This window comes from Chelonoidis abingdonii, chromosome 2 (genome assembly GCF_003597395.2).
Source record: "Chelonoidis abingdonii isolate Lonesome George chromosome 2, CheloAbing_2.0, whole genome shotgun sequence".
Classification (NCBI taxonomy): domain Eukaryota; kingdom Metazoa; phylum Chordata; order Testudines; family Testudinidae; genus Chelonoidis; species Chelonoidis abingdonii.
Genome location: NC_133770.1, coordinates 241333638 through 241467755, shown reverse-complemented (window position 1 = coordinate 241467755; position 134118 = coordinate 241333638). Strand labels below are relative to the sequence as shown.

General features: G+C 41.4%; 2 protein-coding genes across 2 annotated transcripts in view; both read left to right on the top strand.

The window, feature by feature from the left end:
• Window positions 1–38589: 38589 nt before the first annotated feature.
• Window positions 38590–124940, top strand: LOC116833146 (solute carrier organic anion transporter family member 5A1-like). Its single transcript, XM_032794442.2, has 5 exons — window positions 38590–40030; window positions 97736–97868; window positions 104609–104832; window positions 117967–118131; window positions 124738–124940. Exons 1-5 carry the CDS (start codon window positions 38986–38988, stop codon window positions 124938–124940), a joined length of 1770 nt encoding a protein of 589 aa, XP_032650333.1. The 5' UTR covers window positions 38590–38985.
• Window positions 124941–132830: 7890 nt separating this feature from the next.
• The window catches only part of LOC116833163 (solute carrier organic anion transporter family member 5A1-like), a 22221-nt gene continuing 20933 nt past the window's right edge, over window positions 132831–134118 (top strand). The window contains exon 1 of the mRNA XM_075062030.1: window positions 132831–132860. Coding sequence (XP_074918131.1) covers window positions 132831–132860 — 30 coding nt within the window. The remainder of the gene's footprint in view (window positions 132861–134118) is intronic.

Sequence of the window (134118 nt, the reverse complement as noted above, 5' to 3'; positions counted from 1 at the left end):
AAACTTCCCTCCCTCAAGATTTGAAAGTATCCTGTCCCCTGATTGGTCCTCTGATCAGGTGACAGCCAGGCTTACTGAACTTGTTAACCCTTTACAGTCAAAAGAGATATAAAGTACTTCTGTTCTATTAACTCCTACTATTTATGACAAGTACATTTACAGACAAGCCAATATAAACCAGGTTTAAGTTGATTAAAAAAGTCAACATGCGAAGTTGCTCTGATCTAACTAAACTGGTATAAAATAACACCTTAGTTAAATCAATGCAGCTGTGGGTGTAGACCAGGCTTTAGAAACACCATTTTCTGATCTGCTCAGGAGGTTGCCCAACTGCATGCAGCCTCTTGTGCAGAGCACATTGTAAAGACACAATCTAGCCCTTAATAGTCTTAGTGTATCTAGTAGGCGAAACAATTGCTGCCATCTCAATTTATTTATTTCATGTACTATTGGGGTAGGGGGGGAAGACTTCCTGCTTTTCAGTTTGTCAGTCTGGGGTTTCGCAGACAGGTGTTCTGCTTTAATATACAGTAGCATACTTTATTTTAAATGATCAGTAAAAGTGTTACCTGTTTCAGAGAGTGACTAGTAATGAGCTGGAGGGAGATTGAGGATTTTCTGACCTCAAATGAAGTCATGTTCCGTTTTCAGAGTGGATTAGAAAGAAAAATGGATACAAAGCAGGAAAAAAGAATAGAAGCAGATAGCAGCAGAGAAGCAAAACTGAGGAAGAAAATCCAAAATGTTATAATGGTAAAATCCCAAACCAAAGAAATAAGATTAGGTGACTTTAACCTGTGAAAGTAGCTCTGACTGGATTTAAAAAAAAGCACAGGGGTTATTGAAGAGCTGGGAGGCTTTGAGATGGGGATCTTCTAGTTGAATGTAAAAACAAAGAGCAAGCAGATAAACTGCAACAACTAAAATGCTAGGGAAAGTTTAAAATAAGTTGCTGGCCATCAAAGTATTTGACTGAAACAAAGGGGGTAATATAAGGAGTCAGGGCCGTCCTTAGCCATAGGCAGAACAGGCAGCCGCCTAGGGCACCACTAGGTCTGGGGGCACTGCTCTGCTGGGAGCCTAGACAGATGGGAAGCAGTGGAGCATATAAGAGCAGGGCTGCTGGGTCCAAGAGAGAGATGAATGCAGCACAGTCTGAGGGAGGGGATTGGCTGCTGGGGTCTCTGGGAAGGGGTGAGGGAAGGAACTCACCTGTAGGGATACCAGATGGCCCGATTTTATAGGTACAGTCCCGATTTTGGGGTCTTTTTCTTATATAGGCTCCTATTCTCCCCCACCCCCGTCCCAGTTTTTCACACTTACTGTCTGGTCACCCTAAGTGGTGGTAATTGGTACCTATATAAGACAAAGCCCCAAATATCGGGACTGGCCCTATAAAATCAGGACATCTGGATCTGTCACCTAGCTGGGAGCGCGTCTCTCCCCTGGCTGGCAGTGATCCATCTCATCCAGGGAGGAGCTGCACAGGGCAGGATGAGCTGCTGTGGCTCCATGGGTGCCCGTCCCTGAGATCAGATGCTGTGCTAACTTCACCATGGTCTGTTGGGCTGGCGTGGTGCCCATTGGCATGTGATCGGAGACCTGAGGGTTTGCTGCTGCTGTTGCCACTCTGCACCCCAAGAGGTGGATTTTGGGTCCTGCAGTTTTCCACCTATCTCCTCCTCTACTGCAGCTGTTGGACCAGCAGGCTGGGGGGGGAGCCAAGCATGAAAGCAGTACTGTGTTGCCATTTAGATTGTCATTTAACAAATTTGTTTGCCAAAAATGCTTGCTAACAATCCTGAATTCAATTTCAATATATTTTTTAAAAAAAATCAATATCTTAGCCAAAAACAGAAAATTAAGTTGTTGACAATTATTTGTGACAAGTTTGGTATGGGGAAGGGAGTGGGCCAGTTTTCATCAGAGAAACAAAAAATGTTGACTGACTTTCCTATAGCCCTGTTACTGCTAAATAGAGCCCTCCAACAACTGTAATATGCTCATCTCCTTACTAATGTGTATAGAGCAGGGGTCGGCAACCTACGGCACACGTGCCAAAGGTGGCACGCGAGCTGATTTTTGATGGCATGCAGCGGCGGGCTGAGCCGCTCAGCCCGCCGCTGCTCTGGGGTTCCGGCTGCTGCCCCATTGCCACCAGGGGGGTCCCAGCCACTGGCCCCACTCAGCACCCACTGCTGGCCTGGGGACCCCCAAGGAACCCCAGGCTGGCAGCAGGCTGAGCAGGCGAGCAGGCTGAGACCCTGGCTGAGCCACTCAACCCGCTGTCGGCCTGGGGTTCCATTCACTCAGCTGTAGGTGGGCTGAGCAGGACTAAATTCAACGAAATAGGAAAACAAGAGCAACTAATGACAAAGTGCAAGAACCTAGAGCAGTGGTCCCCAACCTTTTTCGTCTGGCGGTCACCAGACAAAGGACCATGGCAGTGGACGAGCATCCGCAAATGCCGCCGAAATTTCGGCGGCATTTCAGCGGCGACGCCTCTGGATGACGCTGCTTATCGCGGGTGCAAGCTGCGTGTCATCCAGAGGCATCGCTGCCGAAATGCTGCCGAATTTCGCTGGCATTTCAGCAGATGCTCGTCCAAGCCAGCCAGTACGCAGGTGCACTGAGAGGCCCCTGTGGGCGCCATGGCACCCTTGCGGCACCACGTTGGGGACCCCTGACCTAGAGAGCCTCCTGAAGCACGGCGATCGTTTTGATTTAAATGGACTTGAACTGTATGAAGAATTGAGTATACTGTCATCCGTGTTGCCACATGCAAAATCGATGATGGACATTGTACAGTTTACTCATACCTGCAAACTTGTTGACATATATCCTAATGCGTACATTGCCACCTGTATTCTACTGACAATTCCTGTAACAGTAGCATCAGGAGAATGGAGTTTCTGAAAACTAAAACTCATTAAAAACTATCTCCGCTCTACAAGGAGTCAGGAACACTTGACTGGTCTTGCTATTCTTGCAATTGAACAAGACATCACTTTGTCTTTGTCGTACGATGACATTATTCCTGATTTTGCAGCCAAAAAAGCCAGAAAGATTGCTTTTAATTAAAAACAAATCCTTGTTTCAATACCTCTTCATGTAAATTTCCAATAAAATGTTGACAAATTAAAAAAAATTGTATTATTTGCACCATTCTGTCAAATCAGATTTTTTTATATAGTGCTACTTCTTTAGTGCCAGTCCATCAGCATTACAATGTGCTTAATGACATTAAACTGGTTTTAATAACATGCGTGTGGCAAGTTTTCCAATAATGTAAGCTTATGTTTGTGTTGCTAAGAGCAAGACAGGCACAGGGGCACCAGATTAATAATCCCGCCTAGGGTACCATAAATCCTAAGGATGGCCCTGTAAGGAGTGCTATTGGAATTAACCAGTGATGAGAGAAAGTGACTCATTAGTAAATGAGGAGGTGAAAACAAGCCAACAGCTGCCCAACTTTTATTTAAGGAGAGACTCTACCTGAGAAAGGAACACCAAGGGTTCAGAAATTCAAACCAAGCCATATGTCCACTCTTCTCTAAGGTGTTAAGTGCAAATGGTATGGGCACAATTATTTGTAAAGGGAAAATGAGATGCTGTAAATGTGGGGCAGAGAATTCCTATGAAAATTCTATAGAAGGGATAGAGACCAAATGTAATAATTGCTGTGTTAATTGTAGTCCAGCATATAGATATATTGCAGCAAGACAAGCTAAAGAGACAAATTAATAACCTCTTATGTGGAAGCTTTAAGGAGACTTCCTCAAAGCATTAGGAGAAGGAAGAGACAATCAGCATAAGAAAAGGAGAACTGCAGACAGCCACATTCTATAAAGAATATGATAAAACGCTGCAGAAGGAATAGGCAATAGTACACTAGCAGTGAAAAATGAAGCTGATTGCATTTACCATGGAAGTGATAAATTATGCAGCACAAACTGGGGGAAAAAATTGATTCCCAACTGACCAGTAGCAGTCAGGCATTGCAATAGCCCAATGGAAGCTTGCCACTTGCTTCTCAACAGTCAGGGCAGCTCTCTTCTTGATATTCCTGAAGACGTGAGCATCATGCACCTTTCCCGGCCATCTGATGTTGGTGAAACACCCCTTATCATTCATCAGTGCTTGCAGTGCCATTGAGAAGTACCTCTTATGGTTTATGTATTGGTTGGTAAGGTGGTCCATTGCCAAGATAGGGATATGCGTTCCATCTATCGCCCCACTACAGTTAGGGAAACCCATTGCAGCAAAGCCATCCACTATGACCTGCACATTTCCCAGAGTCACTACCCTCGATAGCAGAATGTCAGTGATTGCACTGGCTTCAGGGTGGGGAAAGCAACTCAAACTTCCTGGAAAGTGGCCTGATGCATGCAAAAGTTTTGCAGCCACTGGACTGCAACACTATGCAGTCCCACCAATCTATGCTTGTTTGCCAGGCCCTGAATCAGCATTCCACTGTATCAGCCTGCCCCACTGCTGCCATAATGTCCCAGTTGCCACAGCCCATGCTTTTAGGAACATCTGTGTCCATGTCCTCATCACAATTGTCTTCGTGCTGCCATCTCTTAGCCAGGTTCCACACATACTGCAGTATAATGTGCAAGGTGTTTATAATGCTTGCAGCTGCAGCAGTAGCAGTGAGCTGAATGGGCTCCATGCTTGCTGTGCTATGGTGTCTGCACAGGTAACGCAGACAAAAAGGCACAAAATGACTGTCTGCAGTTCCTTTCAGGGAGGGAGGGGAGAGGAGAGTGATGACATGTACCCAAAACCACCCATGATTTTTGCCCCATCAGGCATTGGGAGCTTAACCCAGAATTCCAATGGGCAGCAGAGACTGCAGGAACTGTGGGATAGCTTCCCACAGTGCACTGCTCTGTGAGTCAATGCTAGCCACAGTAGTGAGGATGCACTTGGCTGACTTAATGCGCTTAGTGGGGACATACACAATTGATTGTATAAAAATCAGTTTCTAAAAATTGACTTCTATAAAATCAACCTAATGTCATAGTGAAGACAGACCCTTACATGCTACAGATAGCTTCTAGTGAAATGCCACTTGCACTGTGACTGAAACTACTGGACCTAACATTCTGGGCCAAAGTTAATGGGAACTGCAGTGATGAAAGTACCACAAAGTACTGGGAATTTGATAGGCAAACTATAGCACACAATGTTAGAATTCCACATGCCATTCAAGTTAAAGTATGGATGCAGGAGTTGGACAAAGAAAAGCTGAACAGAGTCAAAACTTTGTCATGGGAAAATCACTTATGGAAGGAAGTGCAATGTCCAAAAGTGGATTTTGATATATTTTATAAACTTAAGGGTAAAAAAAAAAGACCATAGATGTTAAAAATGAAGTGTTCCAGTATACAGATGAAAAGTGGAGGTGGTTTTGTCAGATACTTATAGATGGATCCATGGATCCAAACAAAACCAACCAAAAACAACAAAAGCCAAACACAACAACAAAAGACTCTAAACAAAAAACAGGAAGAGTTAGGATGATATATTACCAAAACTGGGAATTAGTACATATAAAAACATCTAGCTGTCATAACTGCCAAACTAGTAGCAATAATGCTAATATTAAACTGGATTTGAGTTGTACACCCAGCAGCAACAGCCTTTTTAAAAAAATCAATCTGAGGCCTCTTAGTGATTTTAAAAAAAGGGTGTCTCAGTATGTTAAAGTGATTTAATCAATGAAATGATATTTCTAATAGCATAGGTAGTACAGATGGAGATACATGCAACAGCGTGGATCCCAGTGCCTATTGTGATAATGGAACAAAATGGTGGACAAAGCTTCTAAAAACGCTGTAAGAAATGGAAGGATGACATAGAAATACCCTTGAGTAAACAGGAATTCAAAAGCCTAGTACAGACAAACTTAAAAGAGGAATAGCTAAAAATTTAGATTAATAGAAAAAAGGAAGAAGGTTTTTTGAATTGTGCCCTAGAGTTGAGGATTACAACATACTTCAGGGCCTGGATAGGGCCAATGAAGTGCTTTTGTTTAGAGTACCAACTGGCCATTGGGACTTAAACAAATCTTTTTTTCAAATAAATGGACTACATGCACTCTGTAAGGTGGAAGAAATAATTGATCATCTCTTATGGGTGTGTAGGGCTTTGATAAAGAAAGGAAAAAGCTTTGAGGAATTCAAGTGTCTAAAGGTAACACAAATCACATGATTTTTATAAAAACATTTGGAAATGGGAGTATTAAAAAGGTGCTGTTACATTACCTGGAAGACAGGGCAGAGTGAGAATATAAACTACTAAGTATCAAGGAATTACAGCAGTTGGTGGCGGCTACAGATTATTCAGTCAAATCTGCTTTGCATTTTTTAGGGGAAATGGGAGAAACTGAAGGAGAAGGAAACTGAGTGTAGACAGTTGAGTGCTAGCTAGAAAGGGTTGGGACTGCTGACTTGGGCGTGGTAGAAGAAGCAAGGCTAAGTATGAACTTTTGTGGTATGGTTATGACTTTATTTTGGGGATTCTTTGAGGATTGTTTGAACCATTTTTTAAAGGACTCTGAGGACTGTTTGATTCTTATCTATTATTAATTCAGCTCCAGGGTACTGCTAAACACAAGAGATTGCACAGCATGTTCAAGGGGCCTACAAGAGGAAGCTAACAGGCAGCAGGGAACATGAAAAGCAGTGGAGCAAGTAAAATCCATTTCTTACCAGTACAGAAAGGGAGAAGCTAAGGGGAGCATGTGACACTCCATGTGACTCCTTACCGCCCTACCCTTAGCCCAGGGCCCCCATGCTCTCTCTGTCCCCTCCTCACATCCATCCCATGTTACCAGGGGATGGGAGTGTTCTGTCCTCCTGCTGCGCTGCAGACTTTGGGGTAGGGCTCTCCCGGGGACCACAGTGAGGAAAGGAGCAGAACCCCCAGCCCTCTCCTCTGGCAGGGCTGCTGTTGTGTCTTTCCAGTACACCATATTGGCTATAATAGCTTGCTGGTACAGCGTACTGGAGCATAGCAGCCTACTCGCACTGATGATGCGAAGTGACTGCTGGCCATGAGGGTTCCTCAGTAGTAAGTAGCCACCCTGTTACAGTAATAAAGGTGATGTTTCAATGCTAGATTTTAAAAAGATGGATTATATAGCATTGCCATAATTTGGTTTCAATAAAGTTAGGTGCCATGTTGGATTACTTTCTTTGCTCAAAGGAAAGGAAGTATTTTACTTTGATACCTGTTCAACCATCTTCATTCATCCAACTATAACTGCTGAGAATGCAGCTCTTGCTGTGCTATTCCCTGAATAGTGGTGGAAATGGGAGGTGAAGCAAAGGTTAGTAGATAATAGGCAGTCTAGAATAAAACAACACATGACCATGGTTGTCACTCCTAGTTTAGCAAGCACTTGACTGATGAATTCTTGCACTTAAATTACCTTCCTCTAGAAAGTGTAGTTCATCCATATACTATATGAAGCTTTTGGGTTCAGTCATGCCTGTTATATTTAACCAGGGATAAAAGGATTTTTAGTTTCAATCTGCCATCCGCAAAAATACTCAAAAGTATTCTACCCCTCGGGAAAAAATGTATTAGCACGCTCTCCTGCACTCTACAGATAATGCCTAGGATGCCCTTAATTCCTCCTCTCTGCATGCAAACTCTTTTTCACTGTTTTATAAATGGTTTTAAAACTCAGAACAATCTGAATCAAATGGTGAATATCAGCTGTAGTGATTAAGGCTCTTTTGGGATAAATAAAGTTCAATTGCCAGACACAGAGTTCAGTTTTTTGTCTTCATTTTTGGAACAATTAGGTCAGGATAGGAATTAAAGTGGGGATTGCTAATTTCAATGGAGAATAAGAAATGATTTTGAAGTTCCAACTGACATTTCTGTAAACATGTATAATTTAAATGCATTATCAGAGCAAACAATGATGAATATAGAACAATAAATAATTTGGCTTGTTTTCCTGATGTTATGGGGAAATGCTAGTAAGCTGTGCTATTGTTAATGCTAATTTAAAAGTAGATTATCCCACAGCTTTTTGTAATAACTCTATTATTTATTATTGCAGCAGAGATTCATGCATTGAACGTGGGCATTTCTTTGACTGATTGTCAATATCAAAGGTACAGAACTGTTCTTTACCACCCTAATACAGCAGTTTATCTGAGAACAAAGTGGAAGGACAACAGTAAATAAGGGAAAAATATCCCTTACAGGCTTTCCATAGAAAATGAAAGGTTCAAGCTGGCTGCATCATGAATTTCCTATTTCTTTATATTTGTATGTACAATTTATCAGTTCACGTGCTCATCTGGTTGATGTTACACTGATTCTTACCAGCTGATTATATGAAAATGAGATAGGATCTGATGCTAAAATAGGGAAAAAATAAACTAAAAATTACTTAGACAAATTAGATGTCTTCAGGTCAGCAGGGCCATACTGGGTCAGACCAAAGGTCCATCTCGCCCAGTATCCTGTCTACCGACAGTGGCCAATGCCAGGTGCCCCAGAGGGAGTGAACCTAACAGGCAATGATCAAGTGAGCTCTCTCCTGCCATCCATCTCCACCCTCTGACAAACAGACACTAAGGACACCATTCCTTACCCATCATGGCTAATAGCCATTAGTGGATTTAAACCCCATGAATTTATCCAGTTCTCTTTTAAACGCTGTTATAGTCCTAGCCTTCACAACCTCCTCAGGTAAGGAGTTCCACACGTTGACCTGCGTGTGCGTGAAGACTCCTTTTATTTGTTTTAAATCTCTGCTATAACATCAATTTGTGAACCCTAGTTCTGTTTATGGGAATAAGTACAAACTTTCTCATTATCTAATGTTCTCCACATCACTCAAACTATATACACTCATCATATCCACCCTTAGTTCCTCTTTTCAAGCTGAAATCCTACCTTCTTTAATTACTCTCATAGGGACCCTCTCCATACCTATCATTTTAGTCCTTACTCTGAAATTTCAGGCAGTAATCCTCCGTGAGATGAGGCGCCACATCTGTACATGGTATATCAACGATGTGGCATACCACGATTTTTGTAAGGGAATAAAATTCGTCTTATTCGTATCCTCTTTTTTTAAATGAGCCTAACAGCTTGTCTTTTGTTTTTGTTTGACCGCCCTGCCCACTGGTGACATCTTCAGAGAACTCTCCACGATGATCAAGATTTTTCTGATCGTTGAGTTAAATTTAGCCCCCGTCATATGGCTCATGTGTGGGTATTTTCCATGGCATACTTTAGCCTTTACCACACTACATTTCTACTTGCACTTTGTTGCCAATCATAGTTTGGAATCCTTTGAATCTCTTCAGTCGCTTTTGTCTTAACTACTCTGGAAGTTTAGTGACATCGCAAACGTGCCACTCACTGTTAAACCTCTCAAGACAATTTATGAATAAGGTGGATAGGATTTGGTCTAGGACGACCTTGGCCGACCACACAGTAATACCCCTCCCAGCTGAGAATCTTACCATTATTTCCTACCCTTTCGTATCCCTGTCTTAACCAGTTCTCAGTCCATGAATCCGGACCTTCCCCTTTTTCATCCATGCAGCTAATTACATAAGAACCTTGGTGAGGGACCTCAAAGCTTCTGGAAATCATAGGTACACTAATGCCACTTGAATCCCTTGTCACATCTTTTTAGCCTTCAAAGAACTTTAAAGAATTAGTAACGACATAGATCCCTTTAGAGAAACCATTTGACTTTGTCCAACAATTTTAAGTTCTATGTGTCTGACATATTATATTCTTACTTATGTTCAACTAATTGGCCCGTTACTGGACGTTAGCACCATCGGAATTGCCAGGATCACCTCTAGAGCTCTTTAAAATATTGGTGTACATAGCTATTTCCAGTCGATGTGTACATGAAACGACTTAACTACAAACCTAGTACATACGTTCCGCAATTTCACAATGCAGCTTCAGACGCTTGGGTGATATGCCATCTGGTCCTGGTGACTGTATTTGAGATTATTCAATCAATTCTACAAACTCCTCTAGTGACACGTCTAATCTTGACAGTTCCTCAAATTTGTCACCTACAAAAGCTGGCTCAGGTTTGGGAATCTCCCTAACATTCTCAGCTGTGAACACTGAAGCAAAGAATTCGTTTAGTTTCTCTGCAATGACTTTATCATCTTTAAGCGCTCCTTTTGTATCTCGATCATCAAGGGGTCCCACTGGTTGTTTAAGTACATCAGAAGCAGGAAGGCTGCTAAACATTTTGTTACCTTTTGAGTTTTTGGTTAGCCATTCTTCAAACTCCTCTTTGGCTTTTCTTATTACATTTTTTTACTTTATTTGTCAGTGTTTATGCTCCTTTCTATTTACCTCACTAGGATTTGACTTTCCTTTTTTTTAAAGGAAGTCTTTTTATTTCTCATTGCTTCTTTTATGTGGTAGTTAAGCCACGGTGGCTTTTAGTTCTTTTACTGTGTTTCTTAATTTGAGGTATACATTTAAGTTGGGCATCTATTATGGTGTCTTTAAAAAGCACCCATGCAGCTTGCAGGGATTTCACTTCAGTCACAGCACCCTTTAATTTCTGTTTAACAACCCCCTCATTTTTGCATAGTTCCCCTTTTTGAAATTAAATGCCACAGTGCTGGGCTGTTAAGATGTTCTTCCCACCACAGGGATATTAAATGTTATATTATGGTCACTGTTTCCAAGTGGTCCTGTTACCTCTTGGACCAGCTCCTGTGCTTCACTCAGGGCTAAATTTAGAGTTGCTTCTCCCCTTGTGGGTTCCTGTACCAGCTGCTCCAAGAAGCAGCCATTTAAAGTACTGAGAAATTTTGTCTCTGCATTTCATCCTGAGGTGACATGTTCCCAGTTAATATGGGGATAATTGAAATGTCTCATTATTATTGGGTTCTTAATTTTGATAGCCTCTCTAATTTCCCTTAGCATTTCATCATCACTATCACTGTCCTGTTCAGGTGGTCAATAATAGATCCCTAATGGTATATTCTTATTAGAGCATCAAAGTACTATCCATAGAGATTCTATGGAACATGTAGATTCACTTAAGATTTTACTTCATTTGATTCTATATTTTCTTTCACATACAGTGCCACTCCCCTCTCCCCCCACACGTGATCTGTTCTGTCCTTCTGATATATTTTGTACCCCGGAATGATTGTGTCCTATTGATTGTCCTCAGTCCACCAGGTTTCTGTGATGCCTGTTATATCAATATCCTCCTTTATCACAAAGCACTCTAGTTCACTCATCTTATTATTTAGACTGCTAGCATTTGTGTACAAGCACTTTAAAAACTTGCCACTGTTTAATTGTCTGCCCTTTTCTGATGTGTCAGACTCCTTTTTATGTGAACGTTTCTCATCTGATCTGGCCCTTACATTATCCTCTTCCATCCTCTGTTCCTAACTATAACCTAGAGAATCTCTTTCAATAGACTCTCCTGTAAGAGAAGTCTGTCCAATCCACATGCTCCTCTGCAGCAGTCAGCTTTCCCGAAGTAAATAGGATGAAATTCAATAAGGACAAAGGCAAAGTACTCCACTTAGGCAAGAACAATTGATTGCACACATACAGAATGGGAAATGACTGCCTAGGAAGGAGTACTGCAGAAAGGGATCTGGAGGTCATAGTGGATCATAAACTAAATGAGTCAACAGTATAATACTGTTGCAAAAAAAGCAAATGTCATTCTGGTATGTATTAACAGGAGTCTTGTAAGCAAGACCTAAGACTTAATTCTTCTGCTCTACTCTGAGCTGATTAGGCCTCAGCTGGAGTATTGTGTCTGGGCACCACATTTCAAGAAAGATGTGGACAAATTGGAGGAAGCTCAGAAGAGAGCAAGAAAAATTTTCAAGTACATAAAAGGTTGTTACAAGGAGGAAGATGAAAAATTGTTCTCGTTAACCTCTGAGGATAGGACAAAAGCAAGGGGCTTAAATTGCAGCAAGGGAGATTTAGGTTGGACATCAGGAAAAAGCTTCCTGTCACAGCGGTTAAGCACTGGAATACATTGCCCAGGGAGATTGTGGAATCTCCATCACTGGAGGCTTTTAAGAATAGGTTAGTCAAAAACCTGTCAGGAATGGGCTAGTTATTACTAGCCTTGTGTGCAAGGGACTGGACTAGATGACCTACTGAAGTCCCTTCCAGTCCTACACTTCTGATCCTATGAGCCTAGAATATTTGTAGATATTTTGTAAAGGAATGAAGTCTGTTAAAATTGTCTTGATTGGTATTGCAGAAAAGGGGATTTTTTTATCATGAATTTTGAAAGAGGAGAAGGTTTTGTTTTTTTTTTATTTAAAATATTTTGGTTAAAAACAATTTAGTTTTTGATCTCATACAATATGTGAAGCCAAAACAAAATGCCCAACTTTAAGCCTAACTGGTATATTTCCAGCTGTGTATTGTCTAATACACTCTCTCAGAAACTATGCCTGTACAATGCAGATGGAAGTGTAACCTGGTCATTTGCTTGTTAATGCCCTGTCTCACTGTCACACATAGGTTAAACACTTTCTTATGCCATGGCTACTAGGAATGTAACTTATCTAAATCAGTTTTGCATGCCCTCACAGTGTACTTGTGGTCAAGCAAGAAGAAGCGTCACAATTGCTAAGATTCCCCAGCTACTAAAAGATCACTGTTTACTGAAATTGCTGCTCTTAAAAATAACAAGCTCATAGCATCGGTTCTATTTTTGCTAGCAACATCTATCTGGCACTGACAATACTCACTGTCCATAAGCAATATATAACTAATCTTTAATGGCTAAACTGGAATGGGCTTAACTATTTCTACTGCTGCCTAGCTGTCAGAACTAAATGTTACCATGCAGCATTGCTATGAGGCTAAATTCCAAAATGGTTGCGTACTGTTATAACAGCATGGGTGAGCAGAATTCTAAAGGGTACAGAGAAGAGAACAGGGCAAAAGTAGAATGTAGACGGCAATAACAATTAATTGTTTAGGCTCTTTATGTCTAAATGGGACCACTGTATAGTCAAACTTTCATTTTGTTTATCTAGTTAATATTTTAATTATATTCTAAGGACCAGATCTTCAGCTAGAGTAAACTGGCATAGTGCCAGAGAACTAAGTGGAGCTACATCAGATTACAGAATCTAAGGATCTGGTCCCAGGAGGGAGTGAATGGGTATAGACAATGTTTATGTCTATCAAAATTAGGAGTAGATTGTCATGTGCAGTGCTGTGCGCAGGGGCAGTTTGTGACTGAGTCATAATTCCCTTTTGTTACCTCACTTGCCACAGTTTACTTCCCTTCTGTGCTTGCTCAGTTGTTTTGGCTGGTGCATTTGGGGACACAGCTAGACTCTGCCCATTCGTCAGCCCTTCCAGGCCACCCCTCTACCCATCTGCAAAGAATAGGGACAAGTCAATGGAGTCTTCTCTCCTGCCCTGTGACCCTAGAAATGAGGAGTGCTCAAGAAAGTAGGAGGAGTCTTATGCTCCCTTACTACCTACCCAGGCTTGTAGGACAAGTGACAATTTTGCCCTCAATATTTTGTAAGTCTGATTCAGGTTTTCTGCTCTAAGAAAATAAACTCTTCATTGGTAGGTATCTTCCTCTGGATATCCTCCAGTACATCAACATCACTCTTAAAATCAGATGAGCCAGGCTTTGAACACAATAGTCCAAATTCATCCTTGGTGTAACTCGGGCCTGAATTTAACCCTATATTCTCAAGCACAAGCTCTTTAATGATCTGTGCTGTTGCATCAGAATGTTTTATTGCTGATCACATTGAATTTGACTCTTTAATTTTTGTTTCAGAAAATTGTAAAACTGAGTGTTTTATTGTAAAATTATATGCAGCACAGGTGGCTACACTTATAGTTAAGGTTGCCGACACTTTCCATTATGAGACTGTTTTCAATTGCTTATAACTTTGCCAAACTTCTAACCATTTGAACTGAAATTTTCTGTGCTGGGAGTCTTTCCCAGGCTAATATATATGTAAAACAGTTCAATCATTTATTTGAACAAAGTTAGGGAAAAATGTGGTGTTTGGTTCATGATCACAAACTCTTATCACTTCAATGTGCATCTCCATGTTGCAGACACCGGAGGTGCCCAAGGCAAACAACAGTGATTCGTGCCTGGAGTGATTTAGCGCCAATAAACACACCAGGGGGAGAAGCAAGCAAAGTTTATTTGAGATCTCAAAGCAGGGCTGGGAGACTTAGTATGCCTCAGATCCAGCCCAGCTAAAACAAGCAGTCTGTTCCTCTATATCCGTGAGAACTTTTCTCGCTGACTAGCAAACCCCCGTTTCCCCTCCCTCTTCTGTCCGGCTGCAGCATTCTTTTCTCACACACTTCTTTCTCCCCCCATAGCAGTTACGTAAGCGCAGGTGCATTAAGTAAACTTGGCCGCGGCAGCTCGTTAGTAAGTTTTCCTTCTGCTAAAGGTGCACAGGCCTCATTATTTCTGCTTTAGACCAATTAGAACTGTTGCAACTGATAACGGCTGGAAATCAGCAGAGAATCTGTGGCATCTTATAGACTAACAGACGTTTTGGAGCGTGAGCTTTCGTGGGTGATACCCACTTGTCAGACGAGGTAGTGGAAATTTCCAGGGCAGGGTATATATTATATATGCTAGCAAGCAGCTAAGATAACGAGTTAGTTCAACAGGGAGGATGAGACCCTGTTCTAGCAGCTGAGGTGTGAAAACAAGGAGGAGAAACTGGTTCTGTAATTGGCAAGCCATTCACCAGTCTTTGTTTAGTCCAGAGCTGATGGTGTCAAATTGCAGAGTGAACTGAAGCTCAGCAGTTTCTCTTTGAAGTCTGGTCCTGAAGTTTTTTGCTGCAGGATGGCACCTTAAGGTCTGCATATAGTGTGCCAGGGAGGGTTGAAGTGCTCTCCTACAGTTTTTGTATATTGCCATTCCTGATATCTGTTTTGTGTCCATTATCTTCTTTCCGTAGTGACTGGTCCAGTTGGCGATGTACATAGCAGAGGGGCATTGCTGGCATATATGGCGTATATTACATTGGTGACATGCAGGTGAATGAACCAGTGATGTATGGCTGATCTGGTTTAGATCCCTGTGATGGTGTCGCTGGTGTAGATATGTGGGCAGAGGTTGCATCGAGTTTGTTGCAATGGATGGTTCCTGAGGTAGAGTTACTATGGTACTAGGTGCAGTTGCTGGTGAGAATACGTTTCAGGTTGCAGGTTGTCTGGTGGGGCAAGGATTGCCTGCCACCCAACCTGTGAAAGTGTGGGATCATTGTCCAGATGGGTTTGTAGATCCCTGATGATGGTTGGAGGGGTTTTAGCTGGGGGCTGTACGTGATGGCCAGTGGAGTCCTGTTGGTTCTTTCTTGGTTTGTCTGCAGTAGGAGGCTTCTGGGTACACGTCTGGCTCTGTTGATCTGTTCCTAATTTTCTCGTGCGGTATTGTAGTTTGAGAAGCTTGGTGGAGATTTGTAGGTGTTGGTCTCTGTCTGAGGGGTTAGAGCAGATGCGGTTGTACCTCAGTGCTTGGCTTGTAGACAATGGATCGTGTGATGTGCCCGGGATGAAGCTGGAGGCATGAAGAGCATAGCGGTCAGTAGGTTTCGACTATCGGTGTGTTAATGTGACCATCACTTATTGCACCGTAGTGTCTAGAAAGTGACCTCCGTGTAGATTGGTCCAGGCTGAGGTTGATGTGTGGGTGGAAGTTGTTGAAATCGTGGTGGAATTTTTCTAGAGTCTCCTTCCCATGGGTCCAGATGATGAAGATGTCATCAATGTAGCGTAAGGTAGAGAAGGGCGTGATGGACGAGAGCTGAGGAAGCATTGTTCCAGTTCAGCCATAAAATATTGGTGTATTGTGGGCCTGCGAGTGCCCATAGCAGTGCCACTGATCTGGAGGTATATATTGTCATCAAACTTGAATAGTTGTGTGTGAGTATAAAGGACAAGAGCTCAGCAGCCAGTTGTGCTGTGGCATCATCAGGGATACTGTTCCTGACAGCTGTATTCCATCTGTGTGTGGATGTTTGTGTAGAGAGCCTCTACATCCATGGTGCTAGGATGGTGTTTTCTGGAGGTGACCAATGCATTGTAGTTTTCCTCGGAAATTCAGTGGTGTCACGGAGATAGCTGGGAGTGCTGGTGGCATAGGGTCTGAGTAGAGAGTCCACATATCCAGACAGTCCTTCAGTGAGAGTGCCAATGCCCAAGATGATGGGGCGTCCAGGATTTCCGGGTTTGTGGGTTGATAACGGCTGTTACTCCTGGCCTTTCCCATCAGCCAGCCTTTTAGGTCGATTAGAGTTCAAACATGGAAGGACTCTTGCTCATCTGAGGCCTAAACAGGGAGACTTTATATCCTTATTGCCTTCCACTTTTCCACATTACTTAGGGTTATGCTTAGTGACACCAACATCCATGCTTGCAACAGGGACTTGACATGTGGCAGAGCACTTGCCATACTGTCAGGGAAGTGACTTTTGCTTTCCCAGTAAAACACCCACCTAAATTTGGCCAAATTATAAGCCTCTCAAAATTGCAACTTGCACATTTTCAGTACAGGGTTGTTACAAGTTAGCTGTATTATTCTCTGAAGATTCTTCACGCAGCTCCTGTGTACTGTCTGGGTTGGTCATGATCCATATTTACAGAGTGATGGAGCATGCTCCAGTGCAGGGCTGCAGGAGCTTTCCTTTTTTGCTTCTTCTGCCTGCCAGGGGTTCCTGTGGCTCCAGATACAAGAATTGAGATTAGGAAAAACTCTCCTGTGCTCTCAATGCTCAGGTCCAGGAAGCACAGAGAAGAAGGAAGAAGCAACCTGAATTTAATGCAGAGGGGTGAGGAGCAGAGGAGAGGATGGAGTCAGAAGGATTTAAAACCCGAAGAGCACACTCTTCTTCAGAACCTGGAACTGAACCCAAGTTTCCTGAGACTCAACATCCCTCTGCTGTCAGTAAATGGCCGTGAAACCCACTGGCCAAATGCATGTCAGTCACCTTTTAATGGATGGCTCACAAAGAGGATGACAGCCTACTACTAGAATCAGTTACTTCATTAGTTCAAGTGACCCTGGACTGTGCTATGGATCTAAATGTCTCAAATCTGCTGACGACCCTTGTGGGAGGTCAATATGATTTCACATGATAGAATTTCTCTTTTCATTTTGCTTTTTTAAAAAACTTAGGAAATTGCATAACAGTGGTGTTAAAAGAACACTAAGGTCTCAAAGTCAAACACTCAAAAGTTAGAACAAGCCAGAACTGGGGTTGCCTATCCAACTGTGTAGACTGAGATACAATTAGATACAACAATATGTAATTAAGCTTAATTACAATCAAATTTCTTCATCTATGGCCTATGTGGAAGATTTCAATTAATTTTAACTCTAAGTTTGAAGGGCCTGCTTTGTTCTTTTGCTAAGATCATTCAGAACAAAAAGAGTGGCACACACTAAGTTCCTGAAAGGGCTCTTTTTTAAATTATTTTTTAATTCATAAACTAATGAATTTACTTGACAATTCTCAGGAAATTCATTCTGTACTCAAAGAGTAAGTGTGGAAAATTTAGAGAGATGCTGTATTTTCAATACAAAGCAAAAGAGGATGAATCACTTCTTTAAGTGCAAAATGGCCCTCAACTTTAACTATGGAGTCACAACAGGCACCTCCACAATATTCACATTGACTTTACTAGGAGAGGAATGAAAGTCCACTGCAATGTAGTGAAGCCGTTCAAGACTTTTAGTGTACTATAAATGGAAGATATATTTATATCATTAATAATCAGCAGTAATTATTTTTTGGCTGTTTGTCCACATATTGGTGGTAAATTGTTTGCCAGTCTCCCTGCCTGTGTTAGAGCATGACTTAAATTGATCAATTTAAGGTATCAACTACAAGGCTTGGCAATGGTTAGGAATAATTTTCTGCTCCTAGAATAGCACAGCTCAATAGGCCTTTGGAAGCCAACTTTCTCTGCAACAGAGAATAGCTGCAGACCAGTTCAGTTGTTTCCTCAGCTTTTTGCTTTAAGAAATATTGTGGGTGGGTTATCTGGGGGAAATTCATCTCCTGTTAAAAAAAACAAAAAACCCAAACAATCTTTACATAAAGTTCATGTCCCTTGTTAAGCTCTTGCTTGGGAGTATGCAGCATGTTAGGGGAATACTTCCACTAGGGTTCAAGCTTGAAATCAATGGTGTCTTTGGAAGTATGAAAAGCCAGAGTAGGAATATTTCCAAATTCCCTAGCCTCTTTCTTCCCATTCAAGCTATGTTATGGTTCCATTCATCAGTAGGTACACACAAGGTATAGCACACAAAGGGTGGAACCCTGGCCCCAGTGTAGTCAATCACAAAACTCCAATTTATCTCAATGGGGCTAGGATTTCACCCAGGCAGTGTATCTTTTAAAGAAGAATGGACTAATCTGTTAGAATGTACCTATTGGAGGTGACTCTTCTCTGTGGTTCCCAGATCACTCACTTCCCCTCTTAATACATTTATGTACATTTTGCAGGGAACACCACCTTTGACATAGATCACTACCGATCTCGCATATGGATCCCAAACAAGAGAAGCTGAATGGCTCTTTGGGGCACTCTTAGAGAAGTCAAGAAGGGGGTCAATGAAATGCAATTTTTTTTTAATTCTTGTTGTGACTGTACAACTTTAGGCAGAAAGAATGGATGTTTAACTTTTCTCCCCACTCACTTGTCACTGTTCCAGTTCTGCCATTAGCTATACACTCTACATATAATACACAGCTGTCAGGGCAGTTTTTGTTGGCAATTATCCGTGTCAGTTGGAATGATGCTGCATTTCAGGACGGACTTTTTGCTTTTATCTAGTTGCACATTATATAGAGCGTACATTAGAATAAGAATTAATTGGCCCACGTTTTCTGTGTGGGGTATGTATTGGTGGAAGGGTGTTATATTCTGTTTCTCACTCTTTTAAATAACCATTTAGATTTGTTTGAGGGCTTGGGGGCCGTTTTACCCAGCCATCAGCAGCATGGCTAAGAGTAAGTTGAAAAGGGAATCTTAATTCTTTTCTATTGCCAAAGTTGCCTGAAGCACATTGTGTCATTCTGAACACTTGTACACCAGGATGGGCACATGCATTAGAATTAGTCACCCATTATGCTTTGTAGCATAGATTTTATTTCATTAGTTAACGTTGTCTGAATTTTCAACATAAACTAATGAAATAAAATCCATACTATAGGGGGTATTAATTTTTTACTTTTGGGAGACAAGTTTGTCCAAGTTAGCATTTGTTATCTATGAGTTGTCTTATTTTGTATATACAGCCATAACTAGGAAGGTAAAATAGGGTGAAATAATGACAGGCACAGCAAATTAGAATGTTTTATTCTCTTTGAATTTGCAAATCTCTTTGCAAAGGACTGGTAATAAACCACAGCATGTGGATAGGGCATAGAAATAAGTTAGAAAAAAAACACAATGATCAGTTTCCTCTAGCCTTGCTTCTAGTCTATGTAACGTAATGCTCTCAGCTTTGTGCTGAAATGGAGACACATTTGTCAAGGTGCAGGGTTGTCTTTTAATATTTCTTGCTCTTATTCACTAACGCTTGTTTATCTTTGCACAGAGGGGAAAGAATAACTTCAGTTGTGCTCCTACATCTTAACCTTAACCTTGGGTTTGGCTCCAGAATTGTCGACATCTGAGACGACAAGCAATCTCATCTTATCTCCTTCCTAGTAGATCTTTGCACTTTGTGTAGGTGGAACTAGAAAAGTGTATCAAAAGAGAAAATATTTCCTTAAATTAAGCTCCCCAGTGTGGTTCTTTGACTTCACCCTCAGATTCCACATATTGTGCCTCCTGATGAGTCATGTTCTGCTTCAAAAAAAAAAGTAAACCTGCAACTGTTTAGAATTGGGGTGTAGTTTGGATATGCATCCAAAATTTGTTACCTGAAGATTAACTAATTACCCAGTCATTGGAGTAACTCTCCCATCTCATACAACTTCTCCTTTCAAAAGGTCTCCTGACTCTCCTTCCTTCTCTGTCCAGCACCCAAGGGAGGCATGGTAAGCCTTTGGATGTGGATAGATCCTATTAGATCACGGGATATTTTTTCTTGTTCCAAATGAGTTACTTTGACAAAAAGAAGATCTCTCGGGCAAAGTCTGCATTTCTGGCAGGTTTCCTCAGCTGTTCTTTTACTCTTTTGAGGGGTTCCTAAAAATTAAACCTGGAAGAAGAGTGGATGATAGCTGCTCATTATCACCTCCTTGCTTTTTTATAAGAATTTATACCTGAGCATTCATGGAGGTGTTTCACTAATTCTACTCTGAACACTAACTGACAACTAGACATTGTGAGGGACACCTTGGTTTCAGAATGCATGGCTTTTCTAACCCTCTCCTTTCTTTCTCTCTACTGTCCTCAAATTGGATTTCCCATCAGAGTTGTGGAGGAGCAAGTTAAAATTCCACTAGATCTCCAAAGGAGCCTTCCCATAAGAGATGCTGAAATTGTGCACTCTTCAAGTGTTCTGGCCATAGTTGCTTCCGAGCCAACACTTAGTGCACTCTGAACGCTGCAATATGCGTCTGATTCACAGGTGTGCAGGCACAAAATTGACTATTTTCTGGCCTTACTCCTATGATCTGAGTCAGGAAATAAAATCTCTTGGGTACTATTCCAGTTTCCCTCTTTTAAAGTACATAAACATGTAACAATATAATTCAGTAACTCCTCACTTAACATTGTAATTATGGTCCTGAAAAATGTGACTTTAAGCACAATGATGTTAAGTGAATCCAATTTCTCCATAAGCATTAATGTAAATGGGGGAGTAGGGGGGTGTTAGGTTCCAGGGAATATTTTTTAGCAGACAAGACACTATAAGTTTTAAACAATTTAATACTGTACACAGCAATGATGATTGTGAAGCTTGGTTGAGGTGGTGAACTCAGAAGGTGGAAGAGGGTGGGATATTTCCCAGGGAATGGTTTACTGCTAAATGTTGATCAAGCACTCAGCTGAGCCCTTAAGGGTTAACAACACGTTGTTAGTGCTGCCTCACACTCTACAAGGCAGCACAAATGGAGGGAGGGGAGACAGCATGGCAAACAGACACATCCTCTGTGTGTGAGAGAGATGTGCATTTCTCTAAGTATGCAGACCCCACTCTAAATACATTGTCTTTGTAAGTAGAGCAAGTTGAAGCAGCAGCTGCTGCTAGCAAGTTCCCTCTGTCTTGAGCCCTGTGATGTCCCCCCTGCTCTATGGAGCTGGGGTAAGTGGGGGGGCAGGGGATAGAGGGATACCTAGGATGACTCCCCCCCCGCCCCCCCGGCAAAGCAAGCAGGAGGCCCCTGCAGAGGGCAGGGGGAGCAGTGCCAAGGCAGAGGGCAGGAGCAGCACACAGCAGTGGGAGGAGGGACAGCTCAACTGCTGGCAATTGATAGCCTGCTGGGCGGCTGCTGCACAGGGAACTTAAGGGAGCGGGGAGCTGATAGGGGGGCTGCCGGTCTACCCTGATTCCAAGCCTTCACCAGCTAGCTCCAACGGGCTGCTCTTCATGCAAGCAGTGGACAAAACAGGAAGCTGCCAAACAATGTCATAAGGGAGCATTGCACAGCTTTAAATGAGGATGTTCCCTAATTGATCATCAACATAACAACATTAACTGGGATGACTTTAACTGAGGAGTTACTGTAATAATAAGCATACATCGTAACACTACCTCAGAACCTCATTGGCTTGATGATCAGATGTCCACTACTTGTTCTCAAAACAGCTCCTTCTGCAAGGACCTGTGGAGCTGAGTGCTGGAATCTGAGTTTGTTGCTTCTAGTGTCTTTCAATGTCAATGAATGGGAAGGCACATGTTACTCCTGTCAGCCAGGAGCACTTTCTTAATGGCTTCAAGAAGACAGGCTTCTCTGTGTTTTTTATGTTGATCTAATCCTCCTGGGACTGAGCTGCTGGCAAAAAAAACAAAACACCCCCAATCAAACCAACAACAAAAAACTGTACTATATTTCCTAGTTAGTGTGACAAAGGGCAAGAGCAATTTCACGTGACAGGGCTCAGTATATAATGAAAGTCCATCCTGTAACTTGATATTGCCTGTTTCCCGACACCACATATATTCTTTGTTGTTTTAATCCTGTTTGTCATGTCATATCTAAAATTGCAAGCGCTTTGTGGGATGGACCTTTTATACAGCTGTCTTTCTTTAAGGACCATGTGTGAAGAATTGCAGGCCTCAAACCCACATGTCCCCAGGCACTGCTCAGACCATGCCACCACCCAGCAGATCACCTGAACCTGTGGAGAATGGGGCCAGCGAAACTCTTGTTTGCAAAGGGCCCTGTCCATGAAGCTCCTGATTTAGGGAAGATGTCTAGTGCCACTGGGAAGCTCTACTTAAACCAGAAAGAGGCACAGGAAGTTGTCTGAGCAGTTAGGGGAATCCTTGGCTGTGTGCTACTGTAGACCCTGCCTCTTGGTTCCTGCATCCCAGCCTGTTCCTGGTCTCTGTCCTCCTTATCACAGACCCCCAGCTGTTCCCAGTTCCTGCTTTCCTATATTGCTCCAGGTCCCTGCTCCTACACACTACCGCTGATGCTGCCTCCAGCTCTGACCCCAGCTCCAGGGGCCGAAATATTAGGCTTGCCCAATCACTACAGCATAAGCAATTTTAACACATGTCCTTAGTACAAATGTATCAGAAACAAGATAGTAACAAATACAAAAATAAAACTTGGCACGTCTTATTCAGAGAAGCATTATGCAACAACATAGTCATCAAGTCTTTCTAGCTGACAATGTAATCCTAAATTACAGGATGATCCTCCCTATAGAACAGCTAGCTATACCCTATTTAATGAATCTACAAAAAGTGGTTGCACCCAGTTTTGATCTTTTCTTATCCCATATAAATTCTAACTTCATTTTGATTTGGTGAAACGGTTTGGACAGTATAATGATCACACAATACATACTATTTAAAAACTCAGTGTAACCACGGTGTGCTTGTCCTGGGGTTGGCATCATGATGCACAAAACCTTATTGGAGTTGTCCTTGGTTCACCTTTGTTCAGGGAAGAGCTGATCCAGATTTGGGCATTGGACCTGAGCTTTGACTGGCTTGCTCGGCTCCATATGGGTGCTACATCTGCCTGTTTTGCATGCACACTACATACTTGGATATTCATGTGCAAATAGATTGCATGAATACATACCTGTGTTTAACAAATACTGACAGGGAGTTCTGTGCACAAATCCTGTTTTTGCCAGTGGAATTTGTGTGTGTATAACTCCCTATGCATCATTGTTAAATCTAGTCCTGTGTGTAAAAGCCTTTGATGTTTCAGCAGAAGCCTTATGCCAAGATGCAGAAAATGCCCTTGATAGGATTAAATGGGTTTCTTTATTTTCAACCTTATAAGAATCTGGATTTCAACCTGTGTTCATTAAATCGATAAAACCCTACACACTCAATGACAAGCAAGCACATTTATAAATGGGTTAATCTTTTTTGACGGCTGAGTAATTTTCTGGGAATCTTTTGACAAAGGCCCTAGGGCCAACACGCCTGGTGTTTATGTTCTCCCATAAGTTGTTTCCCTTTCTGTAAATGAGAAATTACATAAGCCTCAGCCCTTGGATAAATATAAAGCATCAGCTCTGACGGAGTCTATTTTGGGATTGCATTGCATTAAGAGTGCACAGGATTTTTCAGACTCACCTACAGTAGCTTACCACTTAGGGGAAAGGATATTCTTCTCTGGCATTGCTTTAATTTATATCGTGGCAAAAAATTTTTTTTTCTAAAAACATCCATATAAACGGGTGTGCCTATGACTGATCCATGTTGGAATGTTACCTTATATTTGCTTTGAATGCTGAGAGTATCTGATTTAGCCCTGTGCTTGTTAAACAGATAAAACGCTGCAGACTCAACAACAGGCAAAGTGCATTTCTAAATTGGTTAATCTCTTTGCCAGCCGAGTTTATTTTCAGGGAATCTCCAACTCTCTCCCTTTTCTCTGGATTTCAATTTACATTGGCCCATGTAAATCCAGTGGTATAAACCAGGTCAGCTCTGAGATTAGAGGTGTGGAAGCTGGGCAAAGAGAATATAATTGGTTCCTACATGCTGATACGATGCTAATAAGACAGTTGCAACAGTAATTTTAATCCCAAATGTCTTATGTGTTCTGCAAAAACATGTCAAGCCAACCTGCCAGGGTTTAAGATAAATCCACTAAAAGGAAGGGGATACTTGGGCTTTGCCTTTTTGTTTAAACGTGTAGGCTTTAAAAAAAAAAATCAGATGAGAAATTCAAATGTACATATTTTAAAAATATAAGTTAAAATAATGTAAACTTGTTTATGCAGCAAACTCTCCAGCTGTGAAAACAAATTAGGTTCCTGCTTGAGTGCAATTTGGGAAAATTTCATTATGCTACAGCAGTGAGGGGCAATTAGCCCAGGAAAGCACTTAGGGCTAGGACAAGCCTGCTCCTACCACTGACTTCAGTGTTGAGGACCACTTTAGGATCTGGCCCTCCGGTTATCTGAGCATTTCAAATTATAATTCAGTACATGAGAGGCTTGAGGCAAGCTAGCTGGATAGCTCCATGGTACAGCTACTCTGTGTGAGTTCAATCATGTTCATTTATAAGAGGAAATTCTTCCTAAATTCTTCTTAATTCTTCCCCAAGCTGCTTTGTTGTGTAAGTGTATGAGTCCCAGATTGGTATTCTCTTGAATCAGAGGGTGTTTCCTGAGAAGGGCACATCAGAGTATAGTGAAAGAAAGCAGAGTGGGTCTCTCACCAGCCTGTACTCAAACTTTGAGTGCGATTGACGTCATTAAAAATAAACTCTAGTCTATTTTCCTTGCCTAGTTCAGCTACTAACCTTCTACAGCAGAGTGACCCAAGTAGTGCTTTTGCATTTCCATTTTATTTTTTGGACTTAATTGTCTTCTGAATGTAATTAGATAGTTTGGGCCAGATCCTCACCTGGTATCCATGGGCACAGCAACAATTTTTATACCAGCAGAGGATCTGGCCATAAGGTTTCAGAGCCACAACTGCAGTATCTGAAATTTATTCTTGGATCTGGCTTGTCCGCTTTAAAAAAGACGACCTAGCAGAAATGATAGGTTCCAGCTAGATACCTGACCTTTGCTATTGGACGATATGGCCAGGCAATGGCTGGGCCAAAAAAGTCGGTGTTTCATCAAGCAGTTATCCAAGCTGAATGATGGCCTTGATGTTTGGAGAGGATTTCTGGATTATATTAACAATTAATGCACTTGGCTGGATGGCAGTCATTCTCATGTTATAGCAGTACTTGGCAGGTTCATGATATGTGGCCTGATATTTGGGGAAAACAGACATAAGTAAGGGGATTTCCTTACTGAAAACAAGTGAATGTGAGCCTTGGGAGGGTGGGTTGGGTGACAGGTCAGCATTTAAAGAACATGAAGCAAGTCTTTTATTGAACCCAGTTTGGAAAGGAACAATGGTCAGTCCAGGGAAGATCTGAAACCTTTGCACGTATTTCAGTTAGATTGGTCTGGGGGGGGTGGGAGGGGAAGGGGGAGATTTAGATGTTTAGATTAGCTTTTAGTACAGTGTTTTATGTGTTGATTCTAAAACACTTTAAAAAGTAAGGCAAGTATATTACTCTCATTTTACAGATGGGGGAAACAGAGGCAGAGAGGTGAAGTGACAGGCCCAAGGTGTCTCACCAGGTCAAGGTCAGAGGCAGGACTAGAACCCAGGTGTTCTGATTCCCAATCTAATGCCACTAGACCATCCTGCCATGTACATAGCCTAACCCCACACTGGTACTGCAGTATATGGAGGGGACAGGAGTCTGGGAACTCATGGAGAGGTTCAGAGCCCCTACACACTGCAGAGCTCTCTTCCACTGGGGCTTCCTAAGTCCCATCATATAAAGGAGATTTCAGATAGAGACAAGATGGAGAGGAATGCAGGTGAGGCTGGTGGGTCTGGAACTGAGAGAATTGCCCAGGCATTTCCCCACATGGAGGAGACTGCAGGAGCCATGAATGGTAATGCAGGCCCAGACTTTAACAATGGCTCTAGAGTTTGGCTGAGGTAGGTGATGATTGGAGCCCCTGTCTGGATCCCAAATGTACAGCCTAATTCCTCCACTTGTATGCTGAGAGCAGGATTTTACCCATAAGGCTTTAAAGTAAAATATAATAAAGAAAATATTGCTAAATCTAAAAGTGCCATCAAGTGACAGCACTGACTTCAGTGGGCTTTGGATCAGGCCTTTGGAGAGGAAAGAGCTGAGTTGCATCTCTAGTCATCATAGTGAAGTCCTGAGCAGTCCTGGAATGAAGTATAGTGAAGATCATAAAGTCCTGGGCAGCCTCAGATCCATAAAGGCCAAAAAATAAACACTTTATTGCTCTTGAGTGTTTTGTTTGCAAAGGCATATCCTATGGCTGACAAAACAATTTAGTCTTCTGTGAATGGCGCATGCTCCACACAGGGCTGGATTATGACTTTCTGAGGCCCTAAACAATGTCAAGTGTAAGAGGCCCCATACCATAATTTTTTTTAATTTTCACAGAAAGGACATTGAATATATAAACACACAAACTTTATTTGCATATATACAAAGACAAAGTTATAAAAATAGAATAATCTAACTAAAATTTGTCTTGCAATATGCCTGTTTGCATTATAAAATAGTTTCAAATTAACATATATTTTCCTCTATGATTTCTTAATTAGTAGATATGAAAAGTTTATATCTACAGCAACACAAAAACAGTTACAGTTACACAGACCGGCTTACTTCATGGAAGCAGTACAACCTGCAGTATGTCTGTTGCACATCACATTTAATTTTAATACTGAAATTGAGACAATTTTCCATCATTTTTTTTTTTTTTTTTTTTGAGAGCAAATTCATGGATGTCCTCAAATGATAAGCTATGGAGTTTGTCACTTTCGATGCACAATGTTTAGGGCAAATAGCATTTATTGCAGCATTTTCTAGGCAGACATTTCTGTTAGAGTTCACTTCTCTGCCCTATGTCTCCCCCCAGGACCACTAATTAATCTTGAGTAAACACCTCGGACACACTAAGTGACGACAAGCTATATGGACGAAAGAGAGAAATAATTTTACCAGAAAAAGGACTGGTAATCTCTAGACAAGCATTGAGAAAGTGAGAACTAGCTTATATTCAAGCAAATATAATGACTATTATAGGCTTTAATAGCCTATAAATTATATGCACATAGTCTGAAATAACTTGCTCATCAAGTACACTGAATATTTTGATATACACTGTATATGTATATCTTCCTTCACTTCTCTCAAAACCTTATATTTATCCTTTCGTCAGCACTGTCTCTAATATTTACTGTGAAGGTTCCCAAAACTGATGGAGGGAAGCCAAAACAAATGTATCCTCTTCAAGTTCCACTCGACCCAAGTCCATAAGATGATCACCTGCAAACTCAATCATGTGAAGCACGGATAGCAGATGAAGCAGAAAGCGGCATGAGCACTATAATACACAATTGTACGTATATACAGCTCAAAAGAAGAAAGAACACACTGATACTTAAGAAAATGAAGAAAAACAGGAGTGAAGGCGCTATGTGACTGAGTGTGCTGGACCGTAAACAAAAGATGTCGGCCTTCCTGCTATTACTAGCCAATGGGGACACTATACATGACGTCACTCCTAGGATGAGTCCCATATGACTATGAGCTTGGCAGGATTGCTTCACGACACTGCTGTCTCTGACCTCACATTTTTCCTGATTTTATTGGTACTGAGATTATTTTTATTTATTTTCTATTTATTTATTAATTTGTTATAATAATGTTATGATGGCACAATCAGAATTTTACCAGTAGCAGCTGGCCAACAAAACGCTGCCTTAGGAGACTGATAGCAGACTTACTCATAGAAATATTATTTTTACAAGTGCAATTATCTTTTTCTCAGCCCTGGCCTCCCGCCTGTCAATAATGAACAATTAGTGAAGGGTAATAAAGTAGGGCAAGGGTATTTGTATAGCCAGATGTGTATATCTTTGCCATATTAGAACAAACATGTCATCTGTATTTACAGAGAATCTTCTTTTTCCCATATCTTCTTTATCAACCGATTTTAATAAAATTGGAAATGGAGTCAGTTTTTTTTATTTTTTAGAGGCACCTCATGTTGTGAGGCCCTAAGCTGTAGTTTAGTTAGTTTATGCCTTAATCCATCCCAGGCTCCACAGCTGTGGAGTCAAAGAGCTACAGCCTACAAACTGGCAGCGGCAGAACATGTGTTTTGTTTGTTTAAATTAAGCTCAGCTCTTTGGGTTTATTTCACAAAGAGATGTGCCTGAGCTGCACATGAACTGCAAAACTCATGATATAGGCCTAGAGGCACAACCATATATTTATCAGGCAAATGTATTTTCAATATATTTAGAATATAAAAGTACGCACCTAATGTAAGTCCCCAGACTTGCAGGTCTAAGTTAGTGTGACTGACTTAATATCAATGTTTTTATTACAGGTAGTCCCAGACTTTACGATGTTCGACCTATGACGAACAGCACTTATGACGTTCCTGAATTGACACCCTGATTCAACTTACAACAATTGGTTTCGACTTTAGAATTATTGTTAATTATGGTAGCACTTAGAGATACCAGTCATGGTCAGGGCCTTACTGCGAAATGGGCTATACAAATATAGAGGTAGTCACAATCCCGTTCCCAAAGAGCTTCCAGTCTAAAAACTCTATCTGAGCTACGTTTGCCACTGAGGTGATGCATGGCAAACACATTGTAGACACAAAGGCCTTGAACACAAACACTCGCATTAATCTGAGACTTTATCTATACAGAACCAGATTAAGGTCCTGATTCAGCAAATCACTTAAGCATGGTCTTATCTTGTAAGCACATATTTAAGTCTCATAGACTTTAATGGTACATGCTTAATTATTTTGGTGAATAGGGATGGGACTGAGTATATGCTTAAAATTAAGCATGTGCTTAGTGCTTTGCTGACTCAGGGCCTTAACCATCAGCTCTGAATAACAAGCAATATCCAGATCTTGTCCCAGTAGCATCCAGCTCTAGCAATTGCAAGTCATAATGTTAACTGGATCCATTATATATTATAACTTTCAGTTGAATTAGGTCTTTCAGTTTCATTTTTGAAAATTCTAAACTTCTGTGCATATTGATTTACACACCTGGATTCTTTCTTAAGCTCATAACATGAACTCTTGCATAATCTATTCTTAAACATTTAAACACTTACTTAAAAAATTAGAAGCTAAAAGTAAAACAATAGCTGCTGGGAGCTTTAATATAACTAATTACAAAGCTGTACTTGTAGACCACTTACTGAAATGGTGACATGGGACACAGGAAACAGTCTACTGAAATGCAAAGTAGGATCTGATCTGGGAGTGGCAGAATAGTACTTGATCTCTTCTTTTTCCGTAAGGTGTGTATACATATATATAATTTGAATTCTCTCTTGGACTATTATGTAGGTAAATTCTAGCCAGTGTAGATTTTCTTTTTGTTGTGGGATAGGATTAGTGATGCAAAAAGCAATTTTTGCCATAGCCAACAGTTCATATTGAAAAAGCCAGACGTATACATTTTTTTTTTTTTTTGCAAATCCAGCAAAACCTCGTTTCCTGAATTATGTACTGTATGGGCATAGCATGAAAGAGCTGAGAGAGCTATTTGCAGTTGCAAGGGGGGAGAGTGATTTCTAAGAACACTGTCCAAAATGTAAGTGCATCTAAAATAGGTCAGACTGTGGGACATTCAGATAATTTGTGTCTAATGCATTAGATTCATTATTGTACTGGCATTTTCTGCTACTAACTTTCTCTTCATAAAATCTGCTGAGTTTCCATGACAAATTGTGGAAATATGTTGATTTCAATGAGAAGATTTTTTGCTGCAATCTTGCAATCCATATTTAGAAGCAATATCGGATGATAATTCCCCATAATAAATCCTTTCCCTTTGTTAAGACAAACATAATCAGGGATTTTTGCATACCCCTTGGTTAGTGCCCATCTCACATTACATTACTTTGAGTATAGCTGGACTCGCACTGAAACAGTTTATTTTCTGTAAATCCATAAAGGACTGCTAGAAATCTGTCTTTATCACCAGACTGGTTGCTTGGTAATCCTTCCATAGCTTTACTTATTTTGCAGTAGAACATAGATGCATCTAGTTATTTGCTTAGTTCTACTTTTAGTGTAAATACATCATATTTTCCATGAAGTTTATCAAACTTGGTTGGTCTGAAGCACATAAAGACTGATAATATTTTCTGAATTAACCATATACTGTATATCCACCCCAAACCTCAGTGCTCCATGCCTAAAACAGGATGAGCATAGGGTCATGGGTCTGAAGTGTACTATATCCTCTTCAAGGTGATGTAGCAGGTGCAGTGCCTGGGAGACAGAATTCCTCCCGGAGACTTCTGTGTGCTGTGCAGCCCTTCTGCCTAACTCCCAGTGCTGCTAGCTGTGCATAGGGGAGAACCAGGAAAAAACAAAGCCGCCTAACCTCTTTTTCTTCACAAATTTAGGATTTCTGGCCATATCAAATTCAAAATAACATTAGATACAGTGTACAAGTGATGTTCCTCTTATGATTAAAATCCCTATGATTTCAAAACCACCTATATTAGAAATGAATCAACAATATGATAAACCTGCAGAATATAGGATCAGCTGGAGAATATCCAGATAAGGTAAAGAGGGGACAAATCTTGAAATCTTTATTCAGTTCTTATTCAGTCTAAACTCCCTTTGACTTTCAGCAAGAATGTTAGGATTTGGCCTGGTATGCATAAATTGCAATTAACCTAAATTGGATTATAATTTAAGTAACCATCCACAGTATAGCTATAAAACAAACAGCAAATGATATCTAGATGGCAACACCTGCCACCTTTCTCTCTGGCCAGAATAGCCAGAGAGATAGCAAAAACATAGTCCTTAAATTATTCTGGGAAGGTTGGTTTTAAAATATTTGGCTTGACCTATTCAAAAAGACTCTCCACATTAGAACTACAGGTTCTCCCCTCGCTCTCGGATAAATTCAGTCTTGCCTCAGCTTTGCTTAAATTACTTTCTGTGCCTTTTACAGTTGTAAAAAAGAATAAATCTTAGAAAATGGCCAAGTACCACAAACACACCTCACACTGAATGGTGACAGCATCAGTTAACTACAGTGTACCAATAGCCATGCTTGACTTAACAGGGAGAAATTCTACCCCAAAAGGAAATGACAAAATCTGGAGTTATAGAGACAAAATTAAAGAATTACCTGACTCATTTCCTAATTCAGTATATATGCTGATCACAGGTATTCTGGATGCAATTGATAAGACCACTAAGTTCCTTACTATGTAGTGCCTGATCTAAAGCCTGTCGCAATGTGAATGTTTCCAGTGACTTCAGTGGGCTTTGGATCAGGCCTAAATACTATATCTTCTACATAAACGGTGCTTCGATATCACAGACGGGCACATTGAGAACGCCTAAATAGAAAGAAGTGCACTCATGAATTCTCTTAACATAAAGTACCAAATTCCGATCTTAAGGCAGAAGCTTGAAAAATGAGGGCAATGGCACACTGAGAGGCACAGTAAAACACATTCAGTTCCAGAGACCTTGTTACAGGGCAGCCCATACATGGGATCTGCTGAATGTACTGGGCAGAACTATTTGCCATTCTTTCTTGCAAGAGCAACCAGCTTGCCGCAATCCTTGTTGAGTTGCACATGCTGTGGGAGGCAGCATTTGCTGGATTAAGGGCCAATCCTATCCCATCACTGAAACATGGTTGGTTTGTAATAAAGCATTAGACTACAAGCCCTGAGTTCAGTCCCCATCACTGCCACCTTTCTGTGTGACCTTGGACAACATGGTAATCTCTCACTGCTTCAGGTTGCTGTCTGAGTAAAGATTTGTTAATGTTTGTGAGGTCCTAAGACAATACAGTGTTATGGGACCATCTAAGCACATAAATTATCTGAAACCACCATCGTGGTGGAAACATGCCTGGATGTTCCTTGCTACGGTCACTGTCCTGTTCAATATGTGTAGAGAGCAATAGATACTATTAGTGAAATCCTGGTCACATTGAAATCAATGGCAAAACTCCTACTGACTTCAAGTCAGAATTCCACCCTGTGTGACTACTGATAGTTATTTTACAGGATCTTGTAGGACACTTTATTTATTTATTAGGCTTCTGTTATTGCCCGCAATGTTCTAGGAACTTTCCAAATATGTAACAAAGTTACATTCCCTGCCTCAAAGAACTCATAATCTAGGGAAGGCAAGCAACATAAATTCATTTTTTTTTAACTTTTACATAAGTATAATTATCTGCACTGACTTTGCTCTTAACCATCATTAGTTGACAGTGTTTCACAGGAAATAGAATTGGGCCTTGAAGAGGGGTTTGAAGGTCCGGGTCTTGGCCTTATAGACTAGCTCAGGGCAGGCATTCCATACGTGCCAAGAGTCTCTTCTAACCAACCATTGTTTCAAAAATCTTTTCCTCCAGACCACTCAATATTATTCTTTTATGTATTTATCATTCTATTGCGGTAATACCCATATGCCCCAGTCAGGAACAGGGCCCCAGTGTACTTGGCACTGCACATAGAGGAAGACACATAGCCATATTTTCTTTGATGGAGTACTGTATTGTTAGTATTGCTAAGGAGATTATTATTGTAATTGGGAGCCCCCTCTCAATAACACAGAGGGCTTTGATATGATTTTTTCCATTCTTTTAGGATCCACAGTTCTTAGTTTTGACTTTGATGTTTTAAACTTATTGAACTACTTCTTTGACCTATCTATCTGAGTCAGCCTTCTCCCTTTCTTCTATTGTGATCAGCATCCTGCCAATAGTCTATTTTTGATCAATAGTAGTCAAGGAACAGAAAATAGAACTACTTTGTCCTAGAAAATTTTAGTAGTTCTAGCGACTAAATAACTTATGTCTGAAGTTGAATGCAACCATATTTTAAATCAAAACACAATTTGAGAACAATGTTAGCTTTTGAAAGCCTGTCCATCCATATTACTGATCTTTGTTGGTCTGTCATTATCACTGAATGCTGCCACATCTTCTCAATAAAGTTTTTACCCTAAAAAGCTTGATATTTCTGGTGCATGAACGGTCTATCTTGCAAATTAAAGGTGCAACTGAACAATATATCCAGAAATAAGTTTACATTGGATAATCCTAACAGCTGTCTTTGTTCATGAGCACAATGTAGAGATTCATAAATCCATTCGGAGAAGATGTAGGCTGCTTGAGTGTTTAAATTCAAATTAGTAACCCATAGTAGTCTGATGTCTTTGTCTTCTATTGAAATGATTGGATTTTAAGGCTCTGAAACAATAAAAGCCCAGTACATCTTTTGGGTGAAACCATGGAAACAGCATGCTCCATTTTGCTCAAAATAGAAAAGGCTAGCTTTGGAACTCTTAGTCATGAATGACCTTGATAATTGCAGCTGATGCAGCACATTATAATTTGTATTGTCGTGTGTGTGTGTGTGTGTGTGAGAGAGAGAAAGTGCTTTGGAAAACTCAGGACTGGTCCCATCCTCACTTTATATGGATGCAGAATAGGAACTACGTATAAACCTAAGGTAAACAGAGGTACCTCTTTGCTGTGGGATGACTGGCACCTTTAGGATGTCACTGTTACCTAGGACCTTGCATAGGCCCACTGCTCTTGTGGGGCAATATTCATCTTTGTTCAGAGGCCCAGCATAAGTCTCCACAACAGCTAAGTTATGAGTGCTTAAGTGGCACACAAGCCTTTTGCACAGAGGTGAATTTCACCCTTAAATATTATTGCAAATTCTTTGAACATGCTAAACATTTCAAAATGCAGCCTGATGCCTTTCTAAGATATGAGGACACAAAAACAGAGGTTTTGTTAGTTGCTACAAGCTGTATGTAAAAAGCACTCTTTTAGCATCTATTAATGGTCTCCTTGTTTTAAGTAAGTAAACGTATCTTAGCTTTTCATTATAAAGCCATATTTTTAGGAGATCATACTTAATCGCCTCTAATATAAGCATTCTCCCTGTGCTAGAACTTAATTACTATCTCTCCCAAAAAGGACAAGTCGTCTGTGTGAAGATTGTCTGTGAAGATTTAGGAAGACAACCCTGCACCAAGTGACTTTTGGGAGGTTTTTGTTTCGTTTTTGCAGGAAGAGTTAGGCACTTTATTTGAAAAGCATGCTTAAATTCTGCAGAAAGCGATTGGAGGTGAGTAAAAGATTTTAGTGCAGACAAAGCCCACAGTAGTGCTAATGTTCTTCTTGACCTCTTTAGATTGTGGAGTCATTTGTTAAAGAACACTTAGTTCAGGGCTTAGATGTACTGTAGGGCGTGGTTTATTTTCATTTTAAATTTTATAGCTATGCCCACTGTTTGTCTTATTTCATGCACTGAAATTTGTGACTGGCAGCTCCTGAAGTGAAGAATTCCATACATCAAAAGTCCCTAATAAAAGGAAGAACCTCCCCACCCCAAACCTCAGTAGTTACAGTATAGCAGTACAAAGGGGGAATTAAGCCATTTTACATCTACCTCTCTCAGGTTTTCTGCAATGCCCATTATTGTATTAGTTCTTTGTTTGTGTTATAGTACTAAATGCATCCAACCAAGCCTGGAGTCCCACGATGATAGGTATACTGCACACACAGGGCATGTCTACCTTTACCAGGGATCGACACTGCAGCAGTCGATGCAGCGGGGGTCAATTTAGCAGGTCTAGTGAAGACCCGCTAAATAGACCACAAATCACTCTCCCATCAACACAATGCAGTGTAGACACTGTAGTCAGTGCTAAATTTATTCACGTCCCTGGAGTTGCGTAACTTAGGTCAACTTACCCCCATAGTGTACACAAGGCAACATAATAAGAGTCAGTCCCCACCTTGACCTTACTATTTCTCAGGTAAATGAGATCTGAATAGCAAGGTCCTACATGGACTTAATGAAACCTTCTGTTCATCTCCCTTCCCTCATTATAGAAACTCTGATTCTAGTTTGTGTGTACATAATATCTTTTCTTTTTGTTCTTTCCTTTTCTCTTTGTCATACTCATACGTTTAAATCATGTTTTTAATATTAAGGAAGCCAGCTCCTTCTGCCCTTAAAGGAATTAGTTTCTCTGTCTTGTCCTCACCTGGGAGCAGCTCTTCCTTTCAGTGTTTGACAAGAGGCACATTTTCTGGAAGTACATATCCAGCGGTGTAATAGCAAGATGGGCAGATTTAGTGGCTGCAGGGGCAGCAGTGACAGACTTGGAAAATTTTGGTTAAATATTTTACTCTTACAGGCCTCATTCTAGGCAGGGTAATTTTTTAAAAAATTAATTGATTTTACAAAACCATATGGAAATTCAGTTAATTCAATTTATCAAGCAAAATAGTTCAGATTTAAGGTCAAAATATTCTTTTTTTCTTATGTCAAAACAAGCTTTGCCTACATTACGAAGAGGATCATAAAGGGCAACTATTAAGCAGAGTAAGAAAGCAAGTAAATTCGAATTTTTGTCTTGTGATTCAATGCCTACTTGCGGCACGCTAAGGGGAAGAGAAAAGCACAGAAACTACATAAGCCCTCAGTCCTGCAATCAACTCTGTGCAGGGTCCCTTTGACTATATGGACTCTGCATGGCACCTGAATGAGCTCACTGTAGGACCCAAGTCCTAATGGGAGCAGTACAGTATTATAATACAAATTAAGAAATGTCTCCATCTGAACCAAACTATAGTCTGTGATTCATCTTAAGTAGCATCTTCCTCTCTGACTAGTGCCACTGAAATCAATGGTCCTGCTCCTGCATGTGTATGAGTGAGGGTCACAGAATCTAGCCCTCCCCTGTCCCTGCTCCGCCCCCGCGGCAGCTCCCGCCCCCACCCCAGCTCACCCCGGTCGCTGCTTCACTTCTCCCGCCTCCCAGGCTTGCAGTGCCAATCAGCTTAGGCACCGAAAGCCTGGGAGGCAAGAGAAGTGAAACAGCGACGGCGTGCTTGGGGAGGAGGCGGTGCAGGAGTGAGCTGGGGCGAGGAGTTTCCCTGCGGGCCGCCCCCCCCCCCTTACTTGCTGCAGGCGGCCCTCTTTGCTTCCCCCTGTCCCAGCTCCCTCCGCCTATATGCTGGTGGTGACCAGGGTGGCCGAAGATCTGGTCGTTGCCGAAGAAAATGGCACCCCCCCCCAATCCTAGTGCCCTAGGCGACTGCCTAGGGCACCTAAATGGTTGCACCAGCCCTGCTACCCACCCAACGCTCTAGAGATGGGACTGTCACCCGGCCTTCTGGGCTGGCTCTGTGCCACCCGGCACTCCGTGGCTAGGGCCACGCCAGGGCTAGGGGTGCTAGCCTGGGGCACTGGCCAGTGTTCATGGTGGGGGAAAAGGGGGCTTAGCTGGAAGGGGCGGGGCTGGGGGTTAGCCTCCCCTAGCTGGAGATGCATGTGCTGCCCACGATGATATGGCAATTTCTATATTCCTAGGAATACTTGAGAGACAAGGGGGGGTGAGGTCATAGCTTTTATTGGACCAATTTCTGTTGGTGAGCGAGAGAAGCTTTCCAGCCACCAAAGCGTCTCCCTCCCCCACAGAAGTTGGCCCTGTACAAGGCGTTGCCTCCTCGCTAATATCCCGGGACCCACAGGGCTGCTGCTAGATGGCCTAACTGGCTCCTTTAGTGATCGGTGCGAATTACCGGGGGAGGGGGCATCTCTCTGGGCACTACCCCAAGCAGCGCCGCCTCCGCCACCCGGAGCCCCTCCCGCTCCGCCCAGGAGGCTGCGCTGAAACGCCTGCGTGCGCTGCTCGGTTCAGTGTCGCTCCCGGCTCCAGGACAGAACCGACCCGGGCGCCGCTGCTGCCTCCCGTGTCCCTGACGTAGCGCCCCGCCTTGAGGGGTGAGTAACAGGCTCTTTCTTCTTTATTATTGGTACTGGGGGCCCTAATGGGATTCAGTGACTCTCCTTCTTCTAGCTTCCCCCTCCTGGTGTGTCTGAACCTGGTTGAGTAGGAGACATTGGACAGGCACGCAAAATAGTATGTGGGAGTCGCTGAACATCCAACACATGCGGATTCTAACTGGGAGCCACTCACCGCAGAGACACGCCAGCGTGTCACGCACATGCACATTATTGCACGGGAGTTGCTGCACATGCTAGCACATGGAGATAGTGTGGGAGTCATTGAACGTGCTCTGTGTGTATGCACGCATGCAGTTTACGCTGTGAGAACAGGCTGGAGGTATGGTCGTTATTGTATGTGGATCATTGCACACGCTAAGTACGTGAAAATTATTGCACGAGTTGTATGGCAGTGGCAGCTGCTGAGTTGAATTGCTACCCTCCACCTCCTCACATTGAAAGGGAGAAAGTGTGTGTGTGGGCATCTGTGTCTGTCTTCACTAGTTGCACAAAGCGGAGCTGGACAGAAAGACAAAAGGGGAGCTGACATATAAAGGACAGCAGTTACTCTCCCAGATGGTGACACACAGAGACATAATTCACTAGCAGTACACTGATTACCATGTGTGGACTACATATGAGTGTTTGCATGTATTCTGTATATGTATTGTATGTTTATATGTATACATGTAATCTGTGCATGCAGTTACAGCTATATTAGCTCTTTGTGCCTGTGTATGTACCAAGTGCATCTGTGTGTATTGTAAGGATCTTGTCTGCTTTTCAGGGTGCTGCATGTGTGCTTCAGATGGGTGTCTAGAGAGAGTCACGTTTCTGAATCTCTTTGTTTCCTGTGTCCTTTTCTTTTCCTTGTTTTGAGAAATACTGCTCACGATTTCCAAGTCTCTGTAAATTAGGAAGCTAGCTGGCGAACTCAGTGTGGAATACAGACAGTCTGCAGTGTCTCTGATATTTGTAATTGAAGATTTATTCCAGTGTGTTTATTTTTAGTACTGAAAATAAAGGAGTTGGTATGTTGACCTTTTGCTGATGCATTTGGCTGTAAATAACAGGATCTCTCTTTGAACGAGGCACATGGATATATATGTATATATGTACATCCATCTTATACAAATATCTGTACTTTTGTTTTCACAAATAACATAAATGGAGTGTGTTCAGATGTCTTGCAATTCTTCTATTTCAGAGGGAGCAATCCAGTAGGGGGTGAAAATGGTTATGATTAGTTCCCTCAAAATAAAATGAATCTGAGTGAGTCATAATTGAGAGGTTAACTATGAGACCAATACAAGAGAGAAGCTTTAAACTGGACAGAGTCAAGGGAGTGGGTGTGGGGTATACGATTGCTGGGAAAGGGTCTCAGACGTCCTGCTCTTACTGTTCAGGAGCGGAGAGGGAGCTTGGCAACAGCGCCCTTCATATCCTTTTCTAGCCTCGGGTTGAGGAGCTGCAGTTGGGAGCTAGTGCTGGGCAAAGCAGGACAAAAGCAGTTCGCTGACCTTCTGCTTGATCTCTCTGCATTACAGATTGGCAGATTTGCCATCACGAGGTTTTAAACAGGATTTGGTGCCGACAGCCTCCCTGCTGCAGCCTGCGGATAGGAAGAGGCAAAGATGCAGATGACCAAGAGGTCTCCCTTGCCCAGGCTGGGCTGTACCTTGCACCCTGGTGCTTTTTCATTGTTAAACATAGCCAATTAATCCATGTGGGAAATGTTCCAGCAGAAGGATAGAGGCACCGTCCAAGCTGTTCATAGCTCGGCTGTTAGGACGGCTCCCTAAGAAGTGCTAAGAAGGATGGAGCCACAAAGGACACCGCTAGACACGTGCTCTTATACATTGATGTGTACCACGGTTAGTTGTGTGTTGGAGTTGGGGAAGTAAATCCACAGAGAATATGTTACACTTCCTTGGGTTTACGTGATGAAATGGCAACGGAGGTTCTAACTGAACAATACAATGTGTCCGATGTTTGTTTGTTTTTTAACTTAACGCAGACCAGAGTTGCTGCCAGCATGGCGTCGCCAGCGATAAAGCAGCAGCACCCATTCTCCCCCAGAGAACAGCAGCCAGAGGATCAAGTGGAGAGCTTCAGGTCCAAAAGTTTGCCAGCTCTGAACAGGTCTGCTTCTCGGATTACCACAACACAAAGCACCCTCCTTGAGGCAAAACGGAGTTTCTTGCACAGTTTCCAAACGAGGTTTGACCTGAGATGTGGCCTTGACATGGACAAATCAGCTCACAGTAATGGTGCTGCTGCTGCTGCTGCTGCTTCTGGGACTGTATTTTCTTTCACAGCCTCCACCTTTTCAGGGGTCGGGAGTTTCACTGAGAGGACAGACTGTAATAACTGTGCTGGCACAAGCAAAGGTGTTTCCCCAGCTTCCACGTTGCTAGCTCTCTCAGGTAGAAAGTGTCTCAGCGTGGTGTTGACAGATTCCCGTTTCTTCTTGGTGTGCATGTGCTTTCTGACCTTCATTCAGTCCTTAATGGTCTCTGGGTATCTGAGCAGTGTTATTACCACCATTGAGAGGAGGTACAGTTTGAAAAGCTCTGAGTCTGGGCTGCTGGTCAGCTGTTTTGATATTGGTAGTCTGGTGGTCGTGGTGTTCATCAGTTACTTTGGGGGGCGTGGACGGAGGCCACTCTGGCTTGCTGTAGGTGGGTTTTTCATTGCTCTTGGGGCTGCACTTTTTTCTTTACCTCATTTCATCTCTCCACCATATCAGATCCAAGAATTGAACTCTTCCCTCTCTAACGAGGGCTTGTGCGTGACTGGCAATAATACCGCCAAAGACCATCTGGAGTCACCAGCCTGTGTCAAGGACTCAGGTGGAAATGATCATTCCCTCTATGTAGCTTTATTCATTTGTGCCCAAATTCTCATTGGCATGGGATCCACACCCATCTATACCTTGGGACCAACCTACTTAGATGACAATGTCAAGAAAGAAAATGCATCACTGTACCTAGGTAAGGCATCATAGTAAAAATAACTAAGCTTTTTAAAGGGACACCATTGGCTTAAAATCTAATCCTTTTCAAAACATGAATTAAAGCTAGTTCCAGGTCTTACACCTGCCCTGAGTTTCCCTGCTACTTTTTGTAGTGTAACAGTGACATTTTTTAAATTTATTTTTTCTCTTCCCTGCTGTATTGACCAACTCTCTTATATATAATCAGTTAGTGTCACCTGTTTTTGAGAAACCATGACACTGACTACACACACAGTCTTAAATGAACAGCGGGTTTTTTTTCTCTAATCTTTGTCAGTTAAAGTAATTTTTGAGATTACAAATAACAATAGTAGGTAACAGTTTTTCAGAAATAAACGTTATTTTACAGTTTACAATGTTCCGTAGGAGATCTTTGATAATAATGAAGCCTTGTATTTCAAAACTTCAGCTAACCTATCTTTACTATAGTCATAGCATTTTGTGTGGAAGAGCTGTCATATTTGAACAACATACTTTATTTTCCTAATATTTATTTATCCTTGCTTAGAAATGTATTTTGGCACTCATCACTAAATCATCTGAAAATTTTACGTAATTTAAAAAACATTAATAAAATAATGGGAAGTAATCAACGTCCTTGGAAAAGTCACAAAATTAAACAGTCCCTTCAATCTCAACTGTTAAATTGATCCTTAAATCAATCAAAAACGTGACCAGAAAGGCATGTCAGGCTGTGTCCTGAAGTTCTCCAACTTTAGATTTTGGCAGACAGCTAGTAGGAGGTATTGGGTCACCCCCAGAGAACAACCGGCACCTGGCCCTTGGTAGTATAATCCTGAGATAGTGAGAGTGACCCAGTTGATAGTAATTCCAATGATGGAAGACAGATGATCTTTCAGATAATTGGGTCACAGACCAGTTAGGCTTTTAGAGATCATGACTAGACTCCAAATGTATGCTTATGGGGGAAGCAGTGCACTGGTTTCCAGGTTTACAGTAGTGTTTTGTGTTATCCTGTATGAAATGAAGCTTGCTTACATTTACTATATTATTTTTAAAGGAAAGCAGAGGCTCTATGAGGGATGGAGAGGACTACTAATGGTTTTGGATGCTCATCATGACTGTTTTTTTGTAGAGTTATTATTATTGATCTTAAGTTAAATTATTTTGCCTTCAAGTTAACCTTAAAAGCAATAGTTCCATGGAAAATGGGTATTCATGATTGAAACATGCCTAATGAAGTGAGAAGGTATGCATGTAATTACTGTATTCAGCAGAAATATTAGATCACATGGGGAAGCCCCCAGGATCACTATTTTTGTTCCTTTTGACCTATTCATCAGCAATTTGATTGTGCCCTGAATCATTTTTAAGTTAGTTCTCTAGGCAGTGGTTTTACAGAGCCCAAGGCATTTTGGGCAGTGCTGGTTTTCAAAAAAGACCTAGTATGGTTTTTATCAGTCACAAATCATGGTAGTGAAATATTGAGTAGGCAACAGAGTACCTTCCCTTTCCCTCCTTCCCTCTGGTTAAGTGGTGTTGATATGGAAATGCAAAGTAGCATGGGATGAGCTTTCTTGGTGCTTGGAAGGAGGTAAGCAAGCAGGTCAGGATTAGTAACTATAGCTTGTGATGGCAGAGAAAGGGATTTGAAACTTTCACGGAAAGGAGAGAGATTTCTGTGGAAGCAAAAAAGCAGGAGGACAGTCTCTGAGTCCTGGGTGAAGAGGGAAGCAAGATCAGGTTTCTGAAATTGTGTGTGTGTGTAGTGAAAGCGTTCTGCTTGCCCAAGTGCTCTGAATGGAGGATATTGAAATAAAACAAATACAATGAAAATCAAAGTATTAAAGGACTGCATTTTAGATTAACAAAGCAAACGTGAGTTGGAGATGTATGAAGAAATGGATATGAGCCTGAAGTTACGGGACTGATTTTGCTCTGACTTACCTGACTGCAACATTATTGGCTTTGGATTGTTTGCTATGGATGCACAGCTCATAAAAAGAGGTGTTTTATTTAGATGTTTACTTTTGAATTTAGGTGCCTAACTTTAGGTACCCACATTTGAACAATTTAGCCTACGAATCCATCAGTATAGGGATTAAGGGGAGAAAAATTTTAGTGAATACAATAAAAACGCCTCTAAAATGGCTAAAATAGCTTTGCTGTGTGTGTGTGTGTGTGTGTATGTATGTATGTATATATATAAAAAAATCACAACTGTATAGTCCAATATCTCAGGACCTTACAGGGCTATAAGCAAGTGTTGTTTTCCATTGGAAATCTGGGTATTGCCTCTCTTCAACAGTGTAAAAAGCTCTGTGGGATTGAGTAATATATTGGACTTTTAAAACTGTCACTTGTTCAGGATTGAATGTTGCACATTTGGGGTTTAGATCAGTGATATTATGTGGGTAAATGTTATATTTCATCTTTTGGGAAAAGAGAAAACATTTATCTATTAATTTAAACCAATAAGGCTATTTGAAACTTGCTCAGAGGTTTGAACTCTTAGAAGTCCTTATGATGAGATGAAGTAGTGGGCAGAGGGCAGGCAAAGTAGCTGATGGTGAAGAATAAATGCATTTATCAGATTGTTCTGTAATTTAGTCACATGGGTATTACCCCCACATCTGTGGTATATAATCAATTTTCAATTCAGTGAGGGATCATGGGTGCTGAGAGACGTTCTGAAGAGGAAAAAACAACGAGCTGATGCTTAGTAAAGCATATCTTAGTGAGGAGAGTGGTTTTTTTAAATATCTTTCATATTTCAAAATATAAAGACATTGACATAGATAATTGAACTTGTACTGCTTCTGAGTATGTTACTCTGAAAAATATTTCTTAATTGAGACTCTTTGTTTACAACCATACAACTTGAAAAAAGTTCTGCAAAACCTTAGAGCTTAAAACCTCTTACAACCCTTTAAGACTTACCCATTTTTACACTAAGTGTAATTCTGTAAAGCTCCTGCAGATCACTAATCCTGATTCTACAAAAACTCACCTTATGTGGCTTTGGAAGCTATTTTATTTATTTTCTAAATTAATCCAGCTCATGGGTTGAGTGGCAATAGCATATCCTCTTAAGCATAGGCATGCAAGCTCAAGGTGGACAGCTGTTTTAACATTCCTGGCTGGAAGTCCTGCTCTCAGAAAACACATTTGATACTTATACATAGTCTCTTGACTGCCTACACTTCAGCCCATCTGTCAGGATGGCACTGTGCCAATTTACAAGGTGGTATGTCATTTTTATTAAGACAAAGGTGCCAAGCAGTGATGTGTGTACTTGGGCAGTTTGCACAGTGCTGTAGATACTCTTTTCTTTCATTTTTTTTAAAAAAAGTTTCTTTCCTGTAACAGCAATGCTGCATTGATTCCACATGCCCCTTTACACCTGTTGACCCTTTTGTGCCAACATACGAATAGTGAGAAAGTGTAAGATGGGAAATTTGGAGGCCTTCATGTCTTTGAAAAAGTCACTGTCATGGCAGGCACCTGAGAAATATAAGAAGAGGCAAAGCAGCAGAATCCAAGACAGAAGTGGGCAATCAGTGGTTTATTTTTATTCAGCTTTGAGTGGTAGCCATGTTAGTCTGTATTAGCAAAAACAATGAGGAGTTCTTGTGGCACCTTAGAGACTAACAAATTTATTTGGGCATAAGCAATAAATTTATTTGTCTCTAAGGTGCCACAAGGACTCCTCATTATTTTTATTCAGTACTCAGTTCTTTTGTAGGTTTTGTTACTATGAGACATGTCTGCTTTCAGTGGCCTGATATATGCAAATTATCCATTAGTGGCCAATTTCTACTTGCATTTATATCAGTGGCAAACTCCCATTGATCTCCGTGGGAACTGGATTGGACCTTAACTTTTCTTTTTTTCTTTCTTTCTCCCTCCCTCCCTCCCTCTTGGCACCGTTCCTGCAAACTGACAAATTCTAAATTCTGACTTACACCTTGAGTAATTCTAACGATCCAGTGAAGGTGTATGTGGATGGCTTAAAGAACCATGATTTGTGCACCTACTTGTGGCTCTTGAATATAATTTATCTCCTGAAACGATGAGATCTTGAGCATTTGTTGGGGAGAGTGTTATTAGGCACTTTAGTTGTAGAATAACTTTTGTAAAAGAGGCAACACGATATACAAAAAGAATTTGCTCATTTACACATTAAAATATATAATATATTTACTTTGTGAGATTCTGTATGTGTGGAAAGCCATTTTCAGTTTTTATTAAAAAAAGCATTCCATTAACACAGTATTTTGATAGAAGTTAGGGTTCTTTACTAAAAGGAATTATCCTTTGTATGAGACGTGTTACATTTTCAGATTCCAGAATGCTTTAGACTGATTATGATGAAATACGAGGAAAAATGCATAAAACAGTTTAATTTTAGTATAGGGTATCCTCAGTTTTCAGAACATAATTACTGTGTATGCAAGGATAAAGCGTTATGGGTAACTATCTGGAAAATTAGATAAAGCCTGTGTAAATGGGGTTGATACAGACAGCTGGGATGGGAGCCAAATAAACTTATCCTTTCCTAAACTGTAGGGAAATAATATCTGACTGATTTAAAAAAAAGTTTGACTGCTGCCTTAGTTTCATAATGAAGTTCTGGATTCACAATGTCAGCTAGGCCATCTTAATACTCTTACATTTTACTTTGAAATCTTTGACCTATCAGTGTTTCACAGTTAACTATTGTATGTGCCTATCATATATTTTTCATGAAATGCATAAAAGTACTCTCCGTATGACCTCTAGTTATGTTTGTTAGCAGGTTCATTTCCATGGGCACAGGAAAAGAGTGCAGATAGCTGCATCTGCACCAGCAGGACCACTGCTCTGCTCCTCTAATGGTTCCACTGGCGGAGGGCAGCTGTAAAATGAATCTGGGGCTTCACAGTGGACAAATCCACTGTTAGAAGCTGCCCAGGATAAGTGCTGAATCAGCACATACTTTGAATGGCCTGATTCTGCCCCACTCACATTTGAGCCTATGCCATGAGAGTTCAGGCAGCTTATGCCACTAGAGGATGGGATCTGGAGCTTGGCATTTGACCTTTTGTGTGCTGCTATTTAATTTATTTATTTATATTATCATAGCTTATATGAACCCTAGTTATGGACCATATGGACTATATGCTGTACAAATACAGAACAGAGACAGTCTCTCTCCTCCCACCCCCAAGGAGCTTACAATCTAATAAAACAGCTGACAACAGATGGATATAGACAGATGGGAGAGTTCAAGGAAACAAGACAGTATTGGTCAGCATGACAAGCAGTGGTCTCTGCATGCCAGCAGCTTAGCTGTTGTTGAGTTTTTTGTAGGCATCATGGCAAAGAAGAGTTTTGAGAAGGGATTTGAAGGTGGTTAATGAGGTAACTTTGTGGGAAGCATCTCCCAAATGTGTAGGGAAGCATGGGAGAAAGCACAGAAGTGCTTGTTTGAACATTTTAACTAGTGGACAATGGAGACTGTCGTGGTGCCTGATCAGAGGTGAGCATCGGCAGCTCAGTAGAGAATGAGAGACGATAGGTACTGTAGTGTGGGGAGAGGCTGAGAAAGGCCTTTAAAGTGAATATGAGAAGCTTGTGTTTGATGCAGTAGAGAAGAGGAACTAGTGGAGGGATTCAAAGAGAGGGTGATGTGGTCAAAGCAACAGTCTAGGAAATTCCTTTTAGCAGCAGTATTCTGGATGGGTATGAGTGGGGTAAGATGATTGCATTTATCATGTTCAGAGAGAAGTTTGGTGAAGTAATGGAGATGTGAGATGATGAGCGTTTAGGTGAGAGCTTTAGCTGTGTGGATTTGAAAGGTGATATCTTAGAGATGTTATGTAGAATAAATCAGCAAGATTTAGATGAAATGTGGATGTGAAGACCTAGAGCAGGGGTCTCAAACATGCGGCCGGCCCGCAGAGCTATTTCCTGTGGCCTGCCAAGCTCCCTTCTCCTCTCCTCTCCCCTATCCAAGCATGCTGTGTTCCTGCTCCTCCACCTACCTTCCAGAGCTTCCCGCCACCAAACAGCTGTTTGGTGTTGCTTAGGACTTTCCAGGAGGAAAAGGCGGGATGTGTGGGGATGCTGCACGCTTAGGGGAGGAGGTGGGGCCGGGGCAGGGATTTGGGGAAGGGGTTGGAATAAAGGCAGGGAGGGGGCCGAGTCGGGACTGGGACTTTGGGGAAGGGGTTGGAATGGGGGCGGGGAAGAGGTGGGAAGAAGTGGGGCAGGGGCGAGTCCTCATGGAAGGGGTGGAGTGGGGTTTTTTGCATGCTTAGCCACTCAGGTTTATGGTAAGTAGCAAGTCCTTTGCTGGTAAACATATAGTGGGCTACTGTGACAACGCAATAAAAGTCAGTAGAAAAATCACTGTAAGATGCTATACAATTTAAGGGTGTAGAAAAAAGGTATATATTATATGAGAGACAGTATGTGACCCTGTTATTAAAAGATTACATGATAACACATAGTCTCAAAGGGGCAGAGAAAAAGTTGTGTGTGCACCCCTCATTTTGGCACGTGTGTAGGTTTTTGTATGGAATGTGGTACAATTTGCAAGCAACACTGGTTTCATCTCAAGATATCGAACCTAATATTGATGCTCTGGTTGATGCAAAATTCTGCCAGCTAAGTGGCCAAAAATGAAAAGATTGTCAAAATTAGCACTGACTTTTCGCATTACAGTTTTAAAAAAGTTAATACATTGATTTTTAATGGCATACAATATTACTCTTCATTTTTTTTTCATTTTTGACTATACTTTTGTATCATTGTATGAAAAGTGTTCAGTGATGTGGCCCTCAGGCCAATGTTCTAGTCCTCATGTAGCCCTCGTGGTGATTTGAGTTTGAGATCCCTGACCCAGAGGGAGTTTGCTGTGGTTCCTGAGAATCTTAGAGACCAGATCAACTTTATCATTGCACAGGGTGGACAGTGCTCAGTCAGTGAGACAGCGGTTTAGTATTGCTTGTTATCGTCACCATTCAGTGTGTGACCCCATGCTTCATTCACTGAACACCATCTTTCTAAACCTTGCTTTGAATACAGAATTAACAACTTCCTATGGATTTTAATAGCACTTATCACTGTAGTATCTGAGCCTCACAAACCTTAGTTATTTTTGCAACATTTCTGTGAGGCAGCGAGGGATTTCACGTGTTGGAAATGAAGGCATAAGGAGATTAAGGCAATAACTTGGAAAAGTACCCACTAAATTTGGGTGTCTCGATTGGGTGCCTAATTTAACAACCCTAGGACCCAAACTTTTAAAGCACCTAGCATGTTTATGTCAAGTTTGATGTTCATTCACACCTTCCATCTTCTAATCAAATGAAGTAGGAGGTGCTACATAACAACAGCCTTACTTACTACACAATCCTAATTTATTCCTTGAATACCATCTTTCTTGTGGACTGAATGTTGCAAGGGTTCTGTTGGGGGAGGGGGAAAAAAAGTATGCGATCATGTAATTAACAATTGTATCATAAAGCATGTGCACAAGAAACCAAATTAAGGTTGCATGGGAAGCTTTAATGCCAACATTTTTTGACTTCTGAGTGCTTGATTTCACCGCCTGAGTAATATTATTTTAACCTGATTTTTTTTTATTGTAAATTCCTAGGTTAAAAAATAAAACTATTCTACTATGTACAACTTTGTCTCCCCTCTCTACATCATCATATAGACCAGGGGTGGCCAACCTGAGCCTGAGAAGGAGCCAGAATTTACCAATGTACTTTGTCAAAGAGCCATAGTAATACGTCAGCATCCTCCCCAGAAGTTTCTGGTTGCTGTGCTGCTGCGCGCCACAGACAGCTGAGCTCCTCTATAGCATGGTCCCTGCCTCCTCCCTGTGCTCTGGGGCCCCTGCCAAGCCTGGGGCAGCACTGGTGGGAAGGTGCTGCGCATACAGCTCCCCCGCCTGGTACGCCCACCTCAGCCCCGCCATTATTTGAATGCGGAGCCCGGGGAGTGTGGGCAGGGCTGTCCTTAGGCATACGCAGCTGCGTAAAGCACCAGAAAATTTGGGGCACTACTGGAAGCAGGGATGGCTTTTTTAGGGTGGGCAGATTCTTTCCCTTCTGAATCATTAAGTTGTCCTCTACATAATCTAACAGTCTTTTGGGTGATCCATAGCTGTATTTGTTAATATCTTGGTAGTTATGAGTAAAATATTCAGTTATTTCTTATACCTCATTAGTTGGCCCCAACTTTTGTCATTCACTCTAGGCAACACACATCCACTTTGTTGATAAGTCATTTAATCTTTACCTGGTGTTCCTGACAGATAGTGCCTCCCTCTGCTTCTTCTTTCCTTTGTGTCTCTCCTGTAGCTCGTTCTTATCCACATCCCATTTATGGAAAGCATCTCACCGAGTTTCATCTAAACCCATTAAGTCATACTCTTAGTTATTACTACTTCTGGCTCCTCTTGTCATTTCTCCTACCCCTCACACCTGTGTAAAGGCACTTAGGTTCACCTCTTCCAAAAATTCCCTGTTTTTTCAGAGCACTATGGAACCCTGACTGTTGACTGGGGCCCTAGGCACTACGGTATTAATAAATAATAATTCTGGAATGCATTCTAATACTTACTGTTCTGATATTAAAAATCTCTTCTCTCTACATTATGGCACATCCGTTAGTGGGGATCCAGCATCTGTCGTCGTCTTTTACTAGCTTAATTTTCATTTGACATTTGAAGTGGGCTCACCAAAGCAAAAGCAGGGATCCCCTGCTAACTTCAGAACTAGGGTTCCCAACTTTCTAACTGCAGAAAACGGAACACCCTTGCCAGGCCCTTGCTCTGAGCCCAACCCCCATTCACTCTATCCCCACTCCCTCTTTTACTTGCTCTCCCCCACCTTCACTCAGTTTTGCTGGGGCATGGGGTTGGGGTTTGTGAGGGGGTGAGGGCTCCGGCTGGGGGTGTGGGCTCTGGGATGGGGATGAAGATGAGGGGTTTGGAATATGGGAGGGGGCTTAGGGCTGGAGCAGAGGGTTGGGTGTGTGTGGGGGGGTTTGAGGGCTCTGGCTGGGGGTGCAGGCTCTGGTCTGGGGCCGGGGCTGAGGGGTTTGGGGTACAGGAAGGGGCTCCGGGCTCGAGCCAAGGGGCTTGGAGTGCGGGAGGGGGTGCAGGGTGCGGGCCCTGAGAAGGAGTTTGGGTGCCGGGAGGGGGCTCAGGGCTGGGGCAAGGAGTTAGGATATGGGAGGGGGTTTGGAATACAGGCTCTGGGCAGTGCTTGCTTCAGGCAGCTCCCAGAAGCGGCTAGCATGACCCTGCAAACAAACAAAATGAAAGGTAAATTAGATTTTTAGGCCACACTGTGGCCTCTTTACATTGCTCTGGTGGCATAAAGGCATAGGAAACCAGGGAGATCACCCCACTGGGGAATCTCCTTGACATGTGGGGTCAGGGGCAGGGAAAACACATTTCCTCCCCCCTCATCCCCCATCATGAACACACATCAAGAGGACACATTTCCTCCCACCAGTACAGGGCTGGAGGAACAGTCTTGTTTCAACCTCCTTTGTAGCTCCTGGCATAGGGGCCTGGTCAGAGCACAGTGCCCTCAGCTGTTCTGCGTTAGTGGAGTAGCCTGCTGGTGACCAGTAGGGTTAAGTTAACTCAGAGGAGCCCACGGGGTGCTCTAAATTGCGCTTAAGGTCAGGGAGGCCCCTGGAAGGGCTCAGAATTTGGAAGGTACAAAGGTGAATCAAACCCGTCTCTGCCCACTCCCCCTTTTTTTTCCCCCCGGCACCTCCTGAGCTACAGTGCTGAGATTTGGGGCCATAAAATCCTCTCTGTTTCCGTAATTTAATTTACTAGCATCACAGGTAAGGAAAATTATTTTTTTTAAATAGGATTTTTAAAATGATTGTCTTTCAGTTCGTTAGTTCCAGTCAATGAAGTACAAGTTTAATAGGGAATTTAAGCTGTTTGTGGTGAAAACAAGTTCAATAGTAGTTTGTAACCCTCCTGTTTCCAAACATAACATAATTTCTACAAGTGTAATGTAATATTAAGGACTGTAGATTCTGTGCACCTGATGAGGAGTTTATATAGACTTGATTTAATGTAGCTGTCTTGCAAAAGGATCAATGAGGGTATCCCTTGGGAAATTTATTCTCTGGGGGAATATAGATAATATGTGATTTTTTTTTTTTGAGTCTTCAATATGTTGGCTTAAAATAGAAACGTCAGAAAGTGAAATTCTGGAAGTCAGAAGTGTCTTTATTTCAGTAATAATGTTAATAGTGATGAAGTAATTGAAGGTAATAAATGACTTCGAGTTTGGCTGAAGGCTGAAGCAAAGCTCTGGTATTTTATAATCACAAAAGTCATTTATTGCACCTAGAATCCAGTGCCATAAACATTATTTCTGTTATACAACAAGGTTAGAAAAGACATGACATCATAACAGCAGCGGTGATGAGCTTTTTTTTCTCAGACTTGTCATCGAGATCTCATTGACGACATAACTTAAGGACTGGGTTGTGCTCAGCCACCACTGGCAGAGGGAGAGGGCACAGGGAACCTTGCTCCCTCTCACAGGTGCCAGACGCAAGAGGAATGTTCATACTGCTGGCTAGCCTGTGTATAGAGAGTACTGAAGAGGCAGAAGGAAGTAGTGAGGCTATGGCTGTGCCTTTTTTCTTCACCACTTACGGGAGTTGGGTGGCCATGGAGATGAGGGGAGTGTATGATGCTCCCTCTTTAAGGTTGGTGAAACTTCTATGCTCTGCAGGAGGTAGTGTGAGGCATGATATTTTCTTGAGGTTGTACTGCAGTGGTAGAACTACTCACTCTACAATGCGTTACTGAGACTTAATGCCACAATTTAGTGCTTGTTGAATAATTATTCAATAGCAGAGCTGAAAAAGGAGTAGCCTACAGCATGTAATCATGTTCTGAAATTGGCTTCTAACTGGCACCTGCACTTACCTGGATCTCTGAGGGCTCCATATTGCTCTGGGATGCATCATCAGCTTCAGTGACTGAATACTTTCATGGAGTGGTAATTATGTTATATAACAGAGGTGTTGCTGTTCTGCATGTGCTCTCTTGACTGCAGGACTGTAGGGGGAGAATTTCTGTATTTCTATTTTGGCATGAATACCCACACGTCATCTTGAATTCCAGACAACAACAACTAGGAATCCATCGTGGCTGTCCTTCTCCCACCCTCCTCAGGTATAGTTTCCTGCCCTTTCTACTGAAAGGTGGGCAACCAGGCAACCATGAGACATGTGATCTGCCCAGTAACAGCAGGGCATATAAGGGTTAGCATGTCAGAGGGAAGCTGTTGCCCATCTGAGTGGCAGAGTGCTGGACGACAGCAGTGTGTTCTACTCAGGTGTGTGAGCCAGAGCACCATGCCTCAGGGTTGTGGGAGGGTTTAACACACTTGCATGCAAGGGTGAGCTGCTAGCTGCCACCCTCTAATCTGGATCTTACTTGCACCCACGACACTGCAGGGAAGGAGGAAGAAGAATCGCCAGCATCAAGCAGCGTTATCACCTACCTGTTGCTTTAGGACCACTCCTCATTCTGCTGAGTCACCTGGTCAGTTCCAGACCCAATCTGCATCGTGAGGTTGAGGTTTCAGACGCAAGCTGCGAGAAATGGTAGAGATATTTTAAGTCCTCCATACCCCTCACCTAGGACCTGTCTTGGGAAGGGAGTAAACCCTTTTTGGTCACAGTCAGTATAGTTACCTTGCTTACCTGTGTTGGGAGTCCTTTATAGCATACCCCATTTATTTACCTTGTTCCTAATAAACATACCTGAGTTTTACTCCAGTGCTCCTTTGTAGGTTTTTATTTTGGGTGTCTGAAACCCTGATGATAGATGGGTAGGGTAGGAAGATGAATCTCTCAACTGGTCTCTGGCCATCCTAAAACCAGTCAACAGTTCTGGCGACCTTGACACAACTCCCATTTTGTTTATTTTTGCCTGTTTTTATTTTTACTGACTGTGACCGCAACCCACTGGTTGCATAGTTGGGTTCCCATGCCTGAGCGCACTAGGAATGGGTAGGATGAGAGGCCGGCGGCTGGTGCGCCGTTGTGTCCCACAAGTGGGCGGCATAGTGCCAGCTGTCACAGGGTACTCATGCCCCACTGACCTAACAAGCTCATTTCTTCCTCAATCAGGAAGCACCAGCTGGGAAGCCGGAGGTTTGGTTGCGAGTTTTGTCCTCCGGTTAAGGTTTTGTGTTTGGCCAATGGCAAGTAGTTATCGGTACCAATTCAAGAGCCCCAGCCCATGGCTGAGGGTTGGCTTGCCACGGCTGACGACTCCCAGCCATCGCCAAGAAACAGCCATCGACTGCAGTAAGGTCGGCAAGGTGGGCAACAGACCAAGGCCGCCAGAGCAGAGCATTTCTGCTAGGCCTGACCCTGCACACTGGCAGTTATTGAGGAGGCAACAAGGCGAGTGGAAGACAGCTCCGCCTTGTAGGCCCAAGGCACCCACCTCATGCTCCTTCCATATCCTGTGCTGCCGAGGAGATTAGAAGACCTGATCTCCGACACACCGAGGCAGGGAGCCCTGTGTGGGATCTTGCTGCTGCTCAGCAATAGTAGTGACAGCTTGACCAGCTAAGAGGCAGATAGTTTGAACTACTCTTACTATCAATATGAGTGTGCACGCCTACGGGAAGGACAGCTGGAGTGCCCTGTATAATAAAGAGTCACTTATCTCGTGTCCATTACTTTAGTAAAGGGAAGAATCCCTGGGCAAAAGATTTGTTCCAGGGCTGGGAGGCACTGAGTGTGCTGTCCCGAAGTTGAGAGAGTTTTATTGGGGAAAAAACCCAAGCCCTCAAGGAAACTTAAGAAAAGAGCCCCGATGTATGGGATGTATTTGGTGTGTGTGGAGCTATACAAGTCAGTTCCACGCAGGCTACTCTAATCAAAGATCTTGCGTCCCAGTTACAGTCCCGGGACCTGGAAATAGAGAAGCTTGGGTTCAAGTTGGAGGGCTTAGTGGCACAAAACAACACGTATGTGTCACAGGTTGGAAGGGTAAAGCTGAAGGTCCAGGACCTCAGTGAGCTGCTGGCTAGGAGAGAGAAGGAATTGCTCTCTGTGAATAACTAGCAGAGTGAATTGCAGGCAGCCCTCTGTGAGCTGCTAAAGGAGCTGTGCTCTAGCCAACACCATCAGGCTGAGCATAGCAGTTGCCTTCAGATCGTGGAAAAGCTGAAGGAAAAGTTAAAAAGGACAAAGGGAATGTTACGGGCAGTATGCCAGGCTCCCTTGCGCAGGTTTCAGACACCAGCTTCAAGAAATGGTAGAGACTGTTTACATCCTCCATACCCCGCACCTGGAACCTATCTTGGAAAGGGAGTAAACCAGAGGTGGGCAAACTATGGCCTGTGGGCCGCATCCGGCCTGCAGGACCATCCTGCCCAGCCCTTGAGCTCCTGGCTGGAAAGGCTAGCCCCCGGCCCCTCCCCCCCCGTTCCTCTTCCCCTGCAGCCTCAGCTCGCTGTGCCGCCAGCACCGGCCTGCCCCGATGCTCTAGACTGTGCAGCAGCATGGCTGGTTCCAGTCCTGGTGCTCTGAGTGGCATGGTAAGGAGCGTGGGGTTTGGATAAGGGGCAAGGGATCCTGGGGGGGACAGTCAGGGGACATGGAGCAGGGGGTGGTTGGATAGGTGTGGGAATCCCGGGGGGCCCGTCAGGGGGCAGGGGTATGAAGGGGTCAGGGCAGTCAGGACAGGGAGCAGGGAGGGTTGGGTGGGGTGGGGTCCCCAGGAGGCAGTTAGGGGCGGGGGTTCCTGGGAGGGAGTGGTCAGGGGACAAGGAGCAGGGAGGGTTTGATGGGTTGGGATTCTGAGGGGGGCAGGAAGTGGGAGGGGGCAAGGGCCAGGCTGTTTGGAGAGGCACAGCCTTCCCTATCCAGGCCTCCGTACAGTTTCTGAACCTCAATGTGGCCCTCAGGCCAAAAAGTTTGCCCACCCCTGGAGTAAACCCTTTTTGGTCACTGTCAGTATAATTATAGTGTCACCTTTACCTATTTACCTTGCTTTCCTGTATTGGGAGTCCTTTATAGCATACCCCATTTACTTACTTTGTTTCTAATAAACATACCTGAGTTGTTTTTTATTTTGGGTGATCTTAAATCCTGATGACAGATGCAGATAGGGAGACAAATCTCTTGACTGGTCTCTGGCCATCCTAAAACCAGTCAACAGGAGGAGAAACAAGTAGCTGGGAATGGGTGATAACATTCCTATGTTTTCTTCCATGTCTGCTCGAGCACAGAAGTAAGGGAAGTATCTTGAAGAAGATGCTCCTGCTCTGGAGGTGAAGCCACAGGTACAGAAGAGTACAAAGCCCTGACATCCCTCTGGTCAGCTCCACACCTGTCCACTCTGCATTGCAAAGGGAGGAGGGCAAGTTGGCTTGATTTAGTTGTCAATCATGGCTCAGAATTAGAAGCTTTTGGGAGCCCATTGCAAGAGGTTTGCAGGGGAATGGCTTGTACCTTTTTCACACTGGTATTTAGAGTCTCCCCAAACAGAAAGTGGATAGCCAGTTTACCTTGAAAAACCTACTTGAAGACTAGATGAGACAACTGCCAGTCAAACAGACCAGACTAGCATTTGTGACAATTAAAAGGAGATCAACCTTTCTATGTGAAATGAGATCAAACTGATTGGCTAGTCTCTGGGATTAACAGCCAGGGAAGCTAATGGAAAAGGGGGATGAGAAAGGCTGTCAAAGGATAATGAGTCCATTTGTTTCTTTCCAACCCAAGGTTAGGATGGTAGAGGATGGTCGCCAGAGACAAATGAAGGAATACACAATATACTTCATTTGTCTTTGGCCAGGCGGCGTGGCTGCCAGTCCTGGTGCTCTGAGCAGCATGGTAAGGAGGCGGGGAGAGTGGAGGTTGGAGCATGGGGGTACAGTTATGAGTCCCTCCAGATTTCCACTGACACAATTAGAATCTGGGCCATTGTAATAAGTAATAAGATTTTAAGTAGCAAATGGAATATTTGATTTATTAATGTAAGGAAAGAGAATTAGGTCATTAACCTCCCCTTTCCCCCCAAACAAAAACCTAACATAGTTCGAATACAAAGCTGCACTTTGGAAAAAGCTCACTGTTATCGTTCTCTATGGTTGAAGAAATGTAGAGAAACAAACTACAAGAATAACTGTAAATACTAAGAAAAGGACTCCATCATGGTACCATGCTTATGGGTCACTAGGTGTGTGAAGTACCCTTTTGATTGTTCATACTGTCCAAGTTGTGTGGAGGTATTGGTGGAGAAAGTGTGTCTGTAAACTGGAAGAGATAGACCTTGTACAGATACTGCATGGGTTGCTGAATATTTGTGTTAGAAGTGTTGACATCAGTGAGGTTTATATTAGAAGATAGACATCTTCCTGTATTTGACAGAAAAAAATAAACAATGGAGTAATACATCAGGAATACTATGAACTTTCCCTTTATCTTTTAATAAAGATATACAGCCATTTAAGCCCAATTGTGTTGTGCTGGTGGAACCTAGGCTCCGGGCCTAAGGGCTGCCCCATGTTCCGGTTGCTAGAGTGACTCCTCTAAGCTAGAGTGGTTCTAGCCTCATCCCTGGGCTATCCAGAAACCACCCACACATTGAGGGAGTTGGTGGCATAGAACTAGCTATTATGTCAGTGAAATCTCTGGATGTTGTGGAAGGGCTATTCTTTGTTGCCTTTGTGCCCTCAGCATGGCTGGTGGGGAAAAAAAGAATGGAATCAGTGTCCAGCATCTGTGCTATATTGTGAGGTTTTTGTATGCAAAAGTATTGAAACATAATATGAAAGACAAAATTCTTCCCTTGGATATGTGCCTTGCTGCATTTTCCTTAGAAACTAAAAATAAAAAATTCCTGTTCAACATTTTTCTGACTTGCCTGTGAGTAACAGACAACTTGATAGATTTAGGGAAACACCACCAGCTGGTTCCTTTCTAATATGGGAGACCTGACTTGAAAAGTAAATGTATGAGTGTGATTATATGGTTCAGTTTTTTGGTACAAACTTTTGGGTATGTACTATAGACTTGTGCTGATTTTTGTTATACATAGTGCCAAAATAGACATTAATTCTCTTATGAGGGATTGTGAAGCAAGTATTAAGAGAGCACAAGTCAGTGCCATCAGTTCAGAGTGTTTTTTTGGTAAACATACTTGGCATTTTCATCTGCCAGTTCTATAATACTTCTTAATATTCATTTTAACTAATTCCTTCTTTCCAGTTAGAGCTGCTAATGTTTCACAATAGTTGTGTTAGCTGCAGTCAAGCCCTCTAAGTACTCATATTTATAACTAATACAATTGCTTTAAAAATGCCACTGGGAGTCTGAGTTGTATAATTCATCATATTTCCTAATATGAAATATTTAGATAGTGTAAAAACAAATGATAAGGTAATTTATTCTGTACAAAATGTTTAAACTCTCTTATGGGTTATCCTAAGGGTTTCAGACAGAACGTATTAGCTGAAAACTATCATCTTCTTAAGAAAATATGAAGTTGGCACTAGTGCTTCATGGCATGGAGGAGTTACATGTCTGTTAGATATAAAGCAAGTTAAAATATATTAAATAATTCTCAATATTTTTTTAATATTGATGTGTTTGTGCTTGCTCACGAAGAGCGATAGATATGAAAACTTGCCACTTCTGAGGACTAAATTGAATGTCAAGTGTAAGCAAGAAAAGGTTACTACTCAGAAGGTTAATAAATCATGGATATCTACAGGAGTGTTGCCATTGACTTCAATGAGCGCAGGAATAGACCCATGCAACTTTTAATTTATTTTTTTAAATTATTGTGAAAATCAGGGTCCAGACACTTCAAGGAGAGAACAGGGAGTCTGAACCTCACAGAATAATCAATTGAATGAACTGTTTGCATACAATGTTATTGTGTATATATATATAAATATATGCCAAGTAAGGTCTTTTATGAAAGTGTGTAATGTTCTACATTGATGGCCCTTAGGTGGTCTATATATATAGATATGAATGGATACATGTATATATGCATAGGTAATTGTAACCAGAGTGCAACCACAGCGTCATCTCACAGTAGGGTGACCATATGTCCTGTTTTGGCTGGTGCAGTCCCTTTTTTAGGGCCTGTCTCAGCCATCCCAACTTTTTTGACAAAACTGTGCATTTGTCCAATTTGTTCTTGCCAACTGATCACCAGTTGCCAAGATCAAACTTGACAAATGCCCAGTTTTGCCAGAAAAGTGGGGACGACCCTTAGTGGGGTGTGGAAGAACATGTGGGGGGTGGAGGGTTGAGTGGCAACACCAGCCCAGGCCTTGAGGGAGGACTAGGAAGAGTTGCTTGTGGGGGCTCGGGCCGGTGGATGGGACTCAGGGAGGGCTCAGGCCATCCCCGGGACGGGAGTTTGTGTGGTGGCAGAGGGGGCCTCGGATGGCCCCGGAGAGGGCTGGCCCGCGTGTAGGTAGGCAGTGGGGAGGGCTCAGGCCCGCCCGTGGGGTATCCCATTAAAGTTAATGGAAATTGAAAAGAAAACCCTTGTCTTGAAAACCTAAAGAAGGAGAGGGTTTCCCCTGCTCAGTGTAACCATGTATTACCATTGTCTAGTCTGTTCTACACTAAAATGTTAGGTCGATCCAGCTACGTTGGTCGGGCGTGTGAAAAAATCACTCTTTAGTGATGTAGTTAAGTCATCCCAACCCCTGGAGTAGACAGTGCTAGGTTGTTGGAAGAATTCTTCCGTTGATCCAGCTGCTGCCTCCTGGGGAGGTGGAGTATCTATGCTGATGGGAGAACTCCTCCCATCGGTGTAGGTAGTGTCTACACTGAGGCACTACAGTCGAAAGAATGAAAAAAAGTCTGCAACCCATGATAAAAGGGAAGGGATTTTAAGTCCAGGCTATCCAGAAATGGAGGGTCAGCATCTAAGCGGGCTGCTGTCAATGAAACACTGGATCCCATCTATGACAGAGGGCATGCTGGTATACTGTTAAAAGGCCATAGATAACTTTTATTATAGAAGGGAATATAGTTAGTATAGAAGTGTAAAACCTGAAGTTGTGTCTTTATGGTTATTTGCTGTGTAACTTCTATGTATTTGCCTTTTCTTCCTATTTAATGTTATGAAAACCAATACCCCAGTAAAAGAAAAAAGGTTCTCTCGATTCCAAAGGACCAAGCCCCAGACCCAGGTCTATATACAAGTCAGATCTTACCCACAAATCATGCTGTTGCCAGTCCTTTAGAATCTAAAGGTTTATTCATAAAAGGAAAAAGATATAGATGAGATCTAGAATTGGTTAAATGGAATCAATTATATACAGTAATGGCAAAGTTCTTGGTTCAGGCTTGTAGCAGTGATGGAATAAGCTACAGGCACAAATCAAGTCTCTAGAGTACATCCACAGGTGGATGGTTCATTCAGTCCTTTGTTCAGAGTTTCAGTTTGTAGCCAAGCAGAGCTCAGAAGCAGGATTGACGACAAGACAGAGGAGATGCAGCAGCCTTTTATATTCTCTGCCTAATGGAAGATCACAGCAGCAAGATGGAGTTTGGACTCACCTGGGCAAGTCACATGACCATGCATGACTCAGTTCTTTACAGGACTTTACGTACTAGTCTGAACATTGCCAGGAAAGCTCAAATGTGGATTGACGTCTCCCGAAGTCCATTGTCAGTTAAGTGTTTCTTGATTGGGCACTTACTGAGAATTGTCCTTTCTCAGAAAGCTGACCAAGTGCTTCACTGAGGTTACTTAGAATCAAAACACATTGAGATACCAGTACATAGCCAATATTCATAACTTCAACTACAAAAATGGCACACACATACAGATAGCATAATCATAACCAACAAATCATAACCTTTTCATAGACACCTTACACAACAACATTTGTACAATATTTGCTGCAAATATATAATGGTGGTTGCAACAATGATCTATACCATCACACTTTATGTCAATAACATCACATGGAGTGATGAACCAGAAGGGAAAAGTTTTAGTGTTTGACAGTTAAGAACTTGGGATGGATTTGGTGAGGCTCAGGACCCAAAGGGCTATTAGGGTCACTTTGGAAGGGGTAAATAGGCAAGTGGAAGCCAGGGTGAGACCTTTGTGTTGGAAGGCTGAGTACTGGTGTCAGAGTTTTGAGTTATAGCAGCATAGCATTAAGGACCCAAAGGTACATGGCAGTGGGTGATAGAATCCCTTACTGGTCTGGGTGATCCCTAAAATGTTACAGCTATGGACAAATCACCTTGCGGTTTCTATACCAAGTATACGTAATAGTTTGAAAGAATAAAAGAACATTGGATTGCTAAAGATTTCATAAACCAACAAACCACTGTTAAAACTTCAGGAAAAATATAAAATTTAAATTTTTTACACTTTGATAAAAGCAGAGAAATGATGTCATGTTTCCTTGTTAACAGATCTGAGTTTGGTGGCAAAAGGCTTCAGTCCTTAGTGTGTGCATTCTTACATGGCTTGAAATTCTGAGATGCACTGTTATGCTCTCTTCTTCTCATTCTCTTTTCCTGGTTGGTTTTAACTAGCACTCATCCGCTAATAGAAAAAGCACGATGCACCCCTTTTCTGAGGCTACTGTCAGTGAAGCTTTTGTTTGCTGTTCTCTTCCCCCAGGAGACTTAGTATGTCGCTCGTGGTATACTCAGGCCTGGTCTACACTACGCATTTAAATCGATTTAAACAGCGTTAAATCGATTTAACGCTGTACCCGTCCACACTACAACGCTCTTTATATCGATATAAAGAGCACTTTATATCGATTTCTGTACTCCTCCCAGACGAGAGGAGTAGCGCTAAAATCGATATAAACATATCGGATTAGGGTTAGTCGTGGACGAAATCGACGTTTTGGCCTCGGGCGGTATCACAGTGACACACTGACCGCTCTGGCAGCAATCTGAATCGGATGAGCGGGAGAAAACAGAAAGCCCTGTGCGAACTTTTGAATTACTTTCCTGTTTGCCAGCGCGGAGCTTGATCAGCACTGGTGGCGTGCAGTCCCAAATCGAAAGAGCTCCAGCTGGACGTCGGACGATTACTGGATCTGATCGCTGTCTGGGGAGACAAATCTGTTCATCAAAGCCCGTTACGAACATGACGATGCCAAGAGCATCGAAAAAATTCCAGGCTACACAGTGCTCCGTGACAGGCGTAACGGAGGAAGCCAGAGCCTTCAAACAGAATATTTTCTTTGCCACCGCTTATATGCGTAGGTGTAGTGGTTCGAGTACTGGTTTCCAGCAATTGTTTATTTGCTCTAGCAGATCGCTAACAGTCGCGAAATTCAACAAGGAGATTGTATTAATTTTTGGATATACATTGAGCTTTACGCGCTTCCCGACTTTGTGCTGTAGGTTCAACTAGCGGAGGTGTCTGGCTGTGGCTCAATGACCGGCTTCTTTAACGCAATGTGGTATAATAGTATAATTCATACTTATAACAGTATATCTACTCCTCCCCTCCACGTGAAATAGATATTGCTGACTCAAGATGCATATTCATTTCTTGACTTTCTTTCAATTGTCACCCTGTATGTCTCTCACTGATATAGGTTGTCATGGTGCTAGATCGCGTATGGCGTGACCAATTCAGCGTCTACGTGGGGACTTGCGAGCAAGTAGTTATAGCTCATATCTCCGCTTCGTTCTGGTTGCGCAAATGGTGCTGCGCGCTCTCTTTAGTTGTAGGAGACTCGGTAACTGGGCAATCCTGTCCTTAGTGAACTCCTCTTGTGGTGTGCGTGCTTCTATCGAGGCTTCTCCTCTCATGTAAATGCGGGTGAATAATGGTTCCAGGTTTGCCTGCCCCCTCTCGAGGATGAAAAAACAGGGTATTTTGAGAAGTTCCTGATCAATCCTCACTGAGTAGGATAGTGTAACAGGACTTGACGGGTAGTTAACATCTTCATATACAACTGGGGGGCTGTCTTTAGCTTCAATTCAGCCCCTCCCTTTCCTAGTGTAAGAACAAGATTTCTGTATGCTGGACTGTCTAGCGCAGCATGCTGGGCTCCTCTAACCCGCACCGCTTTTGTCTGCCTGGACTGATCGATGCCCGGGAGGCTGCTCCTTATCTCATCTAACAAGTCTGTTTCTTAATCCTGCATTCTTTATACTTCATGACACAAAGGGGGGGGACCTGCCATGGCTAGCCAGGAGGTTGGGGCGAGGAGGGGGAAGGCAATGGTGGCGTCTGTGCGGGGCCCCCTGTGCATACTGACACGGAGCGCTGTGTCTGAATACACTCGGTCCTCTAGTAACACTTGCCCCCTATTCCTTAGGCAGGATGATCTATTTTTTAGAACATCACGGAGGGTTGACTTGGGGGTCATTCCAGTTTTGCTTTTGCGCCCCCGGCGATCTCAGGCCAGGGGCACTCATGATCAGCATCGGACGTACAGAGGGGGGAGAGATAACCGTCTCTTCATTGCGTTAACTTTCCAGCAGTGACGGTAAGAAGATGGTACATCCTTCTGCTTCATGCAAAGCAATGAATGTGCGTGTAGCGTGGAGTATCTGCAGCTCCAGTACACATACGGTGTCTGGTTGCGCATCCAGTACAATACGGTGGCTGGAAAAAAAAAAAAGCTGATTCGGCTCCATGGTGCTGTGGCTGGCGTCTGCCGGGCAATCAGGGGAAAAACGGCGCGAAGGATTGTCAGTGTTGTTTTCCCGAGGGGATGCACTGACGATACCAGAACCCCACTCCGCGGGACCATGATTTCAAACCCGAATTCCCAGGGGCGGTGGGAGACTGCGCGGGACTATTGGATCTACGGAATAGTACTCACAATGCAACGCTTCAGAAATCGACTCTAGCGTCGGACCATGGACTCACAATGCCGAATTACTGTGCCTCGTGTGGCTGCGTGAAATCGAATTTATAACATCAGTTTTATGAAACCGATTTTAGCTAATTCGATATTATCGCGTAGTGTAGACGTGGCCTCTGTCTACAGATTAAGAAAGTTGTGGTTGTTTCCCATAGTTGCAAAGAATGCTGTCACTGTAGTGCAGACTTACTTGTTTTTGACATTTTGTAAATGTTTCAGCAATGGCATTCCACAGCAGTATTTTATTAATGAAGTGCTAAATTCTGCACTGGCCTATTCCCTGTGCATCACCCCTAATTTCAGTAGAGTTTCCACATTGGGTATTTGGTTCAGAGACAGCAGCAAGGAAACACGCACAGACTTTCCAGTTTTGTTTAGAAAATCATCAAGGACCAGAGTACTACTCCTTACATGGGTCAGCAGTTATTCATACAGATAGTCCTATTGAAGTCATTGGGGCTACTCATGTGAGTAAAGTTGGGGCAGAAAAATGTGTGTATGTGTTGAACTTTGTAATATTTTACTGTGCACATTGTCTATTGCTATACATATTCATCAACTTTTATATAAGATTACGAAGTTCTAAAATATGCTTACTCTGTTTATATGCTAGAATAGCTAGTGTATATTCTCACCTAATCTATTTTGTATATCTGAGGCATAATTCAAAGTACTGATCTAGGATCATAAGGGTTTAATTTAAGTATTTCTGTAACAAGGAAAAGTTTGGGCAAAAACATCTGGGTTGTCTTATTTTGATGATACTTTAAATTTTATAGCACTAAATTTTTAAAAGCATTTGGGGCTCTTTCAAGCTGAATGTATTTGATATTGTGCCAGTATCTTAAAAGTAGGGTAAATTAATACAACTGGTGGAATTTTGAACTACAGGATCCTCAAAATACTTATAAAAGGATCTATGCACTGTAGTGATGTAGACTATACACAGTCTGGTAATGCCTTACAGCATCCCCCAAACTTCTGCAAGGCACACCAAGGCAGTCTTTTAGACATCTTCCTTTAATGTGTAGTGAGGTTTTCTTCTGAAAGAGCATGGTTCTGTTTATGAAATCCATATTTCTTACAAATTCTGGCTGTTTTTCATAAATTTCCTCTTGATTTCTCTGTAGCTATACACTGTTCAATGAAAGACGTTTTCACTTATCCTCATATATACACTGTATAGTATGCAATACTGCAAACTGAATAAGAGTGTTAGAAAAGTTGTTGTTACAGATAATGATAGTGACTGCTGCAGACAGTGTACATCGGGGCAGTACATGCAACAGTAGCTAAGTCACATCTGTCTTCAATTGTGTTTTCCACAGCTCTGAAAAGCAGCAGCTGTAGCACACATCTAATGTTAGACACACATATTTTTAACAACTGCCTGAAACCCTGACTCCGCTAGCCTTAGGATTTTTAAAATATGTGATATACTTAGCTGAATGGCTCATCTATTTATAGTAATTTTTTTTAGGAGTGGATTTTAGTTTGATATCATATTTGGAATCCTGACCTGCCTTCCTTGTGACACATCTCCCAGAAAAAAGGGGACATTTTTTATAAATTAAGTGTTCATATTCTAAGAGACTTTTCATGTAGTGAAATAAATGAATAAATTACTTCTGTTACTGCCCCACAGGGTGGATAAAAATTGATATTTGATTTTATTTTTAATCAGATTTTTTAAATTTAAATTGGATTTTTAAAATTGAAATTAAACACGTTATTTAAAAAAAATAGATCTGTTTAAACTAAATTTGAAATTATGATATCCTATATTAAGGCATAAATTTATTATAGGTCCAGATGAAATTCAGCCTAGAATACTCAAGGAGTTGACTGAGGAGGTATCTGAGCCATAAATGATTATCTTTGAAAAGTCATGGAAAATGGGAGAGATTCCATAGGACTGGAAGAAGACAAATCAAGTGCCAATCTATAAAAAGGGGAATAAAGACAACCTGCGGAATTATAGACCAGTCATCTTAATTTTGGTAGCTGGAAAGATAATGAAGCAGATTATCAAGCAATCTATTTGCAAACACCTAGAAGATAATAAGGTGATAAGTAACAGTCAGCATGGATTTGTCAAGAACAAATCATGTCAAATCAACCTAGTGTCCTTCTTTGACAGGGTAACAAGCATTGTGGAGAGTGGGGAAGCAGTAGATATGATATAGCTTGACTTTACTAAGGCTTTTGATATTGTCCTGCATGATCTTCTCATAAACAAACTAGGGAAATATAGCCTAAATGGAACTACTATAAGATGGGTTTGTAAATGATTGGAAAATCATTCGCAGAGGGTAGTTATCAGTGGTTCACAGTGAAGATGGAAGGGCATAATGAGTGGGGTTTTGCAGGGATTGGTCCTGGATCCAGTTCTCATCTTCATAAATGATTTAGATAATGTCATAGAAAATACAGTTACAAAGTTTGCAGATGATACCGAGCTGGGAGGTGTCGTAAGTGCTTTGGAGGATAGGATTAAAATTCAAAATGATCTGGAAAAACTGGAGAAATGGTTTTAAGTAAATAGGATGAAATTCAATAAGAACAAATGGTTGTTTCAAGGCGCATGAATAGGGAGGTGGCCAAATGCATGGGTATTGTGGGGGTAGGGGGTTGGTAATCAGGACATAGGACATAGGACATCAGAATTATTCAGGGAAGATGGGTGTGATGTGTTGAACCCCCAGAGTCCAGTCTGGGAGCCATGGGAACCATTGTGCTCCCTAACAATTCAGGTGGGTTGGCCTCTCTCACACTGCTCTGCTGATGATACCAGCCAGCATCTCCAGGTCTTGTTATCACCCGACACAACAGCAAGTGGTGCTATACACCCAACTGAATCACCTGATTGCTTTACCTAAGTCACTTAAGGATCAGCTATGGAACACCATCCAATTTCCCAGCTTTGCTCCCTTTCTGGAATATAAACCCAGAATTATACTGTCTTGCACTGCACAGGGGTCTGTATGGTGCTAGCTCATTAAATTAGTTTGCTTCTCCCTCAGTGTGGGGAATTTATGCAACATGCTTGTGTTAACCAAGTTGAGATTTTCCTAAGCACTTTACTCAAAAACACACTGATTAAGATAAAACATAAAACAAATTTATTAACTACAGCAAGATAGATTTTAAGTGGTCATAAGTGATAGCAAACAGATCAAACCAGATTACCTAGCAAATAAACAAAACCACAAACTAAGCCTAATATACTGGATAGACAGGATTTGAATGAGCAATGTTTTACCCATGACTGATGATTTAAACAGGCTTGCAGATTCTTGAGGCACAGGCTGCCTTTGTTGTGCAGCCTGGGTTGCTCTCCACCATTCCAAGTCATTTTGTCTTCCAGAGGTTCTTCCAGGTGTTGAGTTGTGGGGGAGTGAAGACAAACCGTGATGTCACTCCCCACCTTATATAGTTTCTCCATATGGCAGCCCAGTTTGTGGAAAAATACAGGTACCAAAATGGAGTTCACGTCATGTGATCTGGCCACATGCCTTTGCATGTCTTGCTGAGTCATAGAAGCTATTATTCATAGGCTGGCTGAACTGTTCCCAGGTGAGGACAAACCTTTTCCAGGGTCCATTGTCTTTGCTGATAGGCCATTAGCTTTGTCTAGCTTTTCTTTATCATACCTTAAAGGGTAGTTGTGGGTGTTTCTAACTTCATATCTTTCAGTAACACATACATAGCAGAACTTCATAACTTCACATACAATGATAACACATACAATCCAACAGGCTATTAATGTTCAACAGATCAATACTTTTAGAATGATACCTATAAGGCATACTTTGTACAAAACATTTCATAATTACATGACAGTGGTGAATATGGGGGTGTTAGGGTGTTGCTTTGGGTCACAGAATGTCACAGTGGGGTCCACTTGCCAGACTTGGGAGCTGACATGTTTTTGGCTGATAATAAAGGTGGCAATAGGAGATGTCTGGGAATCTGGCTAGATATGGAGGGAATGCAGCGAAGCTAATTGCTGGCATCTCCTGGTGGCAGATGTCCAGTGCAGGTACTCCATAGGGAAGGGATACATTGATCAGATAAAATGGATTGGTAAAAATTTTAAAGGAGGTGTTAGTTAAAGAAGTGGAAATGGGGGCGGTGGGGGGTTGTGGCTCCTATGACTGGTATGGCAGAGGCTATCCTCTCCCTGCTTCATAGCCTTCCCCCAATCCTCATTTGAGGATGGGGGGATGGTGAGGTCTCAGCATTAGATTTGCTGGGGGGAGGGATAGCTCAGTGGTTTGAGCATTGGCCTACTAAACCCAGGGTTGTGAGTTCAGTCCTTGAGAGGGCTATTTAGGGATCTGGGCAAAAATCTGTTTTGGGATTGGTCCTGCTTTGAGCATCGGATTGGACTAGATGACCTCCTGAGGTCCCTTCCAACCCTGATATTCTGTGAATAACACATATGTTCAGAAGAAATATCTGTCAAGACTCATCTTCTCCACTTTGCCCAGGCTCCTGGTTTTAATGCTAAATTCCTTTCTTTTCCCACTTGTGCTGTAGTTCATGCATCCTCAGAAAGGGTGGTTCTGTAAAGGTAAAGAAGTGCCACCCAATCTCCTAGAATTAATCCAGGCCATGAACATTTATATGTGTATTTTCATCAAGGATTTGAAGTAACTGAAGAGGGAATAGACTTCTGTTCTTCATCATTAAAGTTCAATTGCATAGTGTTTTTCTATAGCTTTCCTAAACACAGCTACCTGAAGTTGCATCAAAAGTTATGACAGGCTGCTCTTGGGACATTGTGTAGGAAAAGTGTTTCGGGAAGCCATTCTGTAGTTACATCATGGTCTCTGGGAAGCCTTTAGCATGGAAGGAATTCTAAGAGGAAATTGAACATACTACTTGATATTTTACTATGTGACAAAAATATTTTGGAAATTTCATAAATGTTTGACTCCTAAAACAAAATATCTCTAGAAGAATATGAATAGCTTCTGTTTCTTATTAGTTTTGACTAGAATAATTGTATCATGAGTGAAAAGTGCAAATCAAGATCTATAATAAACTTTTCTGTTTTCATACAAATAGGGAAATACTTTCTGTCCAAAACCAGGGTGGTTTAATATTTGGAGGATTTTCTTGCCATGCTGTATTAGGAGGAGAACATCACGAGACAGACATTTAAATTGTTTTGTTTAACTAAAACAGCAATATTATATTCTTGATTTTTTTCTTTAACAGGAAACATATAATATTTTAACAAATCAAGCCTATGAATTTTTGAATTTAGTTAAACATTAAAGTTTTTTCAAATCAGGTTTGTTTTTGTTAAAATTGTTTTTAACTAAAATAGGTAAAAGAAATATTAAAAAAAAATTTAAATTGACTGTCAGCCAGGTCAGCATAAGAAATTTAAAATATTGGCTTCTGCAGCTAACTCAGTTGGCTTCACCTTCATTTTCCTGTTTGTGCATAATCTGGAAAAGAAAAACAAGCTTTCCTGCTTTTTCAGGTCCCAAATGAATTTTTCAATTTGGAATGAATTAGTCCAATGGAAGAAAATATTCTTTCTACACTGTCAGAGGAAGCTACTGCTGTTAAAAGTGAGATTATCACTTCAACAGTCTCTGAATCTAAGTGCTTAAGTGACTTCCACCAGTTCACTGGTGTGACTTTCTTTAAAACATCATCAGCAAACATATACTTCTTGAATGGTTCTTATTCCCAAACTGGGTCCCTTTTATGGCGTGCTGGCATTATAGGTTTTCCCTTCTAGTGAGAGAATGGTATAGCAGACCTCAAATCAATGAAGGCTAAACTCAGAAAGACCTCAAGACTTCTGTAATATGCTGTTCAAACAGTTTCACTTTTGTTTCTACCGCCTGTCCCTCCTTTCTCACATTTATCTCGACTTCTGCTTCCCAGATCTATTCCATCCCCAACAATCTTCTATTCATTGAATTTTTTGAAACTTTGCGCTTCTAGAGAGAGGTAAGGGATTGACTCTGTGTACACAAATTTGCAGAGGGACAATAGGGTTGAGGGACAATAGGGTTGGGGTCTGTTGTTTCTCATCTCTTATTTATTTATTTAAAAACATTTTTGCTGTTAACAAGCATGTTATCTTGAGAACTGCAAAACTAAGCATCTCTGATGGTATCTTCTAGACTGAATACTCAGTCTCATTGAGTAGACAGAAAGATGAACCTAAATAATCTATACAGAAGCCCATGGAACCCCATAAGATTGGGTCCCTAATCCATGAACTATTGGAACTCATTTACAAAACTTTTCTTAAACATCACATGAATATGTTGTCTCATACTATAAAATTTATAATCCCTGTTCCATGATGAGCTATCTTTGAGCTATAATGTATCTTAATTAAAACTATCTTTAGATAGGTTTTTCCTTCAAAAAGCATTTTATAAAAATAAATCCGATTTAAATTAAAAAAATCTGATTTTTTTAAATTATTTTAAATAGTTGATTCTTTTCCACCCTGTCCAAAATGCAACTCAAACTCCTTTTCAAAGTGAATTAAAAGAGGCTGTTTCATCTCCACTGGAACAAATTCTGTATCAACATTTGTGAAACTTGCAGACATTCTCAATAAGGAGAGGAGGACACATTGTGGCCTCGTTTACACCTCTATAAAACCTGAAATGACTCCACAAATTTCAGTGGAATTACTTCAGATTTACATCAGCGCAAATGAAATCACTATGTAGCCTATAAACCTCTAAGATAACTTGCCATTTTAATCTGTTCGCCTTATGTCTTCTCCAACCTAGTGGCATAGGCCTGTGTTTGTACAGTATCTAGTATTGTAGCAATTTGGGGCCCTGTTGAATTAGTAATAAATAATAAATCTGGGCACTAATTATATATTTTGAAGGAAAAGCGGCAGTGGAGAAAGGAAAGGTTGCTACACAGTAGCACCCCTTATGCTCATGTATACATCACAAGACCCTCTACAAAGGCTAAGCAGCAGACTTGCTACCATATGATTGTGTGTGTGTCTGTCTGTCTCTCTGGCCACGTCTACACTATGGGATAAAATCGAATTTGCTAAAATCGGTTTTATAAAACTGATATTATAAATTCGATTTCATGCGGCCAACCTAGGCACAGTAATTCGGCGTTGTGCGTCCATGCTCCGAGGCTAACGTCGATTTCTGAAGCGTTGCATTGTGGGTAGCACTTCTGTAGCTATCCCATAGTTCCTGCAATCTCCCCCGCCCCTTGGAATCAGCGGTGTGAATTCGTTTATTGTCGCGGGGTGTTCTGGGTAAATGTCGTCAGTCCTTCCTTCCTCCGGGAAACATCAGCTGACAATCCTTTCGCGCCGTTTTTCCCTGGATTGCCCTGGCAGACACCATAGCACGGCAACCATGGAGCCCGTTCAGTTTTTTTTTTTTTCCGGCACCAATTGTACTGGATGCCGCGGAGAGAGAGGCGATACTCCAGCGCTACACAGTAGCATTTCACTTGCTTTTGCCATGATAGCGAGACGGTTACTGGTTTTCTGTACCGTCTACTGCCGGAGTAAACTGGCAATGAGATGATGGTTATCTCTCCCTCTCTGTACTGTCTGCTGCTATCATGAGTGCCCCTGGCTGAAAATTTTTGAAAGCAAAATTGGGATTGACTCACTGGGACTGAGTCAATCCCTCCCTTATGGTTCTAAAAATAGTCAGTCCTTGCCTAGAATAAGAGGCAAGTGTATCAGAGCACAGCTGCTCCGTGTCAGTATTCACAGGGGGTGCCCCTTCAACAACAGCACCCGTTGCTTCCCTCTCCCCCAATCCTTACCATGGGCTGGTACCGTGGCCAAGTCGTCCCCCCATTTGGGTCATGAGTTATAAATAAGATCAGGAAATAAGAAACAGAGACTTGGAGGCAAGGCCTCCTGGGCTATTGACAGTTCCATAGGCGTACAAATCTTTTTCTTTACACAGGAAAGGGAAGGGGGCCTGACGTGAACGTTCAGCCTGCAGTTTGCTATGATTGAAGACGGTTAGCCTTTAAGCCCGTTCTGGACATCTACTGGGAGTAACTGGGAGTCAATTGCCCATTTTACCCAGGCCCCCCAAGCCAGCCTCACCTCAGGGCAGCCAGGAGCACTCACGGGTGATGGCAGCAACGGTTCAGTTCATATTTGTACCGATGTCTCCACCAGGAGGGGAGAGGCGCGGATACTGCTTTACTGCGCAACTGTGTCTACCAGCAGCTTCAGTACACACAGGGTATGAATTGAAAGTAGTAAGGAAGATTTCTTTCCCTTTTCTTCACGTGGTGGGGGGAAAGAAACTGAGGACAGCTGTTCCCTTAACCACACAGAGACTGTGTTTGAACTACAAATGGGAGACTCAGCAAGAATGGCAAATACTTTTCAGGACTGCTGTGGACTGTGGATAGCTGGAGTACCTCAGTATACCGCACCCCCACATGAGCGGTCCATTTGGTCTCTGGCTTCCCGTTACGCTTGTCAACGCAGCGCTGTGTATCCTGGAGATTTTTGTTCCAAATGCTTTGGCATTTCGTGTTGTCTGTAACGGAGCTCTGACTACCACATGATTTTTCTCCATTACAGCAGATCAGATCCAGTATCTCCCGTACGGTCCATGCTGTGAGCTCTTTGTCTGGTTTGAGACTGACTCCACCCGTGCTGATCAGAGCTCCACGGCTGAGGCAAGCAGGAATGTGTAATTCAAAAGTTCGCGGGGCTTTTCCCTTACCTGCCCGCTGCATCGAGGTTCAGATTGCTGTCCAGGCAGTCAGTGATGCACTGTGGGATACCGCCCGGAGGCCAATAATGGTCGATTTCCGTCCACACTAACCGTAATCCGAATTGTTAATATCGAATTTAGCGCTACTCCTCTTGTCGGGGTGGAGTACAGAAATCGATTTAAAGAGCCCTTGATATCGATGTAAAGGGCGTTGTAGTGTGGACGAGTGCAGCGTTAAATCGATTTAACGGCCATTAAATCAATTTAAACGCGTAGTGTAGACCAGGCCTCTCTCTCTCTCACACACACACACAGAGAAAGAGGGAGAGAAAATCCTACCAGCATGGTGAGGAATTGGGGGGAAAAGCTGCTCAATATGGCAGTGGCTAGAAATAGAAGCAGTCCTGAGGGAGGGAGCGTGGGTGCCAAGTTTCTAGAATTTTTGGTGGTGCCCAGAACAGGTCCAAGCAGCGCCATCCAGTCCATAAGACGGACTGGGGCAACTGTGCTTTGGGGGGCCTGCGCTTCAGGGAGATGCAGGGTCTAGGGCAGCCTGGGAGGTTAGTGGGGGGCCTGACACCAGCAGCAGCGAGTGACCTGGCCCCAGCCTGCCCCGTGCTGCTCTACCCCACCCTGCCAGCTCCCGGCGTCACTCGAAGGAGTGGATGGAAGCCAGAAAGAGGCAGGAAGGGGAGGAATTGGGCATGGAGGGGGCAGAGCAGGGGCAGGAAGAGGTGGGATGGGGTGGGCTGGGGCCAGGTCACTTGCTGCTGCTGGTGGCAGGCCCTCTGGTAGCTCCCCAGGCCTCCCTGGACCCTGTGGTTTCTAGAAGTGTGGGGACCCCCAAAGCACGGGGCCCAGGGCGGTTGCCCCTGTCCATCCTATGGATGGAATGGCTCTGAAAATATAAGCCCAAACATTGGTGGAGCTGGGCCCACGTTCCTGAATATTGGTGGAGTACAGGCAGTACGGGGCCATATAACTCGCTGCCCATGGGAGGGAGGCACCTTTTGAGACCTGTTGAATCTGGCATATAAGCAAGAAATCCCAAGTGAATGGGTTAGAAAGTATCAATCACATCCTGTCTTATGCAAAATGGAGTTTAACAAGGATTGAGGTAGCGCTGGCCTTCTCCTGGGGTGAATTTCACCCTCCGTGAGGAAGCAAAGTGACTTAGATTTACTTCACCAAGATTTTGGAGTGGCAGCTATGAAGAGTCCTTTCTGTGGAAAGGAATGTGCAGCCCATTAGAAATGAATTAGTGAACATCACTTCAAACAAGAAAAATTACAAAGTAAGAAGTGTTTATTACTGTTATTCAATAACTTGCTCAGGAAAATACCCAGTTTTGCTCTCAGATCTGCATGGTAGTTCTCCGTTGCAGTATTTTGATCTTCATGTATGTAAGGGTTTCTCAGTAATTCAGATGTATGGAAAGCAAAATATAAACATTTACTACCATTGTTCAGTTTTGAGAGGAGAATTTTGCCCTTAGTGATTTTTGTTATTCAGCAGATGTTGATTTTAATGCAACTGGTTCAACAGAGCAAAATTTGGTTTTTAAAGTATTTTTCAAGCTCAATTTTTTTTAAAAGCAATGAGCAAAATATTGACAGTACATGGTCTGCTAATGCAAACGGAGCAGCCCTAATGTATTCAAGCATGCACAGATTTGGAGATTATAATCTGATTCAAGACAGTGATGTATCAGTCCAGTGTACTGTCCATAAACCAATCACATCAGTGCATCTGAGCCAATAAGTAACATCTATGATTCAATGGATAATTTATTTATTTTTGGTTTAGAAGAGAATTGCCAATGTGAGCATGAAATGTGTTGAATTCACTGTGTAATACATTTATTTCAGCATTATGTGTGAGTTTTACACACACTATATATACTTAGATTTCTAGCTGTTCTTTTCAGAATATATTATAGCCAAATAATTTCAAATTTATTTGAATTAACATAAGAATGGTCATACTGGATCTGACCAAAGGTCCATCTAGCCCAGTATTCTGTCTTCTAACAGTGGCCAGAGAGAATGAACAGACTGTTATCCACTCCCAGCTTCTGGCAATTGGAGGCTAGGGACACTGAGAGCATGGAGTTGCATCCCTGACCATTTTGGCTAATAGCTGCTGGTGGACCTACCCTCTTTGAACTTATTTAGTTCTGTGTTGAATCCTGGTATAGTTTTGGCCTTCACAACATCCCTGGTAACCATTCCTAGCTTCTTGCAAACAGAGGCTAGGGACACCATCCCTGCCCATCCTGGCTAATAGCCATTGATGGACTTATCCTTCATGAACTTATCTAGTTCGTTTTTGAACCCTTTGCAGGTAGTATGTTGAGGTGTCTCTGACCTGCCTTTATCAGCAGCTTGTTTCACAGATGTATCCTTCACACGTGCTGTTATATCTAAACTGTGTGTATCACAGCACTGTATATTTCCACTTAGAGCTCAGCTCTACCACCCTACCTCCAGCAAGGGTGGTGAAATTGGGACTTTAATCTTTTGACATTCCTTCAGTACCTACTAGAGGCACAAAATCGAGGTTCAGGATAGGTTGGTATCAAATATAAAAGATAATCATTATAATATTATAACAATAGTGATTTGAGTGCCTTATGTAATATATAATCTCAATATTATTTTTAGTTCAAGATAACTTGTTAGTCAAAGGAATTTTTTTTCTTTTGTTGTGAGCAAAATACATCAAACCGGCTATGATAATTTAATCAGTGTCATCTAGAGGCTAATGTGATGAAAATTTGCAAACAAAGCCAATAAACAAGAGCTGTCAAGAAATTTGATTATTACCTGATGATTTTCTGAATTGTAAATGTTAGTGGCACAGTTCACACCTGAGCCTTACATATTCTCATTAGCTTTGTCTATTGCAGTCAGCATGTTTTTATGACCCTCATTGTTTAATGTACATTGCAAACACTTTATAAAATGTCCATTTCATAACTGAATTAAGGCATTCCAGCGTGAGAATTTTGAAATATTCATTATTGCCTAGGTGCACAGTCTTCATTCTTGTTGCACAAAACACTGGGAGGAACTAATTCAACCATGCGCTGTCAGCTATTATTGTTTAATTAAATTTCAACTTCACATCAGCAGAAAGATTTCTGTAATATATGGTATAATAATGCATGTTTCTGTTGAGAAAACTAATATGATGTGGTTTGGATATCCCATCAGAACAAAGATCTTCCTATTAGAGTAAATGATAGGCTTCTTTTGTGAAGGTATTCGTTTTCTTCAGCTGCATAAGTAAGATGGTGACAGACCAAGGGGAAAGATATTAGAGGCAAGGTGTTTGTAAGGATCATTGTCATGGGCACTGAACTCTGCTGCTCGGAATAAAGAAGAGAAGACAACAGTGATTGCAAAGTTCAAAGAATCCTGCTGGAAATGAAATGAAGTGATTTATAAATAGCTGATATTTTCAGATGGGACAGTTGTGAAAAGCAGAGATACAGAGTGAGCTACTCATAGGAAGAACAGATGTGGATCAAGTGGAGGGAGAATTTATACTCAGATTTGATGGTGGTGATCTCTCGTCTACATTTAAAGGCATGGGATTTTTCTGAAAGAAGATCATAGAATCATAGAATCATAGAATCAAAAGGTTGGAAGGGACCTCACGAGGTCATCTAGTCCAACCCCCTGCTAAAGACAGGACCATTTTCCCTAAATAATCCCAGCCAGGGTGCGGTCTAGCCGGACTTTAAATAGCTCTAAAGATGGAGATTCTATCACCTCCCTAGGTGTAACCCATTCCAATACTTCACCACTCTCCTAGTCAGAAAGTTTTTTCTAATATCAGCCTCGACTTCCGCAGCTGCAACTTCAAACCATTGCTCCTTGTTCTGTCCTCCGTCACCACTGAGAACAGCCTAGCTCCCTCCTCCTTGGAGCATCCCTTCAAGTAGTTGAAGGTTGCTATCAAATCCCCCTTAGTCTTCTCTTCTGCAGGCTAAATAAGCCCAGTTCCTTCAGTCTCTCTTCATAAGTCATGTGCTCTAGTCCTCTAATCATTTTTGTTGCCCTCCGCTGGACTCTCTCCAATTGTTCCACGTCCTTTTTGTAGTGTGGCGCCCAAAACTGGACACAATATTCCAGATGCGGCCTCACCAGTGCCGAATAGAGGGAATAATCACATCCCTCGATCTGCTGGCAACACTCCTACTAATACAGCCCAGTATGCTATTAGCCTTTTTGGCTACAAAGAGCACACTGTAGGCTCATGTTCAACTTTCCATCTACCGTAACCCCAAGATCCTTTTCTTCAGCACTGCTACTTAGCCAAACAGTCCCAGCCCTGTAGCAGTGCATGGGGTTTTTCTGTCCTAAGTGCAGGACTTTGCACTTGTCCTTGTTGAACTTCATGAGGTTTCTTGTGGCCACTTCTCCAATTTGTCTAAGTCTCGTCCCTGAATCCTATCCCTGCCTCCAGCGTGTCCACCACTCCCCCCAACTTGGTGTCATCTGCAAATTTTACTTAATGTGCAATCTATCCCATCATCAAGATCATTAATGAAGACATTTGAATAGAACGGGCCCTAAGACAGACCCCTGGGGCAACCACCACTTGTTACTGGTTGCCAACTAGAGAGTGTGCCATTGATACCTACCCGCTGAGCCGTTGATTCACCAATTTTCTATCCACTTCACAGTCCATTCCTCCAACCCATACTTCCTTAGTTGCTGATGAGAATGCTGTGGGAACCGTGTCAAAAGCCTTACTATAACGTCAAGGTATACAACATCAAACAGCTTTGCCCCCATCCACAAGTCCAGTCATCTCATCGGTAGAAAGCGGATCAGGTTGGTCAGGGCATGATTTACCCTTGGTGAATCCATGGCTGACTGCTCATCTGATTCACCTTGTTTTCCTCGTAAGTGTTTCAGGATGGATTCCTTCAGCACCTGCTCCATGACATTTTTCCAGGTTATTGAGGTGAGACTGATTGGTCTGTAGTTCCCTGGATCTTCCTTTTCCCTTTCTTAAAGATAGGTACTATATTTGCTTTCTTCCAGTCCTCTGCGACCTCTCCTGTTCGCCATGGAATTTTCAAAGATAATGGTCCAACGGGCTCTTGCAATCACATCAGCTAACTCCCTCAGCACCCTCAGGATGATCGTTCGTCCCTGGATCCATAGACTTGTGCACGTCTAACGTCTTTAGAGTAGTACCCTAACCTGATCCTCTATCAACAGTGGGCTGCTCTCCTCCTCTCCTCTCTGCGTTCCCCAGTGTAGTAGTCTGGGAGTTGATCCTGCCCGCTTAAAGACTGAAGTGAAGAAGGAATTGAGTACTTCAGCCTTTTCCATATCTTCCACCACTAGGATACCTGGCCTCAGTTGAGTAAGGGACCTACCCATCCCTAGTCCTCTTCTTGTTTGCTTACATACTTGTAAAACCCTTCCTATTATCCTTCACATCCCTTGCTAGTTTCAACTCAAATTGCCCTTGGCCTTTCTGACTTCTATCCCTGCAGGCCCGAGCAATAATCTTATATGCCTCCCAGTCATCTGTCCAAGCTTCCATTTTTTGTAAAGCTTCCTTCTTTTTGCTTCAGCTCACCACTGAGTTCCCTGTTAAGCCATGCTGGGCACTTTCTACGCTTGCTGTTCTTTCTGCACATCGGTATGGTATTTTTCCTGTGCTCTTATAGCATGGTTTCTTTAAAAAACTGCCAGCTCTCCTGGACACCCATCCCCTTCAGTTCAGCTTCCCAGGGAATCCTGCCCATCATTTCTCTAAGGGAGCTAAAATCCGCTTTTCTGAAATCCAGGGTTTGCGTTCTGCTTCTCTCCTTCCTTCCTTTGACCAGGGTTCTGAACTCTACCAATGTCATGATCCACTGACCTGCCCAGGTTGCCGTTCACCCTTACTTCCCCGATCAACTCTTCTCTGTTTGGTGAGCAGGAGGTCCAGAGGCGCAAGGCCCTCGTTGGTTCCCCAGCATTTGTACCAGGAAGTGTCCCAGCGATCTCCCAGAAAACTCTGGATTGCCTGTGCACTGCTGTATTTCTCTCCAGCAGATATCAGGATAATTGAAATCTCCCGTAAGGTGAGAACCAGGCCTGTGATCTACAGACTTCTGCTAGTTGTCTGTAAAAAGCCTCATCCACCCTCTTCTTTCTCTGTCTGGTGGTCTAGTAGCAGACACCCACATAACATCCCCTTGTGACATGCCCCTCTAAGTAATTTAACCCAAAGACTTTCAACCTGGCTCATTTCCAGTTACGTAGTGGAGCTCCTTGAGCATTCATACAGCTCGTTTACATACAGCGCTACTCCTCCCCGCTTCTTCGACCTGACCTATCTTCCTGAACAGCTAGTATTACCACAATCCATGGCAGCCTGCTCCAGTATATGCGAGCTCATTGCCACCTATGTCTCAGTTATGCCAATAACATCGTTTAATTCCTTGGTCTGTGCCAGTACTTATAATTTCTCCTTCTTGTTTCCAGGCTCCTCGCAGGCTGTTGTATCAGGCCACTTTAAAAAATTCAGTCAACTCGCCCTACTTTCATTCTGCTGCTTATTTACCCCTGCTTGCATCCTCCATCCTTCGAAGTTTTTCCTGGGTGTCTCTCGCTTTCCTACAACACCTCAGATATAAGGGCTTCATTAGCGACACTTAACAGGCAGTGATTTGATTCCCCACCTTCCAGTTTCCAATACTTCTCTCCTTTCTCCCTGCTCATTAACAAACCCCGCATTCTCCAACCGTTCCATCCCTTCCTCCAGGTTTCCCTCTTTGAGACTACCTTTGGGCTTTGGTCACCCTCCCGCCAGTTCGAACCTAGTTTTAAAGCCCTCCTCACGAACTAGGCTTAGCAAGTCGACGTCCAAAAATGCTCTTCCCCTTCCTTGACGAGGTGGAGTCCATCTCCGCCTAGCAGTCCTCCTTCCTGGAACAGTAGTCCGTGGTCGAGGAAGCCAAAGCCCCTCCTGATGACACCATCTCCGCAACCAGGCATTCACCTCTAGGATGCATCTGTCTCTGCCTAGGCCTACCCTTGACCGGAAGAATCGAGGAGAATACCACCTGAGCACCGAACTCCTTCACCCGTGCTCCCAGAGCCCTGTAGTCACCTTTGATCTGCTGAAGATCACCTCTCGCAGTATCATTGGTTCCCACATGGATGAGTAGCATGGGGTAGTAGTCAGTGGGGTGGATGATTCTCCGCCCCACTGAGAGAGTGGTCTTGAAGAGAGGACAGGGGTTTGAAGTTCAGTATGAGGAAAGAGTATTGATTTCAAATGTGAAAGAAGAGGGCCGGTCTAACAATAGGTGGTAGATGTGGGGCAGTAATTGCACTGAATGTTGCCTGAAAAAAATGCTAACTTCTAGAAAACAACTTGCGAAAAGATTTAATAAAATAATTCAGTGGTACCAGTTCACAGATGAATTCACAGTTGCACCAGCATAAAAATCAGTGTGGGTCAGAATCTGTCCTGCAGTGTATGAAGTACTTGTTATGTTCAAAGCGCTTTACAAACATTAACTAATTCATCCTCCTGATAACTTTGTCAGGTAGGTGGGTATCATCCTCATTTTGCAGATGGAGACACCAAAAGATAGAGAGCTTATACGATTTGCCAGAAGCCGTCGAAGGAGACATTGTCAGATCTAGATTAAAATTTAGAAGTTGTGATTCCTTGTTCATGTGCAAAACATTACTTCACACCATAACTGTTTCACAAGACACAAAGTTCGCAAGCTAGAAACTTCAGCACTGATAAGTGTATATTTATATACATATTTTCAGTAAAATTGAATTCATATTCTTTATTAACACAAGATAATCTGATAAATTACAATGTAGTTTGTTAAAAAACAGTGTATTGATTTAAATCAGCTATTGAAATTATGATTTAAATCACCAAGTAGAAAGCCTCAATTTAAATATTCAATTTTAATCAACTTTTCCATTTGGACTTCAGTTATTTTCTAAAGTAAGGTGCATTCTCATTGGTTAATATAACCATTAAAACACACTGATTTATAGCTAAATAGAGCCTTTACATATATTTGAGGCATCTTTTTGCTACCTAGGAGGGTACCCTGTACTATATACATTTATTTAAGATATTATACATCATAATATTTTCAGTTCTTATTAATTGCACATTTTTAGTGCAATTAAATGAATGATATTGCTTATTTGCTAGTTGATCTTTTTGCTCAAAAAGATTTTTTCAAAAGAGCCTAGGGAGCCAGCTCCTGATGAATTTCAGTAGGAATTGGGCACCAAACGCCCTTTGGTTTCTTTGAAAACCCACCCTGAATTTTCAGCAAATAATGAATTTGTGGCAAATTGATTAAAAGCTTTGATATGGTTTACAGATTGTGTATGGAAATGTAGTGTCAGGATAAAAACATCCTAATATAAATAACTGAGAGCATTTACTATAGAGTAGCTTGTGTCTCTGACGTTTAATATAACCAAGACAAATCCCAGAAAAAATTCAAAGTACAGTTTAATAAGCAAAATATAGATGTCAAAAAGCTATGTTCTAGGGATTCCTCTATTAATTATTATAATTTTATTTGATAGGCTAATGCTGGCTAAACATGTGTGAACTTATACAGTAATGGGAACTAAGAGACGTCTTCTCCTGTACGCTACTGCTCCTTTGCACTGGTAGAAAATCATCAATTCTAAGGATTCTCTAACTTGGGTGGTTTTAACTAGCCCCTGATAAGCCTTAGAATCAGGGAGACACAAAAGGAATGTAAAGCCACCTCTGATCCTCTCCCATGTAGACTCAAGAGGAGAATACCGTTTTCTTTAAGTGCTTTTGTTAGAATGGACCTGTAAAGAAAAGTTTAACAAAGTGATGATTGTGTTTGGATATCTAGCGCAGTGGTGTCAAAATAATGGCCTAGAACAAGTTCATAGATTTTAGGGCCAGAAGGAACTGTGATGATCACTTAATGTGACCGCCTCTGTAGAGTAGCCATAGAATTTCACCAAACGTTTTCTTCTCCTAGCCCATAGTTGCTGGTTAAGATAGAGGATAATTTTTAGAAAGACATCCAGTTTTGATTTAAAGTGATGGAGAATTCACCATATTCCTTGATAAATTGTTCCAGTAGTTAATTTCCTACCGTGTTAAGAGTATGTACCTCATTTCTAGTCTGAATTTGTCTAGCTTCAGCTTCCAGACATTAGATTTTGTTATGCCTTTATTTGCTAAATGAAAGAGCCATCTGGCATCAGAGACTAAATATTAAATTAAATAATCTCCTAATCTAGATACTTGAGAATCAAAGTCTTCATGCCTAACTCTTTTTGTGAGAAGAGAGGAAGAAACACAATGAACAGCCTTTATTGACAGTATAGTATTTACATAATAAATGAAACAGGTTCTTGGATAGTTTCCAAAAAGCATCTCAGAAGAATAATTAAATTATCTGATTAGTGAAATAATTATCTTTGTGGTTAATTTTTTAAGCCTTCAGTTCTCCCAGATCAGCTGTGTATGCTCTTCTGAAATATCTCAGAGACATCCCTCTAGTAACATAAATCAATTTATCTTTAGAGCAGATATTGCAAATTAGTAACATTTTTGTTCATATTTTATTAACACATGAATGACAATTACTGTACATGGTAGTGAGCTGTAAATAAAACCCTGAATCACAGACACATTTCATAGCCAAAATAAAAGCAGACACATTTAATTAGAATAGTTTACTACCAGCTTTAATAACAGTAGTTTGGTGGTTCTTTTTAAAAGCAAGACTGTTGGTGTATAAACCATGATATTAAATAGAATTGGTTGAAAGTTTTCCAGTGGAACAGTTTTCTTTTGGAAAACTCTAATTCAATTAAATCAAAACATTTCACAGAAACCATATAATATTCTCAATATTTTTGTATGAAATTAACAAAACAGTTCAGTCCAATCAAGTCAAAATGTTTCTTGTAGACTTCATTGTTTATATTTTTATGTTATAATATAATTATGAAAGTTAAAACATTAGAATGTTTATAATATAGTGAACTGATAAGGTTGAAATGAAATATTTTTGGAACTGAGTGATCTGAGATGGAAAACCTGCTCTGCCTAATTCAGAGCCGAACTTGAATTGTTGTCTCCTACATACCCAGCCACCAGGGTAGAGAGAGAGGTGCACATATGCTCCGTGGCGTGTGCAAGTTTTGGTACCATAACAGACATTCCAACAAAATTCCAATTTCATGAAAACGTTCAAAAGGTTCCAGTGTGGAACAAAACCAAATCTGTATGCTTCAAAAGTTGCAGCAAAATGGAATAGTCATCCTCCAGTGAGATCGGTCTGTGACCCTGGTAGGGGTGGAAGTAAATGGTATTGCAAAGTTGTTCAGGTGTGACAGTGTTTTAAATATGGGTCCAGACTTACCATGGACAGGACTTTACGTTTTACTTTACCAATCATTATTTAATGATTACTTTTTCACACTGTCACACCTTTATACCTCTTTAAGTGAAGAAAGGTAGGAAAGTAGTTTGTACAGCAATACACTAAATGTTGGGTAATATAACTACCATGGTCAGCTGCAAGCTACTGTAAGAATGCACATTTGCTTAAAGGCAGATGTACATACAGATATGAGTAATAAACCATAATTATTATATCAGATAAAGAATGGAAATATAACTGCAATCAAAGGGGGGGTCAGATGGAAGAAAGAAGAAGAAGCAATCGAGTTAAGAAAGCTCAAGTGACTATCCTTAATAGTAAAAGGTAACAATAGAACTCATTTAGCTTGATCTAAAAAAAACCCAATGACCAATATCCTGAATAATGGATCTAAGTATAGGGGGTCACAGTTTTGCTTTTGAAAGGAATTAATTTAAAATGTGTTTGAATTTCCTCCTGCTTTTACTAGTTTACTTTTTATTAGTGACTCCTGTCCCTTTGAGGGTAAGCAGAAGGGAACAGTATACAGAATCCTTTGACCATTAGTGACTTTCCCCAGGGAATGCTTATCCTAGCTCAACCCATCCCTTACAGTTTCTCTCCTAGGCACAATGGTCTTGGTTTTTAAATAGTTTAGGTGTGTAATTGAGCATGCAAAATATGCAAATTGTAGATTTGTATGCAGTTACCCAGTTTGTACATGTAGTTTCACTAGGTGCATGGCTATACTCTTAAAAATCAGGTCCTTGTGCCAGTGAGAATTGTTCAAATTTGCCAATCTTCCTTTGAAAACCTATGGCCCTGCACCACAAAAAAGACTACAGAAACCAAATTTTAAAATACTTTCTGCTAGCACTATTTTGTCCCCGCTAAGGGCAGGACATATGATTTTATTGGTTTTTAAAAAAATATGATTAAGACAGGGTTATTAAACAAGGCCCACAGTACACTTTAGAAACATCATCTGGAAGGAGGGTCCTAATTACAGGATTGTTTCCCTCTGCTCCAGTTGGATGTTCTCCTGCTCTGAGGCGTTCATCCTCCTCAACAGCACAGAGGCTGTCAGACGGGGTGGGACCATTCTGCTGTGTCCTGAAAAGTCTCATCTGTGTACCTCTCTGTCTCCCTTAGCTCCTCCAGCTCAAATACCCTGGCCTCCAAAGCTCGTACATGGTCTCTGAGGCCCAGGAGCTCTGTTCACTGAATGCACACATACGCCACCTGCCCATAGGGCAGGTAATCATACATGCTGCATTGGGTGCAATAAACTGGGTAGCCTCACTCTGTTGCTGGACTTCTGCCTGTATTCTCTTTTTACTATTTTTTATTTGTGTTGATTGTTGTCTGCCTTATCAAGAGCAATTAAGGGAACAAGACAATCTAATAATGTTATTAACCTATATAGATTAAATTTAACAGTAAGATCGATGTCTTTTGCATACATAATCACAAGATACTTAAAGATGAACTGTAAAAAAAAAACCAAAGTGGATATTTCCCCATATTTGCCCTTTTATGATGTAGGACTCTCTTAAAGGTTTTAGCCCCACATTTTTTCCTGCTTCCCATTTTATATGAGAAATTCAGGTATTGTATAGCATGGAAGTCTCTCTAGTGGCTACAGAAGTGAATGGATGACATGAGAATCAAGAGACTGAAAGCCGGGTTGTTAAGTCCGGATCTAAAGCCTATTGAAGCAAATGGAAAGACTCCCATTGACTTCACTTGGCTCTGGCTCAGACTATTTGACATGTTATTATTTGTATTACAATAGCTCCTAGTAGCCCAAGGCATGAACCAGAACCCCACTGTGCAAGGGCTTTATGGACACAGAACAAAGATGGTCTCTGCCCCCAAGCTAAGTAGAAGAGAAGATACAATGGATAAATACAGCCAGACGGGGGAGTACAAGGACACGATGAGGCAATACTGGTCTACATGAAAGGTTATTTGTTTTTGTTAACACCTATTTAACTCCAAAGACTCATAGACTAAATTTAGGAGATTCAACATTCGTTAAAATTTGAGAGCTCACAGTGAACAGCTGTGTCCTAAGACATCCTCCCTGTAATGGGACAGCAGTCTTCCACATAGTCTCTCATGGCAACTGGTATCTCTGCAGCACCATGACTCAGGTTACTCTCATCATGCCTCCTTAATACACTCCTGTGACAAAGTGGAAATGTTCTTAATGTTTTGTCTGAATACTCCGTGCATGCATCTGTTTCCCCTGTGTTACTCAAGTGTCTGGATGGTGAGATAAGGGTATGTGATCCTTGCCTAGACCTCTAGAGAGCAGGTGTGACTGCTGACTGGATGCCTGGGCACAGACAATGGCTGACACTGTATACTGGCAACTGATGGCCGGGGCCCATCCTCTGCAAGAATCAGCTGGAGGTGTTGGAGAACAAAGTGAGAGAGGGAGGCCAGATGACCTGTTTGTCCAGGAAAGAGACAAAGAAAGGAGGAGGGCAGCTGCACATGAGTGAGACTGGGCTGCTGGAAATTGGTCAGCCTGGTTTGGGACTCAGTGGGGAGAGCCCAGGGCTCTGGATTCCCCCTCTCCCTGCCTCCCAGATGGACTATGGTGTAACATCCTGCTTTCTGTGCTAACAAGGTCCGTTCTATGAAGTGTTTCAGATGACTAATAAACCCTTCTGTTTTACCTCGCTGGCTGAGAGTCACTGCTGACTGCAAAGTTGGGGTGCGTGATCCCTTTGGGAGGCATATAAGGCTTCCTCAGCTGTCCAATACAGGTGGACTCACTGTGGGGAGCTCAGGGCATGGAACAGGGGGGCTGAATGCTCTGAGATCAGACCTAAGGAGGTGCTGAAGCCCGGGAGGCTTATCCTAGTGAGAGTGTGGCGTGAGGGGAATCACCCTGCAAGAAGGTCTGACTTCATTCTGAGCGGTTCCAGAGTACCGAGCCTGTGCACTCCGTGACAGCTCCATACATGCTGCGCTCCTCCAACACCTCTCCTTAGGGTCTTGGTTTATTAATATAAAAGTTCAGAACAAAATTCCAGAATAATAAAATGATAGATAAGTAAAGTCTACAAAGTTCAATTCAACTCTTTATTTTTAACAGGCCACTCCCAGCCCTTCCTAGCTGGAGTCTTCATTTCTTCTTCCCTAAAGTCTGTTGTTGCAGCTCTTCCCAGGCTTCTGTCCTGCTTGCACTCCGAGCTGGAGTTTCTTTCAGGTCCAAACCCTTCTTCCCATCAAAAACCTTCTGCAGCAACCACCTTATCCCTGTGGCTCTTTTGCAGTCTCTGCCACGGCTTCCTTTCCTTGTTTTCTGTTCCCCTGCTTCTACAGAGACCAGCTCTTTGTGGAAACCGGCTGATCTCTCTTACCAGGCCACATTGCAACCTGTTAACGAGGCACAGGTGCACTGGGCCAGTTTCCTCTTGAATGAATAAGATGAGTGAGATTTAGCTTTCTGTGTTTGATTGATGCAGGATGAGGAGATGAATTTATTTTTTGGACTCTAGTGTCTAGGATTTATTTTAGAGTTGCTGTAACAAGAGATTTAGGCTGGTAGCCCAGTTAAGTGCATCACATTCTGGCTTGGAATTAAAGTAATCATTGCTTTTGTGAAGCTTCCCTGAAGGTTACTCGGGGAGTTCAGAGTTCTTAAATCAAAGTTTCGATATTGGCTTTAGGTTTTGGAGGTGATTATGAACACGGCTGGGGAACTAGCTAGGCTTGGCTTTCTTTGGTTTTTAATTGCTTCTTTAATATATCATTCCCTTCAGTAATCTGAATATAGTTATTTTTGGACAACTGGCTCTTATCTTTAGAGGATTTAGAGTAATAAAGATTTTTATAATGTTAGTTAAAGACATCAGCAGTTTCTGGACTATCCCTGCATATGTATTCAAGGGACTTATGCATGAATGATCAAGGCCTCTGAAGCTCTGCAAGGTTAATGGAGATAGATGAACTGCCTGGTAGCTCGAGGGAGGGATGGGGAAATCTCCACAATGAAAGTGTTCATTTGAAATTCTAGGAATGGGAATTCAGAAGAGTTTCCTTTCCCCTTTGCAGGTGTTTTCCTGTAGAAGACAATCTGCAAAATAATGTAGATGGAGCTCACTCTCTCTAAGAATAAATTCTTTGTCATCTGAATGGGGCCTCTTTTAGTGAATCAGATAAAGTTAAACTATTTTGCAATGTAGTATTTCATACTAGTTTTCATTTTTATTTCTACATATACTTTTTGTTTTATGTAGTTAGTGATGTTTTGTGGGATTTATACACTTGTCTTAGCTTTGTGACATGTTATCACAAGGGACTTTAATCAATTAAAGTAAAAATGCTCAAAATGTGTTGCTTTCAGTAACTGAGTTCTAGATAGGGTGACCAGATAGCAACTGTGAAAAAACAGGACGGGGGGTGGGGAGTAATAGGCATCTATATAAGAAAAAGTTCCAAAAAAACTGGACTGTTCTTATAAAAACGGGACATCTGATCACCCTAGTTCTAGAAAACAGCAAAGCATTGGAAGCAGGGGGCAAAATGCTGCCCTTAGGTTCATCTGTATCAGTCTCATTGGTGTCAGAGTTATTTGCATGTATATATCTGAGGGCAAACTTTGGCCCAGAATGCTTTTCAAAGTCATAATTTCTCGCATGCGGAAATATGCCTTCTAAGTTTAAGAAAGTCTGTGTTGAATGTTCCCTTACTTGTGCATTTAACTAGATATTGACACTGCCAATCCCAGCCCAATATTTTACACTTTTACTTAGGGGTGCAATTGATTTCATGCTTCTTGGCACCATGTGGAAAATGTTGAAGTGCAGTTTTGTTTGTAATTTAGGCCTTGATCCTGCAAACACATGCATGCTTAACTTTACTCACATGAATCCTTCAAGTCAATGTGGTTTACGCACATGCTTAAAGTTAAGCATGTGCATAAGGGTTTGCAGGAACCCCTTTGTATGGACACTCTTAAATCAGTTTAAGAATGACTAAAGCTAATTCATCTTAATTCAGTAACAAATTTAAGTGTCCACCTAACGTCATTAGGTTGATTTAACTACATTGATTTAGGATCCCCACAAAGAAATTGCACCAATATAATAAATAAGTAGATTTAGCAAGATTTTTTTTTTGTTTTTAATTTAGCTCTATGGTACATATGGTTGGATTATAGCCAAATATTTATATGTAGGTATAAAAGGAGAAAAGCCAGATTTTTGGGGAAAAAAATAGTATTAAATGAAAATGGCCATGCTGGGTCAGACCAATGGTTCAGTCTAACCTAGTTCCCTGTCTTCTGACAGTGGTCAATGTCAGGTGCTTCAGAGGGAATGAACAGAACTGGCAATCATCAAGTGATCCATCCCCTGTCATCCATTCCTAGCTTCTGGCAATCAGAGGCTAGGGATATTGAGAGCATGGGGTTACATCACTGTCCATCTTGGCTAATAGCCACTGATGGACCTACCCTCCTTGAACTTATCTAGTTCCATTTTGAACCCCATTATAGTTTTGGCCTTCACAACATACCCTCACAATGAGTTCCACATGTTGACGCATGTTTTATTATGTATTATGTATTGTTTTATTTCTATCTGAAAAGAAAGATAAAACAGACTCCCTGGAGCTGGGGTGATTGCCACAAGTTGGCCATTGCTTTCAACTGTCAGGTTGAATGAATGAAGTGTCTGATTAAAAAGTCCCTGTAAACACTAGGGATATATTATCTTGGGGCAGCCTCTTTGGCTGTTTCAAAGTCCTAGTCGGAATCCGAGGGAGGAGGGATATCCCAAAGATATAGCACTGAATTAACACAAATTTCTTCTCTCCTTTCTTGTCTATTCTGGATATATGGACAGAAACTGGGCCAGTATATCTTGTTTTATAAATCCAGTCTTAGCATATAGAACTATGACTCTTCATACTACTTTTTACAGTAATTCTGTATTTTTGTGGCTCAGTGAGAGACTTAAGTAAAGTGGCATTGTGGTGGCAATATCTTTAGATAACTCCACTTCTAAATAAGTAACCTATTTTTACTTAGTTTGCTTGGACTGATTCTCTCGTCCTCAGTGACATCGTAATCATTTTCACAGGAACCAATTTTGGTGTTATAAATGTAACCCTTCTGCCCCTCTGAGTTGGCAGCAACAAGGGCCAGGTTCAGTATCCAGGGGTTCCGTTTCAATAAGACCATGCATAACCGGCTTGAGCCCTCACCCAGTGACCTGGGACACTTACATACCACACCCTCCTGGGCGCCTCTAGGAGGCAATACTTCCCCTCTCGCAAGCACGGAGTCTGAGTGTAGCGAAATCTTTTTAATAAAGGAAGGAATCAATGCGGCATCCCATTGGAGAAACACCACAAACAGCGTTATAACACAAACCATACACCCCCCAAGTAATTTGGCAATGTCCTTTTCCCTTAGGGTCTTAAGTCCAATCACTCAAAGTCCAACAACCCAAAATCTTTGGTCAATGCCACCCAGAATTCAAGAGTCTATCTGTAGAGGTCCCTCCCCCACCCTGGGTGAAAGGGACACTTACGTGGTCCAGGCCAACTGCCCTGCCTCTCCGTGGGTTCTGCTTCCGCCTCTCCACGACTGCTCCGCCTTACCAGCCGCTCGACTCTGCTCCTCCGGCCGTCCTCACAAACTGCTCCGCTCCACCAGCTGCTCGTAGCTGCTCCAGTTGTCCCTGCAAACTGCTCGGCTCCGCTCGCTCTGTGGGCTGCTCCACACGCCCCACAGCTACTCCGCTCTGCAGCCGCTCCACTCCACCAGCTGTCCTGTGGTCCGCTCCAGCCATCCCCACAAACTGCTCCACTCCGCCAGCTGCTCTGCTCCACAGTATAGCTTCAGGCTCCCCACTAGTTAGCACAGTACTCAGTGCTCCCAGCTCAGTAATTTCAGCTCTTCTGTGATTTCAGCACATAGTAGGAGAGCCCAATGTAGTGCACCATTAGCCCAAAGTGAGTTCAGCTCAGCAACCTGTATCTAGAAGTCTTAAGGGAATAAAAATCAACTCTGACATTCCACAGTGAAGAGAGGAGGCGTGCAACTGGTGCTTCTAGCTCCACAAGGAGCCTGCACCACCAGGCACATATACCTGTCCCCAACCTCTCTCCCCTCACTGGGTTTTGGAACCCATGTCCCTTGTCTAGCAAGTACCACCCAACTGAGGTTGAGTCATTTCTGTCACAAAGCAGTCCGACAGCTCGGCAGTCTGGGATGGGGTAGGCGTGCCTATGCAAATAGTTGAGATTCCACATTCCAGACATTCTTTCCACACTTCCTATAATTTACCACCAGATGTCAGGGTAGAGCTCATCCTGACTCTGCTTACATAAAGTATGACCTAAATCGGAGAATAAGCAGTAGAAGCAGTTTAGAAACAACAGTTCTTTAAACCAGAGTTGGGATGCTGTCTTGGTCCAAATGATGAATTATTAGTAATAAATTAGGAAGAGAAAATACAGGATGCACTGTTTTTCACGTGGCATCAGCCTGTCCCTGGACATATTTGCATATAAGAATTTAACATTCGGCATTCTGTAATAGAATGGTAATGCTGGAACATTCATCATGAGTCCTTTAGTTTGTGCAGTAAGCATGTACAATTCAGTATGCTATGCTTGCCTGAGAACTCATGTCTTAATCCATCTTGTGCTAAATGGTAGAAAATATTTTCTACACAAAGATCAAGGCTGCCTGCTGAAGTAGTTTAGTTGCTCCATTTATTACTTTGAGTGGAATGTCTGGTTTGATATACCTTTTAAGTCAGTGTAATGCTGGTACATTTTGAAAGGAAATGATTTAAAGATTTTAACTGTATGTTGTTATCTGAATTGTAACAATGCTCACAGCATTGTTTCTTCCTGAGGGAATAACTGAATTTGAAAAAATGTTATAAACACATAGAAATGTTTAGTGTGTGCTTATGGAGAGAAGAAAAAAAGTTAACTAAACAGTTGGGGTGGAGCTAGGCTGGAGAGCAGAGGAGAGCATGAGCAGGGCCTCTGCTGCATGCTGCACCCTTTTGGAAGCCACTCCGCCCTTGTCCCATGAGGTCTGGTCTCCATGAATATGAGGGAATGGGATGGGGCAGGATCTGGAAGCAGCTGCTATGCCTGCAGTGCTCCCCTAGTCACTTCTGCTCTGAGCTTAATTGAAATCCATTATTCACCTGCATCAGCCTTTGAGAGGGAGGTGTTGCATAGCCATGTTCATTGTAAGGGTATCTGGGTATAGATTCTCCTGTGGAAAATATCTGCTATCTGGTGTGACCATAGTGAAGAAAAATGATCTTCAGAAGTATTTTTATGAGCTCCAGGGGTCATAATCTCTGGCCTTAGTGATATAGTAGCATACCTATAGTATGTGGGGGAACTCCATCATAGACAAGGGAATCATCCCAAATATGCCTCCAAGTGGATGATGAAGTTTTAACAATGAGCTCCCATGAGCCCCTTAGAGACCCCTCCAGTACATTATTATCCCCGCCATGTCAATGGGATTACCCGTGTATACAGCTTGATGCTGTAAAGGGAATAGCATCTGCATCCCCATGTCTGTCTCCTCCGCTATGAACAATCTTAGTTGAAAAATATCAGACAAAAAATGATTTCACATCAGACAGTGCAGTTTTGTTGAAATTGAAATGTTTCATGGGAACATGCCAATTTTGCTGAAATTTTAGATGGGGGGAAAAAGTCAAAACAAATCATTGCAATATTCTCATTTCATTACAATAATGTAGAAATGTTTAATTTTGATAAGATAAAAATGACTTTTAAGTTTATTATTTTGCTTAATTTAGTTTCAATGTCTACCTTTAAAGTATTATTTGAATATTGTAGTTATATATTTAATATAATACATGAAGACATTTAATATTGTATTTTGACATCAAAACAGAGTTTTTGCCTTATTGAAATTAAACAGCTCAATAGTTCTGTATGGACATTTTTCAGAATTTTTGTTTCACAAGAAATTTTAAAATTTTGGCTTTTCATTTCAATTTGGAATGAAAAAAAACTGAAATGTTGGAATTTCCTTTGGAATAGAAATTTTGTTTTCCAACCAGCTCCAGTTACGAGTATGCTACCATGTTACTGTGTGCTTTATTAATTCCAGTCTTATAGAAAATTGTCTCCAGAAGCAAAGTTTTAATCAGGGAATCATGGACTTCAGTGGTACCGTTTAAAAGTGAATATATTACACATATATCCATAAAGAATAAATGATGATGTGGTGTAGCATTATTTTCTATTAATATCCTTCTCCCACATTTGCAGCTAATTATTCACGTACAGGCCAAATTGTGAATGGTCCATTACAGTTGGCCCATAATATACATAATTGCAGTACTTGTGCACAGAGGCTACTCCATGCTAACAACTCCTGAGGCACAAGCCACCAGAAAAGGGGTAAGGCAATGGCCCCATCCCCCTCAGCAATGGCTCAGACGCCTAAAGAGTGATGCAGGGGACATGCTTTCTCTGTGCATCAGGGAGCTCTGGGAGTCATTATACTTCTCTGAGCATAGTATGACTCCATGCAGCTTCAAACAGAGGGCAATGAATAAAGGCAGCTAATTTTTGGTAGATGAAATTTTTGATTTTAGTGAGCTGTGCAGAAGACATTATAAAAAGTAGATGAGTTATGTGGTCAACACAATGGAGAGGGGCTCCACAAATGGCTTCCTTGTTATGCCTTTTCAAGATAGTCAACTCTTTGGAAAAGAACCTTAATCTCTGTTTGTGTAATACACAGATTCAAAACTAGCTCTTCTACCATAAGAAAGGAGATAATATTATTTTATAACATAGGTATTTTGTTGGTGACTTGAGAAGTTTAAAGATAATCTGCAAATATAAACAACTATAAAGATTAGGGTTTTGAGGCTAAGAGACACATTCAGTACATAATTAATCTAAATTTTAAAAAATCTAAATATTGTAATCTTCTTCTCTGTAATGCTGGATGCTCCCCTTCCAAGTAATATTTCAGTGTGCATGCTGTGACTTTACACAAGCCACAGGACCCTGTGGGAGCAAAGAGGCAGCCTTCAGAGGTTAGGTAAATCCAAATATTCTGCAAAAATGAATAACTTGTAGGTTTTATTTAAAAATGAAAACTGTCCCAAATTGCTCATTTTTGCAGAAAGTGTGGATTTACCTAATCTGTGTAGGCCAAGTCCATGTTACCAAGGAGTTCTATGTAGTGCAGATGGCAGTGAAGGGACATCATCTCAACTTTCTTTGTATACTACTTATACTACTTATATAATAGTGCTACCATGTTCCCAGAACTGTTGGATCTCTCTCTAGCAGAGGTGGGCAGGAAGGCACAGCTCAAATAACAATTTGGAATATCATTAGTATTAAATTATGGTTCAGGTTTTGGGTTAGAGGCAAAATCAGGGTTTGGATTGGGTAGTGCCAAATTCTCATGAGTGAATTTTGGTCCACAAAGGGACCAGAAATCTCATGGGACCAGATATCCTTATAAGATTTTTTTTTACATCTTGAGATGAGGTTTCAGCCTCATCCAAACGGAATCTGAAACACTGCTACCTTTTGGGTTTTTTTTTTAATTTTTTAATTTTCTTTTTTTATTGATGCTAAATCAAAACCGTAAGTGCAGGTTCAGATCCAGGGGCTCAGATTTGAAGCCCCAGAAATTCTAAGGGTTCAGATTGGAGGTACTGGTTTTAGTACATCTCTAATCTCCGCTGATGAGGGTATGGAAAATAATGTCTGTTAAGGAAATATTAACAATCTTGTTACAGAGTTATACATATATTCACCATTCTAAAACCCAAGAGATATCCTTGGAAACCTGCTAAAGTTAATTTCTCTACCTTGTATTTCTTGAACAAATTTTTGTTGCTGGATAGTGGAAAATCTTAGGGTTTCTATAAGATGACCTTGACAATAGCATTAAGAGGCTATCTCCAAAAAACATTGTCTTGTATATCCTGTAGTTGGACATTTTTTAGTACTATACAAATGATGAAGTCTTGGAGGCAACTGGTGATGGTATTGCCAGAATTATAGCCTGGTTGGTGATATTGTTGTTTACTTCCTTTGAGCTTCTCAGGGTTAGCCATCCAATTTGTTATCTTTTTAATACACAGATATTCTATCAGTTATGCAGGACAGGAAATCTGTGAAGACCATACATATTTCATTTTTGCACTTGTTCCCTGATTAAAAAAAATGTTTTGTTTTTTTTTAATTATTTGTTTACTTTTCTATCTAAAGTGAAGACCTCACTGCGGTTGAATCAAGAAACCTCCCCAGTCAAGGCTGTGCATCATTGCAGCCCTTCCTGGTCATGGACAGCTGGATGGGATTGCAGTAAAATGCCATCACAGCTCCTGCTAGCTTGATGTTGAAATAGATGTTGTTTCACAGCAACACATTCTTTAGAGATTCAACCTTTAGAACTGGTCAGAAAATTTCGTATGGGAATTTTCCAATTTGTCCAAATCAAAACATTTTGCTGCGATGGTTCAGTTTCAATGCCTGGTTTTCTGCCAGCTTGCCTGCCTGGCACCTTGACACCCCACTTGCTTATTGCCTTGGAGGCAGGGACTGGAAGGCTTCCAGGATCTTCTATTTTGGGGCAGCCTACCAGGTAGACTGCCTCAGAGGTGGAGTTCCATTCCCTTTCATGCAGAATTTCAAAATTTTAGATTTTTTTTTTTCAAATCAGAAGGTGCAAGAACCTTGTAGTAGACAATTATGAATAACCTGCCTACTCGGCAGGTTTCTTCCTCACCCCCATCAGTTAGTAATTGGCTTATATCTTGAAGCATGAAGGCTTATCTAAAAGGCACAGGCTGTTTGATGCATATTGCCAGTAAAATATATTTAGAGGCGCTTGGAACTTGTACAGTATACCGTAACTCGAAAATACATTTGAAAATTTAGGCAGCATTCCCATCTCTAATGGAATGGAGGGTACATTGTTATTTTTATCTCTACTGTATACTATTTCTGCTTACGATTAAACCTTCTTCAGAGTTACTAAGCATACATAGTACAAGTGCTGAGTAGTGTTGCTGCACTTCAGCGTGCTGTATGTAGCTGTGTTTCAATGATGGAATTGGAGCTGGGCAAACACTGCAAAAATATTTTCCTTAAATACTACACTCTTAAATGTTCAAATGAGTTTACTCTGGCTATTCTTGCCCTTCTTTTGTGTTTGTTTTCTGAAATTTTTTGAGGTGCAAGGTTTATTCCCATAAATGGTTGTCTAATTTCAACAGAAGCATTTCTGGAAATGGAATTTTAAATGTACTCATATGAAAGTGTCTGCATGTTCATGCAGTCAGGGAAGAGAACAATCTTAGCTTGTGAGGTTCTTGTCCCATTATCATGATATTGAGTGCTTTCATACTCAATAGTGCCAAGTGATGTTTCTAACCAGTTGCAACTAAACAACACATCTCAAATGTCTTAAGTGAATACTCTGTACTTTCAGAGAACTGTTTGCAGTCAAACCAGAGGGGCAAAAAGGTTGAAGAAGTACAAATAATGAATACTTTTGATGAAATCGTTGTATTGTTGCAGAAAAAGGGGCTCAATTCATTGCATAAATTATTCAGAGTAAATTATTTGTTAGGCTCTGGTTGATATATACGGAATGGGGCAAATTCTGCTCATTTCTGGAGTTATTTCATTGACTTTAATGGATTACAAATTGTACTCAGAGTTTATGGTCTAATTAATAGAGATTAAACAAGTGAGTGTGACAACTGGAGAGAAGGAGGAGAGAGAAGAAAGGAATTAATAGGTTTATTGCAGATGAAGATTGAAGACGGCTGTTGGTCTCTCTCACTTTCATGAGCCTTAAATTCATTCACTTAAAAAAAGAACATGAATGGGAAAAGTGTACATCATGTACCAAAAGGCTGTTCTTTTTAACTAGAATATTGCAGGTAAGATAAAGCCTGATAGACCAATGAGATAACATGGGCTATGTAGAATTAAGTCTGATGGTAACAGTTACACATTTATTTATTTGTTTATTCAGGTATCAAACAAATGCACAATGTGTCAGCAAGAAATTGCTTAGTATTTAGAACAAGATGCAGTATTTAATAGCTTCAAGAATGCTGTATGTTTCTAAAATGCCAAATCAGTTTGGAGAGATTAAAAGCTTCTGGGCATGTCATGATCTTGACTTAAAGCATTACATGGTCCAAGTTGTAAGTAACAAGAAATTTGGCAAAGCATAATTATTTTTAATCAGGGTTCCATAAATAGTAGGATGTTCTGTTTAAAGAAAAGAAGTTAAGAACCCTAATAAGTCTATTTAATCAATTTGCAGTGTAAAAGCATTCCTGTCTTCTGTATAGACAGTACTTAGCTGGAGGGTTAAATTCTGCTATTGGACCTATAATGAGGATCTCAGATAAACAGGCTTCTTTTTTTCCACAAGAATGTGCGCTTTCATCCGTCACATCTTTCAAATCATAAGATGAAAACATACAAGATAAGTATCAGAGGGGGAGCTGTGTTAGTCTGGATCTGTAAAAGTAGCAAAGAATCCTGTGACACCTTATAGACTAACAGACGTTTTGGAGCATGAGCTTTCGTGGGTGAATACCCACTTCGTCGAATGCATGTGACGAAGTGGGTATTCACCCATGAAAGCACATTCTTCAAAATGTCTGTTAGTCTATAAGGTTCCACAGGATTCTTTGCTGCTTTTACATACAAGTTAGTTGAATTTAAACAGGCGTATTTGGTAACTTTTTGTATTTTTTTGACCTGTGAGATGATATTTGAATTTGGGGCTCGTTGTGAATAAGTGATGTGCTATATGAATAAGCTATTGAGTCAGACATGTTTATTGTAGGAGAAGCTAGTAGCATAATCTGTAGTTAAGGTTACCTAACCCTTTCCATTATAAGACAGGGTTTTTCAGTTGCTTGTTACTTTGCCAGACTTTAACTGTTTGGATTAAAACTTCCTATATCTGGTGTCTGCATTGGGATTCATTTTTTCGGGACAGCTTCAGCATCCAAACTGTACAGGGGATGAGGTTCCAAAGGGCATTTAAATGACTGAGACTGGCCTGACCCTCACACATTCCAAATTTGAACCCTCAACTTAGTCCTCTGATCAATCACTAAACCTCCCTCTGTATTCCTGGCAGTAGAGACCTTTGTCCTAAAGGTTATCAGTTTTTACTAACGATAGTCCCTGACTTTGTGGAAACACACTTCAACATTCTACTTGAAACAAGACCTTTCACTGCCTTCCACTTGACATTTTGCAGTCCAAGAAAGTGAAGTTTCATGCCCAAGATGTTAGAAGAATGAGTAAGTACTAGCTCAAAAGGATAAGACCATCCAGAAAATGAGAACAATTTTTGTTCTCTATGGCAGGCACAGAATTTTCAAAGTCTCTAAAGATGGCATATTTGAATGGGTCAAGTTCTGAAATAAATACACTGGATAAATAGGAAGTTCAGATATAAATCTTATAATTAAGATATGCTCTACAAGATATGTAGCAACAACATGCACATCTCATATAGAAACCTTCAAGACCAAATTTTCATTAAGAAAGTTAAAGTGTGATTTGTTGGATCCTGAAAGTGTCTGTGTCCTACTTATTTTCTCTGTCTTCCCTGCCTGATGGTGTTTTGCTACTGAATGGTAGTGTGGCCTAGGGGGAATAGAGTACAGGACTGGAATTCATAAGAAATGGTTTCTCTTCCTGGCTCTGACACTGACTGGCCTGTTGAATGACTTGACATTCTGTACCTCAGTGTTCTCTTCTGTAAGATGGGGATAATGGTACTGACCACCTCTGTAAAGCACTTTTGTGATCTACTGATGAATAGTGCTGTTGAAGAAAAAAATATTGTTTATTATTAATTCCCAGTAGTTGTCCAGATCCAAGCCAGGGTCACCTCAATCTACCTGGTGGAGGACAAATTACCTAGCAGTCATCTAGATTGGTGGATGAGTATAGTATGAGATTTATATAAGGAATAAAACTGTCCTATACCAAAGGAGTGCTTTTAAATAAATCATAATCCTGTATGAATACATCATTTAAATGTAAGTTGCCTAACTATACCAAGTATACACAATATTATTCTTAAGCACTACATGTTGAAACTAAGTACGAAGTCCCAGATCCACAAAGATATTTATATGCCTAATTTACATTGAAATTAACGGAAATTAGGAGCCTATACTTTTGCAGGTCTGGGCCTAATTTCCATGCATACATTTTGTCAATTATAGACATGTAAGTTGGGTGCAATTTCTTGTTGAACATAATGAAATGGATATTGTCCAGTTGTCTAATGTGATGAAGGACTCCACCTACACATTGCAAAACTTGCTTTTGAATATGGAGTGTCACAAGCTAACACCCTGGGCTCTAGATTCAGAAGGAATGTAGGTATGGTGGCACTGAGCATTACCATGCCTAGCTTTTAGGTGCTTAGAAAATCACTGGGATTCACAAAGCCCGAGTTTGGCGCATAGACTCCCCATACAGTTAATTGGGAGAGAGCGGCACCTCAGAATGGGATTCAAAAAGCCCTCATGCTAGGTGGCTTCTTGCATAAAGTAGCCAATGGGAGATGCTAAAGTGAGAGGTATGGCTAATTCCTGCTCCTGTCTTGGAGATCAGTGCTTAAATCTGGGCTGCTGGGAGGCCTCACATTCCGCATGGGATTCGCAGCTGCAAACCCTCGCTTGACATTAGGTGTCCATGCCATTTTAGCAAGAAGACTGGCAGGAGATGGGGAGGAGGACCTCCCTCAGAACTTTTAGCCCAGTGGTTAAGGTACTCATCTGGATGCTGGAGACCTCTGGTTCAAGTTCCCCTCTGCACCTGATGAGACAAGGGGATTTGAACTGGGATCTGAACCTCTGAGCTATAGGATAGTCTGATGTGGGGAATCCCTCAGTCTCTCCTGTTGAACCTGTTCCTTTGTGGATAACTAAAGAAAGGATATTGGGCAAGAGAAGAGAGAGTGCATGCAAGCATGAGAATGAGTCAATAGTCTGGTGATTGGAGCACTCACCTGAGAGGTGACAGCTCCCAGTTCAAATGCCTTCTCCTCTTGAGGTGGAGGGGGTGGTCTCCCACATCCAATGTGAGTACCCTAACCATGGGACTAAAAGATGTAAGGGAGGTGCACCTTCTCTCCTCCCACCAGCTGCTGCTTTGGGTATGCTTGCCCATAGGTGCCCCATCCAGTGGGCAAGCTCTGAACACACTTTCCACATTGGGCTGGCAGGTGGGATAGATGGAAGGACACCTATCTTCTTCTGGTTCATACATCACACTGGGGCTTAGGCATCCAAACTTCTGCCTACATGCTCAGAGGAAGAACCGTAGGTGCCTAGGCAACTTTTACTGCAAAAATGTAGTCTCTGGGCATTTTTAGGCCCCTACAGGTTTTGGAAGTGGCTGAGTGAGTGTTTTGTGAATTCTAGTGGGGCCTGATTCTGGAATTTAGACATCCTAAGTGGCAGATAAGTGCCTATGTCCTGTAGTGAATCAATCCCCAATCAATTTCCTGTTCTGCAGCATATTTTTTAAATATAAAGAATTATTGAAAAGCATGTTTATTATTAATGTATGATTGAGCATAATTTAATATATTTTTTTCTCTTGTATTTTTGTAGCCATCATGTATGTAATGGGAGCACTTGGTCCTGCCGCAGGATATTTACTAGGAGGAGTTCTTATTGGTTTTTATGTTGATCCTAGAACGACTGTTTATATTGACCAGAGTGACCCTCGATTCATTGGAAACTGGTAAGAATAAACTGTTTTTCAAAACTGCACTATGAGTTATCAGTGGCACAGGTAACTTGGGAGATGCAAGATATCTAAACTGCCTGTTGAAATATTTAGAAAGGAAGCCAGGAGAGAGAAAGTAGCTAAAAATGACTGGATTGCCGTAGGATTCAGCAGTACAGACCTGGCAGACAGGAAATGTTTGCTATTGATAGACACAAACATATACTATTAAATGGATACAATGACACCATCTTCCTACTGTTGCAGGACTCTTTTTGACTGGTGCTCTGCATATAGTACAGGAAAGGTAGGATGAAATACCAGTAGTATGCAGCACAGCAGCAGCAGACCTAGAGGTATGGGGTCACTGCTCTCACACTGAGGCAGGATCATGGGGCGATCCAGAGCAGGGAAAAAGTTGTTGGATCACTTCAAAACATACCAACCCCACATGCTCTTTTAAATTGTGCAGACCTGAGTAAAATATGTATTTTTGTATTAGAAAATCATATTGAATAATTTCTTTGTATATTTAAATTAATTATACATTTAAAGCAGTGCTAAAAACATTCTTCAACCATTATGTACTGTACTATTATACCTCTCAACTCTTGTATCTCATGTGACTGAGGGTATGTCTACACTAGAGCTGGAAGGTGTAAATTCCAACTCAAGGAGACATATGGGTGCGATCTCTAATAGAGCTAGAGCACTAAAAATAGAAGTCTAGTTGCAGCAGCATGAGCGGCTGGCTGACCCGAATATGGAGAGGATTGTACTAGAGGCAGCTAGCCCCTCCTGCTACTTGCACCACTGTGACTACACTCTATCATTAGCAAGCTTGCTCAATCCGAGTTAGTGCAGCTGGAATTTACACCGTCTAGCTCTAGTATAGACATACTCGTAGTTTGTGACTGGCAGGAACTCACAGAGCTAAAGATACAAATCATTAAAATCATTCGCTGACAGTTGGTGGGCACATAGCTGCTGCTGAGGTGTAACAGTTGTCGTGGTTATGGAATATCTCTGGGCACATAATGATTTGGTGAGCATGTGAAATTTGCTTGGAGATGCCAGCTTGAGCAGTCAGGTCCTGAAGTGAGTGAATCAGGCTTTGGCTGGCCTTCCCAAAGCAGCTCATAAGTCTCACTTGAAATTGCCATGAAGACCTCAAATAAGTGGTCTTTGAAGATTTCATAGTTCATTATCTCTCCTGGAAGTGTACACTTTGCATCTGAGCCATTGCTTTCCTTGCTGGTTCAGTTCAGTAGATACTGCAGTATCCTTGAATCATTTTGTTGGTTTATATAAGTTAGAGATGAAATGGCGTGCCTATGTTTCACTGTTGTCAGAATCTTGATGCAGTTTCTCTCTGATGCTCAACTCCAACTTGGATATAAGGTGGAACATTCCTTCTGGCTCAGGTCAAAGCCTCAGCCAATGGATCAACAACACTCAAATGTCCTCAGCATCAGTCTTGGACTTCCTGAGGCCTATTCTCACTACAAACACTATATTACCTTTTCCAGTAGGCCAAACCAAGTTTGAGCTGCGGTACAACCTAATACTTTCCACTAAATGACTGCAGCCATATCTTGGGTGTGTATATATCTAATTCCAATGACCTCTTCCTTCCCGAATTTGTCTTGAAAATATTCCTTCTCTGGAATGTACTAAAGCCCTTAGCAGATCCATTCAGGTTTTTTGTTTTGTTAGTTTAAATCCAGTGAAACAGTTTTCAAGATAATGATCTTTAAATGAATTTTCAGAGTAGTGGACTAGAAATCCATATTCCTGAGTGATATGTCAGTCATTCACTGTGTGACCTTGGGCTAACCAGTCTGTCTTAGTTTAACTATCTACTTACCTCACAGAGGTGTTCTCTGCGTTAATTGTGTGTTAGAAAAGTGCTTTGAGATTGTTGAGTAAAAGGCATAAGTATAAGTGCAAAAATATGTTTAATTCTTAGCAATTTTTTAGGGCATGTTGATGCTTATTTGGCCAGAGACATGTCAGAAATGATAGCCAGCCTCAGATTAGTACTTGTCAAATGATTTGCTGTGCATCCATATGGGTATCTTTGTACTGTATAGTTTTCCAAAGTGCGGCATCATGCATTTACATTAGGCTTACATGTATTATGAAATCTGTTTTTGAGTTGAGTGGAGATTTACTCTGTCTGCCCTATAGGTGTATATTTTTAAAGAGAAGTTTCTGTATTAGTTTTTCTGTGTTATCTGTTTGTTGAGAAGTGTCTTTTCCCCAACTATATGAAAGAAAGGTTTTTTTCTTATTAATGTTTCATTCCATGCCTGTTGCATTGGAATGATGTTAATATCCGTTCTCCTTTTTTTCTATAACAGTTTTTTAATTTCTTATTTCTATTCTGAAACATCCCTAGAACATTTTGGTTTCCAGTATTAGGATCTGTCAGAATTATTTTGGAGAAGAGAGCGATATTTTCATAGGGAAATAATTTTAATAGGCTCTCATTCATCCACTCATTTTACCTGCAGAGATGGGGATATTTTGTTATGTCTTTTGTGTTAACATTTTGATGTTAAAAGGAATGGACGTGTAGGGCAAGTATTATATCTTTCAGCAGGTATGCTCAAATCATCCACTGGTGGGGAGGCCTAATAACTTGAAATATTCAGTTATAAGAGTTCCATCCAAGGCACTTGTTGGAAGCATGAACAAAAGAGCAAAGAGATATTGTAATTATAGAATATGAATTACTGGTAAGAAATGTTCCACTGAACAGGCATAGCATGGGCAGCAGCACTGAAATGTCTCCCATATTACTTCACCAATGTGCCTTAATTCTGACCTGGTACATCTTTGGACAAGAATGTGTTTCTTTCTTCATGCCTAGTCATTATTTGGTTGATCTGATGAGACTGTCAAAACATGTGCCATTTGTGATGATGAAATTGGACTAGGTCACCAAAAAGCCATCAGATAGTTACTACTGTTTAGTGCCGATCTGAACCAAAAATGACATAGAAGTAAAAGGCCAATCCCTTATGATCTGCCTAAATTAGTACATAACTCTTAATATATACTGGTAGATTTTCATTTCCAGTCTATCTCGAGCTTTTCGTGCTATTGCAGATTAGCTGTATTTCACCCCTTAAATACTGAGTCAGGAATATTCCTATTCAGGACCAGAGGCTGGTCTTTGAACTTCCACTTCACAAGCTTCTTGACATTTGATTAAGTTCAAATAAACGGCTGTTCTGAATTGTTTACTGGAATAATACGCTTTCCAGCTTATTCACTATGGAGAAACACTATTGAAAAAACAGATGACAAATTATTATGAGAATCTGTAAAAAAACAACCAACCAACCAAAAAAAACCGTGGCAAATTATTAATAGGAAATTGTATGGTATTTCTGATCTATTCACTTTTTACCAAACTTTCTGTTTCCACTAATGATTCTCTAAAATTTTGCCTCTTAAAATTTAAAAAAATATGCCCACTTGTGTGACCTCTGGTAATTTGTTTCACAATCCAGTCGAGCTAATCAAATAGCTTCTGCAGTATTCATAAAATCTGACCCTGATTCTTTTTTCTGTCTCTGAGCAGTGTGTGTTTGGTTCTTGAGTGCGAACCACTAAAATCAATAGGTGTTTAAAAACGGATTTTAATGGTGTAGAATCATGTCCTTGTTCCCTTGGCACATTCATTAGTCTAGTTGCAGGGAGATCCAGAAATGTAGCCATGCATGCCACTAACATCTATTTTATGGGGGTCCAGAAATTTGCCCCCAGGAGGGGAGTGTCATTTGGGCAGGTTTTATTTGACCGATTTCATCTCAAAATTCTAAGCATATTGCAGTCCTTATTTCAGAGGTTTGATTTTTTTTTTTCAAAGTAGCAATACATTTTAAGATAAGGTTGAAGTTTAAGGAGTTCGGGACCTGGCAGGCTCAACCGTCTCCCTTGAAGTAATGCACTGTCGCTGATTCTCTTTCTTTGCTTGTGTTAGAACTACGAAGTGCCTAAATTCACTTGTCACAGAAACCTATGGGAAATTATATTAATAATCAAAATAATAATATTGCAGAGTAAATGTAACAGTAGGGAGCAAGTATTGGTTGCTGTGGGTTCGTTTTTTTTATTGAAAAAACAACAACCCTTCCTTCCTTCCAAACATATATTATGCAGAAATGCAATTTGATTTAGACATTGAGGTCAGCTGAATCCAGTAAGAGCCCTTCTCAGGACATCTACAGTTCTAACTCTTCATCTGAATTGCAGCTTATTGAATTCTGGGTTGTTTTAATGCATCTTTCTAAACTGCATTGAATAAGTTTGATCTTCTAATGCTGCCTTTCATTGTCTGTTCCACATAAAAAGTTGAAATAAATTTCTCCTGCTCTGTCTGGTTCTTTCCTAGCATCCATTCCTGTTGTTTTGAGACCCTAGTACTTGTTCAGATGCCTTTTGAGGTGTCCCCCATATCTTTATCCTTCAAAACACTAAAAAGTCCTCTATCTCCTATGTTCTAGTTAATATAAATGCCATTTGCCTATTCATTCTCCATTGTTAATGTTGAAACTCCTTCTCTCTTTTGCCTGTTGTCCAGTTCTTTGATATCTATCGTGTAAGGTGGTGTACAAGATTACATACAGTGCTGCAGTTGTGACATCTCCAGCACTTAGTATGTTGCCCATAGATGACTGGTGCCTCCCCCCAATCCCCTTGATCAATGCTTTGTGTTTTGGTGGGTATGTCTACACTAGAGCGGGAACTACGTTTTCCAGCGTAAGTAGGTAGATGCACTAGCATTGCTGAAGCTAGCACACTAAAAATAGCAGTGTAGCCAGGGGTAGCAGCTTGGGTTAGCTGCCTGAATATGTAGCCAGGAATCCGGCACAAGCTGCGCCTGTGCTACCCCAGCTATGCTGTTATTTTTAGTGTGCTAGCACAAGCAAAGTTAGCACTTGTCTGGGAACTCATGCAAGGAGCATGTTCCCAGCTGCATGTAGACATACCCTGAGAGCCTAAAAGGAATTGTTACTATATTTCTATGCACTGTACTAATTTATTCCCTGTGGGATAGTGCCTACTAATTCTTCTAAAATTCCCATTTCTAATTCAAACTTCTCTATGTATCTATCAGCTAAAAGGAGTGATTTTCTGTTTACCTACTATCAAAACTACATAACCAAAACTTCCCATCACTTCATTTTGCCTAGCCATTATGAAAGTTACCTGCACAGTTTTCTAGTGCCTGGCTTGTCCTAGATCTAACCACTCTTGATCCCATTTTGCATGGCACACAAATCATCACACATACGTGTATGTCAGATTAGGCCCCATTTAAAATTATATCCTGTATTTCTCTTTTCATTGCGAAAAGGGGGCTGAATGCTGTTTCCTTTACTCATGTAAATAGTCCTGTTGACTTTTGTGACTATTTTCCCATATATAGTGTATAATATTTGGTTCAGTGTCTTTATGTGATAGGTGCTGGGTCTCTAGGTGCAGATGATGAACAAAGATGTGAAATTCAGCCCTACAACCGGTGATTTGAAGTCCAGAGGCCTGACTCTCCTCTCACACTTTTATGCTGGTGTAACACCATTGATTTCAGTGGATCTGCTCTTCATTTACATCCATGTAAGAGGGGTCAGAATCGGGACCAAAGAGTTCAGTGTTTTCAGTAGGTTGGAGCAGTTCTGTGGGGCAAATTGTGGAGTCCTTTCTTAGGGCTGGACTTCTTTACGGAAACACCAAGGTAGGGGACAAGAAACTTCACAATCCCCACCCCCACTCCCCAAATAATCCTAGGGTCCACAAACCCTTTCCCCTTACTGCAGATCTCTTGAGATGAGGAAAGACCTCAAGAGCTGATCCTGTATTCCCTGCGTTGGTGCCATATGGCTACCAGCTGGCAGTGTGGGATTCACCATCTGACACCTGTCCCTAAAATCCCTTTTTGAGGAAGATTCCCTGCATGGAGGGGGACCCTGGAAAAAGTTAATAAAGCTTATGGGCTCCAGGCAGTGGCAGGGCTTATAGAGTGGCAGGCAGAGGGATGACACTCTCCCCTCTCCCCCAACCATTGACCTTTACTTGTATTTGTGGCACCTTTTCAAGCTAGTAGGTATAATTGAAAGTGGCACTACCGAGGACCCATTGTCCCTCTTGGTTCTACCACTGCTCAAAACCTGGCTCCACTATGGGCTCCAGGGAGGATGATCTGCATTCTTGCAGCCATTGACCTCTGTCCTACACACTTCTGATCCCCAGCCCTGCAAGAAGCCTTCAGTGTGATCCAGGAGAATGAGGCTGTGCTTCTCTATAAATGCTTGATCATATCTTCTGCCTATGGGAAAGTAGAGATCAATCTGTGCATAGGGACCCTAGTCTCAGGTCTCCAAAAGTCCATTTTTTAATCTGGCAAATTCCCATTAATTTCAGTGGGAATTTGCCTGAGTTTGAGCTAAGTAAACCTGAATAAAGACCATCTCCTCAGTATTTGGTACAGTATTGTTGAAACTGAATGATGGTGGTATTCTTAATAGAGGCTCCCTTTGATTTCATTTTGCATTCAGTACCCCAGAAGAAGCTTTGTGTTGACTCTTCTGTTCTGTTAATATTTGTACTGGCTTCCCAAACATTAGCACAGAATATGGTTTTCTGTCTAGTTACAGAAAGTGATAGCCACATAGTTTTCTTTGCTATTTTTGTTCCACATAATGCATTAGCTCTCAACTGTTACTCATATTTCCTCCCTTTAGGTGGAGTGGATTCCTCCTTTGTGCCATTGCAATGCTCCTTGTGATATTCCCAATGTTTACTTTCCCAAAAAAGCTCCCACCTCGACAGAAAAAGAAGAAGAAGAAGAAAATTAGCTCTGATGACATTTCAAGTGATGATGACGTCATGAAAGAGAAAACAAACAGCAAAAGACAAGTGGATAGTTCAATTCCTGCTTCTATGGGATTTGGAAAGAATGTTAAAGGTAAAGTATATGTATTTTTTAAAGGATCACACATACAATAGGGTTTAAGATCATACACAGGGCTATATTCTGGACCTGCATGAATTTAACTGAGGGCAGAATTTGGCCATATTATACTTACTGATATTAAAAAGAGATGGATATTTATATAAGGAGAAAAATTTTAATAGATGGTCTGTTCTTCTAATTATAAAGTACAGTTATAATTGGCATACTGAATGCTGAAAGCACAGTAATGTGAATACCTTTTCCTTAAATTATCACAGTGTGTTTAGTATTTAGCTGTAGAAAGATAACGTGTTTGCTTTCACAAATGTCTTCTGTGCTTAGAAGAAAAATCAAGTTTTTTTCTAAGCTTTTTAACTTGCCTAAACAATATCTGCCTATCTTATTTATTTACTCTACTTACTTATATGACCTCCATTATCATAGTATCTGAGTGTGTCACAGTCTTTAATGTAAATATATACATCTTCACTGAAGCCATATTATTCTCATTGGAATAAAGTGCTCCTCTTACTTGTTATAGTCTGTCAAAAACAGGAGAAAGGAATCCTTGCTCATCATCTTTTCTTATCTTGGGGCAATAAATTGTGGAATATTATGTTATTCCATATAAATTTTCTGCCAGTTGGATGTTAAGTTTCTGTGTGTCTGCTTTCAGAGTGCTGGGTTTCTGTCAGGCTCTGACATCAGGAAATAATAATACTACTCACTAAAGCAAAGAGATCCACCGGTAATTATACTAGACTTGCATTTTAGTCAATAACACTATTATTATAAAGTCTAACCATTGTTGAAATGAAACTGGAAGAAAGACAATAGTTGCACTTCTTAAAAAATGAGTGAATTTAGAATTTAGAAAGAGAGATTGATAGCATAGGCTTAAGTAACGCATAACGTGGAATGGTACAGGACAAGATTTCTGCTACGGTTCTGTGAATCCAGCTGTGTCTTTATATTCTTGCTGTTCTAATTTTGGGTACCTGTGAAGTGGCTGTTAAATGTGCTAAGTTTGTGGCAGTTTTCTGATTAGCACAATGGGAACTATGAAGAGACTAAGAAAGCTCCTGCCACTTGTGCCATTTAGGCAGAATTTGAACTCCAGACCCGAAGGGTATGCCTGCACAGCAATTAAACACCCAGGGCTGGTGCATGTCAGCTGACCTGTGCCGGCTCCAGGTGGAGCCTGAGCCTGAACGTGTACACTGCAGTTTTATAGCCCCGGAGCCCAAGTCTTGCAAGCCCGAGTCAGCTGACCTGGGCCAGCTGCAGTTGTCTAATTGCTGTGTAGACATAGCCCAGGTGTTTAGATAGCACTGGACTCAATGTTAACAGTTGCTCTTAGTGTTGGTGACAATCCCGAATCACATATCACATTATTAATAATTTGTTCTTTTCTCCATACTAATGGTATTCTCTAATTTAATTGTAAGGAGCATCTGCCCACATATGTAATACCTTTCTTTGCAAGGCATTTGCTATCTCTCAGATGCATATAGTTATAGCAGCTGCAAGTTCTGTTAGTCTCTGTGAAAACTGATAAAATAATGGAAAGTCAGAAGGGCTGTAATTGTGTTGTGTGCTGGTTGTCTTGGCAACAAATAACCGGGTCATTACCAGATGTGCATAGCAAACAAGACAGATGTACAAGGTCCCATTCTTCAGGACTTCCCTCATTTTGTGTCTCAATCAGAGGTGAATAGTGATGACACAATGGTGCATTCAGAGGGGCTCAAAAGATAATGGATTCAGAGGTGAATAATTGGATGTAGTTACTTCTCTAGAGACTGCTATCTGCACAGCACTAGTGGCTTTTATTAGGTAAAATCGTTTTCAGAAGTCGATGTAGTCAGTTGGATTTCTTTTTTCAGGCACTAGGGGCATGCCATTGGCAGAAGTAATTCTGAGCTCTCTGGGTAGGTCCAGAGTGTGTCACTAGCTCAGGGGAGGTCTGGGAAACATGAGCATGTTTCCTGTTGAATGTCTTCTTCATCAGCATGACATGCCCGAGTCTCTCAAACCGCACAATATTTTAAGATGAACGGCCTGTTCTATTTGTACAGGCAGATGGCCACAATAAGGAGGAAAAACAAATAATTTTTTTAGAGAGATCCTTCTAGATACCTACTATGAAGAAATAACAACTAGTAGTTTCATATTTCCTTCTGTTTCATATACTCATCCTAACTACATATAAGAATGGTACATACTGTATAGGGACCAATTCACAATTTTTTTTGTCACTGAAAACATTAGTAAGTGTTGGCTATTGCATTAAAAGTTTTCAATTTCACCACAGGAGAGATTCACCATGTGGAACAGTTAAGAACTGCACTTACTTTGGAGGGCAGAAAGATGTTCAACGAGTTGAGATTACTCAAGGAAGAGAGATTTGCCTTAAATCATGATAGCTTTTCAAACAGGATGCAGTTCACTGAAGGACAGCAGGCCTGAATGAGGAATTCATCACCCTTTAAGCGCTAGTGGGGTTAATGTGAGGTTTAAGTGGGGTTTATGCAATGCAGAGACCCTTCCTCAAGCCTTTGAATTAGGGTGAATTTGACCCATAGTAGGGAAAAATAACAAACTTACAGTTATACAAGCCCTTTCTCATTGTATCAGAGAAGCAACACCTAGTAGTTTCTTCTATTATGCCCTTTCCCACAAAATAAGTATCTTTGTTCCAGAAATCTGAGCTATATTATTTTAAATAGGGAGGTAATGATATTTTAAAAATGGCTTAAAACAGAAGTGTGGCCAGTAAGAATAGACTGAGTCACTCATCTCCATATTTAGGGGGACGTGCGGCCACCTAGCAACAGATTTTGCCAACTCATCTGTAATGCTAATTCAATACTTCTGATGAGGATAACAATGTTCTGCACAATCTGCAGACCTGAATTTTAGTGGGTACTATAACAACGACAGTGCATCTTAGGCGTGTGGAAATTTTGATCAGTCTCTCTCTCATTATTTTGGCCCAATTGCAAAAAAGGGCTCAGGTATTTCAGTGCTCAAAGTTGCAATGCCTGAGTTTTAGGCAGGTGCCCACCCAGTGGAATCCATGCACCCAATGTTAGGCCCCTAGGCTATATATATAGTGCATTGGAAGAGATAGGCACCTAGGAATGGGATCCCACAAAAGCCAGCATGCTGAGTGAGGAGTAGCCTGAACTAGCCAACAGCAGATGCAGAGGAGAGGAGTGTATCCTAAACCTTGTAAATCTGATGGCATTACATGCCTAAGTCCAAGCTGCAGGGAGGCAACTGTCTCCACTTGGGATCCATAGTCGGGAACATTCTTTGAGTCAGGTGCCTAACCCGTTCCTTGTAAAAACAGTGGCAGCACCCATCTAAATCCACACAAAATGGCCAGGGGTGGGGAAGCAGGTGGCCTCCCATATAGCCTTTAGCTCGGTGGCTAGAGGACTTACCCAGGATGTGAGGGACCTTTATTCAATTCCTTCCTCTACTTGATGAGGAGAAGGGATTTAAACATAGGTTTCATAGCTCTCAGGTGAGTGCCTTAATATATGGATTATGGGATATTCTGATGGGAGGGGGTCTCTCTATCGCTCCTCTTGAAGCCATTCCACTTTGTATAAAAATATGCATTGGACCAGAGAGACAGTATGACTCTATAGTCCAGTGCTTAGGGTACTCACCTCTGAGAGAGAGGCATTTTTTGAGAATGCCTGCTGGATCGGGTCCTGCAGGCAAGATGGGCGTGGGAAAGCTGATCTTCATGTGGTTTGAGGATCCTGCCGGGGTTAGGTGTGAAGTAGGCTCTCTGTGCCTAAACTGAGGCATTGTGCACGTGCCCAGCAGCATAAATGTAGGTGCTCAGGGGATTAAAAAATGTGAGCACCAGGGGTTTTAGGAGTCTCCATAAGTAGGCAGTAGCTGAGCAGGGCTTTTAAGAGTTTCAGTGGCACCTAAATAATGGAGTTAGGAGCAGAAGTCCTTTTGTGTATCTAAGCCCTTGCAAGCAAGAAAAAAAAAATCTTCAAAGAACAAACCAAATTTAAACTCTTGAGGAGAAGTCCAAGCCAGACTCAGGAAAAAAGGCATGGAGAAAAGAGAAAATTGGGTATAACATATGAAAGAAAATAGAGAGTACAGCACAGTGTAAATATCTTGGGCCAGAGCAGGTGTATAATATATAAACCAAGGTTTGATCCCATAAGTGCCGATAAATTGTGAACACAAACAGATGGACTCACAGTTTTCCTTTTACTATGTAGGTTGCATAGTTTCATAACGTGGCACTGTGCCTGCATGCGTTTCAGCAATTACCTCTGCTAAGCATACTGTTCAGTTAGATTAATTAACCTACAGCTGGCATGGTATAGAAGATAAATACTGTACTGAGTTCAAATATGCTATAAACTCTTCAGGGCATCAGTGAAGTGCATTTATATCATAATCTCTGCTTTTCTTTCTAAATTATATATTTTAAGTAGAAATGGGCCTGGATCCAGACAGTCCTGAACTTTGGAGTTTACACATCTCCTAGTCCTCTGTTTCATACTGTTTCCACTTTTGCACAAGAAAATGGCAGCATGCTGATAGTCCATTACATGTGAGGACACAAGCAAAAGTTTCAGAACTGCTGGGTTAGATCTTGCTAGAGCCAGACCTCAGTCCTGCACCTAGAAAGAGTTCAATTTCATTTTCTATAACAGGCAGATATTACTCAGGAAAAGTCAGAAGCCAAGGGAGAAACACACTACTGGCTCATTGCCTGAGGTCTTCCATTAAAATAGCAAATGTCAGGAATTCAATAGACACTTGGACTGGGAGTCAGGAGATCTGGGTTCTACTCCTGGTTTTGCCACCTTCCTGTTCTTCGGCGCATCACTTCACCTCTTTGTGCTTCTGTTTCTATTACCATCCTTGGTCTGTCTTGCCTTGAAGTGTTTACAATCTAAAAAGACAAGGACTGTGCCCCATAATATGTTTGTGCAGTGCCTAACACAATGGGGCCCTATCTTGAGTGGAGCCTCTGGTTGTTACGGCAATACAAATAAATAATTTACTTCAAACCTCCATAAATGGCATGCATATTATGCTCTATTCAGCTGTCTGGCTGCTCCCCAAGTGCATTAAGACCTGTCCCGAAAATCCGTATGAGAGCTAGTTTAAATGATTGCACTGATGTAGGACAGATAATTAAACACGTGGCAAAGAATCATTGTAGAATTTAATACTTGTGTTTAATATACCCATTCACAGTACTAACATGTGTCTGACATAATAAGGTGCGACCTTAGTCAGTGTTAGGTTATTTCCATTTATATAAATATTAGAGATCAGGCCATCCCAAAGGTGAATGGGGGACAAGAAACTCCAAATGAAATCTGACATTATTTTCAAATTGTTCCATGGGGAATGGTGAAGAGGTTGTCTCTGTAAAATTAGCATGGAATTTGGCTCCCTAATACTAGAAATATGGGCATATCCACAGGGACATCTATAGATCAGCCCTCTGACTGTGATCTTGTATACCTTAAAAAGGGATTTCCTGTGGGCCTGCAAGGAGATAATGCTGTAAAGGGAACACTCTGCTCCCTTGGTCATCTGGCTCAGTTGTGTTAGAGTTGAGTCCCCTCTGCTCTGTACTGCCCAGGAATAGGGATAAAAAAAAATTTCAGTTAAGAAAAACTGTGATTAACCTGGAATGAAATTACTGAAGTAGTTTAAATTTCTTTCCCATTCTGTTTACCAGGATTTAGGAACTTCTCTAGGGTAGTATTTACAATTGCTTGTCCATGACAGTGAGTCAAGCAGTGGTCTTGACACATCAGTTACAGAAACTGAAATGGTGATTATAATATAGATAGATAGATAGATATGCTCAAAACTTAGGAAGAGAAAAAGTCACCGGTGGACTATCAGACTAGTCCAGGAAGGCTAGTTCTAATTTATATTTAGTTACTTATTGGTGTTGTTCAAGAAATAGGCTCTCTCTCACAGTTATGGCAGTGAGTTAATGGGAAAATGTACAGCTGAGCTATTACATATTAGATACTCCTGGGGGAATTCTGTGCTACTGTGTGCATAATTAATGATTAAAAATAATTAATTTTTTACGCAGAAAAAAGCTTCTGCTGAAATGCTGCTGCAGTTCCACTTTTTGCCCACCAGAGGGTGCTATGGTTTAAGAACCGCAGCAGCTTCCAGCAAAAAATAACTTCTTCAGTTCTACTTTTTGCCCACCAGAGGGCGATGTGGTGCTAGAACAAAGCGGCAGCTCTGAAACTATAGAAAACAATGGTGATTTTGATGATGGATTGTCTTCAGAATCCTGTTCGTTGAAGATGGATTCTCCTAAACAAAATAAGTCAATGCAGTTATTTAATTATTATTACCATACTGCTCATTTAGCATTACTCATTGTATTCACTGACAGTAGTACTTTAAAGGTGAAATTGTAAAAGGAAGATCTACCTATTTCAGCTATTTATTTTTTATCACAACTGTATCTAAAATGATAGTAACATAGAGTAACAACTCTATTTTTTGCCCCAAAATGAGAATTCAAGAATAGTCCCGAAGGAAGAGAGGCAGTCCTTGAGAAAGAAGTATGAAATAAAAAAGTTTACCAACCTGAAGATCCTGCGTGTTCAGACATGTTCCTTTTATCATCTTCAGTGCAGCTTCCTTCTGAGAAGGAACATGTCTCATGATGTTGTTTCATTCGGGCAACCAGGCCTTGCATTTCTTTGTAGCACTGTTTGCATTTTGCACGCATGCCTGTTTTACCCACAGGTAGAGGAACTTCATTAAAATATTCCCAAACTGGGTGTCTTTTACGGCCCACTGCCATTATAGGTTTTCCCTTTTAGTGAGAGAATGGTATGATAAGTCTCAAATCAGTGAAGGCTACACTCGGAAAGACCTCAAGACTTCTGGAATATGCTGCTCAAACAGTTTTACTTTTGTTTCTGCTGCCTGTCCCTCCCTTCTCACATTTATCTCCAGACTTCTTCTCCTTGTCCAGATCTATTCTGCCTGCAACAATCTTCTATTCATTAAACTTTTTGAAACTTTTCACTTTTAGAGAGAGGTAAGGGATTGACTCTGTGTACACAAATTTCCAGAGGGATAATAGAGTTGAGGTCNTCCTTGAGAGGGCCATTTGGGGATTGGTCCTGCTTTGAGCAGGGGGTTGGACTAGATGATCTCCTGAGGTCCCTTCCAACCCTAATAATCTATGATTCTATGATTTCTCACCTCTCTATATTATTTATTTATTTAAAAACATTTTTTGCTGTTAACAAGCATGTTATCTCCGGAGACACAAATCCACAATTTGAGAAATGCAAAACTAAGCATCTCGGATAGTATCTTCTAGACTGAGCACTGAGTCCCAGTGGGTAGATAGAAAGATTAACATAAATAATCTATAGAGACGCCCCTGGAACCCTATAAAATTGGGTCCCTAATGCATGAACTATTGGAACTCATTTACAAACTTTTCTTAAACATTACATGAATATATTGTCTCATACTATAGAGATTATAAATTCCATGATGAGATATCTTTGAGCTATAATGTATCTTAATTAAAACTATCTTTAGATAGGTTTTTTCTTCAAAGAGGATTTTATTAAAAAAAAATCTGATTTAAATTAAAAAAATCCGATTTTTTTTTTAAATCATTGATTTTAATCCACCTGGCCCAGGTTCCTGCCCAGCAATTTACTTCCCTCTCCCTCAGCTGCTTCATTACCCCCTGACTCCTCCAAGCCTTTGCACTGCTTCTGAGGGGTGCAGGAAATACGGTTCTGTATTGTAGTTTAAATGAATTGTTACTCAGAGTTCTGTATTAATATGCCTACTAAGGAATATATTAACAAAAAAGATTCAGGAAATGTTTTTTGACAATCTGTATTGTTACAGACATACTTGCTGACGGGTATGTTGAAATAAATGACAAAAAAGAATTGTAATTGGTGTGATTATATTGTGTTATTTTGACAAATAAAATATGCATAATTTTGCAGAATTTTAAAATATTGTGCACAGAATTTTTAATTTTTTGTTGCAGAAATTTTAATTTTTTGTACAGAATTCCCCCAGGAGTAAATGGAGTAGCTTGTATATATTGATGTTATAAGGGTGAATTTTTTACAAGCAATGTAACTGATAGAGATTTATTTTGTTTTCTTCCACATCCTCTTTTTACATGGTTGGAGAATGAAAGGGCATCCTTAGAAAATGGTGGAAGGCCGCAAGTTCTTGTTAAACAACAGTCTTCTTATATTTGTGCCATTGATGTGCATTATGCAAAAATAAGTGCTAATATTTTTGTTGTAATACGAAACAGCAGTAAGATTTCAAAAGGTTTAATGACAACTTTGAGGCAAAAGATTAGGCCTGTGATAAGCTGTTGATTGCCACAAACCGTACAAAAATAAAGATAATACTTGAAATATTGGACACTTGGATATTGTAAAGACTTTAAGGATCCATTATTTTATATCCACAATTCCAGCATAGTGTCTGATCTTAAATAATTATTATGACTGGCAAATTTAGCTATTGTCAATTTTTTTGCTTATTGTACCCATTTTGTATAGTTTTTTATTCATAATGTAATTAAACTTTTATAATGCTTCTGCCAGACAGAGTCATGTTAGGATAGTAGTGAAAACCTAATTTTGGATGTGCATTTTATTTCCATAGTGGCTTTGTTTAATTTGCACTAACTTTGTCCCCTGTGTTAGACAACTGTAGTTCAGTTTCCAGAGAACTCTGGCTCATACTGATATTAAGTTATATAGCTGGAGCCTGAGACTGTTAGGAAGTGACTTGCATTATATAATGTCCAGAAAAAAACTCTCTGTTTTAAGCCAATAATTTGGAATAATCAAATTAGAGTTTGCCTTTGAATAATCTGTCACAGGTTTTATAGCACATCTAATGCATGGTATAGGACAGTTAGAGTTTTACTTAGCCCTGTGCAACCCTAAAGGATATATTCAATAAAGCTGCTAGTTTTTAATTAGTAATGAACTTTAGCATATTAAATTGAGCTCTCAGTAACCTGAGAGATGCAACTAAAAATATATTCAGATTAAAACCCCAGATCAGAAGTCCAGCACAAAAGATCAATTTAGTATCTCTATAATGAGCTATATCAAAATCCTGAATCCAAACACTCCTGAAACTGAGTTTCCCTATGTACATTGGACTATGAACTTTGCAAAGTGTTGTGACATTTGGATTTGGCATTTTATAGAGATACTGTGATTCAGTCCTGGGTCCAGAGTTCAGCTTTGACTGCTTGGTTTCATCTTATTTCTAGAGATAATACTTAGAACAGCCCTTTTATGATGATGATAAACTATCTGTGGTGGCCACTGTTCCGGAAGTTAGATTGAACAGAATATAGTCCATGTTTTGGCCAGCATTCACCCTGTGGTGAACTATTGTTCACAGCCTAATTTTTGCATCTTCCTTCCAAGTCACTCACTTCTGAAAACCAATTTCATCTCTCTCTCTCTCTCTGATGGGATTGTTCGTGAAATTAAAAATGGATCATGGAGAATGCCAAAGATTGCTATACTGAATTCTCAACTCTGAGGGAGATTGGGCTAGGAGACATGGACTAGCCAGTCACAGTCTCCATCTTCTCTGCCCTTTCTGTGGTGCTTTGTAAGGCTGCCTTCTCAAAGAAGAGAAAAGCACAGGGGATTGCCCTGCCAGCAGGCAGCAGTGGGACTCAGTGGGGTTGACCTGTCGATCTAGGGTTTTCTACTGTGCTCATCACCACAGTAGCTGCTCACTACATATGTTTAAAAACCCCAAATAGGCAAACTGAAATCCAGTTTCCAGTGGCAATAAAATCAGCCAAGGCTTTCCCTGCTACCTCTTCTCCACTCTCATGCTCCCGGCAGCAGAAGTCCACTGCTTTGGGAGGCTGCCGGCTGCATATTTTTGGGGGCGGTTATGGCTGCGTGGTTGCTGCTGGGGTGCACTGGTGCCTGTTCTGCTTCTCTTCCTTATTAATCCAGGTTTTGAGGGAAAATCAGGTTCTTGGTCCTCCACCTTATCTCAGGGGTACGCTTTGTACTGCTCCCCTCCACCAGCCCAACAGTAGCGGTTCTCTTCAAAGCTAGGCTGCCCCTGGGAGCTCAGACCCTCTGCTGTGATATGTGAGGCCCTTCAAAAATTATTTAAATAAATCGACCCAGTTAAGGCTACAATTAACATTGACAGCTCCCCATCCCCTTTAAAAATCACCCCACAGACTGAGGAATGAGAGATACACTTGGAGTTAATGTTATTGTAGTGAACTGGATATTTTTCTCTTAAATTTCCTTTTGAATATATGATAAACATATTTTTATGTCTTGAATCTGTAATATAGCCATCATATGATTTTAGAAGTGTTTCCTTTTTGTCCTTTTCATTCTAATTTGGTTTCCAAAAATGTTTATTGATATATTTTTGGCATTGTCATGAAACTGTAACATCATCTCCTTACATTGCATCAATATCTTATCTTCCTGCCCCAATGGCACCTTATTTCTTTCTGTTCTGACATTGCAATATCATAAATGTTCAATAACAGTGATGCAGGCTTAACTTCCTTGTCTGTTCTAGAACATTTATGTTTCAAAATAAATGAAAGCTTCTCAGCACAATTTATGGATTAATTCTTTCCACCAAATTTTATATTGAAAGTTTAATACTTTATAAAGCTTGCAAGAAAACATCTGAAACTGGATCAAAATGATCAGCGCCGGTCCTGATTGTGGATAGTTCTCTGAAGATGTCCACGCAGTGTGCAGCGGCAGTCAAAAAAGCAGCAGGATGTTAGAAATCATTCAAAAAGGGATGGAGAATAAGACGGAGAGTATCTTATTGCCCTCAAGTAAATCCATGGTGTGCTCACATCTTGAATACTGTGTACAGGTGTGGTCTCCTCATCTCAAAAAAGATATACTGGCATTAGAAAAGGTTCAGAGAAGGGCAACTAAAATGATTAGGGGTTTGGAACGGATCCCATATGAGGAGAGATTAAAGAGGCTAGGACTTTTCAGCTGGGAAAAGAGGAGACTAAGAGGGGATATGATAGAGGTATATAAAATCATGAGTGTTGTGGAGAAAGTGAATAAGGAAAAGTTATTTACTTGTTCCCATAATATAAAAACTAGGGGCCACCAAATGAAATTAATAGGCAGCAGGTTTAAAACAAATAAAAGGAAGTTCTTTGCACAGCGCACAGTCAACCTGTGGAACTTCTTGCCTGAGACAGTTGTGAAGACTAGGACTATAACAGAGTTTAAAAGAGAACTAGATAAATTTATGGAGGTTAAGTCCATTAATGGCTATTAGGCAGGATGGGTAAGGAATGGTGTCCTTAGCTTCTGTTTGTCAGAGGATGGAGATGGATGGCAGGAGAGAGCTCACTTGATCATTACCTGCTAGATTCACTCCCTCTGGGACATCTGGCATTGGTCACTGTCGGTAGACAGGATACTGGGCCTGATGGACCTTTGGTCTGACCCAGTATGACCATTCTTATGTTCTTATGACTCTGCCAGTGGGAACGGGAAGAGGGAGCTGGAGGATTCCAGGTGGCTGTGGTTCTCAGTATGACCTGAAGGAAGGAGGTGGCATGCAGGAAACTCTGTACAAGCCTGGGACCCAGCATCAGGCTTTTTCTCTCTCTGGGTATCTGAGCTGGTGGTAGTCCACGGCTAGGCTCTGGGGGCGAGGGGGTGCAGGTGCTTTGGCTGGGGGAGCTCTGCAGCTGGGCTCTGGAGGGGAGGGGATTTGGGTGTCTGGACTGGGTGATACCCCACAGCTGGGTTCTGCGGGGAAGGGGGTGCAGGTGTCTTGGTTGGGGGAGGGCCTGAAGTTGGCTCTGGGGGAGAGGGGCTGTGGGTGTCGGGGCTGTGGTGGATGCAACTGGGTTTTTAGAGGAAGTGGTGCAGGTGGCTGGGCTGGGGGGGCACTTCACAGCAGGATTCGGGGTGTGTGTGTGCAAGTGTCTGGGCTGGGAGGGCCCTGCCGCTGGGCTCTGGGGAGGGAGGGCCCTGCCGCTGGGCTCTGCGGGGGAGTACGTGCAGGTGTCTGGGCGGGGGGGCACCCCACGGCTGGGTTCTGGAGGTGAGGGGATGTGGGTATCTGGGCTGGGGGTAGGCATGGCTGGGCTCTGGAGGGAGGGGACAGAGAAATAGGAAATGGGTCATAGGAGTTTTTTTAACTTTTTAATCCTGGGAAATCTTTTTTTGTTGTCTGTATTGTTACAACTGTAGTCGCAGACAAGTATTTTGAAATAAATTGCCAAAATAATTGAAACTGTTGTGATTACATTATGCTATTTTGATAAATAAAATTTGCAGAATTTTAACATTTTGTGTACAGAATTTTTAATTTTTTGGCACAGAATTCCCCCAGGAGTATATGTGCTTTCAGTCTTAATGGGTTTTTTCTTTTTTTTTTTCCTTCTGGGACTTTTATATGTGGTTTATTGATACAACTAATTAATATTTTTTGTAACTTTCAGTATGTTAGATCCACATGCGTTATTAATAAATACGGCTAAATATCATATCCTGCTGGTTATGTTCCTAAATTATGGCATTATCATCAATGGATCCCAAATACAGTTTTTTAAAAGTTTGTTTATTTAGGCAAAATTACAATAAAATGTTAACATACTACAAGTGGTAGGTTGACTTATGTGGACTATCTTGATCATGTAGAGTGCAAGAAACAATCTTATTGGTACAGAAACATCAGAATTTTGTATCTTCAGAAGTGAAAGATACATCAAAGAAATTCTGAAATTACTTAAAACTATTCCTGCTTTTTTGCTATTTCAGCACTACCATCCAAAGCCTCTATTCCTGCAAGCAGATGTGCTATAATGGACTCCTATGCCTGTGCAGGGCTGGAGTAGGGCCTAGACAGGTACATTCAGATAGCAGAAGAACAAAGGGAAATGTTTTCAATCCAAACTATAGATGCTCTTTTCTTTTCTTTTTCACTTAGCAAATATGGCTGAATGTTAAGAAACCGTTATTTACAGTCCATCTCAAAGAAAGTCAGTTTGTTTTGTTTTCCGTTCATTATTTATAACATTTATTTGTCGTTTTTGTCATTTTGTAGAGCTTCCAAGAGCAGCTGTCAGGATCTTAAGCAACATGACATTCCTTTTTGTGAGTTTGTCATACACAGCTGAGAGTGCCATTGTTACTGCTTTCATTACCTTCATTCCCAAGTTCATCGAGTCGCAGTTTGGCATCCCAGCTTCCAATGCCAGCATCTACACTGGTAAGGCATTGCCTCTATCACAACATTGAAAGGATTATCGTTTTCTGATCACTGAAACAAAAGCAATAGAGGAAAAAAAATAAAACTGGCTTTAAAATGATAATCTTACCAACTAAATAATGTCTAACTTTACTTTTTCGGTTCAGAATTCCAGTAGTTCCGTGGGTGTTTGCTATGTTTGTTTAATAAAATGTGAACCAAATGTTGTTGTTTTTGTTTTGTACAAGTGTGGAACTTGCCATTTTTTTAGGTTATATTAAAGTTTTATTGTGAAGGGGGAAAAAATATGGGGAAACACCATCACACTCATAGACCTTAGGGTCAGAGGTGACCATCATGATCACGTGCAAGTTACAGAGAATCTGCCATTAGTTTGAAAGGTCTTATCAGTTCTTATATTGTTTAATATTAATTTCTTAAAAAACTGATTTTACTTTGTACTCCTCAACCTTTACTATATCCTTCCCTTCCTTTCTGTCCAGTGACCAAATGACTTGTCTATGCCCTACTCATTCATCTTCCACCTTGACTATTGCAATCTCCTCCTCGTTTATTTATTTAGAACAGGCTTGCCACAATCCAGCCCATCCACAATGCTGCTGCCAGAATCATCTCTCTCATCACTTAAATTATGTGCCCGTCCTCTTGGAGAGATTTCACCAGCTTGCCATTGCAACATACATCAAGTTCAAACTTTTGTCCTTGCTTTAAAAGTCCTACCTTATACATCCCGATCTGGTAATGTGTTCCCTAGGGACAGACCCCCATGCACTCACATGAAGCCTGACTGATTTCACTGGGGCTCTGTGTGGGTGCAAGGGGCCTCCTACGCAGAATAATTTACAGAATTGGGCACCATGTGTTGGCCCGGCTCTCTTGACTCTGCTGATGAAAGCCACCTTTGCTACTCCTCTCATTCCCTTTTCTCACAAACATCTTTGTGCTTTCTTCTGAGCTGCCTCCTGCATTCCCACGCATGGAATGACCTCCTCAAACCTGTTCACCGGCCCACCTCCCTCTCCTTGTTCAGATCCCTCCTAAAAACTCACATCTTTCATCTCACCTCTGAGAACCAAGGGAGCGAAACACAATATTTTAAAAAATAATACAAAAACTATCAAAATCATTCTGCCCTGAGTAACAGACCTGTTACATACCTCCTTGTGTAACAAAGCCACTGGTTGGCCTATCTATGGGGATTGAACCCAGAAACTCTGGGGCTAAATGCATGACTTTCTACTGTTTGAGTGAAAAGAGCTGGCCCAGCAACTTGGAGGCAGAAACACACTCATAAAATTCTTTGTTATTCAGCCACCAGAGGGAGACAAAGGTCCATGCTAGTATGATATGGATTACACTTGTCTTTTTCTGTCTGTTTTTGTTGGTAATTCACCCTGCCTGCTTTGTCATACCACTATTAAATTGACTTTTTAGGGTAGGGGCCACATCTTTGAAAGGCATCCACCGCTATTTTTGGTACTCAGAAACATTGAAGAAATAATAACAAAACAAGGAATAGTAAGCCTTGATCTTTCCCTGCATGGCCTATTTTGAACTTCTTTGAATATGTACCATTTTAGAAGGAAAACCATTCCAGCTTTTCACTTTCAGTATCTTTTCATTTCTTTAGTCAGAAACACTAATTCTCTTAAAGTTATTCTCTTTTCCCATTCTTTCCTGGTTCTGAAGCAGTTCAAGCATGTCTGTTGCTGTGCAACATGCATTAAAAATTCCATAGTTCTTGAGATGCACAATGACCCTATGAAACTCACAGTCACAAATTATTATTGAAGCAAGGAGTTTAGCAAGATTAAAAACAGGGATGAACATTTATATGATAGAATATTCAGTTACATTAAATAAAATTAACAAAATGGGAGGGAAGTAAACCCACATGCTTCAGGACATGCCAACCATTAACTGAGAATGGTAGGAAAAATCTTCCTCTATAGGCAAGCTATTCCATAATTGCCAACTTCAAGCGTTTTTTTTTTTCCCATCTGTCTCTGAAGCGCATGTTACTGGCCACCGTCAGAGACAGGATACTGAACTAGATGGACCACTCATCTGATCTGGTGTGGCAATTTCTATATTACTGGAAGGCAATGTGACAACAAATCCCTGGCCATTATTTGAATACTCCAAACTTCAAAATGGAGTCACTTCCCAACCTCACAACCCCGGCTATGCCCCAGCGGGTGAGTGAAGTACCAATGGACTAGGCATGCATGATCACTCTAGAAGAGGAGGGAGAACTGTAGGAGGAGAGAACGCTGTTTTTGCATGGATCCAGGAAAGGAGAGGAAGCAATGTGAGATGGAGAGACAGGGAATAAGAAGATCTGAGTTGGAACCTTGGGTGTCTATCTAGTCCGGGGTTGGTGGGGAAGAAAAAGAACAGTCTTTGTGGGATTCTGATCAGGGCAGTGGGAAGTATCAGCAATGGGAGTTTTCTGTGGGAGCCTGTGGAGTGGGGAGAGACATCCTGTGCGAGGCATGAAATTAATGAATTATATCATACAGATGCTTGCAGTGATGTTGTAGTCGTGTTGGTTCCAGGATATGAGAGACACAAGGTAGGTGAGGTAATACTTTTTATTGGACCATCTGTGGGTAGAAGGGACAAGCTTTTGAGCTTCACAGAGCTGTTCTTCAGGTCTCCTGAAGAGTCACTAGGTTAGTTGAAGAACAGCTCTGTGAAGCTCAAAAGCTTGTCCCTTCTACCAACAGAAGTTGGTCCAATGAAAGATATTACTTACTTTGTCTCTCATATAAAATATAATGGCAGTTATGATTTATGGGACGTTAATTCCTGCTGCTGGTTCTAGTGGTTACACAAACTAGGAGTTTTGCTCTCACGATTTATGGCATCACTGGTAGTTTTGATGGAATTATTGACCCATAACTCACGTTAGAGGCTGTATACACACAAGAACAAGTGCCAATAAAACATTCATGTGAGACAAAACACGCAAAGGTTGGGAAATTCCAAAAAGTTAGGACTAGATTGAGCCTTTGCTGTATCCTGAGTATGGAGCAGTGGATAGCTGCACTGCCCTAGAGAAGATCCTCAGGGAGTAATTGTGACTCTCAAAAAAATTACAGTGCCCACTTACTACTGTGGCAGGTGGGTAATTTCCTACAGTTATTTAGTAACATTAAATTTTTCTAGAGTTCTTTTGAAGGAAAAAGAAGAATTGGAGGTAACCAGTGTACACAGTTACATCAGTGGAACTTGGAAAATTACTTGTACTGTAGTTTACAAGCTCTTCTAGCTTCAGTTGCAGTGTAATTTGTAAATTCTTTGAAGCAAAATATCTGCACTTCAGCTGTGCACTTAACTAGCTGTACACACATGCTCGGTGCATCTATCTTTGTGTGGCCAGCTGGAGACCTAATGAGATTTTGCATGGTGCATTTTCAATTGGCAATTTACACAGAGCCATCTCTTTGTTAAATTTCGTTCAGTTTCTTTTCTCAAACAAAGCAAAGGCATTAGTCAGTGAGGCTTAAATCCATGCCAGATTTCAAGTTTTGAACTTGAGTTTCCTTTGCTGTAGTCTTTTATTTTTTTTTTAAAAAAAAAAGTGGTTAGAATTTTTTAAGTGCAGAAAGTTTAATTTTCCCACCCATCGTGAAGTAAAAAAACCCAAAACATCTAAAGCTCTTAAACTTTCTAAAAACAAACAACAAGAAGTTGACTTCAGGGCAGAGGCTAAACTTGGAAAATTTCAGCTCAAAAGAGAAAATGATTTTATAGATTATAAAAGTGTGTGAAGAAAAAGGGTTATATTTTGCAATCTAAACTCTTTTGCGTTCACTGGTAACTTCTACTGTTCCTAGATATAGTACTATACAGTAATCTGGTTCCACTTCTTTTCTAGAAAAGGTGTAGCGTACAACTCACACAGAATTGAGTTTTGAAATCTCTGCTACTCCCTTTGGAAATGCAACGCTGGGAGCAAATATTGCAGGTTTCTGTAAGCAGACTATTAGCTGTTATGATCATCTTTTCTCCTGTGGGAAAGCTTCAAGTGCTGCAGCATTCTGACAACAGCAAAAAGGACAGAGCCCAAAAATTGCTGACTGAAAACTGATCTTGCCCTGGGGTACTAGATACAGCATCATATTTTGTGCAGATACAAAAAATCCTGTATGCCAAACTATCATTGTAAAATAAAGCAAAGTGCAGTACAATGGCTTACTATCAAATCTCAGTTTTGTTCCATTATATGACTTTGAAAGTGAAAAATGAATACCTCAATTAGTTGTATATACTTTGCTTTGGAAGCTCCTGTGGAAGAGCCATTGTAGTAGTGACCATGTTGTTTTGATCGTTTATTACCTTCCATTTCACATACACTGTATGAAAAAAATATGTAAGTATCAAATTCTGCTTTGCACAGGGGGCAAAAATGCATTCCAAGCTCCATGATATAATGAGTGAATGTATTCTGCTGCAGGCTTCCCTCTGTGCTACCAACTAGCTGCAGGTCAGCGTGTTCCTGTCCCCTTCCCTTAGGGTGACTTTTTCCCCCCGATGGACACATAGAGGAAGAAATCCATGTGCTCCTTGAGTGCACGGGTTTCAATTGTTCCCTAGTTCTTGCCTGAGTGGGATGAATGTGGAGGGGGTGGGAGGAAGGGGGGATAAGCATTCTCCTTATCCCCTCAGCTCCTGTTCTAGGGCCAAGGACAATGGATGGGAGAGCAGCACAGCTTTCTGTAATAACTGAAAACCAAGCCAGAAAGAGGTAGTGAGGTCATTGAATGCAAAGGATGGGTCAGAAGGAGGTATCTGGAAGAATGAAGGTAAATTATAGGGAGTGGGGAAGGAGAATAAAATAGTGTGAGGAGATTTTTGCAGAAAATTGGGAAAAGCAACAAGATGGACAATACACAGGGCCAGATCCTGACTTGCTGTAACTTGATATAGCTGAGGACCGATGCTTACAGAGCGTTCCAAATTGTCCTGCTCTTCAGTCCTTGTGTTTGTGCCCTACCTCAGAACAGGTACTGCCTGGTGGATTCAATTAATTAAGTTATCATTTTGCTATTTGTCCCTTTTGATAAATATTGAGAGAGAAAATGTTCAAAATGGGTAAAAAGGTTGGAATTATGTCCCTCTCGCATTCATATCCAATTGTTTATTCTCCTGGGAGTTAACAGCTCTGAAGTTGTTCCCTCAGAAGAGACATTCTTTTAGAAAGAATTAAAAATATTAATACCCAATCTGTTGGGAGATTGAGAGGTCATTCTAATTCCACATAGAATTATTATTAAGATCTTAGGTTCACAGTTGGTGTAGTAATTATGGTGGCATTGCTTGTAACATTTATTAACAGTTATTTTCACATTTCCAATCTCATACTTGTTACAGAGATTTCCTTCTGCAAATGTTTTTAGGTAAAGCAGGGTAGGACACGAATGTTCTGTAATGATTGGAGCTATATTATAATATGGTTTTCAGTAGATTTTTGGTTTACATCTCCCATCATTTAAAAAAAATAAGAACGCCTATCATGATTTTTTTCAGCCCGCTTTCACTGGATGCAACTGTCTAACAGCATCTAAATTCACATTTGATGCTGAATGAATCTCCCTGAGCAAGCCCATCACTTAAAGATGTACAATAAGAAGCAATGGGCAGTGAGAGCCAGAAGAAGCTAGGAAAAACAGGAACTTTGCACAGTTTAGCAACTCCACAGGGCACTGGGAGATAAGGCTATCTTGTGGCCCCACTACAACGCTACCAATTGATATTCATAGCAGCAAAGTCACAATTCTTATCTATAAGCATGTCAGGCCTTAAAGTTTATTGTGCTCTAAATTTTAAGTGCCAAGTCTTTCAAGTGGTAGAATGCTAAGGGCCAGATTTGGATACCTTCACTCACAGTGAGTCTGCAAATAGTCCTGTTAAAATCAACGGGACCACTCATGAGACATGGTAATGCTCAACATGAGTAAAGATATCAAAATCTGGATATCAGCTGGTTAGTGTCTATGACCATAAAAGTTTACAGAGCTCCTAGAAAAAAGACTAATTAGGCTGTTAGAACAATATAGGCTTATGAAGTTTGGTCCTGCCCTGAAGGTTTGGATTAGTACATATTCTTCACTGGGACTCATCATAGGAGTAAGAAAAGCAGGATTTACCCCAACATTTGAACTAATTCTTCAGAATTTCACTGATTAAACTGGATCAATCTGCATTACTTGTGATGTTTTGGGGCAACCCAGAGCGGCAAGGGATCCTGTCATCGCCTGCCCTGTAACCTTTGGGGTCTTTGTGCTGTGCAGCTATGTTTCAATTCTCCACCACCAGTAGCCAACCCACTCTGAAATAAATACAAATCAATATTTCTGCTTGTATATGCAATTTTTCTTTTTCTGCTGCTGGGAAAATCATAAAGAAGCTTTTATTAATCCTTTGACATCAGTCCAGAGTGCTAAAAATTCTGACTCAGTTTGCTTTTAGTGAATTAGTCAATGAGGTCCATATTGTGGAATTTGTCATAATCTAATTAGGGGGTGAAACCAATGTTTATTTTTTATTCTCTCGCCACAGTTCATTTTTTAACTTTACATTTCACTTTCCTCCAAACAGGTGTGATTATTGTCCCAAGTGCTGGTGTTGGCATTGTGCTAGGTGGCTACATTATTAAAAAGCTCAAACTTGGTGCAAGAGAGTCTGCGAAGCTGGCTATGATTTGCAGCGGTGTGTCTTTGCTGTGCTTTTCAACGCTTTTCATTGTTGGATGTGACAGCATTAATCTAGGGGGCATAAATATCCCATACACAACAGGGTAAGTGTTTTTGCAATTATTGAAGTGCCAGCTATTTGCAAAAGCCTGCTGGAAATCTAGCTATTTTATTTTATTTAAAAATTAGCTATTTTTGAAGTCCATTAATCAAACAAGAACTCGGTGAACACAGTCAGATATATACATGGTTTAACTGTCTGGTCAAAATTCATTTATTTTATAGGTGATTGACAATGAAAGCCTATCAAACACTCATTTGAGTGGCATATGTATTCTTGGTCCTGCCTGAGCCTGAAGGGGCTAGGTGGTTGAACTTATTTTGCCTAATATCAAACCCATTCAAGTATCTTGGGTTTGGATCAGTTTTGAACTCCAACACTAGTGGGTTTGTGTTCCACTCGGAGATACCATGAAGAAAGCAGAGTAGGAGGAGAGAAAACTATCCAATAAAAAATGGGGTAAAAGAGGGGACAGAGAATTGACCACATGAAAAACAGAAAGGCAGAAGGTGATACAGGGAAGAAAGAACAAAATAGAAAAAAAATCAAATAAGAAAATAAATACTGGGTCCTGTCTTCTTGTGCTGTTATGTGTCTGCTTTATACCTCACTGCCAGCAGAATCTAGCCACAGAGCTGGCAAAACCAGCCCCTGAAGAAGCAGCCAAATGCAGGGAGATCCTCCATTGTTGTAAAGCTGGCCTGGTGTCTCCTATGCCACAGCCCTACTTGTTTCTGATGCAGATAGGTAGGGGCCAGGGCGGAGAGTCCGGCTGTAGAGTGAAATGATCTTGGGGAGGTGCCATCGTGTCATGCTGCCTGGCTGAAGAAGCAGGAGGTGGGGACAGAAACCACAGGTACATTATTTAGCAAGGATGGGGTTGCATATGTTATCTGTCTTCAGCTGAAATGCTGTGACACTCGCTGGCAGTAACTTGAAGAAATACAAGTGAACAAAAAACTGCCTTTAATATGATTTGTTCTAAATCTTTCAGACGAAATGTAACTAACCTGCTCCTTCAGTTTTGTGAAGTAAGTATTATGGCTGCGCTGTCACAAACAAGAGAACTGAGGGCTTGTCCACATGAGTAAGTTGCTCTGGTGTATAACTTAAATTGTTTTTTTTAATTGATGAAGTTAAACCAGTGCACACCCCTGTGTGGACACTCTTATTGAAGTTTTAAGAATAGCTTGTAGCAGTTTAGCCTAAACTGATTCCTAATTGACTTCAATTAAACGGAAATAAGCCTTTTCCGCTGGCTTTAACTAAAGAGGTTTAAAGTAACACCTTTAGTTAAACCCACACAACTTTCTCATTTAGACAGGGTGGTTGGCATATTAAAAGCTGAATCCTTCAAAGTATTGATTGCTGTCAACTCTCATTGAAATCAAAATGAAAAATGAAGTCACTGGGACTTCATCAATGTCAATAGAAGTGGAAGATGCTCAGCAAATTGCAGGAGTGGGCCCTGTGTGAATTACTTAAACCTACATGGTAAGTCAGTTGATATACAGATTAATAAAAAAGCAGTGCTGACCCCCACATTCATCTTTACAAACCTGGTCATCAGCGTGATAAACTTCTCCTAGATTTGTTCAGTTGTTATCATTTGATCTAGCTTTAACCATTTCATTAATAAGACACTCTTTTACTCAGATATCAAAGAATGCCAACACTTAAAAAAAACTTATTCACATTTTCTAAAAGAAATTTTTCATTTTGAGGATACCAAAAATAGATGCAGCCTTCTCCAAAGTTAAGCTTGTAATAGATCCCAGTTACTAACTCTGTGTCTCGTTTTTGTAAGCAAATGCAGGATCTGTTTATAATTATTCCTTTTTGTGGTCAAAAGTGACATCAAAGTAATCCCCCCTCCCTTTTTTTTGCTTGAGTATAGTCCACCCATCCAGTAGAAAGGAGAGTGAATAGCTGTGCCTAGTTAGCATAAAAAACCAAACACAGCTCTCAAAATTCAAGAAAGCAGGTATTTCATAATGTAAATGTAGTCTGCCTAAATCAGGCATGTTCTAAATTGGGGACAGTAAGTGGACTGGGAAGTTCAGGTAGATTAAATACGTTTGCAAAGATTTTCTGCAATTTTACATTGGACACAGTTAGTTTTGCATTTGCTAATTTGTCATTGCTTACTTGGGTTATCAGGGTCAGGGCAATTCTGTATTTCATATTTCAACATCTTAAACGATGCAGCTGACTCCAGCCTTGCCTCTAAGGACAACCTGACATATGTAACATTGAAATGCAACATGAGGACCCTTCCACCAGCAGTGTAAATTAGGCATGCTGTATGCAGCCCTGATTTGCTGCACCAGGCTGCACAGTTCTGAATTAGGGAGCTGGCTCCCTGCAGATCCCATTCAGTGTAGAAGAGAATCAGGATCAATGTGCGGGGCCGCCCAGAGGATTCAGGGGGCCTGGGGCAGGGCCGGGTCTTCGGTGGCAGGTCCCTCTCGGAGGGAAGGACCCGCCGCCGAAGAATGAAGTGGCAAAAATAGAGCAGCCTAAGTGCCGCTGATTGCAGCCTTTTTTTTCTGCCGCTTGTGGTGCTTGTGCTCACTGGGCAGTGCCGCCGCTGAAGTGCCGCCAAAAACCTGGAGCAGCTCACGGGGCCCCTGTGGGATCTGGGACCTGGGGCAAATTGCCCCACTTCCCCCCGCCCCAGGGTGGCCCTGTCAGTGTGTCAAAAAGGAGAGTAAAATTCTGCCTACCAGAAAAATTGCATATGAGGAGCATGAAATACTTGAAACAAAAAGGTCAACCATGTATATGATACATGCACCCTGAGATTTTTTGGATGGAAGCCACATAAACAACAATTTGAAATTGAGAGAGATGCAAAAGATGTCATGAGGTCACTAATCAATTTTAGCCTGAGCCGCAGTGGCTGCAATATACTTCTTGACCCACTGGAACAGTTTAAGAGTTAATTGCTGAGAACGATAATTAATTTGGTCATATAAGCCAAACCAAATAAATGGAACCTGGAGACAAAGGAAATACATGTGGATGAAATGAACAGATCTGCTTGTTGATCACAGTGCACACCTGTGAAATCTTTTGCCATTGCAAAGCATAACAATCAGGGCCGGCTCCAGGGTTTTTGCCGCCCCAATTAGCAAAAAGAAAAAAAAAAAAGCTGCGATCGCAATCTGTAGCTCTACTGCCGCCGCTTCAGTCTTCGGCGGCAATTCGGCGGCGGGTCCTCCGATCCAAGAGGGAGCAAGGGACCCACCGCCGAATTGCTGCCAAAGTCCCAGACTTGCCACCCCTCACCGTTGGCTGCCCCAAGCAGCTGCTTGCTGATCTGGTGCCTGGAGCCAGCCCTGACAACAGTGATAGTGCTTAGCATTTTAGGGCTGAAACTTGTAAGGTTCTGAGTAGTCCTATGAGGTGCTGAGCACCCTCAGCTCCAACTGACTACAGAGGGGGCGAAAGGAGCTCAGCCCCTTGCAGATGTGCACAGCACCTCACAGAATCAAAGCAATAATACACTCCGTAGGAAGATCTCAAAATCTTTTACAAATATTTGAGTTAAACTTTGCCACACCCCTGTGAGGAAGGCAGAAGTAAGAGCATATGATCTGCAGTAGTCTCTGTCCTTAGATATCTGGAATATTTAGAAGATGATGTATAATAAAGAGAAAAAATTAGCGAAGAGCAGATTATACTCCTCAAATCCATGCATGGAGGGGCCCTACTGCACATAGGCCTCACCCTCCCACTCAGAAAGGGGAGGTGCCCCATAGTGCAATCCCACCTCACAGGGAGTCTGCTGTGGGGTCAGGAATTGTGGCAGACGGGAAGAGGGCGAGCACTGGGCAAGTCTGTGTTGGCCAGTGGTGGTGGAGACTACCAAAATTATTTCCTTGTGATTTCCTCCAGGCTGAACACAGGCCTCTTCCAGCCTGCTCTACAGAAAGCTGTTCTCATATTTCATGAACATTAAACTGTCTTACCTGAAAATAATCAAAATAGCTGCAAAGAGACTCTTCTTTTATTTGTGGAAATGAGAGAAAAGGTGGATGGCTTTTCTTGTCCATTCAGTGTACAGGTGTGGAGCCCAATTCCGGGGAATTGGGGGAATCGGCCTAAGGCTAGGGTAGGTTTCCAGGGTGCTTATCAGCAACCAAAGTCCCTATATTAGTTTAATTCCATCCCCTCTTTTTATGATTATGTAAAATGATACAAAACTGGCTGGTTTTGGTTATACTCTTCTATTGTGCTGGAGCAGTTAAAAGTTATTGTGGATAAATTGAAAGATACAATTGGTTTGTTGGATTTTTGGGACAAATAATACACAAAAAAATCTCATCTTCCTATCCCAAGCATCAGGGTTTGCTGTTGTTATGTCTCTCTCAATCCAGTCAGACAATCAAAACTAAGTGGATGAGAACAACAAAAAATGAACCTAGATAAAAATCACATAATTCCTAGCTTCAGTCTCCAACTCTAGCTGCAACCGAATGCCACATGACAAGGCTTCTACACCAGTGGTTCTCAACCTGCCAGACTACTGTACCCCTTTCAAGAGTCGATTTGTCTTGTGTACCCCCAGTTTCACCTCACTTAAAAACTACGTGCTTACAAAATCAGACATAAAAATACAGAAGTGTCACAGCACACTGTTATTGCAAAATTGCTTATTTTCTCATTTTGACCATATAATTATAAAACAAATTGATTGGAATGTAAATGTTGTACTTACATTTCAGTGTATAGTATATAGTATAGTCTATAGAGCAGTATAAACGTGTCATTGTCTGTATGAAATTTTAGTTTGTACTGACTTAGCTAGTGCTTTTTATGTACCCTGTTGTAAAACTAGGCAAATATCTAGATGACTTGATGTACCCCATGGAAGACCTCTGTGAACCTCCAGGGATACACATACCCCTGGTTTAGAACCACTGTTCTACACCTTAAAGGTTCAGTAACTAAGCCCACCCTTTCCCCTGCTTTTCTCCCTGATCTTTGCCATTTCAAAAGAACGCTTGGTAGTTTGGCTATGAGAGAATCACGATGTACAAGGAAGAAGCATTGAAGAAGCCAGTCATGTCACATCCTTCTGTGCGAATGGTTTACTCAAACACTTCTCAAAACCACAATTTTCCCAGCATGATCTTGGCAGCCTTTTAAACAGTGGATCCAATTTATTCATTATTTTGGGATGATGGTTAGTTTAATCATGACAGAAATGTCTTTGCTAGGTAGCCAAGGCTTCTCCTTTTCACTTTTTATCCCAGTTTTTAGAATGAAGACCTTTTAGGCTGTGAGCTCATCGGGCAGGAACTATGTTTTCTTTGTGTTTGGAACTGCCTTAGTACATAATATGTGCTACTGCAATCTAAGTAAATAAAAATGAAACCACATACAAAGCCATTTGCTGTTTAGGAGATAACCTTAATGCTTTCCTATATTTTGAATTTATCTGTGGATTACTTCAACTGTAAGCTCTGTGGGCCATCTTGTGGGAGTTGGTGGTGTGTGTGTGTGTGTGTGTGCGCATGTGTGTGTGCATTGCCTAACACAAAGGAGTTCCAGTCCCTGATTGTGTATCCTTCAGTATGAATAAATAATAAGAGGCCCCACAACTCTTAAAACTCTAGACTCTACAACTTCCTTCTCCCCTCTTACTTCTCCCTGCCATAGACTAATAGTTGGAGAGAAAGAAAATCAAAACTAAAATCCTTGTTAGAAAGTAGATTCCCCTTTATCATTAGTATGTCTAAAGCTCTTCCTCTAATTAGTTCTGCCAGTATTATATAAGTGGAAATGAGATATAGAACAGTCCTTTGAGAGGTTAACCAATGCAATTTATCAAATGGAAATCTGGGATTTATCTCTGGTGTGTACCTGTCTCAAACTTGCAGCTAATCATATTAATGAAAGGAGCATTTGTACCTGAAAGATGAATTCAGGAAATGCTGTCATTTTTGACCAGATTTTAAAATGTGCATGTGCCAGACTTCGTTGGCAGCTTAAGGCCTCTAGTTGCAGGTAGGATACTGGGAAGAGTTTAGGTTATTGGACTGATGCACAGCCATGACAGCCTAAACCAGTAGAGTTGACTACTCCTCAGACATAGTGTCCAAAAACAGTTGGAATGAGTTGAGTATTTTCATCCAACAGCTTCCTGGAAACATAGCTCAGCTTCAAGAAAACAAAATAATCCCCAGTAAGGGAGGGATGGTTGAGGAGACCTGCAGAAATACGGCGTCTCCTGATACAATGCAAGTCTACAATATTTGGAGGCAGCATGTGAGATGGAGATAGGGTGCACACAGATGCATCAGCACCAAAGAGATCTCTGCCTCCAGTGCAGCCCTGAGATGCTCCCTTGGTGTTTCAGTATTGGAAAGACAAGTTAACACTGAGGGAGGGTTGAAGGTGAAAAAGATATAGACATGAACACCTTATGCATCACCCCTAGCAAGCCTGTCAAACAGATAGTGACTTGGTGCTGTGCTATAGAGGGTGAGTCTGTGAGGGAATGGAGAAGCAAGAACTTCTTTATGCAGCCAGATGTTGAGGGGTCAAGTCGAAAAAACCCACCATAATTTGTCGAGGTAGGTCAATTAATGTAAATGGGGAGATTCAGACTTTTGTATCTTCATGGCAGTTCCTCCTCTCTCATCATCATTTTAAAGTTACAGGCAGTAACCCAGAGGTAAAACACTGTAATATTGTCACAGGTCAGGGCAACTGCTCAGCTTGGGGGGTCTGAGTATGAGGGAGATCCAGATACACATGGGCTGGGTGGATGGGGGAGCGGTCCCCTGTTCATTGACCCCTCCCCCCTGCTTCCTGACCCCATTGCTCCTCAGCTGCGGAGGGGAGAGGGAGGGGTCACTCTACAGGGAGCTGCTCCCCCATCCACCCAGCCTTTTCAAATAAATCTGTCTCGCAAAAAAATTAAATCGTTATATCTTATACGTACTCATTAATAAGGAAGAGCGAGGTAAGTGTCTGTTCCTTTTATCCTCTTAACTCTTCCAAGAAGTGTCTAATTTAAATTGATATGACAAAGGCTTTTTATGATAAAGACTTTTTTTTTTTAAACTTTGTTTCTCTATACCAGGGGTTGGCAACCTTTCAGAAGTGATGTGCCGAGTCTTCATTTATTCACTCTAATTTAAAGTTCCGCATGCCAGTAATATATTTTAATGTTTTTAGAAGGTCTCTTTCTATAAGTCTATAATATATAACTAAACTATTGTTGTATGTAAAGTAAGTAAGGTTTTTAAAATGTTTAAGAAGCTTCAATTAAAATTAAATTAAAATGCAGAGCCCCCCGGACTGGTGGCCAGGACCCGGACAGTGTGAGAGCCACTGAAAATCAGCTCACGTGCCGCCTTCGGCAGGCGTGCCATAGGTTGCCTACCCCTGCTCTGTACTCACTGTTTATAATCCTCTTTCCACCTTTGCTTTCATTCAGTGATTTCTGGTAGTCATCTCTGAAAGCTAGTCCCATTTTGTAATTTCTACATATCACACACCATTTCGTCATCTAACATTACACACATGTTGTTGACACAATTGCAGCACCTCATAATACAAAATAACATTGTTGCATTGACTGTTGACCTTCTCTTGGCATTGGTGAAGACCAGGTGTTCATGTTGATATTATTAGCTCTCCCAGCTGCTTTCATTCCAGTCAGTGGTGAAGTGTTGACATGACTGCAGTCTGTGCTGGGAATGGACAAGGCCACTCTTCGGTGGCTTTGTGCCCTTGTTGCTGACAGCTCCCAGAGGATAGTGTTGGGCCCTTGCTCTTCTACCTGGAGAGTTCTAGTAGGTTACCACAATGATCTGCTCTGGTTTTCCTTCCTAAGACAGTTAATAACTAGATGTGGGTCGAAGTGTTTTTCAGTATGCTGGTGACACCCAGCTTTATAGCTGTATCTTGCCCAACGCAGAATGTGGCCAAGTGTTTTTCCCAGTGTTCTGGTAAGAATGAGACATGGCTGAAGTAGACTCAGTCTGGATAAGACTGAAGTGAGTATGGTGGTTGGGGGAGCAACTGGATGAGTTGAAGGAGGCTATATCAGCCCCCACTCTGATCGAAGGCGTTTGGCCATCAATTGTAACCACAGTTGACATTTTGGTGGGGTCTACATTTAACTAATCCAACAGCAGCATTGACTTGGACTGCTTTTTCTCTTTCCATCTGTCTAAGAAGCTGCGACCTTTCCTTTCGGATGTGGTCTGTGCTATTGCCATCTGCTCCTCGATCACTTCTAGAATGGGCTGCAACAATGGACTCTAGTGGGACTACACATTAAATCCATTAGGACAGTTAAACAGATGCACAGCGGGATAGCTTGCTTGTTCAGTGTAATCTCCTGCCAAGAGCATGTGATGCCAGTGCTCTGGGATCTGCTGGCTGCCTGTTGGCTTCAGGGTGGAATTTAAAGTGTTGGTTCTGACATTTAAAGATCTAAATGGCCTAGGATCTGCCTGTCAGAGATTGTCTCTCTCCCTGTGCCATTCTGCTGCAGCTGAGATTGGCTGGGGCTTCTGTGGCAGATAAGTGATGTTGCTGCTAGCACAATGCTTAATCATAGAATAGAATATCAGGGTTGGAAGGAACCTCAGGAGGTCATCTAGTCCAACCACCTACTCAAAGCAGGACCAATCCCCAGACATATTTTTGCCCCAGATCCCTAAATGGCCCCCTCAAGGATTGAACTCACAACCCTGGGTTTAGCAGGCCAATGCTTTCTCTGTGTGTTCCTCAGTTCTGGCATCCACTCCCCTCCTACTCAACCCCCCACCCATTCCCAAAACAATCTGTTGACCTTCAGGGCACAGAGCAAAATCCTTTGTTTAAGAGAGGTTTTTAGGGAGGGCTAAGGCAGTTGAGGCTTTTTTGGGAACGTGCTGGGTTGGGAGATTAAGATTTCCATGGAGTATTGTGTCCAGTTCTGGGTGCACATTTCAGAAAAGATGTGGACAAATTGTAGAAAGTCCAAAGAGCAACATAATTGATTAAAGGTCTAGAGAACATGATCTGTGAGGAAAGACTGAAAAAATTGAGCTTGTTTAGTCTGGAGAAGAGAAGATTGAGAGGGGACATAACAGTTTTCAAGTACATAAAAGGTTGTTACAAGGAGGAGGGAGAAAAATTCTTAGTCTTAACCTCTGAGGATAGGACAAGAAGCTTAAAGGCTTAAATTGCAGCAAGGGTGGTTTAGATTGGACATTA

What these genes read in the sequence shown, in the direction of transcription:
- LOC116833146 (XM_032794442.2), top strand. Translation starts at nt 38,986, where the DNA reads ATGGCAACGGAGGTTCTAACTGAACAATACAATGTGTCCGATGTTTGT. An exon ending in CCTCGATTCATTGGAAACTG is followed by an intron (nt 97,869 to 104,608) that starts GTAAGAATAAAC and finishes TCCTCCCTTTAG; the next exon opens with GTGGAGTGGATTCCTCCTTT. An exon ending in ATTTGGAAAGAATGTTAAAG is followed by an intron (nt 104,833 to 117,966) that starts GTAAAGTATATG and finishes GTCATTTTGTAG; the next exon opens with AGCTTCCAAGAGCAGCTGTC.